This window comes from Xenopus tropicalis, chromosome 2 (genome assembly GCF_000004195.4).
Source record: "Xenopus tropicalis strain Nigerian chromosome 2, UCB_Xtro_10.0, whole genome shotgun sequence".
NCBI lineage: Eukaryota > Metazoa > Chordata > Amphibia > Anura > Pipidae > Xenopus > Xenopus tropicalis.
In genome coordinates, this window is record NC_030678.2 from 155,460,454 (window position 1) to 155,604,632 (window position 144,179).

The window sequence follows — 144,179 nt, forward strand, 5'->3', positions numbered from 1 at the left end:
CCACATATGCCATCCCACTGGCGATTTACATTTTCACCGGTGGGATGGCATTTCGGGGAGATTAGTCGCCCGAGACAAAGGAGATTTGTCGCGGGCGACTAATCTCCCCGTGTGCCAGAGCCCTTAGGGTAATGTCCCACGGGGAGATTAGTCACCCACAATAAATCTCTGTTACTGTGGAAAGCTAATCTATCCAAAATGCCTCTCCTCTGGCAATAAAGAGAATGACCAGTGGAAAGGCCTACACATTGCTTTGGTTTTTCGAAGTCGCTCACAGATACCTGTAGGAGGAAACTTTGAATGACTTCGGAAAGTTGAAGTGATGAGTAGGCCTTTCCACCAGAGATTCCATTTATTGCCAGTGGAAAGGCTTTTCAAGGAGATTAATCGCCTGAGGTAGCAGAGATTTATTCTCGGGAGTGACTTATCTCCCCATGGGACATTACCTTAACCTCAGATGATTGTACATTTACAACTGCAATTAAAAGTGCGCTTGTGCTACAATGGATAATGGTGTTTTTACGGTAGTTGCATCCAAACATACCCCTTGCACTCCTGCATAGTTGCCATTGCATATATTGTGCTTCTTCTAATGAACTGTAGACAAGTGAGCTGCTGGGAAGCTCTGGAGCTACTGCCAGGACTGAAACTAGGGTTAGGCAGAAGACACATGTGCCTAGGGGGCTACCGAGAGAAAGTTTTGTTGGCGAGCGGGTGGCTGAGCAGGGGCTCTTACTTAGTAATTGTAGGTATCTCACAATGGACTCCATCTAGTATGGGACTCCAGTGGCTCTGCACTGTAAGTAACCCCTTAGAGCAGTGCTGTCCAACTTCTGTTGTACTGAGGGACGGAATTTTTCCGACCTACGTGGTGGAGGGCCGATAATGGAAGCCAGGTTTGACCACTCCCCCTTTTGAAACCGCACCCACTTGAAACCACACCCATGTTATCACATGACCATACCCATATTAATGGTTGTAGTACAGCAAAAACCTGCCATACTCTGCCTTCCCTACCCGGCCTGTGTGCCATACTCTGCCTGCCCTACCCTGCCTGTGTGTGCCATACTCTGCCTGCCCTACCCTGCCTGTGTGTGCCATTCTCTGCCTGCCCTACCCTGCCTGCGTGCCATACTTTCACTGTGTGTGCCATTCTTGGCTGGTTTGTGTCACACTTGGCCTGTGTGTGCCATACTCTGCCTTCCCTACCCTGCCTGTGTGTGCCATACTCTGCCTTCCCTACCTTGCCTGCGTGTGCCATACTTTCACTGTGTGTGCCATTCTTGGCTGGTTTGTGCCAAACTTGGCCTGTGTGTGCCATACTCTGCTTGCCCTACTCTGCCTGTGTGTGCCATACTCTGCCTTCCCTACCTTGCCTGCGTGTGCCATACTTTCACTGTGTGTGCCATTCTTGGCTGGTTTGTGCCAAACTTGGCCTGTGTGTGCCATACTCTGCCTGCCCTACTCTGCCTGTGTGTGCCATACTCTGCTTGCCCTATGCTGCCTGTGTGTATGGCACACACAGGCAGCCTACAGTGACACAATGCTGGCACTGCTCCTACAGTCTGCACAATAACTATATATTAAAAAACTTTTTAATTGCAGTACCACCTCAGTATATGTTCTTTTTGTAGTATGCAGGGATTATTTGTGGGTTTCTACTGCTCCTGAGGTGTGAACAGGGGAACAAGGGGGGTGATTACAGCCTGAGCCTGAGGTGTGAACCCTGCAGGGGGTGAACAATGCAGAGATTAAAAGGTGTGAACAGTACAGGGGATTACATATTTAAACAATACAGAGAAATTACAGCCTGAATCTGAGGTGAGAACCATGCAGGGGGCCAGTTAATCACAGTACTGATACCATTTAAAGCTTACACAAGAGTAAGCCATCAAAGCAGCCAGACAGGTGGGGGGCCACACAGAGGGGGGTCGCGGGCCGCCAGTTGGACAGCACTGGCTTAGAGTATTTTACCCTGTGGCAATGCACCTTTATATGTCCATATAACTCCTCTGTGGCATCTTACAGGGCCAGCTGTTGCTGGGCATTCAGAACCACTCAATCAGTAATAGACCCCCACTAGAAACTAAAGGTGCCGCACTTTTAGGTCCCTTGGAAAGTATCTTGTTATAATCATTTTCATTTTAAGTAGACCTTTTCAAAAGCTTCACATATGTAAAAGGGTAAAAGCTTTACAAACCTTTAAGTGTTAGTTTCCCTAAGAAGGCTATTGGCCAGCTATTGTGGTCCTTTATTACAATTGGTAGGGTGAGTAAGTCCCTAGTCTATAAAATGGAAGGCTTTATGTGTTCAGTCTCTTTTGGTTTAACCATTTGCTGGAGGGAGTGATTGGTGCTGGAAGCCTTGAACAGAGGTAGGTTCCAGTATAGGGTTAGTACGTGCCAGGATAGTGTTGGTAATAGCCCACTCTAGGGGTGAGAGGCAGAATCAGGGTGGTTAACAGAGCAGTCATAGGCTTCAAGAAGGAGACTATTATGGGTTAGTACCTTGCTGTGACAGGGCTGCCAGTATAGGCACTCTAGCTGTCAGGCTCAGTGATAGAGAGATCCTTGGAGAGTGGGACCTCTGTGGGGATTGTACACCAAGGCAGACAATACTATCGCTAGGTGTTGTGAATTCTACCATTGAAACTACGTAAGTAACTACATGAAAACCATCTGAATCAGCACCCACCATTCCCAGGGTATCATGTGTTGAATAAAGAGTTTTACCACTGGTGACAAAGTTTATTTGTAGAGTTTGTCTTATGGTGGATATACAGTGTGGTGAACTTACCTCCAACAGTAAGCAAGGGCCAATCTGAATGAGAAGAGTCTTGGTTAACACGTGTCCTACTGGGGGTTGCCCAAAGTTGAACCCAGTCATACCAGGCCTGAGGTACATCAAAAGAGGTATAAGTGATTTTGGGGTACCCCCACCCCATATAGCTATTACACATAGAAATGTGTGAAAACCAGCATCCCCCAGTTTATGCACAAAGACCACTAGAACTTTTTTTAAAATCTAAATTAACCTTGTTATATAGGAAACCTTTAACATAAATGCAAAGATTAGCCTTTAAACTTAAGTACATCGCATGAGCAGTAGTAGTTAACTGCTCACTCTCATGTTATAGCGTATATGATTCTCAGATGTGTAAAAATATTTTGAAATAGTCATAATAAATATTTGTCCTTTGAATAAAAATGGAAGATTTCAAATCCAAGTGCTCATTATTAGCTGGTTGCGTGGCAACATGGTTCTGTTATTGAAACATAAAGTATTGCAGATAATTCCCTGCTGTGTTTTGCAGTGCCGGGGAGGATGTACCTCCTGCTGTACATTACTGGAGATTGGAAGTAACTGAGCAGCTCCATGACCAGCAAAATAAATAGGTCTGTACTAAAAACTAAACTGAAATAAACCACATTTGGTGATGTTACAATTGGCAGAATGGATTATCCAGATAATACATTAGAATGTTCTGTAGTGAAGCCTGAGGGCAGAGCTGAGAGCAGATATAACTGATATATTTATCTGGGACTGGGAAGGGCATCACCGACAATCTCCAATGACTATTGGTGGGCTGGTGAACTATCCCATACTAAATGAGTTTAATGTGTTTACAAACAGTGGTGTAACTATATTTGGCCGGCTCCCTCTGCAAAAAGAAACTTTGGAGGGGCCACGTGCAGGCCCAGACTGGCAATCTGTGGGTTCTGGCAAATGCCAGAGGGGCTGCTGTAAGGTGCCATAGGCAGTCACTATTAAGTGGGTTGGTGGGGGGCTGTTTGGGCCTCTGTGTACTTGGAATGCCAGGGCCTATTTTGACTCCCAGTTCAGACCTGGCCCAGTGCACATATCCACCCCTACCTTGCCCCGCCCAACCACCCCCCCAGCCTCTGAGCCCTTGTGTCTATAGAGGAAGCAGGGCCCCCAGGCCCTCCTGCCGGGTTTGCCACTGTTTCCAAGTCCTTCTACCTCTCCTCTGATTTGAACCAGTTCTTTAAAGGAAACATATAGCATACTTCCCAACATTTGAAAAATGTAGAGACTGACAAAAAGAAATGCCACGTGTATCACGGCGGAAAAAAAAAACAATTTGACCACGCCCATTTTTGCAACCACATCCCCTAAATACCTCTCCCATTTTACAAAATTTGGCAGGTTATTTAAAGTACGAACAAATTTCTGGTCTTGTTTTATGTGTTATTAGAGTTTTGCTAAAAAAATGTGAAATTGCTTTAAGCTGCAAGTCTCAGTTACCCCAAGAGACCTGTTTAACTTATTAGTTACAATTGTATCTCAGTGCAGGCTTGTTAACTTTCTGGGCTCTCTGCCAAAAGCTACTTTTTTAATGAAGTTTGAGAAACATTGTATCTTTTTTAGCATTCACTGCAGGTTCAGTGCAGGAGATCAAAGGGAAATGAGGGATTTTTCAGAAATAATCTGGGACTGCGGGCTGAGCTGTCAAAATCGGGACTGTCCTGCTAAAATCGGGACAGTTGGGAGTATGCTATAGCATATTTAAACCCCCACCCCAATCTTCTAGGCAATAGTGAATATTGGTACTGGTTTCATTCGTGGCTAAAAATTATCATTATCTTAAAAAATAGCTCTTTATTGGATCTCGACATTGAAATGGTCCCTGTCCGAATATCAAATGAAGAGTGGGTGTGTTTTACCAGTCCCTGCCAGAAGCACAATAGGAAGGGGATAGCCAATCACAATTCTGCATTCACACAAGCAAAGACAGGCTTCAGTTCCCTATCAGGTCAGCCTAGCTGCTGATTGGTTCCTATCCTACAGTGCCACTGGCTCCCCTGCAAAGCCTGGTAGAAGAGGCAGCAGGAAGTAGAACAGATGGGCGGGACTAGTATGGTTTTTGCAGAAATTTTCAATAAATCAGCCCAAAACACCACATTCTTTTTGTATTTAGATAAGTATAATGCACTGGTACATTATTGTTTTTTATTTAATATGTCCCATGTAAAAGCACTAACACATGGGCAGTTTTTATATGCATTTACAAAAGCATGTGTGTAAAGCTGCATGTATTGCGTTTATGTATTTTCTCAGTTCCAAATGGAACTTTCTATTCTATTGTCTTCTGAACGTGTTAAGAGCGAGAAAATGCAGCATGTGGCATCTAAAAAAAACACAATAAAAACCGAATGCAATAAAAAACTCATGAGTGCTACCCGGAATCAATTAGCAGATGTGTTTAGGTGCACTTAAACGTGTGTCAAACACATTTAAAAAACGCTGGTGTGTAAGAAGCCTTAAAAAAGTTTTTAGGGCACACATTTTTAACAATCCAGATTTAATTTGACAAAAAAAGTCTCCTAAGTTTTGTTACCTTAGTGCACTGGCATGGATTAAATGAATTGTTGGCACAGCTGCCTTGGATAGCGTTTAACCTATTACTGTACACTAACATTGTCACCACAAAAGTGTTGGTGAGCCACACAAGCATTTGGGGATACCAAATAAGGAATGTGATTGGCTATTTGGTAGCCCAATGAGGACTGCTGGCCTGCAGGAGGCTCTGCTTGGAGTAGAACTGTGTCTCCAAAACTTGTCTCCAAGCCAGAAATGTAAAAATAGGCCTCTGGGAGGTGGTGGTGAGCAACATGTTGGTCACTGGCTGGGGTTCACTGATTTAGGGCAAGGGCACAAACAGCTTCCACCATTGTGCAGCTATGCAGAGTGGCGCAGAGTAGAGTTTGGCTCCCCTAGGCCCCCCACTGCAATTACCAGGTCTGCTGTATGATAGTCACTGCAATTAATGGCAACACTGGTCCAGTAATATGGGCACAGCCAAACAGGCAGAAAAATCACATTTTCTATCAGCCTAGGTGAATCTGTGTCATTCTACTCGTGGCCTGATATTCCAGCTTATAATTCCTTATTATGGCAGTAGTGATAAGAAACTGGCCCATTTCTCTTTACCAGAAAATTTGCCAAAATACATTGAAGTCAATGCCAAGGGGTTATTACAATGCATTTTAGGTCTATAACATATACATTCCCCTACCTTGCCAGAGAGGCTGCTTTCCAACTGTGCTACAACTATTGTTCATAGGGAAAAATGCTGGTCATTTCTTCTAAACCCAGAGCCTAGACAGCTCCATAGATAGAGGGGGGTGGGCAGGTGAGGGCTCCAATTTGATTGGTTGTGGAGGAACATAATGAAATGTCTGTGATTTTCCTGCTTTTTCCAGGTGCAAAAGACAGCATTTTTTTCTGGTAACACAGAGAGCATAGGGAAGGTCTAGCATAGAGTTTTACCACTGGTGAAATTCAGGATGAAACTGTACCAGGCAAAAAAGTTTGCTCATCCCTATATAGGAGACAATGAGGTATGGTGTTTCCAAATGTCTCCCTTTTTCCAACTCCTTTCTTCATTTTCATTCTATTATTCCCTCTCCTTTATGGGATTATCCAATGCTGCTAAAAGGGGCTTTACATATGGGCAGTTTGATGTAATGTATTCATATAGAGACCTGCAGTGAATGAATGCTTACACTAACAAGCCGTGCCCACTTCCTTCCAGTCTCTGTAAGTGCTCCTTTTATGTCCTGAGTTGGGATTTACCATGTAGCTTAATTCATATAAAGAAATGCTAATGTTTCCATACTGGGGATGCTGCTCCGCTCTTATAACTTTTGTGTCAGAGCGAGCCAGGGGCGGCCATTAGTGATGTGCGGGCCAACCCGAATACCAGCAGGTGAGTTTGGGCCAAATATGTGGGTCATGGGTGGGTGCGGCTGAGCTCTTTCTGCCATCATACTCACCCAAGACATAACTGTGGCACTCTTCCAGCTCAGCAGCTGCAGCACATGTCTGCACAGTGGGTCAGGTGTGATGGGTAACCAGAGAGTGGGTTAGGGTTGGGTGTCTGTCGATTTTTTTTGACCCACACATCACTAGTGACCACATCACTAGCACAGAGAGTGCAATACGGTTCTCAGTACTAGCAGAGGCCAACACATTGACCAGCAGTATAAATATTACAGATAATTAAACCCTCCCCCCCAAAGTCCGCTGGTTAGTTGTCCTGACGAAGGACTATAAATCTTGGCAAACTGTCTCAGTCCAGTGTAGAGTGCAGTGGGCTTATTTATCAGTTTTAGAGTTTGTGAGTTCGAGATTGTTTTTCTCATTTGAAAAAAACTCTTGTTTTATGTTTGAGTTTTTTGGGATTTTTGTACTTAATAAATATGAGACATCTGAGTTTTCGAATTGGAATTTGAGTTTATTTAGCGCAACAAATTTTTTTAAAAAAAAGTTTCCTTCTGCAGGCAACTTTGTGCAACTTTTGAAAGCCAAATCAATGCGTATGCCTTTCCACCAGGGACTCTTATTGTTGCTAGTGGAAAGGCATTTTGGTGCGGTTAGTAGCCTGCAGTAGCAGAAATCTATTGTGGGCAACTAACTCACTCCATGGGCAATAAGCCTTATACACGTGCTCACCCCATCCCCTCCCATGATATTAAAGATCAGATAGTGCAGGTTTAGGTATATAAATAAGAAAAGCAGGCCAGGTCAGGCTCAAGTTGGGTTAGAGCAGGTCATAATATCTGCAACCTGTGCATCACTATTTCCCTTTATAGAGGCTATGGTGTACCACACAAGCTAAAGAAAGGATTAAGAAGCCTAGGTTCGCTTGGGGAGAATAGTCTTAAAATAAAATGTGATAATAAGAATGTTATAAGGTAGCAGCCTCCTGAGCAAACTGACTCCAAACATGCAAACTGCTTCAAAGGGAGCCTGGTTAACTTTAGTAACCAATGAGCAGGGAGCCTTTACTAGTCTGTTGTTTAAAATCAAACATCCAATTGGTTGCTATGGGTTTCTAGATCTTGGGCAAAATTGGTGACTTTAATTACATGAACCTATACGTACGTTTGGAGAAAATCTAGTGTGCTATGAGAGGCTTTTTGCTCCGTGCATCTAGCTTGAGCCAAATAGCGGTTATTTTATATGAGAATAATTGGGGAGCCATTTGCAGTTACACAGCACCATCTGCTGGGCATCACTTTCAGGATTACTGTTCTTTTATTTGTTCAAATCACTGACTAATGTCATTCGTAAATGGGATTTTTTTAAGAGTTTGGAATTCACTCCCAGAATTCCTTTTGTTTGCTTTGGACAAAGGTAACACTTTCCTTGTGCTGTCTGTGAAGGGCAGGATTATACTTAGGGTTGCCACCTCTTTGGTTTTGACCAGAACAGTTTGGATTTTCTTAGGCCTGTTTGGGTCCCGACTGTCTGTTCAGTTATCAGCCTTGTGAAACCTGAACAATAATATAGCCAATAAATGAAAAACATTTAAATATTAAGATACTCACCGTGATTTTTCAACATGGCTTAGTCATCATCAGGTACAGTTACATTTTTGTTACAGGTATGGAATCCGTTATATGGAAACCCGTTATCCAGAAGGTTCCAATTTATGGGAAGGATAAGCAAAAAATTCAAATTTTTAAAAATGATTTCCTTTTTCTCTGTAATAATAAAACAGTACCTTGTACTTGATCCCAACTAAGATATAATTACCCCTTATTGGGGGCAGAACAGTCCTATTGGGTTTATTTCATGTTTAAATGATTCCCTTTTCTCTGTAATAATAAAACAGTACCTGTACTTGATCCCAACTAAGATATAATTACCCCTTATTGGGGGCAGAACAGCCCTATTGGGTTTATTTCATGTTTAAATGATTCCCTTTTCTCTGTAATAATAAAACAGTACCTGTACTTGATCCCAACTAAGATATAATTACCCCTTATTGGGGGCAGAACAGCCCTATTGGGTTTATTTCATGTTTAAATGATTCCCTTTTCTCTGTAATAATAAAACAGTACCTGTACTTGATCCCAACTAAGATATAATTACCCCTTATTGGGGGCAGAACAGCCCTATTGGGTTTATTTAATGGTTAAATGATTCCCTTTTCTCTGTAATAATAAAACAGTACCTGTACTTGATCCCAACTAAGATATAATTACCCCTTATTGGGGGCAGAACAGCCCTATTGGGTTTATTTAATGGTTAAATGATTCCCTTTTCTCTGTAATAATAAAACAGTACCTGTACTTGATCCCAACTAAGACATAATTAATCCTTATTGGAGGCAAAACAACCCTAATGGATGTATTTAACATTTAAATGATTTGTTGGTAGATTTAAAGTATGTGGGTCCAAATGACAGAAAGACCCCTTATCTGGAAAACCCCCGGTCCAGAGCATCCTGGATAACAGGTCCTATACCTGTATTAAGAGAGAAAAAGCAAATTGGTCAAAAATTAGGAATTTCTTTTTACACTAGCATTGCTATATTTCAGAGCTTTCAGAATAACTCATTTCTGTATAATAGATTCCAAACTTTTAATTAAAGAATTGGATTTACTTATCAGACAGAATATAGATAGAGCTAGGGTTGCCACATGTCCAGTTTTGAACCAGAAATACTAACACACCAGTATAACTATAATGGTAAATTTTATATAAGGCTTATAAAATGGATAAAACAAATGGGGACACGTGCCAACTGGCATTGCACAGGCTGCTGGCCATTAGAAGATGATGTTGGTTGTCTTTCTCTCTAAATGAGAATATTTTAGTGATATGTAACCTCCTTTGGGACTGTGTTTGGATAATCTTTGGGTAGTGGGCCACCCTTACTTTAGGTCATTTTTTGTATTAAGCCAGTGTAAATATAGTTGTTCCGTGTCTTTGCTCCACTCCAGCATATCGATCTCCATCATAATTGAGCTGCAGATCACAGGGATGCTTGGCACAATGGCAAACTGGCAGACTTAAAATGAGGGCCCTAGGCAAGAAAGTGCTTTGGTCACCTTCTGGCCCATACCAAAGTCCCATTCTTTTAGATACTCATATATTTTATCTATAGTTTAAAACAGCCACAATGTGACATACTGTTTTCTCTGTTGCTGTATCTGGGTCCCTCGGCTCAGGCCGGCCCCTAGCCTGGATAGATCCCTAAACCTCAGAAACCTTCCTGCTTTCAAACTCCCCCCCATATACTCAATATTTATATACCTCAATTTATATACACTCAAAACCTGGACAAGGCACTGGACTTTCTATAATGCACTCAGACCCCCATCTATCACCAGTCTGTTAAACCCACTACTCTCAGTACCATGTCATTAATCCACATGTGGTATTGTGTATTGGCCCATTAAGCCACTGTCTCATTTCTTGGCCCTGTGGCCCTGTGGCCCTTTAGCTCCTAGGACCCTTTAGCAGCTGGAACTTCTGTGAAAGCAAATACAACTACAACTCAATCCAGGCAGGTTGTATCTCTCCAGATGTTACTGAACTACAACTCCAGCAACCCCACCATCCTGCATCTGGTAAAGAAATAGGGGATATTCATTTAATTCACAATTTTTTTTTAATATTATGCAATTAAGCTATATTGTGTGAGGGTGGCAGACCCTGATATGGCTAAATACTTGGCACCCATTAAGTAATCCATATCCTACTTGGTGGTTACATTTTTATGGCAGGCAAGTTGCACCATAATGCAACTAATGGGCAAGTCCTATCTCTGCACTACACCTGTGCTGTGTTTAATGTGACTTCTAAAGGCTCCACCACTATTTCACAATTTTTCACGTTGAGACATTAAAATTTTAGCCCGGTGAGATTTGTTTGTAGAGCTTTAGCTCAGCAAGGTGTGGGGACTTTGCTGTGTCAGGTATTGGCAAGTGAGGCAGATTTATGGCCAGCCTGCTATCAGCCTTATATCTCCGCGCCTCTATCTGCATGCTTTCACTTCAGCTGGAATTAATACCAGGCACAATGTACCTGGCTGACATAATTGATAAAGTGAGTAAGTAGGCTGGCGCCATGTTGAGCTCGCAGCCGGCTAATGAAATTTCAAAGAGGAGAAGGCGTCTTGCCTGTGTCGTCAGGCCGACTATCAGTCGTGCAAAGTGCAGGTGAGTGACCTGCCTAGGGCTATATGTTTGCCAACAAATATCTAAGTAAATACAGACCTTCCCTCCAGCCTGACATGCACAGGTGCCCCATACCTGCCAATGTACGCACAGTTTGCACAGTAAACTGACTGTAATTTGGGCAAATATTGGCGTCATTACTGTACATGAGAAGAGATAGCGCTCATCAGATCTTACCCATTACACGTTTATCTATAGGGCATGGGAAGGTTGTGCCGCTGATATTTTGCATATTTTGCTACTTGACTTATAATAAACCATGCAATTATAATGTATTATTATTATTATTATTATTATTATCACCAGTCCTACATTCTGCAGATGATCAGAAACTGAAAGACATATTTAGCATAGGGATGTTACTTTATGGCAGCGTCAGCATAACAGCGTTACAGTATTCCTACTTTCAATCGCTTATTTTGTGTTGTCATCAGAATAAGGCCAAGAGGGAGCTAGGGAGCTAATGTTATACAGGTATGGAACCTGTTATCCTGAATGCTTGGCACCTGGGGTTTTCTGGATAAGGGGTCTTTCTATAATTTGAATCTCCATATTTTAGTATGATAAAAAATCATTAAAACATTAACTAAACCCAATAGGATTGTTTTGTCACCAGTAAGGATTAATTATATCTTAGTTGCGATCAGGGCCGGAACTAGGGGTAGGCAGAAGAGGCACCTGCCTAGGGCTAAAGGGGAAATTCCAGTGAGATTTGGGGGTTTAATGCCTTTATTAACTGGCAGGAACTATTGGAGAGTGTTATATATATATTTGTAACCTTGTCATTAGCTAAGGGGCCTGGCCAATAGTGCATAACAAAGGCTATAAAAATGTTTTGGTAAAAAGATTTGCACGAGAACGATTAATCAAATAGTTATGTCTCCTTTTTATCCCCTTCTCATAAAGCAGCAGTTCTGTCATGCTTTATGGCTGACATTCTAGCTACTGTATAAGGCAGTACTGTACTGCAGAGAGGAAAGTTGCTCCAAATCGTTGTCTCTGGCAGTGCGAGTCGTACAAATCTTTCATTGCTTTCAGAATACAAAACTGCTCTTTACCTGTTATATTATATCGGAACCCTGTTACGAGGAGTCTGAATAAATTATACTCTGCAGGCAAGACATGACCATTACATTGTGGCATTTACTAGAATACAGGAGGTTCGATTGGTGTGTGAAGAAGCGAAATGGATTCAGGCGTGGCATTTCTGTGTGGCGCCAAATCTCTTTAATGGCCTACCCATCTTGTGTTCTGTTTCGGCGTCCTTTACAGGAAAACAGAAGGGTTCAAAGTGCTGCTGTATAAGGATTATGCTTCTTTTTGATATAGCAATGGGAACTCCCATTCAGAGCCGGGGTTATCCATTCAGTCACTTGGGAGGCAATAACCATCAGCAATCCTCTATCCTGTCAAAGAGTTTATAGTCCAACAATAGCTGTAAAGTTACCTTTACAGCTGGATTTCCCTTGTGTAAATAGTAAAGAAAATATAAAGATTATTGCACACACTCATTTACTTTCTAACAATAGACTTTTTTATGGCCATGGGGCACCCTTGAGGCTGGGACCCTCTGAGAAACATGCCAATGCAGGTTCCTATACTGTCAGATGTCTCTTCACTGGCCTCATTCAGTCTTTGGCATTTATTTGTTGTTTTGGCATTTTGTCTGGGACTCACTTAAATGGGCAGTGCCACAGGTCAGCAGTCACCCACAATTGGCACTTTGACAAATATGCCAGTGAGCCTGGGTACTGGGAGAGTAGTGACATTTCGATAGCCGAGATTGTGCCGCAGCCCCAAAGACTTCCCATTGCAGGATAGATAAACTCCTATACTGTATGGGATCTATTATCATGAATACTTGGGACCTGAGATTTTCAGATAAGGGGTTTAATCTGTAATTTGGATCGGCATGAGTCTTCTAAAAACAGCTTAGTTGCTATAAAGTACAAGGTCCTGTTATATTATTATTAGTAGGGTAGTAATGCCAGCCCAACAGAACAGAGCCACAGCCCTTTAGCAGGGAAGATATGTGCCTCAGATGCCCCAGTAGCCCCCCATCTACTTTTCTGCTGATTCCCTGCACATCCCCAGGGCTGCGGTCACTTACCTGAGCAACAGGATAAATATATATATATATAAATCATGATATAAGGCTAATTGTTAAATAATACAGATTATAAGTACACGGCAGCTCAGAAACCAGTGCAATTAGCATCAGAATATAATAATCAGCCCTGTAGCCTCAGCTTCTAATACAGGCCAACCTCACTGTGTGCTTAATGATTTGAGACAACCCCTAAGCTTAGCTTCTCAACAACTGCCCAGAAGTACAGAGAGGGGCTGCACATTTTAGACAGCAGTCAGAGTGTCTACCCCACTAATTTCTATGCAATAGTTTAAAAAACATTTAGTCTAGCTGATTTGAGTGAAGAAACAAAAGAGATTTAATATGTAAAAATGTATCAAATTATCAATATGCCATATTCCAGAAACAACAAAAAATTAGTGTAATTATGTCTTGACATGGGGGTAGCTATTCAAACTGAAATAGGATGAAATGGCACAGGTTACTTAGCAGATAACAGATATGCCCTATAAAACATCATTGTATTCTACAGAGCTTATATTTTATCAGCTTTGTAACCTGTGCTTTTCTCCTTTTTTCTACCTTGAATGGCTGCCCCCGGGGCTTCACAGCTGTTTATTTATATAAACTGTACTCACCTGTTGTACCAGTGCAGGGCAACAGTACATTATATTCTATTTCACTTACAAAACACTTTTTTTTACAAAACTCATTTTTGGTGTTACTGTTCCTTCAATTGAGACATAATTGTCTCCCAGACAAAAAGAGAAGATTAAACATTATGGGAATAGATTTACCAATTAATAAAACCACATGCTTGGACATTAATGGAGTAAAGGCTGTATATCATAGAGAGGTGAGTGAATGAATCAGCTGGCCGGCCGGGGTTCCCCTGTAGGAAAGCAATGAGCAACAAGCGACTTCATTATAAAAACCTAGAACCTCTGCCATATGAATGTTTATTACCCACTTACTGCCCCTATCTGGCACAGGGGTTATGTTTTACTAGTAAAACACTCAAATCAAGGACTGGCTAAACTGAAGCCCATAGGTAAAACAGGTATGAGATCTTTTATCCGGAAACTTGTTATCCAGAGAGTTTCGAATGACGGGAAGGCCATTGCTTACAGACTCCATTATAAGTAAATAATTCTAATTTTTAAAAATGATTCCCTTTTTCTCTGTAATAATAAAACAGTACCTGTACTTGATCCCAACTAAGATATAATTACCCCTTATTGGGGGCAGAACAGCCCTATTGGGTTTATTTCATGGTTAAATGATTCCCTTTTCTCTGTAATAATAAAACAGTACCTGTACTTGATCCCAACTAAGATATAATTACCCCTTATTGGGGGCAGAACAGCCCTATTGGGTTTATTTAATGGTTAAATGATTCCCTTTTCTCTGTAATAATAAAACAGTACCTGTATTTCATCCCAACTAAGATATAATTACCCCTTATTGGGGCAGAACAATCCTATTGGGTTTATTTAATGGTTAAATGATTCCCTTTTCTCTGTAATAAAAAAACAGTACCTGTACTTGATCCCAACTAAAATATAATTACCCCTTATTGGGGGCAGAACAGCCCTATTGGGTTTATTTAATGGTTAAATGATTCCCTTTTCTCTGTAATAATAAAACAGTACCTGTATTTCATCCCAACTAAGATATAATTACCCCTTATTGGGGCAGAACAATCCTATTGGGGTTATTTAATGGTTAAATGATTCCCTTTTCTCTGTAATAATAAAACAGTACCTTGTACTTGACCAGTTACAGGGGCTGCTGTAAGACATAAACAGTCACTATTTATTGGGCTGGGGGGGCCTCTGTGTACTTGAAATGCCAGGGCCTGTTTTGAATCCCAGTTCAGACCTGGGCACAGGAGCACTCCCCCTAAGGGGTGCTATGGGGTGCATTGCTTCTCCAACAGATGCCCAGTTCACTAGGAATAAGAGAAAAGTGGGTGCATAGGCAGAGTATGGCAGCCTAAGCCACACTGGCACCCAGCAGCAGGGTGCTCACACTGCCCATCAGCAGGAATAGGCTCTTTTATTTCAAACCAGGGCCATGCACTTTATTTGATTTGTGCATGACCATGAAAATAATGATATGGAAAATACTATAAATTAAGATATAGAATTCCTTTAAAAATTTCTTAGATGATTACTTTTTATTTTTTAAATAAACTTTCCTCTGAATGAAATACTGTACTTTGTGTAACACAAATGGTGCTTCCAGTTGTACAGTACAGGTATGGGACCTGTTATGCAGAATGCTCAGGACCTAGGGTTTTCTGGATAAGGGATCTTTTCGATGCAATTTGCATCTCCATTCCTTAAATCTACTAATAAATCATTTATAATTAAACCCAATAGGATTGTTCTGCCCCAATAAGGGGTAATTATATCTTAGTTGGGATCAAGTACAGGTACTGTTTTATTATTACAGAGAAAAGGGAATCATTTAACCATGAAATAAACCCAATAGGGCTGTTCTGCCCCCAATAAGGGGTAATTATATCTTAGTTGGGATCAAGTACAGGTACTGTTTTATTATTACAGAGAAAAGGGAATCATTTAACCATGAAATAAACCCAATAGGATTGTTCTGCCCCCAATAAGGGGTAATTATATCCTAGTTGGGATCAAGTACAGGTACTGTTTTATTATTACAGAGAAAAGGGAATCATTTAACCATGAAATAAACCCAATAGGGCTGTTCTGCCCCCAATAAGGGGTAATTATATCTTAGTTGGGATCAAGTACAGGTACTGTTTTATTATTACAGAGAAAAGGGAATCATTTAACCATGAAATAAACCCAATAGGGCTGTTCTGCCCCAATAAGGGGTAATTATATCTTAGTTGGGATCAAGTACAGGTACTGTTTTATTATTACAGAGAAAAGGGAATCATTTAACCATTAAATAAACCCAATAGGGCTGTTCTGCCCCCAATAAGGGGTAATTATATCTTAGTTGGGATCAAGTACAGGTACTGTTTTATTATTACAGAGAAAAGGGAATCATTTAACCATTAAATAAACCCAATAGGACTGTTCTGCCCCCAATAAGGGGTAATTATATCTTAGTTGGGATCAAGTACAAGGTACTGTTTTATTATTACAGAGAAAAGGGAATCATTTTTAAAAATTTGAATTATTTGCTTATAATGGAGTCTATGGGAGATGGCCTTTCAGTAATTCAGAACTTTCTGGATAACGGGTTTCCGGATTAAGGGATGCCATACCTGTAAATATCGTACGGAAAAATGAATTTAGTTGAATTTGAAAGTTAAAAAAAGAGACATTTAGTAAATCAGCCCCTAAATGTGGGGGCAATAATAACAATTTGTTCACTTTCCACGCAATAGTTTGAATAGTGGGGGGCATTACCCTCATCCTTAAAGATTTGCAATCAATATGTTTACATGCAGAGGGTGGCTGCAAGTTGAATTATCTATAGAAACACAATGTCAATATTATTAGCCAGCAAAGCGCCCATTAATTATTAAGCTGGTGTCTGCTAACGGCCTTTTAATCGATCTTTAAATCAACACGGCTTTCTTGGAAATCTCATTGAAAGGGAGATTTGATTTGCTGAAGATAAGGAAGCCGACGCTGTGTCTCGGGGAAATGTTTAAAGATGGCATTAAAAATGTGTTAGACCAATAATTGCGACTGGTTAGAGACACTGATTTCAATGTGACCCCCCACCCCCTCTAACTATGGTATAGTCTCCCCTGCACTCGTGTCAATGCTATTGGAATGTTGCATAGAAATGTTAACGGGGAACTGCACCCTAAAACCTGCTCGTTGGAGAATAAAAGAAAATGTAATTCTCAGCAGCTTTCCAAAATAAGGTGATTAAAAATCTTTAAAAGTTTTAGCATTATTTGTCAATATAATTGCAACTGGGATCAGTATCTATCTGGGATTTTATATTCTCTGCACTACTGTTCCTGACTCCTAAACATTGTAGCAGAAGCCAGCTCTTAGATTCAGAGAAGAAATGACTTCTGCTAAAATTGCAATTACATATATAAATAACTGTTAAACCAATGGAAATATAGAGCTAATATAGTATATACAGGTATAGGATCTGTTATCCGGAAACCCGTTATCCAGAAATCTTGTCTCCCATAGGCTCCATTTAAAACAAATAATTCAGATTTTTAAAATTGATTTTCTTTTTCTCTGTAAAAATAAAACTCTACCTTGTATTTGATCCCAACTAAGATAGAATGAATCCTTGATGGATGCAAAGCAATCCTATTGGGTTTAATTAATGTTTTATTGATTTTTTAGTAGAATTAAGGTATGAAGATCCAAATTACGGAAATCCCCTTATCCGGAAAACCCCTATATATATTATAATAAATATTGTATATAATGGAAAGATGCTTAGAATTATATTTTCTTTCATTATGTAAAATAATTCTGTGGCTGGGCAGAGTTGCCCTTTACCTTTTCTCACAGGTGTATCAAGTGCATGTATGGTACTAGTTTTATTTTATTTTATGAGCATTTACTTTCTCTTCTAAAGAGAAAAAAGCAAAGCTCTGAATGAGAAATCAGCTATTTGCAGTCATAGGGCTGGGTACAAGGGAGGACAATTATACCCATGCTATTAGGGACATAATAAGTGCAGAATTTGGATTTTTTTTAAATCAAATTCCTCTTCACTCTAAATAGGGTGTTGCAGTGATGCTGGGGGGTATGATGACATAAGAGGGGGGTACAATGATGCTGGGTGGGGTGATGACGCCGGGGCAGACTTATTGCATCACGGTTTTCTGTTCAGTTCTTTCAGCAAAAAAACTGGGATGTCCAGTTCAAAACCACACAGTTGGCAACCCTATCTCTGTCAAAAAGAAGTGACGCAAGGCGAATTTTACTGTTGCGCGGCAAAAAATTACGAATTATTTTGGCCGTCCCTAAAGCATGACATAAGTGTTAGTCTGTGAGAAATAGGAAGGAGGTTTCTGTTCTTAGGGTAGATTGGGGAGGCCTAAATAGAATGTAGTAATGCGTTTCTTCTGCTTCAAAGTAAACAGTATAATAGATGTATGCACAGATTAAATATCATTGGGTGCTGCCTTGTGGATATTTTAGATTGTAAGCTCTTCTGGAGCTGATGTGATGCATAATCTCTGCAAAGCATTGTGGGAATGTGTCGGCGCTATAAAAATAAAAGGAAATAAATATCAGCGCCAGTGCACTCTTTTTTTGGACTCTGTATTCTTGTCTTATTGTTTGGCGACATCTAGTGGGCAGGGTGCGCACTTACTCTGCTTTGTATTCATCCCTGGAATGGATGGCATATCTGGAATTAAAGGGCCAGTTACACCAAACATGACAGGGTTGTGTAGGCTTTTGAATGAATTGCTACCCTGCACTGCTAAAAATAATGTGTTTACTTCTGAAAAAGTTTTAGCAGATGCTGCAGAAAACTGTGCTGGCCCAGCAGTATTGGCACCCAAGGTGCACACAACTAACCCCCCCGGCTGCTTCCAGCACAGCAGCTGCTTAATGTCATGATCCACAGGCTGCTCCCACTGCTTTATCTCCACTTCCCTGCAGCCTCCCTGATAATGCCCCCCCAACCTGTTGCGTGTCAAAACTTAAGCAATTTAAGTAACTTGGGCAGGCAGGGGGCAAACTAGACTGACCACCAAGGAATAAAAAACTTACATCACCCCCAATGAACTGACTGACTTATTAGCACATTGATTAATTATTTTGTCTATTTATGTGAACTGCTTATTATATTTATATTGGGATCCATTTACTGAATTATAGGAGTATCTCCCCCGCACCTCCTCCCACATCCCCTCTCACATGCACGTAAGCACAAACGGAGATGCTCATGCAATAACTTTGCGCACCATGCGATGGGCCCCACAGCAAGATCATTGGGTCCCTAAACGTATACAGTTTACCTAACTTCCATATCAAGCAATGGCAGCACAGAGCAGGGGCAGGTAGGTGGGAAGGGGTTAAACTTAGGGCAAACTCTACTGACCCCCAATGAACTGACTGACTTATTACTTAATCAATGGAATGATTTATATGAACTGCTTATTACAGAGTAACATCAGCTGTTTATGTGGCACAAACAAGGTGAATGGGCAAAATGCTGTTACTGTGCACTTGTGTTCATCAGATTCCCTATATAAATAACTTGTACAGGCCCCGATGTTTCTGATGGCAGCCCTGTATATCTCTAATGTTAGTAAGCACACCCCTAAATGTAATTTTAAGGTGCACAACCCCTTAAAACATTTGATTAGGTTTCCCATGCACCAATAAAAGCTACGGAAAGGATCATTTACGAATCCAGCGCAGTGTGCAAAATCTTTCATACGCAATAGGTGCGCTTATTGTTATTCTTAAAGCGCAAGTACTTTGAATATCTTCCAAAGTGCATCATCTGCATCTATTTGTGCGGAATTGCGACTGTATTTGTAAATGTCCCTCATAACTTTTTTAACATTTTTTTCCAGAAAACATTACGCATGTTTCCAGCATAAACACAAGCTTTTATGACTATATCGTCCCTTAAATGTATTTAATATTTGCCGCCCTTGCTACAGTGGCATTGCCGCGTATTGAGCAGCAGGTGTCTCTCTCCTCACGTTGGGAACAGGTAAAGGTAGATCTGTCTGTGGGCAGCGAGGAGCCACAGGAAAAGTAATCCCAGTTCCTACCCTGCCCTGACTGTGCCCCAGCTGTGCCCCGACTGTGCCCCGACTGTGTCCAGACTGCGTCCCGACTGTGCCCCGACTGTGTCCTGGCTGTTCCCCAACTGTGCCCCGGCTGTGTCCGGGCTGTGCCCCGGGTGTGTCCGGGCTGTGCCCCAACTGTGTCCTGGCTGTGCCCCAACTGTGTCCTGGCTGTGCCCCAACTGTGCCCTGACTGTGTCCTAGCTGTGTTCTGACTGTGTCCTAGCTGTGTTCTGACTGTGTCCTAGCTGTGTTCTGACTGTGTCCTAGCTGTGTTCTGACTGTTTCCTGGCTGTGCCCCAACTGTGCCCTGGCTGTGCCCTGACTGTGTCCTGACTGTGCCATGACTGTGCCATGACTGTGCCATGACTGTGCCCTGACTGTGTTCTTGCTGTGTCCTGACTGTGGGGTGAAATGATTGAATTGACCAGATTTGCCCAGAACATTGATGGCCAAATTGTATAATGATCTGACCGCACCCAATGAACTTACACCTAGCACATACCCAGAAAGATGATGTCAGTATACTTACACTAGTGTAACCAATGGGGAGCAGGCCCTGCAACTATAGGGGGTCTAGGGGGAAAGGGATGCCCTGACCCACAAAACCAGTTCCATGGGGGAGAGTTAATAACAGCAGAGATGGGAAAGGAAGTCGTCCCCTTAGCACGGGCTGCATACAGCGGATATATTTAGAGTTGGCACTGAGGCCAGACTAATATTTCCCAGTGAAACTTGCTGTTCCCACACATTAATACTCCGCTTTTAAGTCAGTCCCTGTGAATTCCTCCCATTTATTTCCAGACATGTCAGTCTCTTACCATGATTTTTGCTTGAGAAGCAGCTTTCAGCATTATGTATATTCCTGGCAACAAGTGGGCCTACAGTGTGCCAAGCTAACATGCTGTGCCAAGGAACGGGGGCAAGTAAAAGGGCAGCTACATGAGAACGAAATCCCTAGAACCAGCTTTGCCTGGTTAGTTTGTATGAAAGCCTGTGACTGTTATACTGGTTTGCCTGTACAGCAGCCCTATTAGTGTACATGCCAACATGGGAATGAGCACCAGGTGGGAGAATAATTAAAAAATTATGAAAACAAAGACCAATTATACGGCAGGACATAGAAAACAGTACAACGCTGTAACATTGCCTGTGGGGCCTTCATTTATTGTCACTGTGATACATGGTCCTTCAATTCTGTGAACACAAATGTACATTATACAGTAGATGAAATGTTCCATAGGCTGTGGTGACCAGCTGACCAATCAGGAGTGTGGGTCAGGCCTCAGTTCTGGACCGAGGTACTTGAGCCCCCCACCACAGCCCACTATTGCCACCAACTAAATCACATGCGCCCATCAGGGCACCAGGCATTTTGATGATGCTGCTCTTGTCACCATTCTAACTGGATGAGACTGTGTGCCAGCTATATGTATATGTATATAAATGTGTGATCAGCCCTTGCTCTCACATTTGCTCCCCTGCCAGATAGTGCAGCCAGTGTATATCAGGAGCCACTCGCCTGATGTGTACGTTTTCAGACTGTGGATAGAAACCCATGATTGGACTGGGATGCCATGGACCCACCAAAAAACATTAGACCATAGCCCTACTCTCCAAACTATTTGTACTCCTGTCCTCATTCAACCCCCTTATTCTGCTAGTGCTTTCTTTCCATACTATTATCTATTCTTCTAAAGCCTCTTTGTTCCCACACAGAAATAGGGACTGACTATGAAATAGGCCAAATGGCTAGAAGAAGAAGGGCCCACTGGGAGTTTTCCTGGTATCCCATTGGGCCAGTCACACACTGTGGAAACCCCATGCAGAAGCCAGGAGAATATACAGACGTCGTGCCCAGAAGTTGTGCCCAGATTAAAGTCGGACCCAGGCTTCCTGTGCTGCTAGGCTGGAGTGCTAACCACTAAGCCACCATGTTGCCCCTGCAAACCTGCTATGGGAATAAGGGGGCTCTGAACAAATCAACAGAGAGAGGCTTGAACCTCAAAAGTCTAAAAATGTATTGTTTTCACAAGCAGAATGGAGATAGTTTCACAAGTGGAATTGAATGAAGGAACGGTTAGTCAGCTGTAATCAGGCCCGGATTTGTGGAGAGGCCACAAAGGCCCGGGCCTAGGGCGGCAGAAACCTGGGGGCGGCATGCCGCCCCGCCGCACCAACATTTTAAAATTTGTGTTCCCATACGGAGCAATGGGGACTTCTCCCCACTGCTCCGTATGCTATTTTGGCCTACGGGGCATGGCCGCTTGGATCCCCAACCCCTACCGCCCGCCCCCACTGTTTGCGCATGCGCACGCGCCCCTAAACACACACCCCCCCCTTCGCGCATGCGCTCTCCTGCTGTTCACGCATGCGCACTCGGGGGGGGCGTGCGCCCGGGGGCGGCCTTGAAATCCGGCCCTGGCTGTGATATGAGTAAGGTTGTTACATTTCAGTGGCCTTAAATCTGGGCGGGGGGGCAGGGATGTGACATCACTGGGTGGGAATGTGATGTCACCGGGGAATGGACGTGACACGTCAATTTTGGAGAATCTTGCCTGGTGTTCCAAACTGAGAAAACTGGGCAAGCAGTTTTGACCCGGATAATCCTTCCAAAAACTGGGCTATCTGGGTAAAAAAAAAAGACAGGTGGCCAACACCAGTCACACTGCCTCTTATTGTGTTTTCTAATCTGTGGGCCAGCTACGTAAGTTGAACTATAACTTCAGCATCCCATGGCTCTCACCGGTCCAGGGCTACTGAGAGTTGCAGCTGAGACAGGGTGGGTGGTTAAAAACAGTGGCAAAACATGATGCCCACCATGTAGGAGGGATCTCCCCAGAGACGTAGATTCTATGCTGTGTGCCTTGCGCTTCATAAGTTTTCTACCTTAGCTTTCCACTAATGCCTTTTCATTTTCTTCAGCCAAGCAAGAGAATTCCCTTAGATATCTCTCAGATCTCTGTACTCCTTCCCCAAGAACTTCATTGCAGTAAGGAATATCCCTTGTCTGTTTTATTCTCTGCATTATAGACTTAACATGCTAGTGATGCAGTCAGGGATAGTGAGTAATGCAGCATATTGTGACAAAGGGAACATTTTCAGCTCTAAATAAATGATATTAAACTTCATTTTGGAGTTCTGCCCATGACTCTCTAAAGGTACAAGGCGGCAGGACTAATTATACATGGAACTCTGGGGTGATTTCCAATACCCACTATCAACAATAAAGGAGAAAAGGAGCATCCCAGAAACTGATGGATATAGGCAATTTGAAAAATATGTGCTCTAGGGGCAAATAATACAGATACGTCTAAGGAAAATGAAACCTCACTAATTAGGCACACTGTATTTTTTGTCCATTTCAATATGACAACATTCCGTAATCAATAAAATGTAACTTTTATTCTAAAGTCATTAAATCAATGCTGAAACACACAGGCACATTAGACAAAACAAAAAACATTATTTTATAGAAGTTATTGACCTAATTAGGTTCGGAACTGTATTTATCCTGCTGTGCATTCTGGGCAGTAGGATATCCCATACAAAATAAATCTTCATAAGGGCCCAGCACAAACAGCCCCTCCCTGGAATACTGTGAAGGAATCTGTACAACGAGAAGATTTTGTTAAACTTGCTTCGATGTTGGCACCTATTGCACCTCATGCCCACTCATCACCAAAACTCCCCTTCGACATAAAAACGCAGCACCAAAGTCACACACCACCCACCCCATGCCCCCCCCACCCACTGACCTGCACCCACTGCTCCTCCTTGCACTGTTTCTGCAGTAGAGAATGCACCATAGGCATGGGTCTGAGGTCTAAGCTGCCCTTCCTAGTTGCCCCATAGGCACATACCTCTTCTGCCTACCCCTAGCTCCAGACCTGTGTGACAGTTGTGACTGTGGATTTGCAGAAAGATGATTCTACTCCAATTACTAATTTAGCTTTTCTGTAGGGTGAGCTGCACCCATGTTAATTCTTTGCAGGACACAGAAACCTGCAGGATCATGATCCATCAGCCAACTAACATTACCTGTATCATTCATAAAATGTTTGTTATCCACTCTGTCTGATAAATGCACAATATTATTGATTTAAAGGGGAAATAAACCCTGTGCATTTAATTAATTTAATTTCCTAGCATTTGTGTCCCATGTTTATGATAAAGATGTAATTTATTATAAACCAGTGTAATCGTGTTTATGACCTATACAGCTTTGTGTAATGCCTGTAAATGACACTTGTGTTATTTTGTTTCAGCATGTTATTTTGTCTCATTGTGAGTTGTAGTTGAACACTGATACACAATATACCATGTACCTTTAAACCGAAGCTGGTAGGTGGTGCTCCAAGCAGGAACAAATAGGTATGAGACGTGTGATTCAGTTTGGGAGTATATATCATGTCTGAGAAAGGGACATGAGTCCTGAAACATCACATGTATTTTGTATGTTGCTTTACATACATCTTTCCAATACAGGAGGATTTATGCCTATTTAAGGAGTGCTGGTGACTTTTGTTTTGTATGTGGTTTTCCCCTGGCAAGGGTCTGACACTGTGCTCCCAGAGAAGAGACAAGGTGGACTGCTGCAGACACATTGGGGTATTGTATGTATATAAATATATATATATATATATATATATATATATATATATATATGGGAAGGGCATGGTGGGAAAGCTTCTGGATGCTGTGACACTAATAATAGAACAAAGGGGTTCAAGGGGCTTTATCTGTAAAGTGGCACAGATGACAATAAATAGCTGAGCATTAACACTGCGCTGAAGGTCACCCAGAGAGGGTTGCTAGGGACCAGACAAGACAGTAACTGCGCTGAAGCATAGGAAGTAGTTCAAGGTTTCGGAACCTGTCATATTGCTTTCTAACGCCTCCACATCCCATCTTTTGTTTAGCGCTACTGGATAATTTAATGTGTTTTGTCGCAATTACTTGGCAATGTGTTGGAACAGATGAAATACTCCTGAACTCATTGTAATTCAGAAAATGCATTGGCAAAGTCAGGCATCTCACACAGTATTGTGCTCCAATCCCTGACTCACACCTCTGACGTAAAACCCTACTACATTAATGTGTGATAAACAGCAAGCACTCTCCTCCGGCTGTAGGTGCCAAGCTATCAGCCCTTACATGGAGCATACTTCCAGTAATCCAGTAAGGCAAAGCAAACTGCCAGCACCAGCAGGGCATCAGTCTTCCCCGCCCTATAGAAATAATCCACTCTCCGGATTTAGCTCACTTTTCTTTCCATAATTTGGACTCTCTGTATAGAAAACAGTGTTTTGATGGCTGGGGGGGGGGGGGGGGGGGTTGACCTTTCTGTTTCACGCAGATAAGACTGTACAGGTTTTATAATTAAAAACAGAATGGGGAGAAAGGCTATTTAAGTAATTAATCCATTGGTGCTCTTATCTATATGAGCCAACAAATGGGAGTTTTACAGTATATAGCACACGGTTGATCCATAGCTGATCAGTAGAAATAGATTGTAACCCTTGGGAATTGTTCACCCTAGTGTTGTAGGCCTATGAGACAAAGAGGCATTTATAGCTTCTATATGCTTCATTGTTTACTATCAGGTCATCATGGATTAGACAGGCAATAAAAACCTCTTTCTAGGCAGCTATAAATGGCAGTCCCTACCTTCCCTGCGTGATTTTGGCCTTAAGGGCTGTGACACACGGGGAGATTAGTCGCTGCTAGAATGTAAATCGTCGGTGGGATGGCATGCACGGCGCCACAATTTGCCAAAGTCACGGAAGTTTCCTCTCAAGGCAACTTCCGCGACTTCAGCAAATCGCGAAGCTGTGTATGCCATCCCACCGACGATTTACATTGTAGCCGGTGGGATGGCATTTCTGGAAGATTAGTCGCCCGTGACAAGGGAGATTTGTCGTGGCGCAACTAATTTCCCTGTGTGTCACAGCCCTAAAAGAATATAGGCCTGGGCTTGGAGTCAAAATAGGCCCTGGCTTTCCAAATACACAGAGGCCCAAACACCCCCCCCACAGGCGCAATAAATAGTGAGTGTCTATGGCACCTTACAGCAGCCCCTCTGGCATTTGCCAGAACCCACAGATTGCCAGTCCGGGCCTGAAAAAACATTATTATGACTGTAAACTGGATGAACAAATCCTTATGTGTGAAATCAGATGCGAGCACCAAGCTATCACATGCCATAGACTTGCCCTGAAATTGCAGGGTTACACTAGGCTGCACCATTGGATGCGTTGCACACAGTCGCCAGTTTCAGTAAGCATTTCTGTTATGCCGGTCATGGTCTAGGCCGTGACCAAGTCACTTGAAAATTCAGGGACACTTCTAAATAATCCAGCTAGTAGGGGCTGAACTGCAATTTATTGTAAATGCAATCAGTTCTGCCCTGCAACATGTATTTACTAGATGTGTCCCTGAATTTTCAAGTAAACTGGTCACCATAACATGGGCCAGTGCAAAAGATTTCCCTAATTATTTTTTCAATGCCAATGGGGGGTGATTCTAGTCACTTACCTGCAGACCACAGGCTAGCACCCCTCTCCTTTCAAAAATGCACCAGATGGAGGTAAAATTCCTCCCAACATCACACCACCATACTCTAATGGGGCTCCATAGCATTGGCACAGGTGCAGCACATGGAGCGAATTTCGGATCCTCTCTATGTGCTTGCACCCAGGCTGACACAATAACTCCGAATCAGTCCCATCTGGCATTAGCCTTAAACCTAAAAACGAAGGTTCCTATCACATATGCTACAAGCAATCTTATCAGGAGCCAGTTAACCTAACTGTATGCTTGTGGATAGTGCCCTGGCTGGAATCAAACCTCTGACTCCAGTGCTGTAAGGCCGCAAGTGCTAACCCCTGCTCCACTGTACTGCCCAAGCATCTTCCTTATAAAGGTGATAGAAACCTATGGTACCTAATTTTTATATTGGATTGATAATTTACAATATGGGGATGCAGTGGGATTCCATGGTGGACATAACCCCCCAAACTGATCAACCCTTGCACCCAGTCGCTCAGTAATCCCACCCAATTAATCATACATCGTTGCTTCATCTCTCATTAAGCAAATTGCCTTATCCAGGCATCCCAATGTCTGGTAATATTTATATACTCTTTCTGATTTTGAAATGTCGCTATACCCAGCTCTATTTATAACAATATTAACAATGCATAGAGGAGTTTGTATGTATATTCCAAGACACTCCTAGTGCAGTACCTATTGGATAAATATATTAATAGATATATATATAATGCATGTAGGGGTACAGTGGCCCTTTAGTTGCTTCTTACGCTCCTGGTCCATCTTGGCCTTGGGTGAAATAATACTAAGAGCACTTAGTTCCACAGAAAAGAGATAGCAGCCCTTGCAGTTCAGCATCATCTCCATTGCCGCTGCTGGCCCAGGATGAGAAAAGATATTCCAGCATCTCAAGGATGTGTTATTTTTCCCCTATCACTATATTTGCATCTGAAGGAGATATAAAGGGGATATTAAAGGAAATATAAAGGGGATGAAAGCACTGCTGCCAGTGATACAGTTGTTGTTATCTCATTCAGAGCAGGAGGAGTAGTTGCACATTATAGTGTAGGCGTCTAGGGGAAATAGCTGCAAATGAAAACATTGTTTATTCTAAATACATAATGGTGGCAGATGCAATTTGCGGCTTTTTTTCTGAGAAATGCTTTGCGATTTTTTTTAGAAACACAGAGAGCTGCGACGATCAAGGTCTAATAAACCATAAATGCCTCTTATAGTGTGTGAGCTACTGGGGGGGAGAGGGAATCATCTCGCAATTTCCCACTCAGTAAACACGGCTAATATGAGCAGGCTTACAGCAAAGTTCCAGCAGTGTAAACATGTTAATAGAAAAATAAAGTATATATATCGCTATTGTACATACCCAGGCACAAGCGCATAACCAGCCACTTCCTGCCATTTATAATCTTATAAAATGACTTCTGTCTAGCTATTAATTAGATGTGTTTGTTCAACTAAAGATATTGAGCTCTGCATGAACAACCTCCTTCGTTTTGACTGTTTGGCTTACTAAAGTCTATTATAAAATCCATTGTAAAGAGGAATTTATATATCTAATTGTCCAACTCACATGAATCAAACATGGAGGAGTTTCCATTTTATTGTTTGCCCTGTTCAGAAAATAACAAAAATGGTAGATTTTACATGATTAAATCAAAATGGACAAAAGGCAGATTTAGGACAAGCCTTATTTATTGCACTCATGTTGAATAAGGGAGTAAACTGCCCCTAACTGGTCATACAGCCTCCCTTTGGATAGACAGTCCTGCATTTGCCCAAGTGACATCCACATACTTCCCATGCATTGCTACAAGTATATAGATGTCACTTGGGACATGTCTCTCCAAAGAGAGGCTGTATGACCAGTTAAAGGGGCAGAGTAATCCCTTATGAAAAATCTACCTGGACTGTCTAGTATAAATAAATTTGAAGCAACTGGACTTGTTTAGTAACAAGTCCAGGGACTTGTTTTAGTACTAAACAAGTCCAGTTGCTTCAAATTTATTTATACTAGATATACCATGACCTGGATGAATGAAAATCTTCATAGACATACTACCTGGACTGGCAATGTGTGGATTCTGTAAGATGCTGCTGTAAGATGTCATAAACACATAAACGTGTTGTCACAATTGATTGGGCTTTTGGGGGACTGTTTGGGTCTTTGTGTACTTGTATAATAATCCCAATCTGGATCTGATGGCGTGCACCCTAACATCATGCACTCAACTGAGCACCTAGCGTTCCATTGTGGTACACAGACAGATAGTGACAGGTAGAGGGGCATGTTGCTTGATCCCGAGGGCAACAGTAGACATAACACCCCACATGCCAGAGGCCTTAGTCCTCAATACCCCCTGTCCTCAGCTACCTGCCCCACTATCCAGACAGATTGGAGATAGAGGTGCTCACTAGACCAGTTTGTTATGGCTGCTAAATAATAAGCTTTTTTCACCTTGGTACTTGAGGATTTATTCTTGATCAAATTACATTGCAGTGTTTTGGGATCACCCAGAGCCCCAAACAATGGGCACGAGTAACCAAGGAACTGCCATGTTTAATGCAATGATTTCAGTGAGTCCATGGTTACAGCGACAGGAACAACATCGGGCATTGTTGGTAAACATAGTGTAACATTTTTGTTGGGCGTTTAACACCCAAGTCAACTGCCATCGCATGAACTAATTCTGTGCACAATTCTGAATGTTGCCTCTAATGAAGGAGCTCAATCTGACTTTATACAGCGTCTGTTCCCTCAGATCCAGGGAGTTTGTGGAATTACTGGACCAGTGTGTGAGTTATTGCTATCACTTGAAGGAAGATAGTATATACTTTATTACTAAACATCTAAATGTGCTCTGCTTCCGCTTAGAGATCATACAGAGGATTCAATGACAGGAGCAAGGCTGCTAAATAATCAGAAACCCCAATGGGTTTTGATATTAGTTCCAAACAGATAAATATAGTGCTTGGAAGTGTGATTTCCCTAGATATCTACTAAAGCATCGCTGTTAGGCTGCGGCCAGATAAGTTTTGACTTAGTTCCACGCCTAATAAGGACATTTCTCAAACATATAAAAACACAATGAAGGCTGAGCTCAGCTTGGTCCCGGGGAAGCAGTTGCTTTTCTTTAGCCGGTTGCCAGGAATGCAGCTTCTATGAGGCTTCACGTGGAGCCCTGGGGGAAACAACCGCTTTGTGGCAATAAATAAGCATTTCATTAAAGCGAGGTGAGAGCGCATTTTATCTTGGAATGTATTATTATTCAGAAATGAGAAGAAAGGAGTTCATTAAATTGTTTGGCTGCCTTTCTTTATTTATGTGGAGACAAGAAGAAGAAAGAAAGAAAGAAAGAAAGAAAGAAAGAAAGAGAGAAAAGAAGGAGGGAAGGAAATTACTTGATTATTATCATTTATATAGCGCCATCAATTCACACAGCGCTTTACAGAATAAAGGGGTACAAAAGACAAAACAGTTAACACGTACATATAGACAATGGTTGACAGTTACATTTGGATAAGGATTTGAGACACTAGGGGGAGGGCCCTGCTCGCAAGAGCTTACATTTCCCCTTAATCCTCTTCCCTAATGAGCCCAGAATACTATCCAGCGGTTGGTTGGTTGGAAGGTGAAGGAAGATAATTTGACTTCTTCCTTATATTACTTAATAGTTTGACTCTGTCTTTACCACAACCAATTGCTAATGAGGAGGTTCAATTAAAAAATATTCCTAACAGTGCCATTTAACCACTATACAATATATGGTAGTGAAAATTAACTAAGAAGAAATGTTGTGCCACATAGAAACCCATTTATGGCCTCCCAAACTTTAGAAAGATCATCCATTTTGCAAATATACATGGAAATTGATTACAGTCCTGGTGCCCACTAGACCCTCTAGACTCCTGTCTGCGTCCTTTACCTTTATACTCCTGGAAATGCGTATAAAAATGATATACTATTTAGGATGGAATTGCGAGATTGCAACAGAATCCTCTCTATTTTTTACCGAAGGGGAACTGTCACCCACACATAATAAAGTTCTTTGCAAATTAAACCTGAAACCCTATTTTATTATTATTATTGTTATCCAGAATGTTTGGGCCAGTTATTACCCGGTTTTTGTAATAAGGGGTTTTTCCTTAGTTTGGATCTCCAATTCGATTCACTAAAAGGACACTTGTCATAATTAAGAAGCGATGTTCTTGGCGTTATTTATCTTGCGACGACATATTTTCAAGCAACGTGCTGCGTAATATGTTGTGCGCTGCGTAATATATTGCTTGAAAATATGTCGTCACAAGATAAATAACGCCAAGAACATCGCTTCTTAATTATGACAAGTGTCCTTTTAGTGAATCGAGTGAAAAATAAGAAGTGATAAGATTTTTAACGCATGCTATAAATAGCACTCCTTATTTCGGACTTTAGTGAATCGGGCCCATTGTCTGTTAAAAAAAAATCATTAAATAATTAACCCCAATAGGATTGATTTTTGTCCAATTAGGATTAATTATCTTTTAATTGGGGTCAATCAAAAGGTACTCTTTTATTATTACACAGAAAAAGTATATCATTTTTAAAATGAGTTATGTTTTTTTATGGTAGATAGCTTTCCCATAATTCTGAGCTTTCTGGGTAATGTGCTTTCCAGATCACAGATCCCATACATTTACTAAAAAGTACTGAAATTCAGTAAAGCTGCTGAATTTTGTTCTCGGGGGAACCAGGAAAGGGAATTTTAATTCTTAGAGGAGTTCTTCTAGGTTTTACACCCTCTTTTGTTTTTAGGTTCCCAAGAACTTCATATGTTTTTCTGTATTTAACAACAAAGTTTGTCAGGTATTTTTTATAGAAATTTTTATTTTCCCACAGGTTCTGCTCTTACAAAAATGGCCAAAAGCCTTTTTCTATCATTCCTTTTGTGTCGGGGAACAGATTCTGTGATGTACACAGTAAGACCTTGGTGCTTATGCCTAGTTACCGTATATACTCGAATATAAGCCGAGTTTTTGAGCACTAAAAATGTGCTCAAAAAGTAACCCTCGGCTTATACTCGAGTATATGGCATGATGTGCCCGATGTGCCCCCCCATGGACTTGTGTCCCTGCGTACCTGCGCCCGCACTCTCCCTATGCCAGCTTCCCAGAACGCCATCATAACTGTGCGCTCTTCTCCTGTGCACTCTGCTCTTCTCCTGTGTACGCTTCTGATCTGCTTGGCGCCACAGTCGCGCCAGTGACGTCACGCACCCCCTTCAGTTACTCCTGGCCTGATCTTACAAGGTCTAAGATCAGGCCAAAAGTAACTGAAGGGGGCGCGTGACGTCACTGGCGCGACTGTGGCGCCAAGCAGATCAGAAGCGTACACAGGAGAAGAGCAGAGTGCACAGGAGAAGAGCGCACAGTTAGGATGGCGTTCTGGGAAGCTGGCATAGGGAGAGTGCGGGCGCAGGTACGCAGGGACACAAGTCCCTCGGGGGGCGCCAGTAATGGTCTGCTGTATATCCAAACTGAACAGACAGAACATTTACAAACTTGGGGGATTGTGTAGTAAAGACACTGGTCTGTATTAGTCTGACTATTTTATACTTCCTTCAAAGACTGGTCCTAGAACTGAGGTGGATTTTACTTCATGGCTGCCACCACATCATAAATAACTCTTGTAGTTTTTAGAACTATTTACAGAGCCTAAAGGGTATGCAATTAATCCTTAACGATTTTGCTATGTAGGAGTCAGGGGAAACTTTATCTTTGAATTTTAGATTGATGGTTTCTGGTTAATAAAAAATTATTTTGTTTCACCGACACTTGTAATCCATGCATTTATAGTATCAAACTGGAAAGGGCTATTGTCATTGCTGTTTTATTACCTTAGGCATTGGTAGAACATCACAGATTACCAATGGCTGCACCAACTCCTGTACTATTTCTGCTAATCTTAAATGTGCTTTTCTTGGTAATCAATATAGACTTTGGAATCCCATGATACTAGTGGAAGGCCAGCTTGACCTTCAGCTGCTGTTTATACACAATCATAACTGAGCAAATGACTTTCTAAATGAAACTGTGCATTTGGTTTTGGCTATAATAAATAAATCTTTTTGGGATACTCAATTAAACCAAAGTGTGAGCACACTTTGTGTGCTGGCTCACTCGCACCAGCCCTACTGGTGACACCCTAGGCTTATACTCGAGTCAATAGGTTTTTCCAGTTTTCTTAGGTAAAATTAGGTACCTCGGCTTATATTCGGATCGGCTTATACTCGAGTATATACGGTACGTTTTATTGCTCTTTACAATAAATAAATTGGCAAACAATGGCACTGCCTATTGCCAGAGAACATTTGTACAAATGAGCTGCTTTTTGAAGAGTTCCACACATATCAGCTGCTCCAGAGAAACAGCCGCACATCAATTTCTGGACTTTCTGCACTGACAGACACTGTCGGCGTGAGTGTGCAATTTTGCAACATTGGCCATTTCTGTAGCGATGTTACTGGCAAGTGCTGGGTTAATGGAGTACATTTTGGCCATTTTTTGCAATGGTCTTACTGGCATGTCTGGAGTTACTGGAGTGCTTATTGGCCATTCTGCAGTGACCTACTGACATATCTGGGGTTAATGGAGTGCTCATTGGTCATTTCTGCAGTGATCTTACTGTCATATCTGGGGTTAATGGAGTGGTTACTGGCCATTAATGCAGTGATCTTATTGTCATGAAATGCAGGTACCACAGTATTGTACAATGCATAGGGGCACAATATGTCATGACCCCATGTTTGTGTATAGGGGGCCCCCAAACATGACTGGACCATTGGCTGAAATTGGTGGAACCCCTTACTAGAAGTAATAATCTATAAAGCTATATTCACTTATGTAAGAAAGCATGGGCAATATGCAAAATACACTAGCTTATTGCACAAACTCCTAGTTCAGTTGCACCTTGTTCTGAATAAGCCCTTCCTGTTATTAGCATCACTGCATTCAGAGGTGGGCGGTGATGAGCTGCACGTGTCCACTAGTTTGAGCATTAATCGGGATCACAGACTAGGTATTGCAGTTGGCTGCCTTGTGCGCGACACTGCTACACTGGGCAAGTAAGTAATAAAAGCAAGTGTCAATCAGTGTGATTGTTGCCACAGCCTTTATCTATTAAGAAACCCTGCACAGCCCCAGTGACAATCGTGCCCACATCAGGGTGGAACATTCTGTTAGGCAAGAACCACTACAGGCTATGCATGTGCTCCTCTTTAGAAATATCTACAAGGGGCCCCTATCCAGGCATTGTAATGGTGCCCACAGCCTCTGAAACAAAACCATAGTGCCATTTTTCTGCCCAAGTGACAGCTGTGATCACATTTATCTGCTGTGACCTAAATCCAACTAATGGATTATTTGTTAGGGTTACCTGTTTATACTGAGGTTAAGCTGCTCATACACTGCTCTAATGTTGGCCACTTTTCAGCACATTTTTGGCATGTGTATGGGGCTGAGAGAAATTACCTGGCCCATGATCAGGTTTATGTCATATATTAATCATTCTAACTGGAAAATACAGTTGGGCAAGCACCCCATCAGGCCATTGATATGGGCCTTTTCCAAATGGTCTGCAAGATGCCCTCTCTAATCCAATCAGATCAGCCAAGCTTGCCCACCAATAGGTAGGCGAGAGTAAAGATTCACTAATTTAGCCATCTATTGCCATGTTATGCTAGAGTGTCACCGGCTTTTCAGACACAAAAAAACTTGTTTAAAATGCTCTTATGGTGTCTGGTGTCAAGTCACTTGCCTTTACCCAACTGTAATGCAGTGTCAAATGGCACCTACTTTGAGGCCACTGGGAGCAACATGAAAGGAGTTGGTGAGCAACATGATGCTCATGAGCCACTGGTTGGGGATCACTGCCATAAGGCAACAGGAGCTATCAGCCCAGGAGGAGAACTCTCCAAGATAAGGAGAACTGACTCCAGGCCCCAGCTGGCCGCTGTCGGGCACAACTATAACATGTTATCATGAAAGTTCATGCAAGTGGCAACGAAATTAGCTAACAAAATCCTATTTGTGACTGCATCTAAAAACAGACTCTCTGGAACATATATAGATATCTAGAAGATGTGCAAATGTTTGTTCAGCCCCTCCTCCCCCTCAGGTCCAGATGCTCTTTTGCAATAAGTCCAAGCCACATCATTTTCCATGATTAACAACATTAGCAAAACACTGAGAATGCTAGGATACACAGTAGAGTCTGATTCTCATTTACTGCTGACAGATTTGGAATAGATGCTGTTTTCTCCATTTAACTCAACGTGGTTCCCTGGAGGTTCCACACCAAATGCTGGCTGCAATCTGAGTGCCGTTACAAGGGTCACAGTCTGTGCTTTGGCCAGTGCCCACGTGACTTTAGAGAGTCTACAAATGCTCAAGTTCATACAGTGGAGGAAATAATTATTTGACCCCTCACTGATTTTGTAAGTTTGTCCAATGACAAAGAAATGAAAAGTCTCAGAACAGTATCATTTCAATGGTAGGTTTATTTTAACAGTGGCAGATAGCACATCAAAAGGAAAATCGAAAAAATAACTTTAAATAAAAGATAGCAACTGATTTGCATTTCATTGAGTGAAATAAGTTTTTGAACCCTCTAACAAAAAAGACTTAATACTTAGTGGAAAAACCCTTGTTTGCAAGCACAGAGGTCAAACGTTTCTTGTAATTGATGACCAAGTTTGCGCACATTTTAGGAGGAATGTTGGTCCCACTCCTCTTTGCAGATCATCTCTAAATCCCTAAGGTTTCGAGGCTGTCTCTGTGCAACTCTGAGCTTGAGCTCCCTCCATAGGTTTTCTATTGGATTAAGGTCCGGAGACTGACTAGGCCACTCCATGACCTTAATGTGCTTCTTCTTGAGCCACTCCTTTGTTGCCTTTGCTGTATGTTTTGGGTCATTGTCGTGCTGGAACACCCATCCACGACCCATTTTCAGTTTCCTGGCAGAGGGAAGGAGGTTGTCGTTCAGGATTTCACGATACATGGCTCCGTCCATTTTCCCGTTAATGCGAATAAGTTGTCCTGTGCCCTTAGCAGAAAAACACCCCCAAAGCAAAATGTTTCCACCCCCATGCTTGACGGTGGGGACGGTGTTTTGGGGGTCATAGGCAGCATTTTTCTTCCTCCAAACACAGCGAGTTGAGTTAATGCCAAAGAGCTCTATTTTGGTCTCATCAGACCACAGCACCTTCTCCCAGTCACTCACAGAATCATTCAGGTGTTCATTGACAAACTTCAGACGGGCCTGCACATGTGCCTTCTTGATCAGGGGGACCTTGCGAGCCCTGCAGGATTTTAATCCATTGCGGTGTAATGTGTTTTCAATGGTTTTCTTGGTGACTGTGGTCCCTGCTAATTTGAGGTCATTAACTAACTCCTCCCGTGTAGTTCTAGGACGCTTTTTCACCTTTCTCAGAATCATTGACACCCCACGAGGTGAGATCTTGCGTGGAGCCCCAGAGCGAGGTCGATTGATGGTCATTTTGTGCTCCTTCCATTTTCGAACAATCGCACCAACAGTTGTCACCTTCTCTCCCAGCTTCTTGCTAATGGTTTTGTAGCCCATTCCAGCCTTGTGCAGGTCTACAATTTTGTCTCTGACATCCTTGGACAGCTCTTTGGTCTTTCCCATGTTGGAGAGTTTGGAGTCTGCTTGATTGATTGATTCTGTGGACAGGTGTCTTTTATACAGGTGACTAGTTAAGACAGGTGTCCTTAATGAGGTTGACTAATTGAGTAGAAGTGTCTAACCACTCTGTGGGAGCCAGAACTCTTAATGGTTGGTAGGGGTTCAAAAACTTATTTCACTCAATGAAATGCAAATCAGTTGCTATCTTTTATTTAGAGTTATTTTTTCGATTTTCCTTTTGATGTGCTATCTGCCACTGTTAAAATAAACCTACCATTGAAATGATACTGTTCTGAGACTTTTCATTTCTTTGTCATTGGACAAACTTACAAAATCAGTGAGGGGTCAAATAATTATTTCCTCCACTGTATATCTGTATGAATAAGTGAGCTCCTATAGGACCATGGGGGCGCAGCATACTAATTACTAGGAAGCCCTTTTTGTGTGGCATTCATATTTTATAAAAAATGTTCATGTAATTTCATGACTTGATATATCTGAAATCCTATTGTATGTTTTCCTAGACACTTTACATTTAGGCATTCCCAATAATAAGCAAATAAATGAGGATTTAAAAGTCCACCAGTGACAACTCTGGTTATATACCTGCACCGCAAACCATTAACTGGTCACCCATGTGAAAGCATACATCTGATTGGGTGCTATGGGTTACTATTCCTGAACTTTGCACCTTTTATTACACTCCCCCATCAATATCCCCATACAAGACCTGACATTACCTATTGTGGAACCTTAATTTCTCTGACTGTGTGTATCTTGGGGAAACACCATTTTTCCTGTACTTTATTTGCAAGAGGGAGTGTCTATAGGGCACCATATTGCTAGGGATAAAATGTAAGATGTAAAAATGGTTTAATTTTTGGTGTCAGTATCTCTTTAAGTTACCTACCGGTACTCCTCTGGTGTTCCTTCTGTGCCATGAATGATATGTAAGGTAGAGGCAAGGAAGGTACTGCTGTCACATGACAGTATCACCTTTAATTTGGCTGCTTTGCTGCTGAGCAAATTGACTGAATCAGGATGTGTTAATCCCATACCAGTGTTCATAATCATTGCAGCACTTATATACACCCACCGTTCATCAGTGGACTTACATGCAGCAATCCCACACCAACACAAAAAGCAGAAAATGATGGAGATGGACAGATTGCAGGTAACTCCCTATTTTAGCTCTTTTTTTCTGCTTCATTCACAGTAACAGCAGCCATTGGCTAGTTTTAACTTGCAACTCACAAGCTTCCATCACTTTTGATGGCTTCTTCCAGCCAGTCCAGCCACAGAAGTCATGTTGAAGAGAGACTCCTGGTTGGAGAAGACATACTTTATTGGGAGAAGGTGAACAGAACCAGTGGATTCCACAGAACTCTCAAAATGTTTTTCACAATTTGGAATATGAATGAGAAAGTAGGGGTGGGCAGAAGAGGCACATGCCTAGGGCACAATATGGGGGGGGCACTAGGCACTTGACTCTTTCAAGGGGGATGAGGGGGTCAGGGTGGCCAGCCCGGGTTGCCTAGGGCCCTGGCCTGGCACTGTACTTTTCTAAAACAAACCCAGTTTAATGTGATCCTAATGATGTGGCATGATGGTTTCAAGCTCCATATAACATATCAACACTAGGAATGTCATGAGCCAAACCCATACCTGGCCCATCTCTGTACACTGGGGCTGGGAAGCTCTTCATTACCAACACTGAATTTCTATAACTTACTAGGAGTGAGGAAGAGATGCCTGCTCCTATAGACTTGACTGGTACCCACAGTGTAAATATGTGGGTTTTCTGAGAACATTGCAGAAGTTTCCACTGAATTTCTAATCATAAACATTTTCCTAACTCTAGTTTTATTTACAATTTTTTATACACTTTTTTCATTAAAATGTAACCCTATTTTGACTTAGATTAGGCAAATCCAGGTAAGTAGCGTAGTGTAGAGCATGTGTTACATGCGACCCTTAATTCTTAGGCATGGGCCTCCGCTAAGTTGGAGAAGTACTATGGAGCTGAGGGTGTAGTTGAACTACAACTTGCTGAGGTTGTGTGGTGCAGATGGTATAAATGGATGCCAGAGAATTCTTATGGTGAACTATGATACAGATTTATTGGTCCAAGACACAGATGATGAGATCAGGGTGATCATATACTCACAAGCAGTTGATATAGAATGTCACAGTGGTTAATAGCAGTTGTGATGCAGAGGCAATGCAGCACACAGTGGAGATAGGTAGAGTAATAGCAAGGAGTCCCAAGATGGATGCCCTTTACTGGACCGGATCCCTACAGCCAACGGTGGTTCAGGGGTTAATACTATCCTGATACCTGTGTCTTAACTGTGGTCCCTACAGCAAGGCATACAGAGCCTGGGGTAGGCTAAACGCTTAATGTCTCCTATGTTGGAGCTACAGCTGCTCGTTCTAGCTAGATCTGACTATGCTCACTCTCCTAGAGGGTGCTATTAGATATTCTGCTGTGCTTACTTGTCCTCGTTCACGGGGCCCTGTCCCCGACTTATCCAGTTAGTAAAGTGTTCTTTGGACTGAGGTAGCTTACTGGGGCCTGTTGCAGCACCCAGGCTCAGAGGGAGCTGTGCTTGGATAGCAGACAAGCAGCCAAAGAGGAAGCCACTCCTCCTTGCTAGACACTATATCAGTCTGCAAGGGGAGTGGTCAACCTGACTAAACCTATAGGGAATAGTGTTAGAACTGTAACTCAAGTACAGGGGCTCTTACCCAATCACAATAGAGGTGTGAAGATGTAGGGGATAAAGCCATAGGGAGCTTAACCCTATGGGTCCCTACAAAAAGAAAAAACATTTAAAATATATCTTTCCTATGTTTACCAAATCAACAACCTTGTCATGCTTTATGGTTTACATTTTATCTCTATGGCTTATGCCACATGGCAGGAGGGGTAACTGCTATCTGTCACTGAGAGAGCTGGGCTCAATTTCTCACTGCGGCAAGTTGGTTAATAAATATGGGGTTCTTAATAGAAAACTCCACCCAAACACAGCTTTTTGAAAAAGTAAAGATCATTTCAAGCAACTTTGCAATATACATCAATTAAAAAATCTGCAGCCTTTTCATGATTTTAATGTAATAATAAGGTTTGGAACAGTTGCAATCCATTGTGGGTTATGTAGTTACTGCATGCTGTCTGTAAGCTGTGGAAAAGTTGTTACAATTTGTAACATCAATGTTTTAGTCCCTCCTCCCCTGCCAGGATTTCAAATGGTGCAAAAAAAGAAAAACTGTTTTGCTGCTGGATTTCAGCATATAAAATGGTATTCATACTTTTTGAAGGATCAGATTATAGTGATAAGTTTATTAGCAGTTTATGTGTTGTGTGGGGCTCTTAACAAATTTTGGTTCAGAAGCCAGAGTTCCCCTTTAATCTTTTTCTCAGGGGACCCAAATGAAGTTAGGGACCCTCTTCTGCCAGTTGCTTCCCCTCTAATTGCATCTGTGGCATGTGCCTCCCCATGCAGAGCAAGACCCAGGGATAGGCAGCAGAGGCACTTTCTGGGGGGCAAGTAATAAGGGGTACAATTTTAAAAGAGTGAGAATGAGCTTTGTGGGAGGGAAGTGGGTTACCAAGCAAGGGCTCAGGGGCGCGCGTGTGGGGGATGAATCACGTCAACAAAAAAAACAAAACAACACTGTATTTATTTGCCTTACCATAATAAGAATTATTCTGAAACTAACATGATATAATTACCAGAACTAACAATTCCCCACAAATAAACAAACAAACAGCAACTGTATCCAACATTAAATATAAAATAATGTAGTCTGCAAGCCCTGTAGATGTAAGGGAAGAGGTTAAGAGGTTAAGAATATAAAACTTTAATCCTGTCTTATGAGCTGAAGTTGGCCAGAGAATATGCAGACGGGATTCGGGGGCCCTCCTATGTCTGCATTGTGTCTGGCTGCAGGAAACCGTACGTTTAAAGCATTGGGGGGGAGCCAGCCTGGCAGCTGGATTGTGTTATTGCTGGGAAACACATTCCGTTTGTTTTTATGAAATCACAGGAATGTACAATAACAAATAGGGGGTTAAGCTGTGGATTGGATTCATTTAACAAATTAACATTCCGGCAGATCTAGTCCAACTAAACACTTCTAAGTAGTGGGGATTTGGCCACGGGGATATCGGGGTGTGCGTCACTGCTAATTGCACAATGGAGAGACTCTGGCACATTTGTCTGTTGATGCAGCTCACAAGTAAAGTATTCAGGGGGGGACACCTTCTTATATGGTTTACACATTCTTCTGTAGGTTTAGAGGGCTTCCCCTAGCTTGTTATGATCTTGCAGTCATTGCCTTTTTGGTCATTAATGAATGACACTCTTCACAACTTAAAGGTCAAAATACACCCCTTTTGACATCTTTCAGTTGGGTTTATGTAGGTAAGTGTATACACTGTCTGAACTTCCAAATTTGTTTTTACATAGACATACCTGATTTCACAGATTGAAAGGAAACCATGGCACTCTGAGGAACCATTTCTCAGCCCACTTAAGCTGGCCATACATGCACTGATAATATAGTACGAAACCTCATTTCGTACGATATTCGGTGCGTGTATGGCAAGTCGGCGAGTCGACCGGTATCGCAGGAACCTGCTGATATCGGTCGACTCACCGATCGGTGCCTTCTATGGTCAGGTGCCATAGAAGGCGCCTGACCAAAATCTGCCGTCAGGGCTGAATCGGCAGAAGGAGGTAGAAATCCTATTGTTTCTACCTCCTTATCTGCCTGTTTCAGCGCTGAAGGTTAGTGGCGGATCTGACAATCTTTCGTGCGACCATCTGTGTGGCCGCCTTTAGACCTTTAGAGTGCTATTCCAGCCATTGTGAAGTGATGGATTCTGGGACTTAAGGTACCTCTGATTTCCACAGAATTCTTGCACTACCCACTATGAAAAGCAGTAGGACTAGGTAAGGGAGGGCTTGAAGTATTGTCTGAGCCTAAAGGGTAGGGAAATGTTCCCTGCGAGTGGAGGCAGACTTACATGGTTTATGTTCAATTAATGGGATATATACTCTCTTTCATTCTCTCAAATACACCCAAAATACACTACTGTCAGCTTAAAATATCAGATCTTGACAGGAGATACTCACTGAGGGTCACCCCATGACCCAGACCCAGCAAGCATTGAGTAAGTCAGTAGGTTTGGGGAATGATATCATATTGGGCCTAATTTTTCATTTGTCTTCTTTAATGGCAAGGTGAATGTGGAAAATGATAAACTCTGGGTCTCTGGGAATGTGGGCTAAATAATATAAACATATTTTTTCCTAATGCCTCCCTGCGCTGGTCTTGTTTCCAATAACAGTGTTATTAATAACAGTGTTGCCTCTGGGAGCGTTTTCCAGTTTTCATTTATAGATTCTTTCAAACCAGGCTTTTGATGTCTGTGTGTCCTTTTCATTGTGTTATTTTAGGTTAGGGGTGTGCGTGTATAACTGCAAGTTTTGGGAGCATCAGTTGCCTGTGCTGGGTGTGGGCCCCAACATTCGGATCTTTGCCCAGGGCTCACCAAAGCCTTAAAATGGCCCCACACAGCAGCTTTTTACATGAACTATTGTAGGATTTCTGAAGCAATCCATTTTGTTTTTACCAGTGCAGGGCAAAGGCATGTTACATTTAGATGCTTTTAAATGTAGAATACAAGTTGACGCCAAATGAAAATGCCTTTTGTAAGGTTTCTATGTTAAGCTTCACATGCCTTCTCATAGGCTGCTAGCCACTCTAACTTACATCTGATTGGCTGATGTGTTACTGTCAAAGGCTAATGTCAAAACAGGGGCAGTGTTTTCCATGTCTAGCATTTCTAAACAACCCATTGACTTCTCTTGACCATTTCTTGACTACTGTTTGCATAGTGAAAGCAAACATCTGTTGGTGTGTGGGAAAATGCTGCCTAGATGTTACTGTGCATTACTAGGGCCATTTAAAGGACCAGTAACAACAAAGTAACAGTAAATATCCAATATTAAATCTGAATATTTAATAAATAGAAACTAAGGGAACATTATGTATAATTGTATTTAGAGAAAGCAATGCTATTACTTTTAAGCCCTTTCCTTCATATGTAACGAAAGTTGCCTAGTAGCAGTAACCCATAGCAACCAATAAAATGTTTGCTTTTAAACAGGTTAGCAGTAAATTCTACTTGCTGATTGGTGGCTATGGGTTACTGCTTCTGGGCCTTTTATGAAATAACCCCACAATACATTTATTCTAAAGTCTGAATAGTAGAGATGCACTTAGCCTCATCTCCAATAGAAATGCTACAGATGTCTCCCTTATATAGAATGAGTAATGTAATGAAAGGGAAAATTTGCACTAGGTCTAGTAACCGAGAGCAACCAATAAGATGTTTGTTTTCAGGTAGGTGACCAGTTAAATGCTATCTGCTGATTGGTTGCTATGGGTTACTGGACCTGGTGTACGCTTGGAAACTTTGAATACATTACCCTATTAATATTTATGGTTTAGCCACATGGAAACCAAAAAACATGAAGGTCCATCACCTCCAAATAAGCACAGACTGGAAGTGGGTGGGGGAGTCTAGGTGGACCTTATTGAAAGCATATATCCCCTCCGTTTGCCAGCAACATCACATTTTCCTAAAACAAATAGCAGCTTTAACCTGGTGGCCATTTTCCCTCTCACACCTCTTCAATGACATTTACATCTGTAAACAGTACCTGTGAGCTTTAAAGAAACTACTTTGATACGTTCTGCTTTGACTAGCACTGTAATGGTTAAGCTGAGCGCAGGAGAGGAGGTTAGAAGAGACAAATAGGAGCAGACAGCTACAGCAGAGTTTCCAGGAGAACCAGCAATGCTATCTCTTCATTGCCAGCTAGAATGTAGCCTGTGTTTGGTAACCTGAGAAGAACTGAGCATGCTCAGTAGCCAGCAGCCAAAGTAAATTCCTGAGGGAGGGGGGCTAGAGGGTTAGAGTAGGAGAAGGAATCCTAAGTGATTAAAGGGATGCTGCAGACTTATTATTAACCTTTAAACTACTGAAGTGGCAGGTATTTAAAGATTTTGTTCAGTTAATTCTGCTCCATTTTAGTTTATCTGGCACCTTGTTTCCACTTATAGAAAAAAGCAGACAATATAACTATGCAGAATAGAATATTATTTATTATTAAGGCTCGAACACATTGGGGTGGAAGGTTTGATGGCTGGCAGTGTATCCATAAAATACATTACAAAATATATATTTATAAATAAAATATAAACTAAACAATAATGTTTTTTTTTTGTGTAAATTTTGCTCATTTCAGTATAAAAATAAAGAAAATCTTAATAAAAATTAAAAAAAAAAAAGACTGAGTCCTGTTGAGTGAAAGCCCCTATGCTACTGTTGAGGAGGCTTTCACTTTTGGAGACAAGGCCTGCTTGAAGCGTCTCTTTAAATCCTGCATGTTGGGGGATTTTGGTCGGGGAATGATGGAGCCTCTCCTCTTTTCGGCGGGATTGGCGCTCTGCAGCTTGGTGATTTCCTTGCACAGGTGCTGGAACACGTCGCACACATCCTGGCAGCTCTCACTGGTTGAGATTTCCACAAAGGAGCAGCCCAGTTCATTGGCCAGCTGTATGCCTGCGTCATGTGACACCTCCCGCACGTGCAGCAGATCCCCTTTATTGGCCACTACAATGACCGGCACCTTAGAGTCTGAATGAACCTTGCGGATGTGCTGGTAGAGAGGCCGGATACACTGATAGCTCCTGCAGTCTGTGACTGAATAGACAAGAAGGAAGCCTTCGGCCCACTGGACGTATCTCAGAACCTCTGGGGACACTTCTTCCTCCACCTGCACAGAAACCACATGGGAAACTGTTAGTCACATTTAAAAGTACTGCTTTCGGTAGGAGAGTTCCTTGGAACTACAAACTTTCTTTCAACAAAATTGTATTTTTGGTTAACATCCCCTTGTGATAATGGATCATTGCAAGAAAGGGTCTGAAGCATTTTTGCTAGTGGCAAAATACAAGGAAACTGTGCCTTTTACTCCCACACTACTTCCTGTTACAGTCAGAGCTGCATTACTTCCTGTCAGCTGATCTCTGAGGGAGCACACAGCCCATCACTAAATGGCGGCTCAAGGGAAAGGTGTAATAGGGCAATATTTATTGATATATATATATTCCAGTTTGGTATGATGTTTTACAAGGCTACTTAATATGACATAAACTATCTGTTGGTTAAGTATTCATTCTAGGGGTATAGTTTCCCTTGATTTGTTTGTGCAATAAAAGAAAATGTAATTCTAAGCAACATTCTATGTACATCCATTCCAGTTTGCAATGGTTTTAAGGTTATTTGTAAATGAAATTACAACTGAAAGCACTACTAGTCCATTCCTTTCTGCATTGCCAGTTGTAACTCTTGAGACAATGTAGCAGAAGTCTGTTTTCCTCCAGGTCTGCTAATCAGTTGGCTTCTGCTACAGATACTGACACTGCTTTCTGCTGTAATTACATTTACTAGAAGCTTCATTGAAAGACATTGAAAATGAGAATCTATACTGAGTGTGTTTTTTTCCTGCAAATTGGGTGGATGTGTTGTTTGGACACAATGGCACTAAGTAGCATTATGGTTTGCTGTATGCCTGAGCACTTGGAAGATATGGGAGAAGCAAAGATAAATGTAACATGGCATGTACCTTAATGCATCCAGGGGTGTCTTGGATTTGCAAAGAAGTCTGTTCCCCATCCATGACCACAAGCCTGGAGTAAAGATTCCCTGTGCAAATGAAATATACATATTATAAGGCTGGCATCCACATTGCTCTTATTTACGTTAGCACCAGGGATCAAACATAAAGGCACATGTACTCCTAAACTGTATTGCAGTCTCAGTGCCCTGTCTGGCTGCATATAGAGCCGTCTTTGGCCCTTAAGTAATTTCTGAACTACATTTCCCAGACTCCTCCAATGCCACATGCTGAAACTGAACCCCAGATTTATAAACTATAAACATCTATCAGTCATTACACAACATTATACTTTTCACTGCAATTCTCTACAATCTGTCCTAAATTAAGTTCCCTCAGTCATTCCTTGGCTGCTACATATTAATATATTGAGACCAGGAACATACCAAAACCTTATCAAAACCCCTCACTTTATCAGAAAGACTATAATTCTGGGTAATTCTTATAGTTTAATACCCCCTGTGTCTCCAGTACACTTAATGTCTGGGGAAGTACAAGCTTCACAGAATTAGTCTAGCTCTATTAGACCGTATGTTTTGGGCTTCTGTACCAGCCCAATGCCACTGCTGCCCAATTTTGCCCCATTAGCAATACCCAACCATCAGGACCTATGTGCCAGGTGGGGGCCTGTTTTAACAAATTATCCCACAATCCTATTGATGGTTGGACATGAATGTTAATATCATGGATTACGTGGTGCTTGGGCAGATGAGGAAGAAGAGAGAGGCTGCAGTTCTTCTTTATTTCCCATTGTTAGGGCTGTTGGTAATAACAGCAAGATGGCCATATACATGAATACAAGGCTATTGAGCCAGGGGGACAGTCAGTTACTCAGAGTGTTGGCAGGTGTATGGCCACCTTTACTTGCCCCAGTGCCAGACACCCAGACACTAATACATCTGTTCAATCTGTTCCCAAGTATAAAACAGAACCATTCTCCATCTGGAAACCATGAAACCGCCCATTGCACCAGCGCACTCCATGGAAACGGGTCAGTTCCTCCCATCTGGACTGCATAAATATCCCAAAGTCTGTGTTTTAGCAGCAGCAAAACCAAAAACAAATAAATCAGCTCTGTCACATATTTCACATTCTTACCATTGCTTTAGCATGGGTTTAAGATTAAAGGGCAACTAAGGTCCTCAAATATAATCAAGTTTATTAGGTACATTGTTATTATTATGCTTTATTTGTACAGTGCTGACCCACTGAGCAATGTTGGCAGATACAGCACCCCTATGCTATAATATTAGTGAATCAAGACCATACGCAAGCCAATATTGCCCGCCAACTGGGCCACTGTTGAACAGGTTGGCAGCTTAGTGGCACACATATAGGCCAAAGCAATGGCCTCCCAACAGATATACAATATTCCTATATTTTTATAGTCTTTATAAGATGATTAATTGTGCTGATAATCCTGCTTGGCTGAATACAGAATTTGGGACTTTCCTAAAGAACAGCTGCTGGGTTTTGCCATACTAAAAGCCCTGACTTTGGGATCTCTATGTTGGTAATTGCAATGAGCACTAATGGGTCACACAACAGATACAAGCTGAGCACTTACCTGTATTGGCTTCATAATCTCCAATGAACCTTTTGGTCAGGAATCGCACAATCATTGCTGGAAGAAAAAATATTTCCCTTAATGAAAATTTATGTTTGTATTTCTCTACGGCATCTTATAGACCCCACCCGCTGTAGCACTCCAGATGCTGTTAAACTACAACTCCCAGCATCCTCTGATACTGTTTTGCTACATTTTCCCCATGACTGCTCAGCTGCCCTTAGAATGACAAATGACAACCCCCTCAGATGTTTCCATCTTTTTCGGCATTTACATTTTTATCCCTTATAACGGCACTGTCTGACTCTTTCCAAGTAGTGGACCAGTTATTGGCAAACTACATGTTTGTGGACAAAATGATATCAAACTGATGATTTAATGCACAGCAGTCTACAAAGCCCATAGGCAGACTGTGGGCAATAAAAATACCTTAAGGCCATATCTGGCCCATGGGCTGCCAGTTGGACAGTCCTGCCCTATAATAACCCCATTGGTTTAAATCACCCCTGTACCTATAGCACTGTGCCTTGCCCATTTCTGCACTGCTTGTTCTGTCTATCAAATCAATGTAGCAGAATCAGCTTTGCTTGTTTTAACAGGTCTGCTGGTTTCTGCTACTTTGTGCCATGTTCTAGAATGGGAAGGCAAACTGCCCCAGTGCCATAAGCCTATGGGGAATGATGCCCCTTTAGAGCAATGACTTGTACATGTCCTTTTCCCATGAACTGCTCAGTCACTAAACAAGCTGCTGTTTGCTTTAATTCATAAGCAACTGGAGAGTTAAATCCCCTGAGCAATTTCTAACTCCCAGAGAATACGCTGGAAACCTAATTATGGCTCTTACACTTGGGTGTTTACTTTTGAGTTCCAATGAAAGATGCAGTAACTTTTAGTGAGTTCCAGTGAAAGGAACATGGGTTAATGGAGCCCATTCAGCTGCCCCTGTACCCATGTACCCACATACACACCCAAGAGGCAGGGGAGACACACTGAGTCTACAAGTCACTGCCCTACAGGGGGTCATTCTCACTTTAGGCTTAGGGCACTGTAAAGTCCTGACCCACACTACAGGCACAGGGGGCACTTTGTCTGCCGTTTCTTCCCATCATGGCACAAAGTAGTAAAAAAACAACAGACTTGTTGAGAAACAGGCAATGCTGATTCTGCCACATTGCTTCCAGAGACAGAAGTGCAGAAAAGGTCAGGCAGATCACTTGCAATTACACTAGTTTCAAACTGTCCTGTAGTTGAAATCATTGGGCAGAGGTTGTGAAGACCAAGCTAGAAAAGCGTATCTCATACAAAGCGATTGGACAGTTGTTATGTAGCAGAAGTCCAGACAGGGGCACTTACCTGTTTTCCCAACGCTGCTGGTTCCCATCACTGCCATTTTAATATCCCTGACCGTAAAGTAATCGGCGCTCTCCGGGATGGGCGCAAGCAGAAAGTTACTGGACATGTTGGGCAGCCGCATGGAATTGGATGGGGGAATCCGCTAATGCGCAACGGAAGGCGCTCCAGGGAGGCAGAGTGATGCCAGCCCGCTGCGCAATGACCGCTTAGTTAGCCCTGGCTATGGAACCTGTGTGTACTGTAAGCAACTTGTGCGTCTTCCCAGCTGCACCAAGTTAACATCCAATGGGTTAGCGCCCGATACAGCACTTTGCGCCCGGTTGTTGCGCTATCAGATGCTGCACTGTGCGCTGCCGGCTCAGCTCTGAGACTTATAAGCGCAGTGTAAGGGAAGGACACATGGCAGGGAGGGGTGTCGGAATGTAACTTATATCTACTAAAGGCAACGGAGGCGGATCTGGGTGACAGCTGAGTGCGCACAGTGACGCGGAGCTTCTGTCATCAGCGCAGCCGGGAGAGACACAATGCGGCCGGGGATTCACCGAGGGACGGAGGAGGGAGGGGGCAGCGGCACAATGGGCTCCGCAGTGACCCTGTGAGAAGCCCCAGGAAGCGGGGGAGGCGGCCAGAGACTTGCGGGGGGGAGCGGGGGAATATCCTTAGGATGCTGGCTGGGGAGAGTAAAGGAATGCGATCTCCCAGGCTCTGCAGCCTTTCCCCATTCACTTCTGTCAGGCTGGGAAATCCCTAAGGAAAAACACCTCCTCTGGGGCCCTGTACAAGCTGGAGATTTAGGCCCCCTCTGTGGATTTCTGATGATCAAAATTGCACAAATGATAAGGCCCAGTACAGCTCTACAGCTTATTTCAACAGGAGGCAGTTCTGTGCCAAAGCCCCCCTACCTCTCCCCAGGGAAGGTTCCCACATATTAATGGAAATAATGGGACCCCAGGCTCCTCTCTATTCCTGGGTCTCCCTATCAGGCAGCATGGAGCTGCTTTTTCCTATTATATGGGTCATACACCTCCATAACCAAAAGGCAAGCCGGATTAACCCTCTAAATCTGTTAATTCCACTCATGTCACAAAATATAGGGCTCTAAATATATAGAGCATATATTTTTTTTCATAATTTAGGAATATACATAAGAATCAGTTTATTTTATGCACAAAAATACAGGTGATAAGGAAATGACATGTCTCCCAAATGTGCCAATCACCAACATGGGGTGACTAGCAAATGCCCAAATCACTGTGAAATGCCTGAATCCCCCCCCCCCCCCCCCCCCCAATAGTAGGATTTCCCAAGGACACCCTATATGTTTAGAAAGTGCAAAGTACAATGTGACTGATCCAAATTGGGTAAATGTCTTTCTACTCTAAACTAAAACTTTACTAAAAATGGTGTTTTATGAAAATGTCATGTCTTTATACTCCAAATAGCTTTGTATCTCTGACTTATCATAAGGATACACACTGCAAATATAGATTGCATAGGTCTTCACAGTTTGAATCCCAATATGACCAATAGTAACGCGGGGGAGGGGGGGGCAAGTGATCAGAAATTAAGGATCACCACCATGCAAAGACTCGGGTTGGAGGAAGCAGAGCCCACAGACTCAGTATTTCCACACCTGCTGTTGCCTATGGCCTCAAGGGCAGTCACTTGCTCCCATATATCCTTGCTGCCTAGGGGTGGGGGAACAAAGAAGCACCTTTCTCTTCTCAGAGCAACAGTCTCCGATCACACAATTCACCTGAAGAAGGGGTCACCCCCGAAAGCTTGTGCAGTTTTGTTCATTTCTGCAAATGATTTAAAGGCATTGCCGACACACCGGAATGCTTCTTCCCCTTTGCAAAGATCCGATCACACATTCAGCATGGCACGTAAAAGAAAGGCATTTTACTGCCAATAGAGTCACCATATTAGTGCCACCTAGAATACTATTTATACTGCAGATAGCTTTACCATACCTTAAAATTGCAGCTGCCATTTTAACTTGGTCTCAGTAGCTTCCTGCTGCAGCTCTAGCTACAAAGCTGTGCAGACTCTCACCTCCCGGGAATGAAGGATTTTTCTGAGAGAGGAAGTCAGATACACACATCATGTTCCCAAAAAAGGACACAAGAAATTCTGTTTCTTTTGATAGAGGACTCAGTGCAGCATTTGAGTGCTTATGGCTGTATTTACATAGTCCTTTCTGATAAAGCTTACGTAGTTTTTACCTTTCCTTCTCCTTTAAGGGTGAAGACACACTGGGCTACTAGTAGCAACTACTTTATCATGGCTACTGAACGCCAGAAAATCCGCTGCCATAGACTATATGGAGAATTGCCTCTCCTAAAACACACGTAGAGACAATTATCAGTAAACAGCATTGTATTTTTTTTAGCACCCACAAGAAGTAGCTGCTACTAGTAGGTTGCGTGTCTTCACCCTAAAGGCTTAATGTCTCGCATTTGCAATTTAAAGGCTTTTTTGATATTTTGCACTTAAAGGAGCATCAGCCAGACCATTGCTTTATTAAAGGGATACTGACACCAAAAATCAATGCTTTTTAAACCTCTCATTGCTATATTATTGTATTAGCTTTCTTATTTCAGTATAAAACTACTTGGCTATTACACTTATATTTCCTGTACTATCCCCTATTTAACTGCCTGAGGGCGCCGCCATGTTTGTGCTGCCAAAGTCGGTTGGTGTTTAAAGCAAGACTTTTTTCTGTCAAATATGTACAGCAGGTTGCAAAATTGACCTCTTACAGCAAAGAGTTAAAGGCTGTGGTTTCTCAGAGCAGCGTGCAGGACATTGTTCTGGGCTGTGTCCGGCATTAAAGTATGTGGGAGCGGGGAGACAACACAGGTCGCACAGGCACGAGCAGATAATTAACAGCATGATTAATAGACAGCAAACTCACAGTTCAGATGTGAGGAGAAACAGGTCACTTTTTTAGGTAATGCACGGACTGCCTAGAAGTAAGGGGGAAAAAAAAGCAGGTCCTGCCTATGTCATGTGATGTCAGTGAAGAGATAGATAACAGACAGGGAAAGAAGTGGCAGTCGGGCTGTAAAACAGTCGGGATCAATCTTCAAGGTACTGGCAAAAGCAAAAGTTTAAACAAAAAATGGTCAGCATGACCTATAGCTAACTTTTGATGCACATTATTATTTTGAAAAGTCATTTTTTTGTGTCAGTATCACTTTAAGCTGAGCTGTTTAGTCACTGTCCCACAGGAGCATACAATCTAGACTTTTTGAAGCTGGCAAAGCACATCGGTAAAGGACAAGATTTTCAATACAATGTTTACGTTCTACCCAGTATCTCTCTCATGGGTATTCCCTTAGTTTGTAAGTGTGTCCATCTGCCAATGCATCAGCCCAAAACCCATAGGAAAACCAGTGGATTGGGTTGGTTTGTGCCGACATCTGCACATCAGAAGCGGTTTGTGGGCTGATATAAGCTCTCCTGCCTCCCTCTCAGCCCATGACCGGAGGCCCACTTCTGGCTCTGGTAGAGTCTATTCATAGGTGGACACCCACACCCATGGGTAGAGATGGGATGGGTAAACTATTTGTTGCCTCGCACATCACTAGTGATAGGGTATCAGCCTGCTGCTCCATCACAGGCTGCTGGCCCACACAAATCTAAGAACAGGAAGGCAATCATACTGAATGTGGCTGCTTGTACACTATCCTTGCATTCAGCCCTTGGGCAGAAAGGTCAAATAAAAGAACTGGCCACCTTTATACTAACACTAGGCTCAGCCTCATTAAACAGAATGCAACCATTTCTGTAATATCCCCAACCTTCAGGGCCAGTATTTCTGGCTCACTTTGCAGCTACATGCTTGCCGGAGCAGCCATTGTCTCGCTGATCGGCAAACCATAGGCGCTTTCACTGCTATCATTTTCCTTAACTGTTCCAAACCACAGACCAAGTTGCAGATAATGGGAGATTTATAGAAAATTGGTAAGGTTTGGGAGAATCAGGGGCATCAGTTTTGTTCCTGTTTTTCATCTATATATAATGTTAGGTGGCCTGCCTCAGGAGTCTGCTTATAATCCCATTTGAAAGTCAATATAAAGATACCATAAGAAATCTGTGGGTTGCCTCTGGTATAAACTAGTTACAATTTCCCTTTAAAACACTGGTTATATAGAAGCAAAGGGAATCCTAATATTAAAACTACCTAGCAAATATAAATAAACAAACATACTGGGGGGGGGGGAGAAACAAAAACAGACCATCGTCAGTTTCCAAAAGAAATATTTTTAATAGCATTTATGCCATGAACTCGTATGGGATAGGCTCAAGCAGCTGAGGCTCTACACCACCAGTCGTAACGAAATGAGCTTCTCTGGGCTGGGCAGGCTGCAAGGAAGATAAAAACAATTAACCCTTTGATATATACTCTGGTAAACATTTACTTATCACAAGTCAACGGCAACTTTGGAAATGCTCTCAGAACCGGTGAAATGGTAGACTCATATCTGCTCAGAGAGCAAATAGTTAGGAGAAATATCATCATGGAGCATTGGGAAGTAACTAAGAGCGGCATGAAAATACTGTCCAGACTTGAAGTCAAAAGAATGATAGGACAATGCTTAATTTACAATGAAATAGTTGGCTGCTGGACCAATGATCACATTCACTATGCAGCCTGTGAATACATTTGCACACTCACCTGGCGTTTAAGCTCCACCCATATTCCCTTCTCCTTGGCCTCCTTTTTCTTCCTCTCATTCTCCTTCACGCGCTGCAGGAAGCTGTCTCTGCTCTTAGAGTGGCGAATGTGCTCAACGCGGACGTTGATTCTCTTGGCAAGGATCCGGCCCCTAAATAAATATAGTTGTAGTTAAACAGATGTTGGTATTTTAGTGCAGAACTAAAATATGTTGAGAACAAGACCCATCACACCTTGGACAATGGCTGTACATCACTTCATTACTTTTGCCGGAAAGTGTCACATTGCTCTATAAATGAAGTCACTTGGTGTGATCCAACTGTGCCAAATATATAATGTTTGCTCCATCCATAAATATAATTCACAAATAAAAAAAAAACCTTCACTGAGCTGTGTAGGAGACTGATTATACTACTAACACCATCCCACATGGTGAGAACAGAAGTGAATCATTTGGCATCGCTCTCCCGGGGATGATTCCAATATAATGAGCTCCATAAATATAAACTGAGTCCACAGACCGCAGCCCACTGTTCCTTATTATAGTGGGAGTGGTGAGAGACTTCTAACCCCCTCATTGCTAAGGTCCAGTGGACCTGAAATTCTAAGAACTCACTGTGAAGCATTTTACAGACATACAATGATGTATGAGAAATGATAGTGAGAAAATAACACTGGAGACAAGAGAAGAGGGAGCTGGGTTATGTAATCCACTGCGCCTAAGGTATCATGGGCAGAACACTGAGAATTATGCAGCTTTGCCAAGTAGATGCACGCACTAATCTGTCAGGTTGAGTTGCCCATACAAAGATCTGCTCAGATGCCGGCTGTGTCTGTGAGGACCACATTGAGTCAATGCACTCCTGGTCCTGATGGGATTTTTAAACCTGCCTGCTTGACATCTGGATGATTTTTGGCCAGATATTAGTCAGCAGGCCTGTCTGAGGGCCCCATACAGGGCAAATAAGATGGCAACCCATTCTGTTGGCAACTTTTATCAGCCCCTGGACAGCCACTCTTAGCCGTTGTTAGAACTAGAGAGAATAAAGCAAGGTATCCAGCCTACAAGGTCTACTTAGTTCTGGTGAGAATCAGCAATGCAAATAGCTAGAACCACTGCCATAACATCTCTGGATGCAATGGGAAACCCCACAGCAGTGGCCCTTGAACCATATAATAGATGAAAAGCTAGAACCTGGATACTGGTAACCAGTCCAATATTATGCTATTTGTGAAGCGCTTCTACAGAACCTTGCATTTACCACACAGCGTGAGGGCAAAAATACTGTTTCCTCTGACAGGACACAAGCAAAATATTAAGCATTTGCCTGGGTTTTAAGGGGATATTTCTGTTGCCCTCTTGAATGACCATTATAGACACAGAGATCCAAATGGTAAAGTGAAAAGGGCTTGCTAGTCAGGGTTTAAGAGCCCAGTAGCACTTACTTGATCTGCTTGTTCACAATAATTCCCACAGCGTGCTGTGTAACATTGTAAACTCTGCCAGTCTTGCCGTGGTAACATTTGTGGGGCATACCTTTTTGGATTGTGCCCATACCCTAGACCAAAAAAAAAAGTGGATTATGTATTTACTTGGAAAGCACTCTCTCAACTGGCAAAATTCAGTAGAAGAACCAATGAACTTTAAGATGACTTCAGCTGCTGAAGTACAAGATCCTACATCCAACATACTACTGACCCTCAGCTGCGTCTCAGATGGTATTATGCAAAGCACACTGAAGAAAATGTATAAACTGCTATTGGTTTTCTTACCTTTATGTCCACAATATCACCCTTCTTGTAGATACGCATGTACGTTGACAGAGGTACCACGCCTGTAAGACAATAAACAACCCACATTTATAATAAGCATATAATATATAACAAAGCTATATACAATGTTGCCCCTAGGTGCTTTAAGTCATGCTCTACGAATGTCATTTTTTCAAGCCATCTGGCAATGTTCCCATCTCTGCCATATCAATCGCCAAACCATGTTGCAACTGAGGCCCCTGGCTCCCCTTGATCACATTATTTAGAAGTCACAATATACTGCTTATACACATCTATATATAAATCTGAGCTGCCAAATTGTTTTTTGTTTTTTTAAATGGTTAGAGTGAATTATTTGCTATGTAAACAGTGTAATTTAGAAATAAAAAGTACCCCCAAAAAATCATGACAGATAAATCCTTGTGCTTGCACTCCATTAAGCATTTAGTTTGCACTTAGTGATACTGACAAAAACTACTCTTCAAAATATGAATGTACATAAAAAGTTCCCTATAGGTCACGTTGATCATTGTTCGCTGATAGGGCTGCTTTTGTAAGTAATTGTTACTTGAACTTCCTAAACCTGACTGTTTTGCCAACCTGACTGTCCCTTCCCAGACTGTCAGTTACAGCTTCTAATGCAAATAGATTACCGCTGCACAAATATGGCAGCCCCCTCAGAGGAAAATGGGGGAACAGATAAGTAAAAGTATTGGGCTAATACTTAGGGTAACATTATAAATAGCATGCAAAGAATGTTATGATGTAAAAAATATTTAATTTCTGGTGTTAGTATCGCTTTAAGGATCTACTTTTATGAAGGAAAATAGGGAGAAGGAAAAGGAATCCTTATCCAATATGCAAACTCTCCCTGATTAACGCTTTCTTGGGAGTGTAATATTTAAATGTAAAAAGATTAAGACAGACAACCCCCTTTCTATCAGATTTACTATATTAAAAGTTACCCTCCACATAAGGATCAAAGGAAACTACTTATAGCACAGAACACTATCTGGGAGACCCTCACTATGCAGAGCTATGTCTGGAAAATGATATTACACGGTACTCAAATAGGATATAGAAGGAATATTGCAAAAATACAGATTAATAACCAACTGCAGCATCACCTGCAATAAGATGACTAGTACAGGCCAAAGCAGTATCCCAAAGGCCCTTCTGAGTTGACGCTTAGTTATAAAGTATCCTGCTGTGGAACAATTCCAGTACAGCAGCACCAATCCAAGCACTGCCAGACTACAGGTGAGAGCTTTTAGGCTAATGTCAGACGAGGCGTCTGGCGTATATTTTCGGCAAGCGGAAAAGTGCTTGCCAAAAATACCACCCATCCACCTCCGACCTGTGCCCGCGCCAGAATGTATGGAATACGCTCCGGTGCAGGCACATGTAGCCGAAATATACACAAAAAACGCGAGAGAATGCAAAGTCTTGCGTTTTTATGCGTATTACATATAGATTGTAAGCTCTACGGGGCAGGGACCTCCATCCTCTTGTGTCTTTGCCTCTTAACTTATTGCAACTGTATTTATCTTGTATCTATCTGTATTTAATGTTGTACTTAGTATTTATCCATTATTATCTTAATAATCCTGTTTGTATTAATGTATTCTACTGTACAGTGCTGCGTACATAAGTAGCACTTTATAAATAAAGATATACATACTCGGGTGCAGGCACATGTATGTATCTCATTCATTCCGGTGCAGGCACAGGTAGGAGGTGGATGGCGGTATTTTCAGCAAGTGCTTTTTCGCTTGCTGAAAATATACGCCAGACGCTTGTCTGACAGCCTTATAAAGGAATAAATTCTGACTATTAATGTCTATTAGAAAACTGTACGAATTGAGTTTTTAAACAGAAAAATCAGTTCACAGCATGCTTGTGGCATCTTTGAATGACAGACCTATGGTCCTGACAGAACAAAGTTTATAGCCAAAATAAACTATGGGTTACGATTTTAGAAAACAGCGCATTGGGGTGGGGAACAGCAAGAGCTGCAAGAAATGTTAATGAGAAAATATAAAGGGAGCATGGTTATTGCACAGAACACACCAGACATCACCCATGTAATAAAGTACTTACCATGTTTGCGGAAGGGTCTGGAGAACATATAACGGGTTCCCCGCCTTTTTCCTCTTGTGTTGGTCATCTTTGCAGATTACTATGAAACAAAGACAGATTTATCAGTAAGGCCCAGTCAGTACATACTATAAATGTATTAAAGTTGTAGTTCACCTTTAAATTAACTGGGTATGATTAAAAGTGATATTCTAAGAACCTGCAATTGGTCTTCATTTATGGTTTTTACATGATTTAGATTTTTGTTTAGCAGCTCTCCTGTTTGGAATGTTGCCAGCTATTTGGTTACTAGGGCCCAAATTACCCTTGTAACCAGGTAGTTTGAATGAGATGCTGGAATTTAAATAGGAACGAATCTTAATCGAAGGATACACAATATGTGACATTAAAATTGCAGCCTCACAGACCAATAGGTTTTTTGCTGCTGGGGTCAGCTGTAAGAGGCAGAAATCCTAATTAAAAAGTTGCTAAAAACAAGACTACTCCTATAAGGGGAGCAAAAAGGTAAAAAAAAAGTTGGATTAACTTTTAGTATCATGTAGAGAGTGAAAAAATTTGCAATTGGTCTTCATTTTTTATTTGTAGTTTAGTTAATTCAGTTTTTGTTCCGCAGCATGGAGTTTCAGCAGCTATTTGGACCCAAATTACCTTAGCAACCATGGTGTAGTTTGAGTTAAAATGATTTATGAATAGGAGAGGGACTAAAAAAATAAAGAAACACTAACAATTAAACTGCAGCTTCACAGAGCAAGTTTTTTTGACCCCCATTTGAAATCTGCAAAGAGTTAGTAGGCAAATTCAAAAACCCATGAAAAACAAATAATGAATAAGTGAAAAGTTGCTTAGAATTGGCCTTTCTATAACATAATAAATGTTAACTTAAAGGTGAACCACCCCTTCAAAGAAAATATAACCTTTAAACCATTTAGCTCCTCAGTCCATAACTTGCAGATAATGCTTAAGCATAGGCTGCTGCTTCTGAATATTTGTTAGAAGGACAGACTTTGCAGTCATCACAAACACTAATATTTGGAAGCTTTACCTACTGACAGATTTATCAGGCACAAATCTATATATATGGTAAAGCAGGGAAGGACTAGGATTCCTGAGGAAACAATCTACTTAGGGAAAAACACTGTATGGAGTCTAGCCGGGTTAAACCAGACACTCAGGGCAGCAGAACAAACCCACAAGCATGAAAGCCTTGGCCAGGACAGACCCAGTGGGACTAAAGCTTTTGAAGCTAGTAACCAAATCAACAGCTCAGATACTAGTTACACATGGTGATGGGGCAGCTATATATCACTGCGCTACATCCCTTTCTGCACACACCTTTATTAGTACATACATGTAGGGCACTATACTGCAAGTTATTCAGGTCAATGAACTGAAGGCAGAATTTGTTTGAGAGAGCACTCTGATTCTATTCCCTTAGCTGTTCTCTCAGGGTGCCCCCCCCCCTGCACCCACTGATGTTAGATACCCCAAGCCAATCCGTACTGTGCGTGTAGCCGGCCAAGCCTGAAAGGGGCAGCTAGAGCTGCAGGAGAAGCCCCACAGGGAGTGAGTAGGGGCTGCGGGCAGGGGGAGAGCCGAGTCCCCATCAGGGAAATATAGTGTTCCCATGGCGCAATAGCTGGCAGCGCATATACCGGCAAATTAGCTACACGGCCCTACGATTCGCCCCTCGGCCAAACCCCCTCACTGCGCCGCTTTAATACCATTACCAAGAGCAAAGCCCTGTCCCGCTAAGGATCCCTGGCACACACGCAATTCCTGGGCTGCCATGGGAGTACGAGGCCCGGGCCAGCAAGCACCCAAATCACAGCACCCCCATCGCCAGTGAAAGCCCACACTCGCCCCCCACGGTATAATACATGGCAATCCCGGCAGCCAGTCGGGTTACACAGAGAGCAGCACAGCACAATGAAGCTCTTTTCGGCCAGACTAGCGGAGCCCAGCTCTCATGCGGCTACCTGGAAGATGGCGGGTCCGGCGGAAAGAGAGAACACTGGCTCCGCCTCCCCGACATGAAGCATTTCCGTCTGTCCAACCCACTGCCCGTCTGCATTTTAACTTCATTTAAGTCTCTCCACCAACCTTGCATTGCTTATATTGTCTATCTGGTTATGCGGCCTATGCTGTAATAATAGACAGATAATATTTCTTCGGATATAATAAAGGCAAATGACATGGATAGATAAATGGGGTCCTGACGGGTTGGGCTTTGCTTTGGCGGTAGGTGGGCGTGGTTATAAATTCCCAATACCAGCAGCAGTGCATGGTTATGTGAAGTGTGTCACTGGGAATCTGCTTGTAGTGTGTAGGGAAATATACAGGAGTAGGAGAGAGAGAGAGGTAGATAATTGGGTATGCAGCCATCCTGCAAATTAACACAACCGAGAGCTGGGGGGAGGGAGGATTAGGGATTAAAGGGGTGTGCAGTTCATGTTAGATTTTAGTATGTTATAGAATGGCCTCGTCTAAGCAACGTGAACTATTTGCCTTCATCCTTCAAATGGGGGACACTGATCCAACAGCCAAAAATGATTGCTTTGTGAGCCTACATTTATTGTTAGTTACTTTTTATTACTTACCTTCCTACTTAGGCCCTTTTCTGTACATATTTCTGTCTCTTTTTTAAACCACTGGCTGGTTGCTAGGTTAGATTGGGCTATGGAAGATAGCTCTCAGTACAAGTGAGGGAATACAGGGGTAGGGTAGATAGCTCTCAGTACAAGTGAGGGAATACAGGGGTAGGGGAGATAGCTCTCAGTACAAGTGAGGGAATACAGGGGTAGGGGAGATAGCTCTCAGTACAAGTGAGGGAATACAGGGGTATGGGAGATAGCTCTCAGTACAAGTGAGGGAATACAGGGGTAGGGGAGATAGCTCTCAGTACAAGTGAGGGAATACAGGGGTAGGGGGGATAGCTCTCAGTACAAGTGAGGGAATACAGGGGTAGGGTAGATAGCTCTCAGTACAAGTGAGGGAATACAGGGGTAGGGGAGATAGCTCTCAGTACAAGTGAGGGAATACAGGGGTAGGGGAGATAGCTCTCAGTACAAGTGAGGGAATACAGGGGTATGGGAGATAGCTCTCAGTACAAGTGAGGGAATACAGGGGTAGGGGGGATAGCTCTCAGTACAAGTGAGGGAATACAGGGGTAGGGTAGATAGCTCTCAGTACAAGTGAGGGAATACAGGGGTAGGGGAGATAGCTCTCAGTACAAGTGAGGGAATACAGGGGTAGGGTAGATAGCTCTCAGTACAAGTGAGGGAATACAGGGGTAGGGGAGATAGCTCTCAGTACAAGGGAGGGAATACAGGGGTAGGGTAGATAGCTCTCAGTACAAGTGAGGGAATACAGGGGTAGGGGAGATAGCTCTCAGTACAAGTGAGGGAATACAGGGGTAGGGGAGATAGCTCTCAGTACAAGTGAGGGAATACAGGGGTATGGGAGATAGCTCTCAGTACAAGTGAGGGAATACAGGGGTAGGGGAGATAGCTCTCAGTACAAGTGAGGGAATACAGGGGTAGGGGGGATAGCTCTCAGTACAAGTGAGGGAATACAGGGGTAGGGTAGATAGCTCTCAGTACAAGTGAGGGAATACAGGGGTAGGGGAGATAGCTCTCAGTACAAGTGAGGGAATACAGGGGTAGGGGAGATAGCTCTCAGTACAAGTGAGGGAATACAGGGGTATGGGAGATAGCTCTCAGTACAAGTGAGGGAATACAGGGGTAGGGGGGATAGCTCTCAGTACAAGTGAGGGAATACAGGGGTAGGGTAGATAGCTCTCAGTACAAGTGAGGGAATACAGGGGTAGGGGAGATAGCTCTCAGTACAAGTGAGGGAATACAGGGGTAGGGTAGATAGCTCTCAGTACAAGTGAGGGAATACAGGGGTAGGGGAGATAGCTCTCAGTACAAGGGAGGGAATACAGGGGTAGGGTAGATAGCTCTCAGTACAAGTGAGGGAATACAGGGGTAGGGGGGATAGCTCTCAGTACAAGTGAGGGAATACAGGGGTAGGGTAGATAGCTCTCAGTACAAGTGAGGGAATACAGGGGTAGGGGGATAGCTCTCAGTACAAGTGAGGGAATACAGGGGTAGGGGGGATAGCTCTCAGTACAAGTGAGGGAATACAGGGGTAGGGTAGATAGCTCTCAGTACAAGTGAGGGAATACAGGGGTAGGGGAGATAGCTCTCAGTACAAGTGAGGGAATACAGGGGTAGGGTAGATAGCTCTCAGTACAAGTGAGGGAATACAGGGGTAGGGTAGATAGCTCTCAGTACAAGTGAGGGAATACAGGGGTAGGGTAGATAGCTCTCAGTACAAGTGAGGGAATACAGGGGTAGGGGGGATAGCTCTCAGTACAAGTGAGGGAATACAGGGGTAGGGTAGATAGCTCTCAGTACAAGTGAGGGAATACAGGGGTAGGGGAGATAGCTCTCAGTACAAGGGAGGGAATACAGGGGTATGGGAGATAGCTCTCAGTACAAGTGAGGGAATACAGGGGTAGGGGGATAGCTCTCAGTACAAGTGAAGGAATACAGGGGTAGGGGAGATAGCTCTCGGTACAAGTGAGGGAATACAGGGGTAGGGGAGATAGCTCTCGGTACAAGTGAGGGAATACAGGGGTAGGGGAGATAGCTCTCGGTACAAGTGAGGGAATACAGGGGTAGGGGAGATAGCTCTCAGTACAAGGGAGGGAATACAGGGGTAGGGAGATAGCTCTCAGTACAAGTGAGGGAATACAGGGGTATGGGAGATAGCTCTCAGTACAAGTGAGGGAATACAGGGGTATGGGAGATAGCTCTCAGTACAAGTGAGGGAATACAGGGGTAGGGGAGATAGCTCTCAGTACAAGTGAGGGAATACAGGGGTATGGGAGATAGCTCTCAGTACAAGTGAGGGAATACAGGGGTAGGGGAGATAGCTCTCAGTACAAGTGAGGGAATACAGGGGTAGGGGAGATAGCTCTCAGTACAAGTGAGGGAATACAGGGTTATGGGAGATAGCTCTCAGTACAAGTGAGGGAATACAGGGGTAGGGGAGATAGCTCTCAGTACAAGTGAGGGAATACAGGGGTAGGGGAGATAGCTCTCGGTACAAGGGAGGGAATACAGGGGTAGGGGAGATAGCTCTCAGTACAAGGGAGGGAATACAGGGGTAGGGGAGATAGCTCTCAGTACAAGTGAGGGAATACAGGGGTAGGGGAGATAGCTCTCAGTACAAGTGAGGGAATACAGGGGTAGGGGAGATAGCTCTCAGTACAAGTGAGGGAATACAGGGGTAGGGGGGATACCTCTCAGTACAAGTGAGGGAATACAGGGGTAGGGGAGATAGCTCTCAGTACAAGTGAGGGAATACAGGGGTAGGGGGGATAGCTCTCAGTACAAGTGAGGGAATACAGGGGTATGGGAGATAGCTCTCAGTACAAGTGAGTGGATACAGGGGTAAGTCCTTATTGTATTATTTCAGTAGATGCCCAAGCTTGGAGTAATGCACAGTATTCCATTCAAACGGTTTTGGAACCAAGGCATATTGTTTTGTGCATGTCTCCCAAGCCACTGCCCAAGGTGCAAGATATGCACCAGACCCATGTGTATGCTCACTTGTTCATAGATTAGCTGGTTTCCTGACTTTCTGAAGCTTGCTTCCTGTGGGCCCAATGGGTGGCGGGGTCTGGGTATAGTTGTAACCCAGTGTCCCTATGGTAGTTATGCTAGGGCTCGGAGAAGAAGGCTACCAGAAAACTGGGATAGTGATTTACAGTTGGAACATGTATTGTTTCCAGAAACAAACTGTTGGGACACTTTGACAGTGTCTTGAAAAAGGAAACTGTTCTGAGATAAAACAGGATGTATGGGTACCCTCCCAATGTTGGTTGCTAGCTCTGATGCAGCTAGTTATCTGAAGCTGGCCATACTAGCTTAGGCCAAACATAGTGAGCTAGTTGCCACATCTTTAAAAAGGAGAAGGTGCTGTTGCTATACAGGGACCAAGGACCAGAATGCCATGGTTATCACAGAATGCCTTGGGCAAAAAGAATCCGTGGAGGTGCATCATTTTTATCCAACTTTTTTTAGTAACATAGAATGAGAGTGAGAGGAGGGGGAGCACAATGCACCAGGACAACCAACATATACAAAGGGAAATAGTACAGAGACTTTATTGCACGCAAGCAGGAGTACAACTGCAAGGAGCTATTTATGCATTTATGCTCCTGCTTGCTAACCTCATAAAGAGTTTGGAGTTGACAAAAGTGGACCCCTAGCAACGCTTAAACTTGACTGCTCCCTCTAGTGGGGATTGAGGGTAACTGCATTAATTAGGGCCGTCCGACCTGTAGCTCTTCCAGTTCTCTAGGATGCTGGGAGTTGCAGCGCAACAGATAGAGCAGGTTTGGACATCCTTGTGTTTATAATAAACAAATACCTAACATTTGCTGCACAATATGTATGTTTTTATATCTCCGGAGCAATTACTTTGTTCTACAGTTCTGTTATATTACATTTTTCTTCTTTTTTTTTTTTGGCGCTTTACGGCTGCGTAAAGCGCCTCCTCTCTGCTAAGGCGGCATTATCGCAAGTGGCTGTTCTCGGGTGTAGCAAAATGGCTGACGTCGCTTGACAGGAATTCTTTGTCATGTGACCTGTAGGGTATGGTACGTACTTCCTGTAGCCTGACAACACAAGACAGGTACTGTGTGATTGTGGCGCCTCCTCCTCTGCTATGTCAAGCGCTATTTGTAGGTCGCTTGTGTCCAGCCTGGATAATGTAGTCTGCCTGCACTGTCTCTCTGCCATGGTAGCCGTCACTGCAGTGGTTGTTGCTATAGGCTGGGGAATGTGTGGGGGCTGTGGGGGTATCTCCCCAACTACCCAAGATGAGCATGTATTGGGGGAAGCCGGGTCATGTGACTAACCAGGCTCACTCTCCCTCTCAGTATAGGACTTGCTTATAAGGCTGTAATCATTGTAGTTCGGTTTTGCTGTGTTGTCACCTTCATGAACGCTCAGGGGAAGATTTTTCAAAATGTGGGAAAGCTCACCACAGATAAAAAGAAATCACCCACTTTTTATTCATTCCTATAGGAATTTTAGAAGGGTGTTTATCAAATGATAAACTCTATATTTTACCCTTTGATAAATACACTTCTAAAAATCTCATAGAAAGTGAGTGACATTTGCTGTGGTGATCTCTAATTTTACATTTCAATAAATCTGCCATTTAATAACTTAAATTCCATTGATCCCAGCTGAGTATATGGGGCTTTGCTTTGGCAGTAGATACAGGAGGGCTGAACACCACAGTCAGGAAATATATTGAAAAAAAACTAACAGGACCTGCTTCAAAGGAACCATTTGTGTGTTCAGCATACAGTTATCCAGAAAGATCCAGAATTACTCCTTTTTAAGGAAATAATTCACATTTTTAAAAAATATTTCCTTTTTCTCTGTAATAATAAAACAGTACCTGTACTTGATCCCAACTAAGATATAATTACCCCTTATTGGGGGCAGAACAGCCCTATTGGGTTTATTTCATGTTTAAATTATTCCCTTTTCTCTGTAATAATAAAACAGTACCTGTACTTGATCCCAACTAAGATATAATTACCCCTTATTGGGGGCAGAACAGCCCTATTGGGTTTATTTCATGTTTAAATTATTTTTTAGCAGACTTAAGGTATAGAGATACAAGTTACAGAAAGATCCCTTCTTCGGAAAAGCCCAGGTCCCGAGCATTCTGGATAATTGGTCCCATACCTGTACATGCTTTTACTGCTGCTGGTCCTTTAAATGATACTGTCATTGGACTCGTGAAGAAGTGTAAGGCTGATTAAGCTGATTTAAACAGCCTGTATGTACAGCATTAGTAATACTGCGAGTCTGGCAGCTGTCATTGCTGCTCTATTGCTACCATGGATTCATTGCTCTCATTTTTTTGGTGAAAGTGCAAGTGGAAGATGCCTACTGGGATTTTAAGGCCGGCACACAGTGCACCCCAGTTACGTTTCTGCTTGAAGTCTTTTTTAACCCACATTGCAAATATGTAATATTTGAAATTAGTTAATACAATACACAGACCATTGTATGTAAAACAGGCACACAGTTTAAAGGACAAGGAAAGCTGGAGTCACTAAGGAGTGCCATTTCGTTTAGGCATTTTTCCATCTAACTACTACTTAGGCATGGGGTAGTTTTGAGCAGGGCATGCTGTGCCAAATCTGAAAATCTGATTTCAACACAGGACAGCCAGCTCTTCTAGACTTCCAGTGGGTTCATTGCGTTTGGGTGCAGGCACAAGGTAGGCTAAATTTACAGTATTGGGGCGTATTCTCGGCAAGCGTTTTTCGGTTTGCAGAGAATATGCCCGTGTGGCATTAGCCTAAGAGATTAAAGTCAGTGGTGGGTGCTTTACAAATTTGCACTCCCATTAACTTTTTTTTTTATCATTTAAGGTGATGGTAGACTGGGAGCTTTGTTACCCACAGAATATCACCTGTCCTGTAGGTGATAAAGTGCCCCAAAATACATTTCCATCTGCATGAATTGAAGCTGGCACTTGTAAAACAATTAACGTATGTGATCATGTGGAAATTCCTTGCACATTTCAGTAAATGCCACCTGCTGGTTGCTATAGGTAACTAGACCTATAGCAACCTTTGTACCTGTAATTACATAACCCCCACAAGGGCCTAAATTCATAAATCCTTTTTTAAGGCCATTGTTGTCTCAGATATGGGATCCCGTGTCTGTAAACACAATATCCAGAAAGCCCTGATTAGGGAAGGTCATTCCCCACTTTAAGCAAATAATTCAAATTTTTTAAGCAATCTTAAGGTATAGTGAACCAAATTACAAAAAAACCCACCCCTTATCTGGAAACCCCATACAGTATTCTGGATAATAGATCCCATACCTGTACTGGCAGAATGATATAATCGTAAACTATTTTACTTTTGTTTTTTGTAATAGCCAGTAGCTTTTCTCTTTTTCCTGTAGGAAATATGACTGTGGATCGCAATGCCCAGGTTATTTTTTCTTCTGTTTAAACCTTTTTGGTTTTGTCTTCACAGTTTATATTTCTTCACATGTGAAAGTGAAGCATTTGTTATTCTCTGCCTTGTAGGATGTCTGGTGCATATCTAAGGAAAATATTTTTCGGAGCGGCAAACAATGGGAGGTGTTTTTTTGGAAAGCGCTTCATGTTGCCCAGTCAGTGGTTTAAAGCAGCATCATATTGCGCAGCAAATTCCATTAAGAGTGTGAGAAAGGGACCTCTGGCGATTCATGTGAAGGGATATTCCACAACTGAACAAGAAGACGATTTTAGTAAGAAACCAGAGAAAAAGAAAAAGGAAGACCCCAATGCCAGGAAAGTGTTTGGAAGCATTGGACGTAAAATTCCTTACCGCCTAATTCATGTCTTTAATGACAACGGAGAGGATCTAGGAAACATGCATAGGGCTGATGTTATCCGTATTATGGATGAACAAGGTCTAAAACTGGTTCCCATCAGGGAAAATGCTGATCCACCAATCTACAAACTTCTAACGGGCAAACAGATTCACGAAGAGCAGCTCAAGATTAGAGAGAAACAGAAACTTTCCTCCGGTCATGGTATGCATCCAAAAACAAAACTGGCAGTCTGCTGTCTAGTACAGGTGTTAATGTTAGTAATGGAATACTTTTTATGGAACTGGCTATAAAAATATAAATGGGAATTTTTTCCTTTAGTAGGTGTATTGTAACCTTTTGGGCCTCTGTGGTCCTTTTCTTCCCAACAGACAATGGGTTCAAAAAGGTTACAGTAACCCATATTAAAGCAAAACAGTGCCTGAGTGCTGGCTGATTTTTATGAAGTGCAATATGATTGGCCTTAGTGCACCTGACCTAATGAGTATTTGGTGTAGGTGCTATCTTAGATGTTTTCATTATAGAAAAAAGGGAAAGTTGTGCTCAACCACTAAATTTTAAACCATTAGGCAGGGGGTGCAATGAGGTTGTGACCACCAGATACATATAGACAACAACAATAAATCCTCTGCACTTACCCATTATCAATATATATAGGACAATAAGACACTCTGTGCATTAAGCTGCCAGGCAATACCCTCCCCTTTAAGCAAAACAGGGATTGTTTGTCCATATATTGCAATATACTTCAAGCTGGCCAACTACGTCACAGTCATTCCCTCTGGCCAGTCCTACACTAACTTATGTGATTCATTAAGAATTCTACTGCTTCAATATACATTCAACAAAGGGATTAACGTTAACCAGCAACTTACTTGCTTTTAAGTTTACAACCCCCAAATGGTTGCCCTTTTATTGGCTCCACTAGTATCACCTGACTGTAGCTGGGAAAGGTGGGAGCTACAACATGGAGCTGGCCACTGCTCCTGTATAAGCTATAGCAAAAAAGGGAAAATTGTGCTCAACCAATAAATTTTAAACCATTACTACTAATTTAGAACATTGTCTTAAATATAACACACATACTATTTGTTATTTAGCTTAAATTTAACTTTTTGTTTTCACTGTTTATGAAAATAGACATAGAAAATAGAACAGTTATTAATTAGTTAAGTTTTCTGCATTTCTTCCTTTACAGAGTTATTTTTTATAGGGGTATCAGCTTGAGAAAGCTGATTGAAAAATGGTATAATTGCCTCCTTGCCAACTAATACGCATTTTTTCTCTTCACCCATAGGTCCTGTACAAATAAAGGAGCTGTCCTTCTCAGCATGTATTGCAAAGCATGATTTGGACATAAAAACAAAGCAAATCATACACTGGATTGAAAAAAAGCATCACGTTCGAATCAGTGTTCAGAAAGGGAGCCCTGCAGGGGGGAATGACAAACTGGTAATTCAGTTTCAAGTAACTTTCCTTATCATTATTGGACAGGAGTGTCTGATGGGTTCAAATTTATTTATTAGGAAGCTGAAATCTATGTTGGTACCAGCCAGAATGTTTGTCCACATTTACCTAGCATAAATCCCGGGGCGACCATTAGGCCTCTGACAAGCATCCATCTGTAAGTGCACACACAGGGAGGATTTTGATGTGAAGAGTCACAGAGCTACTAGTAGCAGCTTTTTATGGCTACTAAACACTAGAAAATACCCTGCCATAGACAGTGCTAAAAATCTGTTCCCTGTGCCTGTACCCAGCCCGAAGCTGTGGCTCCGGGCGCAGGCACATCAAAATGTTGAACATTTTTATCATACTAAAAGATAACTGTAAGATGAAATTCCCAGTCTCTTATATCCTCCTGCATTTGCATATGCCCTTGTTAGTTGTTTAGCCAGGTGCTCTATTCATTTCTATGGCTGGTGCTCCTGTGAAACACACCTTCACTACATATTTACTTTCAATACTCAATCCTAAAGCTATATACATGCATTGCTTTGCAAAGGGCTGAACATACATACAGTCTATTTTTTGACACATTAGTGACTTTTTTTGTGTCTAAATACACTTTTGTGCTGAAAAATGCATACTCATTTGTTTTCTTGTTTTTACATGCAGGAAGTTTTAAATCAGATAGCTGAAAATATGTCCGAACATGCTACTTGTGTGGTCAAACCTAAACTTGTCAAGGAAGGAAGGTCAGCAGTATGTGTTCTGAGGCCATGGTCTGAGAAGGAACTACGTGAGCAGAAGAAGAAGGTCAAGGAGCAGCCTCAAGGCACAGATGTGCCTAAGACAGAAAGCACAAGTCTAGGGAGTTTGTAAACCCTCCACTTAAATGCAGCATTGGGGCATGATAGACTTTTTGCCCTGGAAAAAAACTGACACGTTTGGGGGGATTTTTTTTCTGGGTGCTAAAGAAAATGTAAAAGATTAAAACCTGCAGTCAAAATAGTTTTAACATGGGAACAGAGAATAACAATGTGAAAACAAAGATTAGAGTTAATGGGTCAGTGAGATGACTTTCTATGGGCAGTAAAATTGTGCAGGAAGGTCAGTCTGAGGTGTGCAGGCACACAATCGGTAACAAATGGACACCAGGTAATAGATTCAATTGAGAGCACCTTTCCTGTGAGACTTTCAAACCTCTTGGTTGAGCTTCAAGAACAGCAGTGATGTTTCCTGTACCTTGGTGACCATGAGTGAGAGCAACACAATGTAAACCTTGCTAGACTGTCATAACCCTGCAGTAGCCTGAATTGTGAAAAGAGAGCACTGCACATGATACTGTGAGAGAGAGAATAAGGGTCCATATGAACATAGCGTACAGCTAAATGTACTATACAAAGAGAAGCTATTATCAAAGTAAATTATATCTCAAGTTAATAATTACTGAAACCTATACATTGTAAAGTGTAAGTCTGTTTAAGAAAGCACTTGTGTAGTGGTTACGACTGTCTTGTGCAAATATGACATTTAATTAGTTGCTTTGTCCTTGTCCCTGATTAGTGTAGTAAAAGTGATCAACCATGCATATATATATATATATATCTTGCTGAATGCTTTTTTTGTGTTCTTTTTGTTTGCTGCCAGCTAAGATAGTTGTTATATGGTTTAAAGACAAAATGTTGAAACTTGAGTACATGCTTTAATCACTTACTTGTACCAATCAGAACACTACTACCGTTTTACACAATGCTTCCCATCTTGGACACGGTAACACAATAGAGCCCAGTCACATCATTGTGCCACTTAACAACATCCTAAAGGTCTTTACAAATTACAAATAAAGGTGTCCATACATTGAAAGATCATTTATTTAGCAATGTCAGAAAATACCCACCTGAGGTGGTTGATATCAGATTGATCTGTTCGGCTCACATTGACAGGATGCTCAGGATGAGGACTGCATCACCCATTTTTAAACCAGCCTAATTGACCAATTTTACCAAGATATCGATTGGCCAATTTTCACCCAGATATCGGTTGAGCAGGCCCATCAGTGGCCTACATACACAGCCAATAAGCTGCCGCCTCGCCGGCAGCTTTTATTGGCCCATGTATGTCCACCTTAAAGGTGAAGGAGAGTTAAAAATCAGTGGGGGATGCCAAAGGTTAGGCATCCCCCTCACAAAGAAAGAAGACAGAAGAGGTTCACTTGTGTGCATGTACCCCAGGCTGGTGTGTTTTTTTGCTAAAAGGAGCACCAGCCCCAGGTATCAGGCAAGTGAATAAAATCACTTGGAGTTGCCTGACATTTGGGCATCCCCTTCCCCCCGGTGAGAACTTTGCTTCTCCTTTAAGGATGCTGGGTACTGGTTAGTTCAGAATCAGATGAAAACCTTCTGATTTAATTTTTTCCTACATTGGAGGACCTTTTCAATCATTCCTAAAATTGTTTTCCTTAATAACTTGCCTTCTTATGAGTGAGCGAACTGTGTACTGTATAGTTATGTAGAAAGTGGGGGAATTAAACTGTGGTGAGCTCTTATTTCACCCTGATAGATCTGACCATATCACAACACAACAAGCTAAAGCTACATATTTGCCCTGTCTCTCCCAGGGTCTGACTGGTGGGTGCAGGGCCCACCGGGGCTACTGCCTCAGGGGCCCCTGCACCCCCCAATGGGTGCCTGCCATGGCCTTCACACAGCCCCGCAGGGGCCCCCACCACCCGACCAACACCCTCCCCTGAGGGGATTGGGTCTGAGTAAAGTTATGACCTGAGATACTTGCACCCTATACTTTATATGTATTATATATATAAAAACTACAGTTTATTCTGAAACCTTCATATTTTGTAGTAAAAGTAGATACTGTGCGTATTTTCTGCGATTTTGTGTGACTTTTTCGTACTTTCCCTGCGTTTACGATCGTTCGGATACGAAAATGTTGTGACTTTTGGAAAGTGTTATGATATTGTTGTGACTATTACGATTTTTTCATAAGCATTTTTGTTATCATCAGAAATGATCGCCTTTAATCCGAATTTTACCCATTTCAGGATTCAAACTCGTACTTTGATGAATGTGTCCCTAAGTGTTTTTATCTATGAGAGAAAGTTAGAACTCAGCATTTGATAAATACAATTCTAAAAATCCCATTGGAATGAATAGAACATGGGTGAGTTTTTATGTTTTTGATAAACATAAATTTTGATAAATCTGCCCCATAGTGTAAAAAAATGAACAGATAATATGTATATAAGTTAGTTATTGTAAGGGCTCTACCAATATACAATAATGGGTATGCAGAGATGTTAGAGGCCGGAAGGAATCCTGTTTCACCAAAAAGACCCAAAAGGTTTCTGAAGAAGCACTAGCCATCAATCTGGATCTCATTCCCTAGTCCTAACACAGTAACACCAGAGATTCCTATCGTGTAAGGACTGCATGTTTCCTCAGCCTCCCATGGGATTTAAGGCTGGAAAACATAGAACAGACAAGTGGTTAATTGCCGGTAATTCACACCCTGCAGCCTTGGCAGGTGAAATCCTGTTTGGCACAAGCCAGACACTGACTAAGCAGATAGGGCGGTTACAAGAGGGAGGCTTCATTATATGTTTCTGCAAGCACTTGCAATAGTTGCTTCATTCAAATAGGCCCTAACACTTGCATGAACGTAATGGTAACCTCTGACTGTAAGCAGGCCTGGACTGGCAATCTATAGATTCAGGCAAATGCCAGAGGGGCTGCTGTAAGATTCCACAGTCACTATTAAAAGGGCTGTTTGGGCCTCTAATAAATTGGGTACCCGAAATGGTAGAGTCTATGTTGAATCTTAAAGGGATACTGTCCATAATTTGTATGGGGTACCTTTTATTTCTAAATTACACTGTTTACATAGCAAATAATTTGCTCTGCCATTTAAAATGTTATTATATAAATGTATTATTGGTGTGTAGGCGCCATCTCCGTGCATTGTGCCTGAGTCTGAGCTTTCAGAAGGAGCCAGCGCTACACAGAACTGCTTTCAGGTAACCTGTTTCTCCTACTCCCATGTAACTGGGGGAGTCCCAAGCCGGACTTGGATTTCATACTATTAAGTGCTATTCTGATACCTACTGGGAGCTGCTATCTTGCTCCCTTTCTATTGTTCTGCTGACCGGCTGCTGGGAGAGGGGTTATATCACTGCAATTTGCAGCGCAGCAGTAAAGTGTGACTGAAGTTTATCAGAGCACCTTGGGAAATCAAGGTGTGGCACCTTGGGAAATTAAGAATATGGCTAGTGCCATGGGAAATTTCAAAATTAAATCTAAAAAAATCTTTTGTGTTTTTGAAAAACAGATTACAACGCAGGATTCTGCTGGAGAAGCTCTATTAACTGATGCGTTTTGAAAAAAAAAAAACATGTTTCCCATGACAGTATTCCTTTAAACCTGATTGTAAGCTCTACTGAGGTAGGGACTGATATGAAGTATAAAAAAACCTCAGAAAAACTCTACATGATATAAATATAGGATGACTGTATATGTATGGGATCCCTTATCCAAAAACCCATATCTAAAAAGCTACAAATTATGGAAAGGCCATATTTCATTGAGTCCATTTTAAGCAAATAATTCTAATTTTAACAAAGATATTTCATTTTGTCTCTGTAATAATAAAACAGTACCTGTACTTGATCCCAACTAAGATATAATTACCCCTTATTGGGGACAGAACAGCCCTATGGGGTTTATTTAATGGTTAAATGATTCCATTTCTCTGTAATAATAAAACAGTACCTTTACTTGATCCCAACTAAAATATAGTTACCCCTTATTGGGGGCAGAACAATCCTATTGGGTTTATTTCATGTTTAAATTATTCCCTTTTCTCTGTATTAATAAAACAGTACCTGTACTTGAGCCCAACTAAGATATAATTACCCCTTATTGGGGGCAGAACAGTCCTATTGGGTTTATTTAATGGTTAAATGATTCCCTTTTCTCTGTATTAATAAAACAGTACCTTGTACTTGATCCCAACTAAGATATAATTAATCCTTATTGGGAGCAGAACAATCCTATTGGGTTTATTTCATGTTTAAATTATACCCTTTTCTCTATAATATTGTTACCCTTTATTGGGTGCAGAACAGTCCTATTGGATTTATTTAATGGTTAAATGATATAAACACATTCCTTATTCCTTATTTGGAAAATCTCGGGCCCCATGCATCATGGATAATATATCCAATACCTATAATAAAGATTCTTGGTTGATGTAGTCAGTCTGATAGGACAGCAGTTAAATAATATGATTAAGTCAAGTTCCATGACCAGACTCTGGTGGAGACCCCATGTGCCTCTGTTGTGCCAGATGTTCAGTCCTCCATATCTAGTCTAACAGATCCATCTCAGGGGTAGTGTCTGAGCCTTGTGGTTTACAGATAGTATCTCTATACCCGAGGGAGTACAGGTTTCCACACTGTCAGTTTTAACTCCCTGGGCATTAACATTCACTGCATACATGGTGCATACATGCTGCTTTGCCATCTCTATCAGGACTGCACCTTAAATGAAAGCTATACCCCCAGAATGAATAGTAACCAACAGATAATTTAGATTATATTAAGTGGCCTATTAAAGAATCTTACCAAACTGGAAAATATATATATCAGTACATATTAGGGATGCACCAAATCCTGGATACAGTTCGGGATTTGGCCAAGATTCAGCCTTTTTCAGCAGGATTCGGATTGAGCCAAATCCATGACTCTGGCCGAACCAAATCCTTCAATCACGTGACTTCTTGTCAGATAAACACGGAAATTGAAGATTGTTGTCTTTAGCCCTTCCTTAGCCTGATTTTATTTTTTAGTTATTCAGCCAAATCTTTTACAGTGGATTCAGGGTTCGGCTGGATCCTAAAATAGTGGATTCGTGCATGCCTAGTAAATATTGGCCTTTTACATATTTTCCTTTGAGCTGCCATTTAGTGATGGGCTGGGTGCTCCCTCAGAGATCACCTGACAGCAAATAATGCAGCTCTGACTGTAACAGGAAAAATTGTGGGAGTAAAAGGCAGAACTTTGCCCATTAATTGGCTGATATTCCCTAATGTACTGCACATGTGCCCTTGGTTTGTTTTGGTGCACCATGAATTGCACCACCCCAGGGCAATTTTCCATTTATGATTACCCAATGGCAAATACTAGTAAAAAGTATATTTTTTCTGAAAATGGTTTATTTGGATGAAGCAGGGCTTTACATATGAGCTTTTTTATGCACATATATTTTTATGTAGACCTACATTGTTTGAAGGTATAGAAGAGCTGCCAACTTTTGAGAGTTAGAAACCGGGGGATGTTGTTTATACAGGTCATGGAACACCAAGCTGACTTCTGATAGCCTCATATTTTATAACAACATTATTGATTATAATACACAAGTTTCAGTGAGTCATGTGACAGAAATGACATCACTAAACACCAGTTATAAACAATAACATCACTAAGCTGCATTTATAAGGATATAATTTACCAGACATTTACAGCTCTTGTGTACTATAGGGATATATTTTATATAAGATATACATTCACAAAATAGGGTGCTGTGTAGCTATATTTTATAAGAACATGGACTAACTTTATTTTCCTCTATACATAAACATAAATCCCTTCCTAATAATGAATGTAAGAGTTCCTGTGCAAATGAATGTTATTTAGCTGTACCAATCCGCAGCAGGGCTGCATGGTTCCCCCCTTCAGTACAGCCCAGTCCCTGAGGAGAGCAGCCCCATATTAGCTGCCACCCCTCCCATGCTGGTGAGTGTGATTCCGCTCCTGCCTGTGCTCTAGCGGCGCGTTCACGTAGGACGGGAGCGCGCTTAGCACCGAGTGGCCCCCCTCTCCGCCTAACGAGGCGCGTACTCGGCAGCTTAGTGTCCGTAGGGCGGGAGCGAGCGGCTCCGGCCTGTCTGCTGCTGGCGGTGATCGGGTGAAGATGGCGTCGGGCGGATGGAAATCCTAATGACAGTCTCCAGGATCGCTTCTATCTGTACCATGGTAGGTGCAGCGGCGATGAGGCGGCGGCGCAGGGAAGGGCAGCCTTGTTTGGCCACTGCTGGGTGACAGGCGGGGGCTGGAGGCTTTGGGCTGCGGCGAGTGACGTGTGCTTAAGCGGCTGTCAGTGGTAGGACAGGTCGGGGATGAACTTCGGCCTAGTGTGGCAGTGAGACGGATCGGCACTGTGCGCTGGGCAGCAGCCTGGCCTTATTTCCCTACGTGCTGCCACTCCCCCGAACCGCTGCACCTTGCACTGCCCGGAATGTGCGTGCCCGCCCGGCTGGGCTTGGGGAGGCAGGGAGCGCAGGTCCCACATCCCTGTGGCACTACCCCTGTGGCACTATCTCTGTGGCACTATCCATCCCTGTGCTACTATCCCTGTGCTACTATCCCTGTGCTACTATCCCTGTGGCACTACCCCTGTGGCACTACCCCTGTGGCACTACCCCTGTGGCACTACCCCTGTGGCACTATCCCTGTGCTACTAGCGGGCACATCCCTGTGGCACTATCCCTGTGGCACTATCCCTGTGGCACTATCCCTGTGGCACTATCCCTGTGCTACTACCCCTGTGCTACTACCCCTGTGCTACTACCCCTGTGCTACTACCCCTGTGCTACTACCCCTGTGGCACTATCCCTGTGGCACTATCCCTGTGGCACTATCCCTGTGGCACTATCCCTGTGGCACTATCCCTGTGGCACTATCCCTGTGCTACTAGCGGGCACATCCCTGTGGCACCATCCCTGTGGCACTACCCCTGTGGCACTACCCCTGTGCTACTACCCCTGTGCTACTACCCCTGTGCTACTACCCCTGTGCTACTACCCCTGTGCTACTACCCCTGTGCTACTACCCCTGTGCTACTACCCCTGTGCTACTACCCCTGTGGCACTATCCCTGTGGCACTATCCCTGTGGCACTATCCCTGTGCTACTATCCCTGTGCTACTATCCCTGTGCTACTATCCCTGTGCTACTATCCCTGTGCTACTATCCCTGTGCTACTATCCCTGTGCTACTACCCCTGTAATACTATCCCTGTGGCACTATCCCTGTGGCACTATCCCTGTGGCACTATCCCTGTGGCACTATCCCTGTGGCACTATCCCTGTGCTGCTAGCGGGCAGCGATCTCTGCCATCTGAGGCGAACTTCTGTATGGGGGGGCCTTTAGCAGAGTAGGGCAGCAACCAAAAGGGGCTTTAGCCTTTCTGTGTATTTATCATTAGGGTTTCCACCTCCATTCAGTGCACTGACAGCCCAATTGGTGCCTAGAAGTCACCAATACACCCCCCTGTGGAACCCACATGCCCCCAGGCAATATACCTTCTTATTTTTGAAATAAAAGCTCATTAAATGCTTTGGGGCGCTGTTAGTTCTTTACTGTCAGGAGGGGGCTAGTACCTTGGCTGTTGTGAGATTTTGGGGGGGGGGGGGGGTCATTCCTATTTCCTACCGCATACAGCTGAAAACCCTGGTTAGTTTTGTAGTTTTGGGGGTGAAAACATATTTCCTGCCCTAGGTATCCTCCAAAAGGTCTGCTGAATGGCTGATCTGCAGAGATGTTTACAAATATCTGTAACCTTCTAAGGGGGGGGGGCATAAATGTTGGGCTTCAAGGGGGGCTTAAACTGAAAAAGTGTGAAAGCCATTGTGCTGAGGGGATCTTATTGTTCTGCTCATTAATATTGATGACTGCATCTGGGAACGGCTCTACTGATAATGCTGCTGATATACGTTGCTGAACATTACATTAACCTCTTTCCACATAAAACTTCTCATACTGCCCATAACGTATGGAAATTAAATGTGTTGAAAATCCATTATTGGACAGTGGAGCGTCCTTTTTAAAGTCAGGGATTGTCACCTTATAGTTACTTTATAACAGTGACTAATGCCCTGTTTCCATAAAGTTGTTGCTGAATTGCATGTTGAAGGTCATTGGGCGACACTGGGAATTTTAGCTCAAAAACAGCTGAAGGCTGCAAGTCTGATATCTCTGCTTTACACAGCGCAGGCTAATGTTGCTAGAAAATCTCTTTGCATTTGGGTTGTGGGAAGTGGATGGAAATGTTCACACTGAGTTTTTGCAGTGAAGCTGTTACATTTTCAAGTTATTGCATTTATTTTTTTTAGTTTGATATATCTGACTGTGTTGTGCCAAAATTACATATAATCTTGGGACGTAACTAGAAGGATACAATGTTACAACTAACTGGATTGGTCTGTGTTTGCCCATTACAGTCGCAGTGTGTGCCCAGTTCATTCTGCAGTGTGAATGAGGGTTCAGATTTATTTAAAAACATCTCTTTAGAATCATATACAGGTATAGGACTTGTTATTCAGAATTTGCAGGTGCTATGGTTTTCTGGATAAGGGGTCTTTCCGTATTTTGTATCTCAATACCTAATGTCTACTAAAAAAAAATCTTGTAAACATTAACACTTAAACGCAATATGATTGTTTTGCTTCCAGTATGGATTATTTATATCTTAGTTGGGAGCAAGTACAAGGTACTGTTTTATTATTATTGAGGAAATTATTTTTATAAATCTGAATTATGTAATTTAAATGGAGTCTTCCTGTAATTCAGAGCTTTCTTGATAATGGGTTTCCAGATAATGGCTCCCATACCTGTATTTTTACTCTGTGACAAGGAGCATCCCCTGTACAGTATATTCCTGTGGCATTAATTAGTGCACAATTAGTGAGCAGGTGCTGTGCATGGCTAATTGCAGACCTATTGTTATGCTTCTTGGCAACTCATTTCATTGTATTCAGTTGGGAATGGCTGTTACACTTCATAGGTGAGCCAAATCCATCATTACAAATTCATGTGACCAGGGAATGAGATTTGGATGTGCACACAGTGAATGAAATTCCTCATATATTATCCATTTCTTTCCTAGGCATTCTCTGCAGAAAATAAAGCGGGGCGGTATATGGTCGGTCAGATTCAAGTCTCCCTATAAATTCTGGCACTTGTCCCTGCCATACACTATAAATTCTGCTCGTTTAGTTAGATAGCCAAACAAGTGGATGTTTCCCCTGAGTTGACTGCTTATGGTGGGCAGTCTTGGGCTAATCCTATCTTTTGGCCGTAGGGCCAATCTGCTTTTATGCACTCTTTTCTGAAGTTCAATTGACAGGCATGGCATCAGCCTGTGTGGAACTACATGGAGAATATATTTTAGTGCCATGTGGTATGAGACACAGTAGGAAGGAGGTCCCTGCCCCGTAGAGCTTACAATCTAAGTGCTTGGGTAAAATACAGGCACAAGTTGGAAGGTAAGAGTGTATCAGGTATGGGCATTTGCCTTTAAGCGCAGGACTAGGCAAAATAATGTTTTAGTGCTCCAGAAGGTAACAGCTGAGCTTTTTCTTAAAGAGAATGGGTGAGTTTTCCCTACGGAGGGATTCAGGGATAGAGTTCCAGAGGTAAGGAGCAGCGAGATAGAAAGGTTTAAGACGAGAGAGCGCAGTGGGTGTGGATGGTGTAAAAAGACCGAGGCTCTGAGAGGAGCGGAGGAGACAACCAGGAACATGCAGGGAGACCAGTGAAGTAATGTAGTGAGGAGCAGAGGAGTGCTTGGCGTATATTTTCAGCAAGCCGAAAATAGCACCATATGCCTCCTACCTGTGCCTGCACCAGAATGAATTAAATACGATCAGGTGCAGGCACATGTAGCCAATATCCGCCAAAAAAACGCTAGACTTCATATCTTCGTCTGATATCGGCTACATGTTCCTGCAAAATCGTTTGCCGAAAATATACGCCAAACACCACGTCTGGCATTGGCCTTAGTGGAACTACAGAAAGTAGTACATGATAGCTGAATCCACAGTGCTCAGCCTGAGTACATAAGGCCTCCTACACATGGACGTTTGGACCTGCATTCCCCTGCGGTGGAGGGCATTTATGGAAACATAGTAAAAGTCATAAATGGGGAAAAAATTTCATAAACAAGAACAAAATTTGCATGAATCAGTGTAACATTCTGCAGTACATTGATACATTGATAATTCTTCATATTAATGGTTTTTAGTATATTCCTCCCATCATCTACACAAGGCAGTGGCACAGTAATCAGGTTGAATTGGTTGTAGTTTAACATTTTAGAAGATTTGAATGTAGAAAGCTTAGATGAAAATTATTCTCTGTAGGCTTCCTGCAGCTAGGTTTCATTTCTGTGGCAGCTTTATGTGGTTTTGGCTAGTTGGTAACATACGGACCATTATTATTATTATTATTAACATTTATTTATAAAGCGCCAACATATTCCGCAGCGCTGTACAATAAGTGGGTTTCATACATTGGACATACAGAGTAACATATAAAGCAAACAATAACCGATACAAGATATGAAGAGAGCCCTGCCCAAAAGAGCTTAAAATCTACAAACATGGCTTATTATTCAGCTAAACCAAGGGGTACAACTGAACCTGAACACTTCAAATCATGTGACTTCAAACCTCTGAGAAAATTGTTACGATTTTTCTCAGATTTAAATATGGAAATTTGGTTCCCAATTTAGTTTGGTATTTGGCCAAAGGAGGAGGATTTGCTATATGGCTGAATCTGGTTTCATTGAGGGTTTAATGCATCAGTGCAATTGTCAGTATTAAAGGACAGCTTAAAATTGGGGCACAAATATAGCTAATCTCTAGTGCCAAAATCAGTGTTAGAACATTGAAAATTGGTTTAAGGAATTCAGTGAAATTGGTTGTTTGTAAAGGCAGGGCCGTATCTATATATAGGCACCCAAGGGCCTGTGCCTAGGGCAGCATCCTTGGGAGGGGAGGTTGGATTGTGAGTTCCCATATAACTGATAAATTACAATAATCCCCAGCAACAATCAGATACTCTCTGGCCAAATCCAGAGGCAGGACCTGGGGAGGTGAGGGTTCCCACGGCGATCTGCGCTGCTTGTGACATCACTTCCGCAACGAAGGGGCACAGTTCCGGGCCTTAATACAGCCCTGTATTGGCCCTGTCATTTTAGTCAGGAGGAGGTATATGATATAGATACATTTCAATATGGTTGCAGTGCAGTACATACCATACTTGTTTTCAGTTTTGCTGGTCTATACAGATGGGAATAGAGACAAAAACATAAAGCAATACTACTAGCAGTTCTACTTTAAGCCCTCCACTCTGGGGTTATGTAATAAAAGGCACTAAGTTTGGTCATTAATCTTGTTGGCAACTCAGTGTCACTCCCCCTGTTTCAGACAAAGTTGATTTTCCTGACTTGACATGTACAGTTTTTCTTAAGCGCTAAAAAAGTTGTGACTCTTTCAAATTTACTGTGTAACAAAACAGCTAAAAATCCAAATCTGACAATTTGCCAGCTAAAACTTGCCGAGATTATGTAGAAGTCACTGGCAGATGTCCCTTCCCTGCAGGATCCTTCTTTTGCTATGAAATTTAGAGTTTTAGAATTTTTTAAGCTGTTTTTTTGTGCAACAATTCACAAAAAGTAGAGGTTTCATTGTGACAATTTAAAAAAAGTTGCAGTTAACTCTCTCTAAACCTGTATCGTACATTTTCCCACTGTGTCTTTTAACTCTCACCCTCAGAAGCCACATTCCAATATTTTGCACTGATGAGATCTAACAAGGTTGAAACAGGCTGCCAGCAAGTATGGGTATATGGTCATGAATTATTAGGCTGTATCTGTGCTGTAAAACCAGCAGTTGTGGATGCATAGTTGGTAATAGGGATGTTATAGAGTGATTTGCATGTCTCCGTCCAAAATGTGAGAGTTAAAACTTCCTATTTTTGGTTTTAAGGCAGTGGAAATGTGTGTAGCAGGAGGTATATCCCCTGTTTTCCGAAGGCTTCACCCTAATGTTGCTTAAATAGCTGAAAAGTCTTTAGGCCATTGTCACACTAGGAAGGTGTTTTCTCTACCTGCATAGAAAGTTGAAAAATAAAGGGAGTTATGTTCCCATCTGCTCCATGTTACCAGTTCCTTGCCAGGCAGAGCAGTGGCCTGCGGCACACATATGGAGTGCTTCTCAGCTTTAAAATACATACGTTCATGAATGGGAGCAAAGCTTTAAATACGCAAATATGCAGAGTTACCACTAGTATGTCCCTGGCTCACAGTGGCTTGTCATCGATGGAGGCTGAGGGTGCCAGCTAAGGCATTAGGCTGTATGTACTATTGTGTGGGCCCTAGCCAGGGCTTCACCTTGAGAATTTGTGTGCCAACATGCAGCAGGCTCCAACTGATGCATTCACTAAGGAATACTGTCAGGGGAAAACGCATCAAAACATATTTAATAGAGCTTCTCCAGCAGAATCCTTTTTTAAGAATGCGAACAGATTTTTCAATATTTAATTTTGAAATTTCACATGGGGCTAGCCATATTCATTTCCCAGGATGCCACAGCCATGTGACCTGTGCTCTGATAAACTTCAGTCACACTTTACTGCTGAGCTGCAAGTTGGAGTGATCAATGGGAAGGGAGCAAGATAGCAGCTCCCAGTAGATATCAGAATAGCACTCAGTAGTAAGAAAGCCAAGTCCGGCTTGGGACTCCTCCAGTTACACGGGAGTAGGAGAAACAATATGTTACCTGAAAGCAGGCTCCTTCTGAAAGTTAATACCCAGGCCCAATGCACTGACATGGAGCCTACACACCAATATTACAGCTAAAAAATTACATTTGTTGGTTCAAGAATAACATTTTAAATGGTAGAGTGAATTATTTGCTATGTTAACAGTGTAACCTAGAAATAAAAAGTACACCTTGACTATCATTAAAAATGCATTGGGAGTAGGCTAATCAGATGAGGAATACAAAGCTTGCTATGGCTGATAATGCTGTCATGCTATTTTTGTGCTTTTTGTTTGTTTTTAAACAAAAGGAGGATCCTAGAAAGTAAATAACCAGGACAGTGGTTAAACAATCTATAGCTAAACAGTACACTGACCTTACATAATGGGATCAAACAGTTGCCACTAGCCCTTTATTCACTGGGTCTCCTGCCTTTTCATGAAACAGTACAGCCTTCCCCCCCCCCCCACCCACATTGCTGTCATAGTGTTTTCTTCTCTTACCATGGAATCTCTGGCCACTGCTTCTCCCTCCTGCAGCCCCCGGAGAATTACCTCCCTTCAGTCCTATTTTTTTATTGTTTAGCTTTCTGTTAGCAGCTCTCCAGTTTAGAATTTCAGCAATTTAACCTAGCAACCAGGTAGTGGGTTGAAAGAGAGACATAGATATGAATAGGGGAGGCCTAAATAAAAACTAATATATAGTAACAATAAAATTGTAGCCTCACAGAGCAATAGTGTTATGGCTGCTGGGGTCAGTGACCCCCATTTGAAAGCTGGAGTGAGAAGAAGACGACAAATAATTAAAAAACTATACAAAATTAAAAAACAAAGACCCATTGAAAAGTTGGTAAAAATAAGTTGTTCTATAACATACTAAAAGTTAACATGAAGGTGAACCACCTTTTTAAGAACAAGTGGTGGTGGCAACAAGATCTCTGAGTATTTCTGGACTAAAGGCATCTGTCACTACTACATCTGCTAAAGGCAGCACGTTTCCTATAGATTCATAAGGAAAGCAGTGTGGGTGTGTATGGGTATTGGGTTTTTTTGCCTGATTGCAACAGCAATTAAAATACTGTTTGGCATTAACCCTTTCTGCCAGTATCCTCCATTGTTTAATTTTGGTGTTTCCCTAGTTGTTCTATTGTTATGTACCAGCTGTTTATTGTTATATTGTTAGTTGGTGTTGGGGTTATTGTATGTATCCCTGGGCCTCCTTCCTCTTCTACCCAACATCGTACAGTCCCCATAGTACTTGGTAGCATATTGCATTCACTTAAATAGCTAAAGGGATTCTGCCATGATTTTACCTGTGCCCTATATTTTGCTGGGTACATATCTCTTTTAATTTGTTTTGAATACTTGTCTGTCTATATATTTTATTTTTTACTTTGTTGTTAAATCTACACCCTGGTACAGTCTGCTATTCCTTTAAACCATGTATTGTTACATTAACTACTCTGTAAAAGTAAAGTTGTAATAATCCTGATTCAGTAGAATTCAAAGCGGGATGTAAGAGATAAAATAAAACTGAGATTTTAACATCAGCATTTGGAATAACTAAGAAGTGATTTAGTTGGGACCCTACTTGATACAATTTGATTTAATCTGGCAGTCATTTCCTAACATTTCTCCATGATCTGCTTTTATTTTGATCTGGATGTTGTGAGACAGAAATAATACATTCTAGTATTGACCAATAATTCTGACATAAACAATGCCTATATAAGTATGCAATTTTTTTGTAATATAAAACATTTATTGGCCTCTAATTGGAACTGCAGAGCATGTATTCACCCTTTAGCCCCTTTTAGCTTAATTTAATAGTTTTTATCACGTATTTTTGAATGAGCTTTTAGATCCCTATATCCATCCCTATCTGTGGCGCCCTCTGAGGTCACTCAATCACAGACAATGTAATACTTCTTGCACCCAGGGTCACATTGCCATAAAGCACTGGTGCTCACTATGGGACATGTCTTGAAAACCCCACTGCAAGGGCTTCACCAGTTGCCCTAATGCATTTGGTGCAGTCCAGGAACCTGCATTTATTTGACATGTTCCTAATTTTACACATTATCTAGTGCAGGTATAGGATCCATTATCTGGAAACCTGTTATCCAGCTCAAATTTTGGGAAGGCCATGTCCAGTAGACCCCGCTATAAGCAAATTATTCACGTTTTTAAAAATGATTTTCTTTTCTCTCTGTAATACTAAAATAGTACCTTGTACTTTGTTCTCAACTAGGATAGAATTAATCCTCATTAGAGGCAAAACATCCCATTGGGTTTAATTATTGTTTACATGATTTTTTTTAAAGTAAACTTATTATATAAAGCTCCACATTACAGAAAGACCCCTTATCTGGAAAACACCAAGCATTCTTGATAACATGTCCCATACCTGTAATGTTACAAAAAAAAGGAGGCACTTGGATTCCCCTTGGTTGGCCAAACAGCACTACTTGTAATATTAGGTTAGTGCAAGTAAACCACACAAGTCTGTATACCGGACTAAGGGGCTCTCCCTAAAACATATGTGGTTTTCCTAGCGCTCCTCTAGTAAAATGTGTAAGGCCTCTCACCCACCAAGAGGAATCTTTGTGTCTTTTTGTGTTATAGGGGGATTCATGCAGCAGAACATTTTTTTTAGAAGACATAAGTTAAAAAAAAGCTAAATAGATAACGGTAATGCAGCTAATTCCCTCTAGGTTGATCTGTGGAAACCCATTCTGTGTAGCTATGTTTATTGGGACAGTATTGTGCCATAACATGAAAGGGCCTTCCCCAAACTGTTGCCTCAAAGTAAGTAGCATTAAATTGACACAAATAAGGTTGTGCACTGTAGCCTTAAGGTTTGCTTTCACTGGAGCCAGGGGCCCTAGCCCAAACCATGAAAAACAACGTCATACCTTAATGCCTCCTCCACCAAAACTTTACCTTCGACATTATGAATTCAGGCAGGAAGTGATGTAGTGGCATGTACCAAAGCCAGGCTTTTCCATCAGACCCATAGTGAAATGTAATTTATTTCTCCAGAGTCCTATGACATTGACCTTTACACCACTCCAACTGATGCTTGCTATTGCACATGGTGATGCAGGTTTTCTTTGCCTCTAATCAACTAAAAATCCCATGTTCCCTATATATAGTTCTTGTGCTGATATTGCTTCTGGGGATAGTTTAGACCTGAGCAGTCAGTGTTCCAATAGAAGGCATGTCCTTTGCATGGAATGTCCAGACCCTTATACCCATATAGTGTACTTTGGTACTATTGTGGCAAAAACTATACTGATAGACCCTAGTGTGCTTATGTGAGTGGCACTTATGTAAGACAGTGGTAATTAAATTATGAGGATATATAATGCAAGCTGTTTGTATTCGGTATGAATTAAGAATAACAAACATCTCAAAATGGAAAGCCTCGTGCAGGTATAGAACCTGCCGCCACTGTATTTGACAGAATATTGTTCTGCCCCCTCCAAATTGTCACATCTGCACCATCTCAGCAATCTAAGCATTCGCAAAGGGTATTTTTAGGCAGTAGTGTTTATCTGGAAGATTAAATCCTTGTCAGGATTAAGAGGGAAACAAAACCCCTTTTTCTTGTTAATCCCATGATTTTAACTTGAATCATTGCCATCAAATGTGTCAGGCTACATTTATACCAATCTCATCAACACTTTGCTTCCTTTCCTTTCCCAGCCTGTAGCTATAATGGGTCAGCTGTACTGTGCTTTGTGTCCCTGATCTAAATCTGGCTCGGCTTTCACTCATTTATTTATACAAGACCTGTATAGTCAGCAGTGCTGGGCAAATCCTCCCACAAAGGGATGGCCATGTTGTACCATTAAAGGGATATCACAACATGTATATATATCATGTATATCTTTGTATATGTAGCACTGCTGTGTATGCAGCACTCTTTATTTTAAGAGTACAAAAAGTGGGTGGGTTATTTACAGGTACAAATAGGAGGGCAATAAGTGATGTTAAATTATGGCTAAATTATAGCCATAAGCACTCACAGAAACGCTGCACTGACTTCTCTGTCAAAAGATTAGTTGTGTCTGTTTTCCTCTGCCAGAGACAAGCAGCCCTCTGCTCTCTCCTGCTCCCCCCTCCCCCATAAATGCTAAGAACGCACTCCCCCCTTAGGAATGTGGATCTGAGCCAATCAGCAGGAAGCTGACTCATAGTCTAACTAACTGAGCATGTTCACTTGGTCTGGGTCTCGGTGCAAGAGTGAGGCATTATGGGAACTTTCTTTACACAGCTCAGTGTTTTTACTTCCTGTTTGGCTTCTGATCATCTGAACGGCTGAAATATGGGGAGACTTAAGGGCACTGTTGAGAGAACTAAAGGTATGCCTGCAGCTTGAGTTAACTCTTTATTTCCTTCTCCTTTAAGGTGCAGTTAGCACCTCATAAAAGGGCTCATCATGAAATATAAGCAGTCGGGTGTATTTTCTACATAGGCACCCTAAGGTGGCCAACATGGCTTTACATGTAGGGATCAGCTTGTTTGGTAAGTTTGCCAAATGAACGTTCCTTCCCCTGACATGCCTATCTAAGGTGGGCAAAATCAGGCTGATCAATTTGTTTGGACCTAGGGCCATATGATCAGGTAACGGCTATGTAAGCCTCAACCAATTTTTATCCAGATATCGATCGGGTAGGCCCGTCTGAGGGTCTCATACATGGCCCACAAGCTGCCAACTTGATCTGTCAGTAGCTTTTATCAGTTTCTGTTTGGCCACCTTAAATCCAGTGTTGGAACTGGGGTTAGGGAAAGTACCCCTCCTTTCTGCACATGTGCCGAATACAGCCATGTAAACAAGCACATTTAGAGGTGTATGTACATTGGAGACAAACATCATTAGTGATGTTGTCCATAGCAACCAATCAACAATATAAATTTGAACGGTCACCTACAAGTTAGAAAACAAAAGCAAAGATCTGATTGGTTGCTATGGCCAACATCACAAGTGATGTTTGTTGCACAGTAGCTCAGGGGAAGAAAACTCAACAGTGCAGATGTTTTATTGCCTTCCTGCCTTGGTAAAATAATTTTCCCTTTACTGCTTATCTGTATTTTTTAAACAAGAGAGTGGTTTCAAATGACAATTAACAAAGCACTAGTTTATTTATTGCAGGGCGGTCAATTAGGGCCTGATTGTAACATTGTGACCATGGATCACAAGACATACATAGTGTTCTAGTAGTTCCAAAGCTGCCACATCAAGTCCAAGCCAGAATAAACTTCATTTCAAAGTCACTGAGTTCATAATGAATGAAAGGTGAAATGTAGATCGTTAGTTAATTAGCTGACACAGATCCTGTTCTTCCATCACGTGCACTGCAGCCCTTTTGTTTACAGCATGAACTATTAGAAATGAAGCAAATACAATTTATACCTGGCTTAATGATGGCACAGTTCAGCTGTAAAGAGAAAGATAATAAATAGTACTTTCCATTGACATTTAAAACACAGTTGCAGGTTGGTGTTATCCATTTGGGGTATAATGGGACGGTTATAATGGAACAGCATTAGGCTACATTGCCTGACGTGTGGATTTATGTGCCCTTCCTTCTATCCAGTCCTTCCAAATGCCATCTCACTGCTGCCAATACCTTCCTAGCAATTATCATTGCCTCCAGGCACTAATGGCCTTCATTCACTGGTACCATGGGTTTGATATCTCTCACACTGAGAGTGTTGGCAGGATGGGTATTCTCATGTTCCAAATGATAATGGCTAGTGCATTCTTTAACCCTTTAAGTGCTGTAGGTTGTAGAACCTTTGTTTCTGGGTTTGTGTATTTTCAGTGTGGGATCACAAAAAGCACAGTAGGGGTTAAAAAGTTCCAAGAGCTGTATGAATCAAGTCTGGCTTCCATATTGCTCAGATGGCACAGGGTGTCTGTTATTTCCAACAAACTATCGGCATTAACTATAGGCATGCAGTCACCTCCCAAATAGCAGACTGACCAGATTACTGCACGGGATCTGATATTCAGAATGCTTGGTACATGTTGTTTTCTGGAAAAGGGATTTTTCTGTAATTTGGAAATGTTTTTAAAGGAAAACTATACCCCCAGAATAAATACTTAACCAACAGATAGTTTATATTACCATATATACTTGAGTATAAGCCAAGGTACCTAATTTTACCTAAGAAAACTGGAAAAACCTATTGACTCGAGTATAAGCCTAAAGTAGGAAATGCAGCAGATTCTGAAAAGTTTCAATAATCAAAGTAAATTCCAATAAAATTAGGGTCTATCAATCTTACTGACCAAATACATGCAGGGAATGAGTATGCTAGATGCCAGGCTCCCCCTACTGCCTCCTCTAGAAGGGTGCCCCCTGCCTCTCACAGGCTTAACAGCATGATCACCTGGAGAAGGAATCACTCATTAATACCTGCGTTGCTATTGGACCACCTCTCCCCGATTCCCACAAAATGCACAAAGTTGCCGGGGGCTGATGGAAATTGACAAAAACTAATTCTCTGCACTCACCCATATCAATATATAAGGGACAGGAAGATATTTAATGCAGGTAGCATGTGATGTCACTTCGTCACGCCGGGGGCGGAGCAATGAGTCAGGAAGGAGCAGCGTGCAGAAGAGCGCACAGGGAGTCTGGGGTTGACAGGGGCAGCGGGAAAAATATATATTTTTATAGAGACCTACATTGTTTGGGGGTATAGTTTTCCTTTAACAAAGCCAGATAGGACTGTGTGGCATCAGCAAGTATTCGTACTAGCTTAGTTTATACTGTATCAAGTGCAAGCATTGTTTTATTATAGGGTGAATTTTGGAGCTTTACAGATAGTAAATCCTATACATGTACTAAATTTAGTTGCAAAACTTTTACCAGAATTCGGGCTCTGACTGCTCGATGATCACAGGGTCCGTATTTGCATTCCTGGCGCTCACTTCTATTGGCATTAGAAACCAATGAGAAAATGCTTTTTATAGACTGAGTACAGAGGCACCCTTCAGCATTGATTTTTGTATGGATCCATAATAAGCATATTATCCTAACCTACAATTTGGAATGGTGGTTAACATTCCCAGCATGCTGCTCCACATTCAGCTTTATATACACTGACTGGTTATATGGCTTATTTATATGGCTTATGTGCCTGTGGGATAATATTTGTGGAACGTGATGAAGCTTACTGAATGGGCTCAAACTACTGCAATGATAAAAACGCTGAAATTATTTCCAGATACATAAATATAGTTGGTATTAAAGTTGCCAGAGAAGGGATCATGTCTTCAAGGAGAATTTTCAAATTTGATTTTTAGTATAAGGGTTTTAAACAGATGTTAAAAGGAAGGAAGTTAATAATCGTTTAAAAGCTACAAGTTGCCATACACTGGCAGATTTTAGCTGCCAATTTGAGTCCTTCAGACCGATTTGCCAGGTTATCTGCCTGTGTATCGGGACACCCAATAGGCCTCCCTGACCAATATCTGGCCAAGAATTGGGCAGATGTCGATCGGGCAGATAAGATTTTCTCTTCAGATCAGGCAGATTTGATTTTCCCTTTAGATTGGGGATCACAGTGGCTCATTTATGCGATCCTCGCTCCGATGGTGCCTATACCTGTTTATGTCTTTCGATCATTAAACTTGTAATTGCTGTACAGGTATGGGATTCCTTATCCAGAAACCCGTTATCCAGAAAGTTCAGAATTACAGAAAGGCCATCTCCCATAGACTCCATTATAAGCAAATAATTCTAATTTTTAAAAATGATTTCCTTTTTCTCTGTAATAATAAAACAGTACCTTGTACTTGATCCCAACTAAGATATAATTACCCCTTATTGGGGGCAGAACAATCCTATTGGGTTTATTTCATGGTTAAATGATTCTCTTTTCTCTGTAATAATAAAACAGTACCTGTACTTGATCCCAACTAAGATATAATTACCCCTTATTGGGGGCAGAACAGCCCTATTGGGTTTATTTAATGGTTAAATGATTCCCTTTTCTCTGTAATAATAAAACAGTACCTGTACTTGATCCCAACTAAGATATAATTACCCCTTATTGGGGGCAGAACAGCCCTATTGGGTTTATTTAATGGTTAAATGATTCCCTTTTCTCTGTAATAATAAAACAGTACCTGTACTTGATCCCAACTAAGATATAATTACCCCTTATTGGGGGCAAAACAATCCTATTAGGTTTATGTAATATTTAAATGATTTTTAGCAGGCTTTGGGCTCTGGCACACGGGGAGATTAGTCGCCCACGACAAAACTCCCTGTTCGTGGGCGACTAATCTCCCCGAGTTGCCATCCCACCGGCGAAAATGTAAGTCGCCGGTGGGATGGCACACGCGAGGCAACTTCGGCGATTTGCCGAAATCGTCTGCGCAGCATGTGCCATCCCACCGGTGACTTACATTTTCGCCGGTGGGATGGCAATTCGGGGAGATTAGTCGCCCGCGAACAGGGATATCTCCCTGTGTGCCAGAGCCCTTAAGGTATGGAGATCCAAATTACGGAAAGATCCCTTATCTGGAAAACACCAGGCCCCGAGCAGTCTGGATAACGGGTCCTATACCTGTATAAGCTGTACTTATGTCATTTATTGCAAACCCAGGAGGCAAGGAATAAAATAGAGCAATATTTCCAGCGGTCCATTGGCGGCTGCCAGCAGTGTGGGGGCAAGGCCTTTATTCTGTTATATATATGAGATTCTTTTTCCTGGGACCTCTGGTAACTGGATGGATATAGCTCTGTTTTAGTGACGTTATTGCAAGCTTTCACCCACGAGCACGTGTTTTTATAAGATGGGTGCAGGCGCTTGCTGCTGGCTTTGCTTATATGAATGGAACCGAGTTGCTAGGCAACAGGAGATCATGTGCGCTCATTTGGATTTACTTGTAATACAGGGCATGGATGTTTGGAATAACTTGCCTTCTGTCTGTAGTGGGAGAGGATAGATTTGATCAATTAAAAACCATCTTAAATGAGCTGCAGTAGTGTTTTCTATGCTAAAATGCTTCTATTCTTAACTGCTTTTTTTAAACTGCTTTTTTGCATGTGCCAATAATATTCTGGCTTAAAATGTCTTTTTTGTTTTTTAATTTTTGTCCCCCATAGGGCGCCAATGCCTCGGCTTTAGAGAAAGAGATTGGGCCGGAACAATTTCCAGTAAATGAACACTATTTTGGTTTAGTAAATGTAAGTATATGCCACTGCATTTGTTTTAATTGGGAATCTGTGCACTTTTGAAAGATGGTATCATTGCATATTATTTACTAAAAATCCTATTTATTTTGGTGTAAAAGTAATAATCCTAATGGGAGTTGGTTAGTTATAGCCTTTCTGTTGCTAAGATTTCCTGTGTTTTTATCATTGCTTCTAAGGGGCACCATTCAAATCATTGTAGTCCTTCAAATCAAAATAAAAAAGTAATATCATTACATTCCTCTAGTTAAAAGGTGTTTAATAGAAAACTAAACCCTTTTTTATTAAAACCCCATGAATCATTTTTTTGTCCAGTTAAATCTTTTGCAAACCCAAGGTTTCTATCTTCCATTCCCCCTCCTCTCTCTGATTTGTGGTAGGCCAGTCATTGGAATATCCACGGAACAAACATATTGTTGTCCTACATGTTCCTTCCCAGTGTCTGTGATGGGAAGGGGAGAAGGAGACTGCTCCCTACATAAGATCCAGCCATTCTGAAAAATAACCAGTGAGGCCAGGGTTGAGCCATTGCATCCTTTAGAAATGGTATTATTTCATGTGGGGGCACACTGATTTTAGTTCTCCTTTAAACCTCACCACTGGTATGACATATATTCAAGCAGACTTATCTTATCTTCTCTTCAGGGCAGTTGCAGGGCACTTGTTGCTCAGGCAATTACTACCTGGAAACATGGCAGTGAGTGTTAAGGAATTATAACCATGCTTGTGTGTCATTGTGCACATCACAAAAAATAAGATACAGGCATAGGGTAAGGCACTTATGGGACTTCAAAGATAACGTAAACAAGTGAAATTAGATATATATATATATAATATAAGCCTTTTGCTGCCCATACGCTGTCTGTTTCTAGCTGGTAATCATCTGTGCCACAAGTGTAAGGCAGGCTGCAGGCTGCAGGCTGATTATTATTGAGGTCAATGGAGGCACAACTGAGAGTGTTTTCCTGTCCACCAAGTTAAGGCTGATGCCAGACGTGGCGTAGGGCTGATATTTTTGGCAAGCGGAAAAATGCTTGCCGAAAATTCAGCCCTACACCAGCTACTTGTGCCTGCACCCGAATGAATGAGATACGCTCGGGTGCAGGCACATGTATCCGATGAAAACGCGAGATAATGCAAAGTCTTGCGTTTTCATGCAAATATCAGATACATGTGCCTGCACCTGAGCGTATCTCATCATTTGGGTGCAGGCACAAGTAGCAGGCGTAGGGCTGTATTTTCGCCAAGCGGTTTTCCGCTTGCCGAAAATATCAGCCCTACGCCACGTCTGGCATCAGCCTAAAAGCACAAAAATATATCAAGGCCATCATTAAATAATTGGGGGGATTGTCACTCCCAAGGCCCATAAACACTTTCACTGCCTTGCTGATGCCAGTAAACACATCGCATTCCCAAAACAAAGAAAAAACATAAAATGTACATTGCTACAGCATTCACAATGCATGGCAGGTAACCAGTTATGTTTGAATTATGTATGTTAGGAGCTATGACGTCCAGCTTAGGTTTTCTATTATTTGGTATTGTTCATGCGCATAAATAGGCCTAATTTATATGCCTTTTTTCTCTGCTGTTAATATTAGTTTAAACATCAGCACTTTATGGTTTTTACCTCCATTAAATTGTCTCTTAAACTGACGTCTCTTCATTGTTAATCTTCCATTCTCTGTTTCTTATGCTAATTCTTCCATTTAACTTGTCAGAGCTGCTCCGAAGGTTCTGATGCTATTCACACGGATGATATTTCAGAGCTAAAATTGGAATATAACATGTTTACTTTCATAGGTTCCTTAATTTGCCTATCTATGTTAGCATTACATGTAATGCAGTGCATTACTTAAGCGAGACATTATGTACAAGTTCAGTTTCATTTTATATCATGGAATGTACAGTGCCTTGCAGAAGTAATCAGCCCATTGATCATTCTCTTGTCTTAAAGGAACAGTAACACCAAAAAATGAAAGTGTATAAAAGTAACTAAAATATAATGTGCTGCTGCCCTGCACTGGTAAAAGTTATGTGTTTACTTCAGAAAGTCTACTATAATTTATATAAATAAGCTGCTATGTAGCCATGGGGGCAGCCATTCAAAGGAGAAAAGGCTCAGGCACATAGCAGATAACAGATAAAACACTATTGTATTCTACAGAACTTATCTGTTATCTGCTATGTAACTTGTGCCTTTTCTCCTTTTTTCCAGCTTGAATGGCTGCCCCCGTGGCTACACAGCAGCTTATTATATAAATTATAGTAGTGTTACTGTAGCAAACACACCCCAGTTTTACCAGTGCAGGGCAACAGTGCATTATATTTTTATTACTTTAAAGCTCTTTCATTTTTTGGTGTTACTGTTCCTTTAAGGTGGCCATAAAAGTAAAGATCTGCTCGCCTGGCAGGGTTGCCAAGTGAGCGGATCTTCTCCCGATATCCCCACCTACGGGTGGGCAATATCGGGGGAATTTAGGCTAATTCGGCTGTTTGGCCCTGGAGCCAAACGATCAAATTATAACAACTGTAATGGGGGCAGTCGGTTCGGGGGCCATATCAACGAACCGATGCGGTACCCGATCCGACTGAATTTTTTAACCTTTATGATCGATATCTGCCCGATTTCAGGCCAGATATTGGTCGGGCAGGCCAGGCGTTGTTGCCCCTAAAAGGACCGATAAGCTGCCGAATCGGTCCAAAGGACCAATATCGGCAGCTAGAATCAGCCTGTGTATGGCCACCTTTACTGTTTTCAGTTCTTTGAGAAAAGCACATCATGAAGAAGAATGTTCATTGTAGGATATGATGTTTTGTAAAATGAGAGAATTGCTCTAGGTGCTCGATACTTTTTCAAGAAACTGTACGTTTAAAGGTGGCCATACACGTGGCGATCCGACGATGTTTCGTACGACCATCGGTCGCACGAAACATCGTAAGATCCGCCACACACCATTCAGGGCTGAATCGGCAGGTAAGGAGGTAGAAACAATAGGATTTCTACCTCCTTCTGCCGATTCAGCTCTGAAGGGAGAATTTTGGTCAGGCGCCTTCTATGGCGCCCGATCAAAATTTTCAAACTTGTCCGATTGGCGAGTCGTCCGATATCGGCAGCTTCCTGCGATATCGGTCGACTCGCCGACATGCCATACACGCACCGATTATCGTACGAAACGAGGTTTCGTACGATAATATCGGTGCGTGTATGGCCACCTTAAAGGAGAACTTAAGCATGACAAAAAATTAGGATAGACATTCTACAAGGCAAAGTCTAGCCCAAGTAATAAGGATCTGTGCTTCTGAAGATGCCCCAAGTAGTTCCCTATCTTTTTTTTACAAGGCTGATAGGTAATTAATTAAGATTTACATTACATGGCAGCTCAGAAACCAGTGCATTCTGCTTCAGTATTTAATAATCAACCCTGTAGCATGAGCTTCTATGACAAATGGGCATCAGATGGTCTCTAAGCATCTCAATAGCAGCACAGAACACACTGAGCATGTGCTCTCAGAAGATGGCCTAAAAAGATCCAAGATGGGGAGCTGCTTTGGCAACATTTGATTTCATAGACCATTACTATTACAAGGCTGCTTGGCTTCTTCTGGTGCAGTAAGTTCGGTATATAGCAGTGCCAATTACAGAGCAACTGGTAGACCAATAAAAACTGACTTAAAGGAGCATTTATAGTTCCGCCTCTATTTAAAAGCATGCGTCAATATTTTCTCTTAAGATTGAATATTTCACCTCCAGTGCTTTGGCTTCAGCCTGGCACTGGCACCTGTGGGGAGATAATGGTCTCTGGCAAGCGTTTGGGTAGTTTTGATAACCAGTGAGCTTTGACCTCCGAGTGTCATTATCAGCTGGTTTCTTACTGTTTCTCTAGACAATTCTAATGTGTCAATATATTGTCTTTATTCTTCAAGTTCCAATACTGCTCATATATAGCCTTACACAACATTTACACATTTACATGTTTTTCTTCTTATAAGTATGTTACTGAACTGGTTTCCAGAAATGTACTTGGATAGAGTAAAGTTACAGTGTGTTAATTGTCTATCCTCTCTGATGAGTTTCTCCAAAACAAAACACTTTTGTGGAACACTCCATTATAACCAATGGGACTTGCTTATTAGTAATGTGCAACTGCTAAAAATTGTGAATGGGAGTGGTTTTTAGCATTAATTATGCCCGGGCAGATGTTTTCATTGATTGTAATGGATAACAAACAATTCTGAATTGCAAGCCCTCAGTATATCGAGGCTACCTCATACTGAAAGGAAATTTAAAATGTCTTCTTGTATTTTTTGATGAATCAGTCATTATACCAACTGACAACCTAGTGTGTGTGTGACCATTGAGGTGCGCCATTTTATGTATAACTTTTTTGCTTTCTTTTCAGTTTGGGAACACCTGCTACTGCAACTCTGTTCTTCAAGCACTTTATTTTTGTCGGCCGTTTCGGGAGAAAGTTCTTGCTTACAAAAGCCAACCCAGAAAGAAAGAGAATCTTCTCACTTGCCTGGCAGATCTGTTCCACAGTATAGCCACTCAGAAGAAAAAGGTTGGCGTAATCCCTCCGAAGAAATTTATCACCAGGCTACGGAAAGAAAATGGTAATAGGATGATTGTTATACATTTCTTGTTAGAAAATAACATGTTACTGGTCTTTTAATGACCTGCTTCCTACTGTGTCTCATACCACATGGCATTTATTCTCTGTTATTTATACTTATTTATTGTATTTATTATAACACTTATCCTCCCTGTGTGTAATTGTGTATATCGTCACGATTGTACAGCACTACGTATCCTTTTAGTGCTTTATAAATAAAGTTATACATACAGGGTTCGTGGAAGGTGATAGAGCAGGCTGTGGATACACAAAAATTAAGCCAGTGTAACCTTCAGAGAAAGCTAGAAAAATCAGTGATGGATATAAAAGAATATAAAGAAACAGGAGCTGCTTTTTTTGGTGTTACTGCCACTTTAAAAGTAATCAGCAGGGAGGTGGCAAGTAATAGAAGACCCCAGGCATAGCATTAGCAGGAACAACCCCTACGTTTGCATATAGCCTATGCAGAGAGTTCCCATTGCCATTGTATTTGGCCCTATGCTAACCACAATTCAGCAGCAGCATTTTAGGGTAAAGTGGCTCTTGTATGTAGTATATGTAGAAAGAAGCTTCTCGCTTGCATTATTCAGTGAACTCCTGGCTCGCCTGGGGGGCTGCTGTTCTGATGCAGCCAAAAATCCATTTAAAAGGTTAAATGATGAATTACATTTTCCATGGTGCTCTGAAGGGCATATTTAATTTGTGAGGTGACTTTTTTATGCCCACATTCACGTTCCTGGTACTAGTAATGCACAGATAGGCCTGAACCTTGCATGGTCTAGCCAGCAAACTAATTCCAGCTGTAGGATTCTGAGTAGCCCCCCTGCTAGTGGTGTTGCCACCCATACCTCCTTCTCTACCTGTAATGCAATTTCCCTTACCTAACTTCAGTGGGTTCTGGCAAATGCCAGAGGGACCGCTGTAAGATGCCATAGACAGTCACTATTTAGTGACCCTTTGTGGGGACTGTTTGTGCACTAAAAATGACAGGGCCTATTTTAAATCCAATTCCGGGCCTGCCTCACATCCTCAAATAGGGTGGGCTTGGTTTTGAAACATTTATGGCAACTTCATATCAGTTCAGGCACATTGGGAAAGGTTGGGAAAGGATATTCCCAACCTGCACATCACTTTTTTTGTGTATCCACAGTCCCTTCTTGGAGGGAGGTAGCAACCTTTGCTGACAGCAGCTTCCCACTCTATTAAGATCTTAGTCCTATCTATAGCAAGGTGAATGTAGTTAAGAGCTGACAGGTGAATGTAGTTAAGAGATGGTGACTCCTGTGTTCCAGACCAATCCCTGCCTGCTGTTAGGGTAATGGCACATAAAGAGTTTTGCTGCCCTTGGGTATTGCGAGAAAAGGTGGAAGAAGGCGCATTTCGACATTTAACTGAATGTTAGTAAATGGGAATGTATTTTAAGGCAGTTTGTAGCCAACAGTAGTGCAGAATTCATGTGGACTACAAATCTCTTTGTGTGGCATTACCGTTAAAAGTGTTTGCTGTAAATGCCACTTTCTCATTCTAATGGGTTGTAAGGGAGGGATGGTGTTTTGATTGCTTCCCGCCGATCCATAGAGATGATTGGTCACATAAAGCATAAAGAGTAACTGAGCTGCTGCATTTGACAGGAAAGTAATTACACTGCAGCCAGGAAGCTGTCTGCAAAGCAGGAACATCAGAAACAGCTTTCCATTCATTATAAATGTAAATGACTTTACCGAATGCTACTCGTTAGTGCTTAGTATTACTCACTGGCTGATGCAAAAAGGTAAGCATTCAGTTTGCCCCAAATTCCTCATTAAAGGAAAAGGAAAGACACCCCCCTGTGATTGTAATGGCTTACCTCAGTGCTGTCCAACTGGCGGCCCGCGGGCCGCATGCGGCCCGCGACCCCCCTCTGTGTGGCCCCCCACCTGTCTGGCTGCTTTGATGGCTTACTCTTCTGTAAGCTTTAAATGGTATCAGTACTGTGATTAACTGCCCCCCTGCATGGTTCTCACCTCAGATTCAGGCTGTAATCAGGCTGTATTGTTTAAACATGTAATCCCCTGTGTTGTTCACACCTTTTAATCTCTGCATTGTTCACCCCCTGCAGTGTTCACACCTCAGGCTCAGGCTGTAATCACCCACATTGTTCCCCTGTTCACACTTCAGGAGCAGTAGAAACCCACAAATAATCCCTGCACACTACAAAAAGAACATATACTGAGGTGGTACTGCAATTAAAAAGTTTTTTAATATATAGTTATTGTGCAGACTGTAGGAGCAGTGCCAGCATTGTGTCACTGTAGGCTGCCTGTGTGTGCCATACAGACAGGCATCATAGGGCAAGCAGAGTATGGCACACACAGGCAGGGTAGGGAAATCAGAGTATGGCACACACAGGCCAAGTATGGCACAAACCAGCCAAGAATGGCAAACACAGTGAAAGTATGGCACACGCAGGCAGGGTAGGGAAGGCAGAGTATGGCACACACAGGCAGGGTAGGGAAGGCAGAGTATGGCACACACAGGCAGGGTAGGGAAGGCAGAGTATGGCACACACAGGCCAAGTATGGCACACAGGCAGGGTAGGGAAGGCAGAGTATGGCACACACAGGCAGGGTAGGGAAGGCAGAGTATGGCACACACAGGCAGGGTAGGGAAGGCAGAGTATGGCACACACAGGAAGGGTAGGGCAGGCAGAGTATGGCAGGTTTTTGCTGTACTACAACCATTAATATGGGTATGGTCATGTGATAACATGGGTGTGGTTTCAAGTGGGTGCGGTTTCAAAAAGGGGAGTGGTCAAAACTGGCTTCCATTATCGGCCCTCCACCACGTAGGTCAGAAAAATTCCGGCCCTCGGTAAAACAGAAGTTGGACAGCACTGGCTTACCTTATACGCGGGTTTGTGTTCCTGTTAGGAGAAATCCACACCAGCCTGGGTAGCTCTGAGTTGGAGACATAATGGAGCTGCTAATAGATGACAGGAATGGACAGGGAGATAGTGTGGAAGTACAGGATAGCGGTTTATACGGGTGAAGGTTCCAGCACCAAATATAAAATTCAGCCTTTAGAAGTTTTCAGCCTGGCACACTGCCACCCCCAAGGTTAAACTGCAGGAGGGTAGATATTTTATTCAGCTAGCTCTGTCACTTCATAGTGTCCTTTTTTAGTTATATAAATTATTATTTGTTTGCTAAGAAGTGTCTTAAAATACACTGCAAAGAGAGAGAGCAGAGGATTTCGATAAAGCATAGGACTTTGTGGCACAGAGGCATAAAGGGAATATGTGAATGCCACCTCCTTCTGGTTTTAGATGAAGATCAAAATGTTTTTTGTTTGGAAATGCTGTTTTAAACATATTCAAACAATGTCTCTTTCTGTTTTATCTTTCCGTAAACATTTATACATTTTTATTATGGCTCTAAAAGCAGTTAAATGGGGCAGCAGTGGTTAGCATTGCCTTGCAGTGCTGGGGACCTGGTTTCAATTGTAACAATATTGGGACCTTATACTGTAAGCTACACATTCCCTCTCTTTGCTGAGGACTGTCAGCCCTGTATAAAGATTGATAGTTATTGTAATAGCTGGGACAGTAAAATACTTAAAAAATCTTTCTCTAGAAACATTTTATAGTGCGTACAAGATATCCCCCATCTGCAAATAAACATGTATTTGTTTTAGTGGGTGCTGCCATCTCACTTACCAATGAGCAGAGAATCTATCTTTATAGACTGCATTATAAGCATCCCCAGTGGTGTTAAAGCCCATGCTTTTGTATATAATATACCAAAAATAGGTATTCCAGCAGTCGCACAGTGCATGTATGCAATGGAGTAATGTTTTTGTGCCCTGCTGTTTCCTGGTCAGTACAATTCACACAGAATGTTAAACCCTTATCCCAAATCACTTTTACCATGTGCTTTGCTTTCCAGAGCTGTTTGACAACTACATGCAACAGGACGCTCATGAATTTCTGAACTATCTGCTAAACACAATAGCCGATATTTTGCAAGAGGAGCGAAAGCAAGAGAAACAGAATGGAAGGATACCCAATGGTAACATTGACAATGAGAACAACAATAGCACACCTGATCCCACGTGGGTCCATGAGATCTTTCAGGGAACTCTGACGAACGAAACTCGATGTCTTACATGTGAAACGGTAATATAATTCATTTTCTGTTGTTCCTATCAGAACCTTAACCTTGATATGCTGTGTATTCCGGCTTAAGGCTGGTGTCCCACAGAATGGTTTCGTTGCCTGTGATAGATCTCTGCTTCCGCAGGCGACTAAACGCTCCGAAATGCCTTTCCAGACGCGCAAAGTTGCCTGCGGGAGGAAACTTTGTGTGACTTTGGATTACCAAAGCGATGTGAAATGCTTTCCACCAGCGGCTCCTATTGTTATCGGTGGAAAGGCATTTCCGAGTGGTAAGTCACCCGAGATAGCAGAGATCTATTGTGGGCAACAAAACCGCTCTGTGGGACATCAGCTTAAAAGTGCTGTCCAACTAGTTCCATGTAATCATCTTGAAATCAGTCAAACAGTATGCAGAATCTATGGTTGGCCATCATTCCATTTGCATCTGCAAAACAGCATATACTCTAAATTCCTTTATCCCCACATCCACCAATGCTGAGAGCATGATCTCTGTATCAGACTTATGTGCCGTATCAATAAACTGGATAAACTCTTTATTATAGAATAAGGGCATTTCTCCTGAATAATCTCTATCGTCATAATAAAATGGTGGTACAGTTCTAATTGTACAATTTGTTATTCTGTTACTTCACACTGCAGATAAGCAGCAAAGATGAGGATTTTTTAGATCTTTCTGTGGATGTGGAGCAGAACACATCAATCACTCATTGTTTAAGGTAACTGATAAGTTATTATACATTGTAATTGCTTTCTTGTAAAGGGGAAGTTAGCACTAACAAAGGTGCGAATAAGGGAGAGGTATACCTGGGAAGAGAAGCTGCACTCCGTGATGCATTTTTTGTTTGAAGGGGTTGCTCACATTTAAATTTAGCCTTTAGCATGATATACGGATTTTTAGAATTCATTTTGTTTTTTGTTCAGCAGCTTTCCAGTGTAGGATTTAAAAAGAAAACATGAGCTCATTGACTTGGGCTTATTTAAAAAAAAAAAGTTGCATTAACATCTGAATTTCCAGAAATAAATATTAATGCATTTTTTATTTTTACACAAACATACCCAGTTCCACAGATTAAAGGAAACCATTTTGCTACTCTCATGAGCTGTTTCCCAAGATCCCCTCTGCTGAGAGTGTAAGGCAACCCCTTCCCCCACTTTGGTTTATTGTAAAGTGATGGATTCCGGGACTCCGGATTCCCTCTGCTTTCCATGCTGGGTGGTGCACAGATTCTCCTGAAAGCAGAGGAACATCAATACCCAGAATTCATCACTAGTGCTAATCAGATATTTCCTATTTAGCCACAAAAATTGCTATACCCTTGGAGGGAATTTGCAGAGCACATTGAAGTCAATGGGTGTTTTTACACTTTTTCTCTCAAAAATGCTATGGGCATTTTTTGTCGCAGCAATTTTTTTTCATGCAAAAAATTATGGGGGTATATAGCAGTTTTTTTGCTGCAGTTTTAGAAAATATTTACACACAAATTCATACCTGGAGAAGAATTGTACTCGTCACTATCAGTCACTTTACAACACAAACAAGCTGAGGGAGGGGTTTGTTTACAGAGTCTGGGGGGAGGAGAACTGGCAAACACACTTAGCATGGTTTCTCTTCAATATGTAGAATCAGGTATGTCTGTGTAAAAAATAAAAATAAAATGTTTGTTTTTATTTCTAAAAGTTCAGATGGAATGGAATAAGCTCATGTCAAAATGGGGAGTATATTTATTTATTTATTTATTATATATGTCATGATGGGGAGTATATTTTCCCTTTATGCAGCTATCTGGTTATTAGGATCCAGTTTACCCTAGCAACCAGGCAGTGGTTTAAAACAGAGGCTGGAATATACACCATGAGATCCGCTCGTTTGGCGATGTCGCCAAGCGAGCGGATCTTCTCCCGATATCCCCCACCTACAGGTGGGCGATACCCGCTGTTCCCAGGGCCAAACGATCGAATTATAACAGCGGGTATAGGAAAAGTCGGTCCGGGGACCGCATGAACGAGCCGATGCGGTCCCCGATCCGACTAGATTTTCTAACCTGCCTGATCGAGATCTGGCCGATTTCAGGACAGATATCGGTTGGGCAGGCCCGTCGGGAGTGCCCATACACGGGCTGATTGGCTGCCGATTCGCAATATCGGCCCGTGTATGGGGACCTTATGAGAGAGCCTGAATAAAATCAAAGGTAATAAAAAGTGGCAATAAAATTGTAGCAATTATTTTTTTGGCTGCGAAGTCAGTGACCCCAATTTAAAACTTGTGGGAAATAAAGATAAAAAATTAAAGAGAAAGATTAAAAAACATGACAAGGTAAAGTTACAAAGAATAGGATGTTTTATAAAATACTAAAACTTCCCCTTTGATCCTTTATAGCTTTAGCTATTAGTTAAAAGTTCAGCCTAGTGCTGTCTTATGGCCTGTTTGTTTTTCCCTAGCCTCATCTGAGGGCATGGTCACACAGGGCGGATAAGCAGAGGCTGACAATCTGCCCATAGGCTTAAAAAACCTTTTCACTGGGCCTGCACCCAGAAGCATTGAATCCGCCCAGATGCATGCACACCCAGCAGATATCCACCAACTAATGCAAGACTTTTCCTTTGCTAGCTAAATAGTTTCATATAGGGTGCTTAGGTTTTTATGGCCCATAGGTAGCAAAAGCCCATATTTAGCCGACTGCAGCCTTCCAGTGTGACATAAACCTGAGTGTGTTAGTGTGAGTATATGCATCTATACAAATTCTTCTGCACCATTTAATGTGATTATTCCAGATCCTCATTAAAAATAATTTGTTTTTATTTTTTTGTAGGGGTTTTAGTAACACGGAAACACTTTGTAGTGAATATAAATATTACTGTGAAGAGTGTCGCAGTAAGCAGGAAGCACACAAAAGGTAATTTCTACGGCAAATGCAACGTGCCTGGGAATCTGACTACATATTATCTTAAATGGCTCTGAGTGTTCGTAAGTAAAATATAATGTACTGTTGCCCGGCACTGGTAAAAGTGTATTTGCTTCAGAAGAAGCTGGTGCTGAGCTGCAGTCTGCCATCTATTTACTATGAAAATCACACACCTCCCATCTGCCTTATACCATAGTAATAAAGAACTGCTCAGTAGCGCATTGTGGCTAAGGATAAAAATAAATACCTTGTAGTTTTATTTGTTCACCCATACAATCACATACTTTTCTGACATTTCCCACAAGCCAGGGATAAAAGGCTTTGTAGCCACGGCTGCCTTACCCATGTGGTATTCTTGAGCCCCGCCCGCACAGTCAGCAATCACTATATTATCTCAGATTTGCCAAATATGACAGAATTGTTATTTGTGTGTAACTGTTGTCTTTTTTCCCCAAGGATGAAAGTAAAAAAGCTGCCTATGATTTTAGCCCTCCACCTAAAGAGGTTCAAGTACATGGATCAACTGCATCGATATACAAAGCTCTCCTACAGAGTCGTCTTTCCTTTAGAGCTGCGGCTGTTTAACACATCAGGAGATGCCACCAACCCAGACAGAATGTATGACCTTGTAGCTGTGGTTGTGCATTGTGGAAGGTAATAATGCATTTTAGTGCCACAAATACTTGCTTTGTTAATTGTTAGAAAATGATTAATTAGCTAACATAGTTATATATACCAACCTCTTTTGTTACTCTGTGTCCCTTAAATTACTGTAAGATCCCTGTTTGTTAATAGCTAATTGCTTTTCTGTACAATTAAAGTAAGGATCAGGGATCGTTGAACCCCCAGATGGTACCATATGTCACCATGGAAGATTTGTGAGAATGCCAAACTAGATGTTCATTACTATCGTGAAGCTTGTTGACTTATTTAGATGGATGCACCAAATCCAGGATTTGGTTAGGGATTTAGCCCAATTTGTCCTTTTTCAGCAGAATTTGGATTTGTCCAAATCCATATGCCTGGCCGAACTGAATCCGAATCCCTAAAATCATGTGATTTTTGGGCACATAATCAAGGAAATGGAAAGTTTTTAACTGTGCCACTGCCCTTCCGTAGCCTAATTTTCAAATGCAAATAAGGATTCTGTTAAGTATTCAGCCAAATGGTTTCAGTGCATCTCTACTTATTTATCAGTTACCCTCTCTTGTTTGTTTCCTAGAATGTCATTCAGACCACTGACTGGTTGTTAGGGTATGTGGGACCTTAGCATCCAGCAGCTTACATTGCAAGAGCAGTGGGGCAAAAAGTTAAATAATGCAAAAATCACAAATAAAAACAATTCACTGCAAAGTGTATTAATATGTCTTTGTTGAACTACAAGTTATTTTCAACTGTTAAAACTGTTTTCCCTTCTCTGCAACTTTAACTGTAATTACTATTATCCTTTATATAGTACTGACATACAGAGAATATGCATCATTTCCATCAGCCCCACCAAGTGAAGCTTACAGACTTAGGTCCCTATCACATTCATACATGCCAGATAAATGGTGGGAAATGTGTAGTAATAGAGGTTGCTTGCTGAACTGCAAATATTTATTTCTACTTCTTTTTTAACAGTGGTCCAAATAGAGGACATTATATTGCAATAGTGAAGAGTCACGACTTTTGGCTGCTGTTCGATGATGATATTGTAGAGGTAAGTGACTTTACAAGGCTGTCCCAGTGGTAATTGAATCTCGGGGGGTTTATAGCTAGGGAAGCTTTAGTTTAGGATTAAATAGGTGCAGGAGTTTTAAAAACTCCTCATTTAATTGGGTTTATGTAGAAAAGGTGTATAAACACTGTCTGAACTTCCACATATAAACAATACTTGTACCATTAGCTAAAATCCCCACACAAGGTAACACACTTCCACTCCTGCCTTTCTCCATTGTAACGTGACCAATTCTGGGACTTGTACCTAAACGTTCAGCTATCACCAGATAGCGTTTATGCACCTTCTCTACATAAGACTAATGAATGAGACCATTTTAAAGAGGGAGGGGGGGGGTATATGGTCTAAAATGGCATGAAATTAATTGACAGTTGGTCATTTTAAACCTTGGAGCTCCAAGCCAGGATGGCTTCAACAGCATGTGCTCCTGGTCACATGAGAGCTGGCAATAGGACCTCAAGTATGTGCTACTCTGCATTTAATTAACAGGTACAGCCAATCAGGGGCAGTATATTGTGTAGTGTAGTTCAGGAGAGGGGATGGGGGAACAAATTCATTTTGTTCTCCTTTACTGTTGTGTACTTTTTGGTCAAACCCAGTAGCTAGCACTGTAGTGTGTTGTGCTAAACTCATGTCCCTCGTGCTTTTTGTCTTTATATCCTCTAGAAAATAGATGCACAAGCTATAGAGGAATTCTACGGGTTGACATCTGATATCTCTAAGAACTCTGAATCGGGATACATTCTCTTCTACCAGTCTCGAGACTGAATGAGAACTGTGACAGATACCTTCTGCCTCACCTTCTGCTAATGATAACTCGAAAAAGAATTTAGCACTGAAAAAAAAATAAATATATATCTATATATATATCTCTATATATATATATATATATATATATATATATATATATATATATATATATATATATATATATATATATATATATATATATATAAAAAAATAGGCAAAAAAATTCTGAAAAAAGAGGACAGCAAGGAGCTCAGGGGGCATTAGCGTAGTTTGCACACGCCGAAGCAAAGAACATGGATAAATAGGACAAAGAAATTTCATATCATGAAAACAGATTTATTTGCTCAGGTATCCGTTTCATCAGTGCTCCTAAGCAAAACCAGGAATGGCCATTTCCATTGGTGGATCCGACTTCTGGAAAGAAAGAAAGAGAGAGCATTCTTGTTTTTTTGGGTTTTTTTTTTTGCCAGCAATGACAAATACATGGCTGCCAAATGAAAGAACTCAAGCATACGTGTTTGCTACAAAGCGAATGGCAGGACACTCGTTCTCAAATGCTAGTAACTGAGCTAACTTTGGAAAAACACAAAAAAAAAATGGAATTGATATTTGCGCCCAGCAACCGCATTTGCCTTTGTTAAGGAGGACAAGGAGAATTGTTTAATGCGTTAAAGACATAGAAGCTGCGCAGTGTCTGTCTGATTGTGCAATGACGCTTGCAGTGCAGTGTTGTGTCACAAGGTTGGGAACAATGATTCTGGATGATCGTCTTTTATTCCCCTGTTATTTGGGGGTGCCGTTAGTCAAACTGTCAGACGTTCTATTTATTTGACCTGTAACAAATACTGTTTTTTTTGTTTTCTGCTATATTCTTTCCCAGATTTTATATATATATATATATATATATATATATATATATATATATATATAAACATTACTTTAGAAAAAGTATACTATTCACTAAATTAATTTAATATTTTCATGTATTTTATTTTGTAGAATAATTAACTTATTGGTCAAAAAATGCTGTTTAGAAGAGCATAGTCAGCAGTCATGATATGGAACCTGATATTGGTGTACAGTATAAAACACATAGATGTGTGTTGCTACAGGCAGTTAAAGGAACAGTAACCTTTAAAACAGCACGTGTTGATGCCGTTTCCAGCTCAGCAAAAACATTGCTCTCCAGCTCGCGCCAACGTTGCAACAACTCAAAGCTGAGCCCAGTGGCGGCTCCCCTGCTAAGGTGAGCGAAGGTGGTTCTACTCTTTTTCTGGTGGTGCTGTTGCTATTGTGTGTTTTTGTCCTCACTAAACTAAGAAACAACTCTACAACAATGCTGCAGGATAAAACCAATTTATCTTCTTCCAAAATAGAGTTCTGAAGCATCATTTGTAACGTGAGCATTACTCAGATGTGGTTCAACGCCATTGTATCCATCAAGGGAAGGCCTTCTTTGTATATACATTTAAGTTAAGGTTACCTGTTGCTTTAACTTTTTTTCCTGTGTCTCCCAATTGTGAATGTGTGCAAAATTCCACAAACCTTGCTGGTGTAACACTGAAGGAATGACCTATGTATTTCTGAGTGTGTCTCGCTGATTAATGTTGGGAAATTTCATTGCAAACAGGGGGTCTGTTTAATAGGGTTTTGCAATATTTCCTTTGTACCATTAGTACCTAAGCCTTTTACAAGACTTTCCATGCCCATACTGGGTTACCTTTTTTTGAATCAATAACAATGTGTTTCTGTAAATGCTATAGGTGGTGTTATCAATTACAGTGGCACCAATTCATATGTATATTGCAAAGATTCATGGGTTCTCTAGTGATTGACTTCATCCACCTGAATTGTGGGACAGTGTTTGAATGTAAACGCCTGGCAGATGAATGAATGTGTATCTCAAATACCATCTAGCAGCCCTAGATATCTTCAGCCATTTATTCAGTTTGACTTAAAGCGTGAATTTCAAAAATCCTTTTTTTTAATGATTATCTGTAAAGAATGTTGGTATGAGTGAATTAACTACACTTCTCATAAATTACATTGGGGGAGGGTCTTAATTTGCCATCTAATTCATTGGGGTGTTTTGTCATCTGTTCTATGGACTCAGTATCAAGGTAGAGTGTTGCTACTTGGCTTCAGTTGATAGTAGCATACCTTCATCCTGTCGCTTTCCATCTTCTTCAGAACTATAAAGGAGTCCTTACACAAGCTGGTCAGAGCTGCCAACTCTGCCCCTCCAGACCAAGTTGGTAGCTTATTGGTTTCACGACAGCCTGTCTAACAAATTGCCCATCAGGTTAGGAGCACATTGACATTGATGTGGTCCTCTCGTGACGAGTCTTCCTAGGCCCCCCATAATCGCCTGATCTTTGCGCGGGGACCAAAATTATTCAAGCAGCCCAGTTTGGCCTTTCACATGGGAGCCAAATCAGGCAGAGATCTGCTGGTTTGGTGACCTTTCCAGTTGAGTTGACCTGGATGTTGTTTGGATGCTGGTGTTTGTAGTTTAGCAACAGCCGGAGACCCATGGGTCAAAGATCTTTTGCCTAAACCAGGCTCTAGTTTCAGCTGCTGCTGGAGACTGTATGCCTTTTGCAGACTCCTTCTGTTTAAAGGAAAAGTAGCGCCAAAGTACCTGTAGTGCACTGTAATGCAGAGCTGGCAAGCCATTTATTGGCTTATTATATACTGAAAAGTCATGTTGTGATCATAGTCCCATGCTCCACTCATATCATATTCAAATTGACTAATGAACCATCTCGCTGAGGTCTTTCAAGGCCTTAGAGCCATTCACTTGAGTCAGCAACGTAATATTCACCAAGGTTCTGCCCCTGCTTCCCATACAAAGACAATCTGTAACTCAATAGGGAACAGCAAGCCTGCTATCCGTAACCCTTCACTTGCCATTGATCTTCCATTTGTATTTGTATAGCCCCCCCCCCCCCCCCCCCAACCCCTTAACACCAGCATCAACTGGCTTGGCTTTTTTATTTTCCTTATGCATCAGTAATAGGGAGTAATACAAGGGATTGCAAGATTTTTGGGTTTGGCAATGTATGTTTGACTCCCTATGGAACAGGTTTAGATACTTTCACTTGTACTCTCTGATGTGGCTGCATTATTTATTGATCCAGTTATCATCAGTGCCAAGGAGAAGTTATCAATTTTAAAGGGGTAAATAAAGACCTGATCAAAAGTAAGCATCTGCTAAACAAAGCTTTTCCCTCATCAAATGTTATATTTGCCACCTGTGTATTTCTGTTGACTAACTCGCCCCCTGGCTGTGTATGCAGGGTAACACATTTGCAATGCCCGGCTAGAGTAGGTCCAAGAGGCTACATGCTGGGGGTCTGACTTGTTTCAGGGGCTTTATGTGTTTGAAATAGCTGGTGTTAAAATACATTCAGGATCTTTGCTGCCATTTAAACATTATTGATCACAGATACTTCTGATCATCCTTTACACCTAGATTTATTTATATACTATTCAAAGAACGAGTGTACCTTTAAATGTCCACTAGACTAGACCTCCATATGTTTCTGTTGAATTCAGCTTAGTATAAGAGAATATCTCTGCTGGCATAATTCTGTGGTGCAGTTATTCCTACTAGGGAGCATCTGCAGGTCTGTTTGACCCTACTGGGGGCCACTATGGCAATAACATCAGACAACTCTTACTTGATTCCTGTAATGGAATATAACCTAACAGGAGGACCATGGGGAGCTATAATAACGATTGTGAGCCAACCCCAGTTAGTGGTGGTTTAGGCTAGACTAAGGGGCATCGCCTATAAGGAGATTTCTGGCAATTTATTAGCTGCATTATTAAATAGAACAAAGTGGGGCCAAATCCCTTCAAATCACTGTAACTAGTACCACAGAGCTTCTTGTCGCCAGGGCAGTTGGTAGCTTATTGAGGGGGGGTCAAACCCCTGTGTACGGCAGCACTAGCCTTGCCTGGTGAGCAACTGCCATACAAGCGAATATATTTTTTGTCCCCTGCCCACAGAGCTCCTAATCCCCCGCGGCAACTAGGGCATCTGTGGACAGGAGGCAAAAAGCTATCCCCATGTACAGTTGCCCTGTTTATAGCATAAAGGGTTCTGCCCTGACCCAAACCTGTGACTACTCAGAACCAGATGAGCAAAATTTATTAAAGGGGATGTAAAGTCAAAATCTTAACTTGGTGTTTACATATAGCCTTAACACAGGAAAGCACTATATGAGATGTTCTAAAAAATAATCAGATGTCAAGTTAAAGCTCTCTGCTCATGTTTCACTTCTTTATCTGTGCCTGGCTTGCTCTTATCAGCAACTGACCAATGACAATCCAGTAAACAAACCCCTGTGCTTTTTTTTCAAGTCTGGGGCAGGGCAGTCCTCTGCTTTTTTTTTTCCCCACATCAGGCCGGCCGCTGGCCGTGTAGCTTTCCAGGAGCTGTGATCAGAGCACATCAGGGGAAAAGCGTTAAGGTCCCCATACACGGGCCGATCCGCACGCTTGGTGACCTACGGGTGGGCAATATCGGGAGAATCCAGACTAATTCGATCGTTTGGCCCTGGGGCCAAACAATCGAATTATAGGGACAGGTATAGGAAAAGTCGGTCCAGGGACCGCGTCAACGCGCCGATGCAGTCCCCCGATCTGACTAGATTTTCTAACCTGCCCAATCGAGATCTGGCCGATTTCGGGCCGATTAGCTGCCGAATCGGTCTAAGGGACCCATATCGGCAGCTAGTATCGGCCCGTGTATGGGGACCTTAAGATGCAAAATACAGAGGCTTCTAATTAAATAAAAGGTAGAAAGTTTCTAATGGGTTTATATTGGCAGTTTATTTAATTTGGTCTAAATAACACACAAGGATTATGATTTTTGACTTTACTTCCCCTTTAAAGGACAAACATGGAGAATAAAAAGGATTCCAATGATTATTGTTATAGCACAGCATTAATAAATCATACGTGAAAAATACTGAGTGTCTGGGTTCCTTCCAGCTACTACAGCCAAACACTGCATTGTACAATATTCCATGAATACTACTCTGAACTGACGTTTCATTGGGTGCAATGATGTCTCTTATTTACGTTCTAGGCCAAGGTTTGTTACCAACCATTTTTATAGAAAACACGCAGCAAGTAGGGAATTATTTTTGTCAAGCGTTAAAAGGAGCGTTCATAGGATTTTTTTTTTTTTTTAATTCTTCACCTCAAAGCCCATTTCATACGTGTTTTTTTGTGTTTGTACATAAATATATATATTTTTTTATAAATTATCAGGTGGCGGATCAGAACGGCAAATTAAATTTTACTTCTAGTGCAGCTAAAAAATGAAAATTGAAGAAAAAAAATAAAAATTGCGGAAAACTTTAACGAAAACGCCATAGCAAATTTATCGAGAGAATTAAATTATATTAACAGAGATGAAAATGACCAAGATAAATGAAGCATTATAGAAATATTTTTAGAAGACAGGGACGATTTCAGATGTAAATAGTGGCGGCGGACTGCTGCGCCTCGGCGCGGGGGCGGGGCAGCAGCCTGTTATTTTGTATATTGGAAGCCAGAATTTTATGAAATATATGTTATTTGTTAACATATGTAGATGTATTAAACAACATATAAATTATGAGAAGTTGCACTTTTGATACAGATTTATAGATATTTGGCGGGTTGTATTAAAGGGCTTGCTTGAAATAACCTGTTGTGTTGTAATGATTTTCCTGTTCTACAGAATTAAATGAAAATGGACGAAAAAGCGATGTTTGTTTTGTGTGTTTCAGTCATTTCTGCAAATTTCTAGCGAATTCTCATCTTTTGTAATTCTGCAGCGTTTACGTTTTTGTGCCTGTGCCTTTAAAGAACTCTCTAAGCCAATAACACCCTTAGGCCTTACTAACATCCTAGTGCCCCTGAACTATATCTCTATATCCCTCTTTCTGCCATAAGCTTATTCAGTTGGCCTTCTGTAAGCTGCGTACACCCTATCAAAACCTTGATGAAAAAAGTTGTGTTTTGGGGTGATTTATTGAAAATGTCTCCAAAAACCCTACTAGTCCCGCCCATCTGTTGCACTTCCTGTTGCCTCCTTTCCCAGGCCTCCTTTTCATCAGCCAGGCTGACCTAAAAGGGGACTGAAACCTGTGCTTGTGTGACTGCAGGGCTGTGATTGGCTACTCCACTCCTACTGTGCTTCTGGCAGGGACTTTTAGAACACGCCCACCCCTCATTTGAAACACGGACAGGGACCATAGTCAATCTATGGGGAGCTCCAATAAAGAAGCTATTTTTAATAATAATAATCTTTAGTCCAGAGTGAAAACATCACTATATAATACCCATTACTGACAACACGGTTAGGGTGGGTTCCATTTATGCTGTAACTCCCTTTAAAGTGATGGATTCTGAGATTCTGCGGGGTCATGACATTGCAGGGATGGGCTGGCCCGTAAATGGGCGGAGCAGGTTGCATTTGGTGAGTAGGAAAGAGGGTATTTTATTCCCTTTAAAAGATCCCTGGACCATCTGGCAGAACTTTGCTTACTATAGGTCAATACCTGCTTCTCAGTCCAAAAGCACTCGCTGGGTCACGCACTTGCATTCAGCTGGAAGGGAGAAGGGGGGGTTCTGCACTTCTCTATGTCAGCGGAGAATATGCCAATATGTCAAACGGAACATCAGGAAGCCAAGAGGTGCAGCTACTCTTCACTTTTCTCATTTGCAGAGACATGTAACTTTGGCAAATACTATTTTAAACCTGCCCAAACCACCTCTATCCATACATGTATATGCAGTAGCGGTCCAACCAACTAGGCGCCCTAGGCAACCCCGACAGCCACCTCGCCCCTGTACCCCCTGCAATAACAAGTGGTGTGGGCAATGACAAGGGAGCACGGACTAGGGGTAGGCAGGAGAGGTACCTGCCCCCCCATATATTGTTCTGGACCAGTGGGATGCCATACATATACTGTAGTAATACCTTGTTTTGTCTGATATTATTGCTATGTGGAAGGCCAGCCTATGCGTTGAGCACAGACACTCACACAAGTCTGACATACTTTTATCCATCTGACGTAAAGCAGTGAATGTTAAACACCAGATACGCACAAAGAACATGCCGGGGAAGTATTTTCATCCATAAATCCCAAGCACTACAACAAGAGAAGCCATTGATTGTAGCTGAGTAATGGAAAATTTGTCATAGTGTTGTTATGGTTATGGAAACTCTGCAGGGTCTGCGAGCCATATTCCTCTATATACAGGGCTGTATGGTTTCCCACCTGGGAGCTCCGTGTGACGCATCGCTTGTATCCCTCAGTGGGAGAGGGACATGCAGGGCCGAGCTAACGTATGCACAGCCTGAGCCCTTCTTCCATTTACTGAATAATAAATCCTACACTAATATGTGGCCTCTGATACATTTCAAAGAATAAACTCCTAATTAGGGGATTTTATTGGGATTGTTTGCTGTTGTGTTAACTGTTAGTATAATGTAAAGAGGGTTTATCTGGGACAATTTGACATTGGTCTTCATTTTTTATTATTTGTGGTTTTTATATAATTTAGCTTTGTGTTCAGCAGCTATCCAGTTGCTAAGGTCTGAATTTCCCTAGCAACTGGGCAGTGGTTTGAATGAGAGATTGAAATATGTATAGGAGAGGCCTAAACAGAAAGATAAGTAATAACAAAAAGTAATAAAATTGTACCCTGTGCTACTCCTACCTGAGAGTGAATGGGCAATAGAGTCTGAAATTCCCATTGGCCTCTTTTGTCTCTACCTAAGCCAGAAGGAATTTCTCTAGGAAATGTTCCGTTATATACACAATATACACACAGACTGCCTTACAGAACTGGCTTTGTGTTTATTTCTCTAAGCCTGACCAACCTGTGCTCCTTCCCAGAACAATCATTTGTCTCGGTGGCCTGTGTTTAAGGTTTTCTCGTGAATAAAGGTGAAAACCTCCCTAATTATATAATTCATGGAAACAGAGAGAGATAGTAGTGTGTTTATACCATGAATGTGCCAGATGTGCTTTAAAGAGGTGATTTGCAGGGGGTTTCTCCTGTTATCCCAGACATGGTGGTCTTTACATTCGGGTGTTAATATTCTAACAAATTATGATCCATTTCCAATGATGTGAATACCATTTTGCTAAGAAATATAGGGTGCATTGGGGTGGCTAAAGTACTACATGGCAGTAGTTTTTCATTTCATCCTAACGCCTCCCCCGCAATATGGTAGACTGCTGTATAGAGCTATATTGATATGTATAGTCCATTGACTTCTATGAATAATAACTTCAGATCCTAAATACATTATACAGTGAGGAACAGAAGTAACACCCAAAATACATTAAATGCAGTAAGAGACAGAGTGTAGTGGCACCACAAATATATTAAATAAAGTGAAAATCAGTGTGAACTTTAGCCCCAAATTTATTAAATACAATGAAAGGCAATGATTTTAGACACCCCAGCCCACCACCCCCCTTCCAAAAAGCAGGTTTCCCGAAGGCTGGACAAAATTACACCATTGTAGAGGTCAAAATGAAGTCAGAAAAGTTTGCATGCCTAAATGTGCTGGCTTGCCACCTAGTGGTAGACAAGAGAATTGCGCCCAAGCAGTACAAATATTTTTCCATTGTTACTTGGGTCCTATTGAAAGTATAGTAAGCAGGAGACACAATAGCTTACCTGACAGCAAGAACAATTGGCAGTGCTGGCTCTGTGCAGGCACAATGCACTGATATAGCTGCACCCCTACCCCCCACCTCAATATTACCAAAAAAAAAAGTTAAAGCACCAGACTGAGGGCCCACCGGGGCTGCCAGACCCCCCAAGGAATCCCCGCTGCACCCCCCTAACCCCCCATAGGGGCACCTGCCTGAAGTCCTCCCTTGAGCACGTGTAAGTAGAAGGAACACCGGCGGGCGGGGGAGCACCAACAGGGATCGGCTCAGTCTGACCCAGGGTGCATCAGTGAGAGGATGGGGAGTAATGGGACCAGACTGGACTGTGAGCTTCTGTGCCGAACACCACTAAATCTAATCGTGTGCAAATAAGCCTCTGTAAATCTGAGCAGCAATAGAGTCTTGCTTTGGGCATTAACACTGAGGGATTACAGATGGTGATCTGGATTCTGTCTGGTAAAGAGAAACAGGCATTTTATAAAGCCCTGATGTAGAGCTGAAATTCCTAGTAAATTCCTATGAATGGTGTTTATCCACGGTAGCAAATATTATGTTGCACAGCCTGTCTACAGAAAGGAAACAGTGCCTACATCATTGTATAACCCACTAAAGTCTAGAAACGGGGCAGTTAACTCCATCAGCACCGACCCAATCCTTGTTTTACCCTGACAGAGCAACAGAAACCCTTATCCGTAGCCCAAAGCAGCGTGTTATTTACAATGTGCAGTGATTGGCTACTGCGCCGCTTGATGTTCCACAAAATATTGTTCAGTATTGTGTTGGTAATATACTCAGTATATAGGCTGATGAAGGAGGATTGCGTGCAACACAACAGTAACAAGTGTTCCTTCCCTAACTCCCATTGTGCGCCATTATCAGCCTGTTAGCAACTAATTTCTAAATAGTACAGCTGGCGTTCCATATTCCCCCTCTTGCTTCAGATCAGTTCTAGACTGGGATTCAAAATAGGCCCTGAATATTCAAGTACACAGAGGCCAAACAGCACCCCCCAGCCCAATAAATAGTGACTGTCTATGGCATCTTACAGCAGCCCCTCTGGCATTTGCCAGAACCCAAACACAGGCAGAGGCACGCACACCAATTGGCATTGGGAAAAGCTGCACATTTGCAGGGACTGAAAGGAAGTGAGGGGTGACTAAAGGAATGATGTGGATGGGTAAAAGGAATAAAAATGGCAGCCTAATAAAAAAGTGGTTTGTGTTGACTTCAGAAGCCAGATATTCAGAATCTAGCACCAATGTAAAAGTAAAGTAAAGTATTTTCTTGATTTAGAGACCCTTAAGGAAGCTGATTGGATGGATGATGTACAAGGGGCCACACATGGAATGGCTGCCTTTCTGTTGTTCTGATCATTTGTGCAAAGAGCATGACCAACTGCAACAGCAGGAAGTGTAGAAAAGCAGCAGCAACTCCACAGCCAAAGCACTATGCATTGTGCCATGTGGTGTATCTGTAAATTAGATTTAAACACCCACTCTATGTCTGAACCAGCTGATATCTATAGTACATGGATATTGGTGAGGATCGGTGGCCACCATACACAGACCGATAACTAGCAAACACATTTTTGCCATGATATTATTGCATTATCCTTGTTATATTCCTGGCAGGCCTGGTGTCAGATCCTAAATAGGCCCAATAAATAGTGACTGCCTATGGCACCTTACAGCAGCCCCTCTGGCATTTGCCAGAATCCACAGATTGCCAGTCCAGGCCTGATTTTCCATACACAGAGGCCCAAACAGCCCCCCCCAGCCCAATAAATAGTGACTGTCTATGGCACCTTACAGCAGCCCCTCTGGCATTTGCCAGAACCCACAGATTGCCAGTCACCTGTCGGAGGGTAATACTGCCACAAATTCTTGGGGTGACTGCCCACCAATGGGATCTTTGCCCTGAGCTCACTGGCAGCTGCCTCTGCGGCAGAGTAACGTTTCCTTATGGCTGACATTGGCCGGACTGGCTCCAGTGTTCCATGCGCAGTAGTTGAGGAATCCGCAGTGGGTGCAATGACACCGGCACCCTATAAATAATTGGGCCGGCTGAAACCTCACATCATCAGATGGCCATGTATTCCTCGCTGGCTACAGGAAATGAGCCTTCACTTGTTTGGGGATTTTCTAAACACACAATTCATCTTTTTTTTCTATTTATCTAAATGAACGAGGTCATTGCTTTTATTAATAAACAAATCCAGATCTTTAAATTGAGATCCATCTCTTGCCTGTTACGCGCAGCCGTTAGGTCATTCCATTTTCCAAATGCCTTTGCTTTCCGGGAAGCACAGACCAAGTAAATATCATCCTGATGTCACATCTGCGACTCTGTCTGTGTTGGAGGCCAGAGAGGGAAATCCTAATAGCTCAGTGTTTAGTCTCTGATATAAAAGCATTATAATAAATACTGACATATTCTGATGCCCTTTCTCTCTTCCGGGTTTCTGCTCAGAAATGTGTTAGAGCCGTTGCCTGTTAAGTGTAAAACTGAGCACATCCTATCAGAGTTTTATGGTTTATTATGGTAAGGGTGGGATAGGCTGACAGCGATAGTCTCTCACTTTGGCTTGTAAATCTCTTTAACCACTTCCCTGCCACTGTGGGACTCATCACTTCTTAACGCTGATTATAAAACCTACCAGCCTTTTATATATATATATATATATATATATATATGCTGTAAGAGAAGTTGCACTAAAATGGGTATAAGCAGGCATTCCTTGTAACGCTTGGGGCGGCACTAGGTGCCAAATTGCCAGTGGGTATAAGGTGGCACACCCCTATGCCTGGCACTTGTAATCAACCTGATAAAGGTTCTATTGCCTTATAAGTACCTCTTTTCAATAAGTATAAAGATCTGCATCTTTGGCCAAATATATGGCCCTATATCAGGGGTGGGCAAACTACGGCCCGCGGGCCACATCCGGCCCCTTGGCCTTTTTAATCCGGCCCGCCGATGACGCCAAGTCTCATCACGCGAGACTTGGTGTCATTGGCGTGCCGGAATTAAAGAGACGAAGGGGGCGTAACGCTGGTCTGGCCCTGCCCGCCCTGGCCCGGTCCGGCCCGGGGGTGAGTAAATGTGGCCCGTGAGCCAAAAAGTTTGCCCACCCCTGCCCTATATGAATGGTCATTTACTTATACCCAGTGGAATGCAGGGTGTAAAGTGCAAAAAAAATACTGAAGTGCCCCAGTAGTATGCTCTTTGCATCCTGCCTTGCAGAGCAGGTACCCCATGGGGAGAGAAATTTGGAAGAGTTTTTGGCTGCATACTTAGGCCAGAGACAACTGGGGTTGCTGGAGGATAGGTGAAAAAAGAAGTTGCAGGCAGAAAAGGAAAGTAAATGTAATAACTAAAATGAATTGAGCATTTTGATCAAGAGAGTAAAGCTGCACATTTAGATAAGCCCCATGGGAATACGTTTGCTGGGGACTCAGTGTAACATGTGTCTGTGCCTCACAGAGAGATTATAATGCAGAATATTTAGTAACTGGGAGCAATAAAATGCTATGGTACACAGGCATCAAGCATATTTATAAAGCTGTTTAATGATTTCATGTGTAGCTGATAGGAATCAGTGTTGGAAATGGAATAAGGGTAGCAATGGCTCCGGTTCCTTCCCTCGCGCTACAGCAGCTGAACCCTAGTCTGATACTGACATCTAGTGATGCACCTTATACTGCCCGTGTTTCCTTACTAAGCAGAGCACCGACCCATGATATTCCCAGTATAGAACATGACAATAATTGACTCACCCCCTATTCTGAATTCATTTCGATTAGTGAATATTTTACTATGTTAAAGCACAAAAAACAATGAAGATCCCATAGTCTCCATGACCTGGAAGCTGGACTTTATGTACAATGACATCAAATATATAAAGCTTTAGGAGACACGGTAGAACAAACAGGGGATCCCTGTCCCAGTGAGATTATAATTTGTGTGAAATGTGCCTTTTATTATGAAAAAGGTTGATATTGGTAAAAAAAAATCAGAATTTAGGTAACTAAAACTTGCTTATAAAAACCTGCAGGGGGCGCAGTACCGTATATAACTGATCAGTCTCTATTCCCTGACATAACAGGAATCACTGACATTCAGCCTTTAGCATCTGTATTGTACAATGTCTGCCCAATGAGACACATAAGCTTCAATATCATCTTTTATTCATTTGTATATTGATAGCCCAAACCATTATTTATGTATTCTAATAGTTATTATAGATTTATATTGTTGATAAAGTTCCAATGGCACCAGCAGTTCATTTAAATAAGTTGATGGGGTGGGCACCAGTTCACCTTTAAATTAACTGCTTGATGATATAGAGAATCGAATTCTGAGACAAATAGCAATTGGTCCTTCTTTTTTAGCTTTTGTGGTTGTTTTGTTCCTCAACCCCCAGTATGGACATTTCAGCAGCTGTCTGGTTGCTAGGATTCAGTTTACTCTAGCAACCAGGCAGTTCTTTGAATGAGAGGCTGAAATATAAATAGGAAAGGGCCTGAATAGAAAAATAAGTAAGACAAAAAAAGTAGACAATAACAATAAAGAGCAATAGTTTTTGTTTTTTCTTATAAAAATGACCAACTAGAAAGCTTCTAAGAATAGGCCATTTTATAGCATATTAAAAGTCAAATAAGTGTGAAATACCCAGGGTCGGAATGGTAGGCCCAGACCCGACCCTTGCCGGCGCTTCTCCTGCCCGACTGTTCCTTCCCTGACGCGGTGGACGTTGGGTGGGGGACCCTGTGGGGGGTTAGAGGGGCCCCTGTGTGGGGGGTTAGGGGACACGGCCGGTGGGGTACCTGCAGGGCCCCCTGGGGCAGGAGCCCTGGTGGGCCCTGCACCCACCAGTCCGACCCTGTAACTGCCCATTTAATGCAGAGAATCGTTCCATTTCAGGGCTAGAACTAGGGGAAGGCAGGAGAGACATGGGCACAACAGTTGAGGGACACACTATTGGTGATGGAGTTGTTTATGTGAGAAGGTTTGGGAGGTGTGCAGAACAACATAGGGGGGTCAGGGATTTAAGGAGCTGCCATGTGGACTGAGTGGACAGGGGATGCAGGGGTTTCAACAAATGCCATGTAGACTGGGCAGGAAGGGGTGTGTGCACCATGGGTACCAATACTACTTGGCTTGGATTTGTTAGCTGGAATCCTGATATAGAGAATGATATCCATACAGGGTTGGACTGGGCCGGCGGGACATCTGGAAAAAACCCAGTGGGCCCCGTCCAGGCCCGGATTTGTAGCAAGGCCACCCAGCCGCACTGAGACTTTGCTCACATATGGAGAAATGGGGACAGAATGCGCAGAAAAATTTGGCGTCCTGTCCCCAGTGCTCCCTTTGTGAGCTAAATTTATCCTGACGCGGGGGGCGGGGAATGGGTGCAGCCTCAGGGCGCCGTGATTATGAATCTGGCATTGGCCCTGTTGACCCAGACCCGATCCCCACCTGCTGCTTCCTGCTGATTGTGGGTATGCACGTCTTGGGGGGGAAGGGACTGGCGTTGGCTGAGCAGCCGGTCAGGGGTCCCACAGGGGGTGTGGGGGCCCCTGGGGTAGCAGCCTCAGTGGGCATCTCATATCCCAGCCTGACCCTGTATTCATAAAATGAAACTCTATATTGATGAAGCTCTGTAAGAAGGTTCACAAAGTGCAGCGCAAGTGTATTATCAGCTGACATCCCACATAAGTGAAACCAAGAGCTATAAACACAAACTGCCCCAGGGGCAATTACAGCAGATAATGACTGCCCAGCCCAGGGTACGTGCCGTAGGCTTCCCTTCCTCTCCCCGCACCACTATAAATCTGCCCTTGTGACAATAACAAGCTTTTTATGGACGTTTGGAGCGGCGGCGCTGATATCAGATGAGTGGAACGATTGCAGCCTGCTAGTTAAAGTGAGAAAATACATTTGTTATAGGTGTGAGACATGCAGGCGCCGGGGACAGGATCAAACACAAGCAAGAGTAGGTGTTACACGCACAGGGTTCCTATAGCAAGGCGAGACTGTGCAGCTTGATCATAGGAACAGACAGGCTGCTACGTTTGCAATCAGATTCAATCCACTTCTTTTTATTTCTCAATAAGTTCATTAATGGAATGATTCCCCCCACATTTTCTGCTCTTCACTCTGTAATAGCCAGAGTACTGTAAGTCTATATAGTATGTCACTTACCAGGTATGGGACCTGTTACCCAGAATGCTCGGGACCTGGGGTTTTCTGTAGAGGGGTCTTTCCGTAATTTGGATCTCCATGCCTTTCTGGTACTGGTGGAAAGGCTTTTTAGGGAGATTAATCACCCGCGGTAACAGTGAGGACATTAGGCTCACCGACAGCCAACCCTAAACAGAAATAACCAACCTAAGCTGTTCCTGATACAGACCTAAAGAGCAGTAAATCAAGGCTCCTGATAATGGCCTTGGCAGCTTCTCTAATGTTCTACAGCTTTTGGAACGGGTCCTCAGACAGATGCCATTTGGAGTTTTCCCATGGCTGCCTTTGGCAGAATGACACCGAGTCAGTTTGAATTCACAGTGATTAATTTGCTAATTATTAGCCCAGTGCTGATGGTACAGTATCAACACCCCAACCCTGTCACTTCCCTGTGACCTGAATAGAAAAGCCTTAGAGCGGTGTTTCCCAAACTGTGGGACTGGCTCACATGAGTGGGTCCATGGCAGTGATTGTGGGGTTCAGCCTGAGAGATTATTTGGGATAGATTTGGGGAGAAAGCCTGTTTTTTCTTCCAGCTTGAAGATTACTATTTAAGTGATATTAAACTGATACCCTAAATATTCATGACCTAAACATAGTTTGGACCTTCAGGGGTGACTTAAACCAAAAATGTCGGAAAAACTCTGCCTTTGAGTGTGAGTACTTATAAGACACAACCAGTGGGGTTTAAATCCAAAGGTCCAGTGAAGATGATAACATGGACGTACAGGTATGGGACCTGTTATCCAGAATGCTCGGGACCTGGGGTTTTCCGGATAAGGGATCTTTCCATAATTTGGATCTCTATAACTTAAGTCTGCTTAAAATCATTTAAACATTAAATAAACCCAATAGGATTGTTTTGCCCCCAATAAGGAGTAATTATATCTTAGTTGGGATCAAGTACAGGTACTGTTTTATTATTACAGAGAAAAGGGAATCATTTAACCATGAAATAAACCCAATAGGGCTGTTCTGCCCCCAATAAGGGGTAATTATATCTTAGTTGGGATCAAGTACAGGTACTGTTTTATTATTACAGAGAAAAGGGAATCATTTAACCATGAAATAAACCCAATAGGGCTGTTCTGCCCCCAATAAGGGGTAATTATATCTTAGTTGGGATCAAGTACAGGTACTGTTTTATTATTACAGAGAAAAGGGAATCATTTAACCATTAAATAAACCCAATAGGACTGTTCTGCCCCCAATAAGGGGTAATTATATCTTAGTTGGGATCAAGTACAGATACTGTTTTATTATTACAGAGAAAAGGGAATCATTTAACCATTAAATAAACCCAATAGGGCTGTTCTGCCCCCAATAAGGGGTAAGCTATCTGTGCCTTTGGTTGTCTTCATTACAACCTATGCACTTGTCCCCCTCCCCAACTTTGTTTCTGGCTGCCTCCTCTTCCTAGTAGATTGTAAGCTCATCAGGGCAAGGATCTAGCTCTTTAGAACTATTTATTCTCACTGTCTAATTTACAGCCGAATCAGCAAAAGTATAAACTGTGCCTGGAAAAATCTCATAAATATCTCCTTGCAGGTTTGTTTGGTTTTCCAAATAGCATTTTATCTTTATGCTTTGGGTTACTGACAAGAGGCTGTGCCGCTGGAATCTACATGCGCTGCCAGAATTACTAGATATTTTTCACTTTAATATGGGCAATAAAGAAATTGTAGGACCCATAAGGTAAATATGTGTAATCTTTATTTGGAATAAAGTAGCAGTCATAAACCTCTCAATAAGGCCAGCAGCATATCTCAGCACAGACAAAGCCTGACAGCAGGTGTAACATAAAGTCCAATGGTGAGAATTAGAAGGCAGAATAATACATAATAATAAAGGCTGCATGACTAGTAAAGGTGTCTGGTAGTGCTTGGGAGTTACATTGATCTATAAATTGCACATTAGAGACTGCTCTGAACTGCAGCTCACGTTGAACAGCAATTCCCAGTGTGCCATAGCAACCATAGCAATTGTGGGAGTTGCATACATTTTTGTATTTTTATCTGTGTGACGCTACTTGGGTGAAAAATGTGCAGTGAAGCAGTAGACTTCGTAATGAATCAGAGTGAGTGTAGGACTGGCCAGACCGGGGATGACTGACGTAGTTGGGCAGCTTGTATATATTGCAATATATGGACAAACAATCCCTGTTTCCTTTAAAAGGAAGGGCATTTCCTATGAGCTTAATGCACAGAATGTCTTAATGTCCTATAACAGGGATCCCCAACCTTTCTTACTCGTGAGCCACAGTCAAATGTAAAAAGACTTGGGGAGCAACACACGCACCATAAAAGTTCATGGAGGAGACAAATAAGGGCTAAGATTGGCTATTAGGTGCCTCTATGCACACTATCAGCTTACAGGGGGCTTTATTTGGTAGGAAATCTTGTTTTTATTCAACCAAAACTTGCCACCAAGTCAGGAATTCAAAAATAACTCCCTGGTTTGGGGGCACTGAGAGCAACACCCAAGGGGTTGGGGAGTAACATGTTGCCCCTGAGCCACTGGTTGGGGATCACTGCCCTATATATATTGATAATGGGTGCAGAGAATCTCTTTTCTTTGTCTATATGAATTTTGTGGTCAAAGCCTTATTGCACCCCAACCTTATGGTTTAAACTTTAGCAATGAGCACAACTTTCCCTTTTTTGCTATAGGAATAATGCCGCCTATTTCTTACACTGTAAGTAGAATAAACACATTCACTATACTGTATAATTAGGTTTATAACAAAAGTTAAGTGCCAGGGATACTTTGAGGCTTTGGCATGTGAGGTTCGGATATTACTGCTGGGGGCACTTAAAGGCCGAGGCTGTAATTTATATCTGAACACAAGGTTTTACAGTTATGCTAGATTTATAATATTGCCTATGGCATTCTGTACAGGGCCCACATTAATTTCAGCTGAGGACCTGATTTTGCCTAAACCATGACGGTTTTGTGCCTATAACCAGCAGGGCAGTCTGTAAGATGTCACATGACATGTGGTGTGTATAGGGTTTTGGAGGCTGTAGGTTGTACTGCTCATTTCACTCCACACCCAGCACTTACAAACGCCCACTCAGTCCATTATGTTGTCTGTTATTCATTCTTCTGAAGCCATTTCTGAAGACAGGCCTGAATTTATGGGATTTTTTTTCTATTATCCCTATGCTCCCCTTATAGTGCAGTATTCTCACAACAAATAGAAACCACAATGATTGGTAGCTGTAAGGCAGGCATAATCTGCAGATTGGATACCGTAAGTAAGTTGGATCCAGTAGGCCAACAACCAGCATGTTGGTTTAATATAAACTAAGTAATGACATTACTTTTTGTTTCCTGAGGAACCTGTACATCTTCATCACTAACGTAGATAACAGAACTTTGATCTAGGCTTGTTCTGAGAATCCTGCCAACATTCAACTTTTCCTGCTTAACCCTCGGGAATAACAGAGAGAAAACAGAAACTTAAGCGATAGGATTGTTAATCATTACTTGGAAGGAGCTTTATCCTTCCAGATCTCTGACCAGGATTCCTGTGTGTGCCTCGGCCTTTGGCTGGCGTTGGGCTTGCGTGCTGAAACAGAACTTTGCAGCTTTGAGATATGAACCTGGGAACTTACTGAACTAGCTGACCTTGTGCATAAATACATGTCAGAGGGTAATAAATGCTTAAGGTTTATAATCTGAACAGACACCTTGTGGAAAGCCTAAGAGGTCAAGTTTTCCTCTTTTCCTTAGACATACAATAAAGGCATATAGTTCTATGCTTTCATATTTTTCCTGTTTTCCTGTTTTTCCTGTTTTGCTCCAAAATCTAAGGAGTTCTCCGATAGTAACTGTTTAGGGCTTCAAAAGTTCCTTGAGCATCACTGTCCCACTGTGCGATGTCTGTGTTTCACATAAAGATTTGTAGAGTGGGGTTATTTATTGTATTAGAGAGATGGCAAGACATTATAGCCATCAAAGTAGAGGTGTCCTAGCAAGTAAAACAAAGATTGATTTGTGACATTTTATGCCTGTCTTTTAGAAAGAAATATCTTAAGATGGCCATACACGGGCAGATTTCAGTTGCCAATATCTGGCCAGCCCATTTCCACTGTAGGTCTGTAGGTAAGTCTTCAATGTCAAATTTTCTGGTGGACCCTAGGAGGCCCAGTCCGACACTGGAAGAGAGTGGTTACTGCTTTGAAAAGTATTAACTACTTTGCTGAGTACTCACTTAAGAGGCTACACACCTGCCAAAAACCCTGTCCTCTATTAGAAAGTCCTAGAATTATATTTTATACATTCATCATGATCAACTCAAGATCCTCCACAAGTAGGAAAGAGCTTAGTTCCCTAGGTAGCTGCCAGTTCATTCACCGGCCTCAAGGTATCCATGGGACCCCTTCCATATTCTAGCAGATGATAGAGTCTGTGTTAGAAGAGATTATTCCAAAAGAAGGTGTAGGTTTCTATACTATATCTATCTTTGGTTCCAAGTGAGAATTGTGGGATGTGACCATTACCCCCTGAAAATGTTACCTTGTAGAAAAACCAGCATGGAAGAGGAAGCAAATTGTCCCATCAGTAAGCTCACTAGATTGCAAGCTCTGCAGTGTAAGGGCATCCCAGGAAGCCCAGTTGTAGCTGCTGACTATAATCGTACAGGAAAATTCAAGTCTGCATGTCCAACATTACCAACATTATGGGATAAGCAAGACCCTAGGTCAGTGTTTGTAGGACACACAAAATCATTTTTTGGAATGGGTTAGATACTGGGCTGTTTTGTTCAGCTTCCTTCTTATAAGGCAATTAATATGTAGGCAATTTGCACTCTCTTCACTAACATAAAGGGCAAGTAGCTGCAGAGTCACAAGTTAAATATGATTAAATTCGGATGATATGATTGTTGACAATGATATTAAAACTAGTTATTTTTTTAGAGAGTAATATCTACAGAAAACATGACATGGTGCCTGAAGGGTCCAGTTTGCTTTCCCAATAAAGGAGCCTCAGAGGCAGCCTGGGCGCACAGCAGAGCCCTGATCCCTTATCACTCTTTATCTCAGGGGCAATAAATGTTTATGGGCTGCAGGGTGCAGCAGTGATGACAGAGGGCGGTGACAGCTGTCTCGTACTTCTCTCCAGTTGTTGACTGAGGATCAAAGAACAGATTTACACCCTGGATTTACAGCCTCGATAAAATCATACGGATAAGATGTTGCTAAATCCTAGAATGACTTTTTACCTCCATGTTGCAGGAGTCAGAGAGTTTTTTCTTCACTGTGTAGTTTTCCACTGTCTCTGGGGCTATAATTATCCTTGTGAAGAAAATTATCGGGGGTAATTTACCACATAGGCACAAGATAGCGAAACAATGGGAAGGCTTGAAGATCTAGGTCAGGGTGTACTTGGAAATTCTCCTCTTACCACCCCTCATTTCTTCATGTCTGCACAATCATTCCAAGGCACATGAGGTGTTTATGAGTTGTGTAGGAGTAACGGGCCTTTCATTGACAAAGCTGCCATAATGGGTAGACTTAGCAAAAGCAAACATGGGTTGTGGGTAGAAAAGGGACAGGCAGCAATAAAACAATAAAATCCAAACATGATATCATGACACCTACTTATGTCAGTTTATCGTGCCATTTGTGTCATGGAGGGACACAGTGCGCCTACTTCATGGAAGAAAAGGATGTGGTTCTACAACGACCTCTACCTTGGAGTCACCTGTCAGTGCATTATATTCCCTGCACAATCTATTTGTGAACCATTCCTAGCGCCCCCCCCCAATGATCTCGGTAAGAGCAATAACAGGATCTATAGCAGTTGGGATATAGGGGCTTAAGAAAGGAATATATAGAAAGAGGAAAGGGGCAGTATGTTAGAGGTACCAGTGGAATACCTGCAAAGGGGGTTGGGATTTGGCTGGAATATACTTGATGTTCCCACTGTGCAGGTGGCCTGTGGGTGGGGTGGGCCACAGGTGGCCATTTATGGGGATCACAAATGAAAACCCACTTTTTATGTAAAAAAATATTAGTGTGTGATGTCACTTCCTGTTTATGTGATGTCACTTCCACTCGGTACAGTGCTTATTGCAGGAGTGGGTCAGGTAGAATTGCATAGGGATAAGAAAGTGGGTAAGCGGGTCCTGTTTGGGCTTAGAGTAAGTGGGTACAGGTTGGGGGTGGGTCTCTATAATATGTTTCAAAAAGTTCTTATCACTGTCTCAGAATGTTGTTACTCCACTCAAGCAGGATATTGTTGAATTATAGAGCATTCAAAGAAGGGCAACTAAGCTGGTAAAGGGTATGGAAAGTCTCAGTTATGAAGAAAGACTGGCCAAGTTGGGTCTGTTTACACTGGAGAAGCGGTGCATGATAACTATGTATTAATATATAAAGGGATCATATAATAACCTCTCTAATCCTTTATTTACCAGTAGGTCCTTCCAACGGACACGAGGGCACCCACTCCGTTTAGAAGAAGGGAGGTTCTGTCTGAATATTCGGAAAGGATTTTTTACAGTGAGAGCTGTGAAGTTGTGGAATTTCCTCCCCGAATCAGTCGTGCAGGCTGATACATTATATAACTTTAAGAAGGGGCTGGATGGCACGTGAGCTTACATATTTTTGCCAAAGTGTGGTACTAACACCTCATTTTTTGCAAATAGAGAGATTCCAGAAGGGGTTTTTCTTATATGTTGTTTTCATGTGTCAAAGATTGTGCCTGGACACTTACAGAATAGATACTAAAATGTAAAATCTTCTGACTTTGTCTTTTAGTGTGGATATAGCTGTATTGGGTGCTGCACTAAGCAGCAGATTCCCCCTGCCCCTCCCCTCTCACACATAGGGACATGCGCATCACTTGCTATATGTGAGCCTTTCAGCCCCACCACCAGCTTTAGCCAGTGTCTGGCACGGGGGCCGGGAGGGGCACGGGCCTTCAGCTGCCTATATAGTGATATGGCCCTGACTATGGAAGCAGAGCCAGTAACATTATATACTGTGCAGCCATCTATGACTACCCAGAAGGCTGACAGTGATCTATCAGTAGAAATCCAAAAAATAGGAAAAAAGCTTCAGCGGGTTTGTTGCAAAACATTTATTGTGGGTAGTTGTAACACAACATGTTTCGGGTCAATACCCTTTATCAAGTGTACAAAGACCATAACCATGTGTTCTCATTTGAAGCCAAATTGACGTATGACCCACCAAGCACACAGCATTTCAGGAAACTCCTTAAAGTGATAGTACAACAATTAAACATAAGTGATGGGTCATTATATAATATATCTTATTTAAAAAGTGCTACAATTAAGCAAGGTGATGTTTCATTATACATTAACATTAAAGTGATAGTGCAGCGATTAAGCATAGATAATACCACATTGTGCATAGATTTGTTAAAACAATAATATATAAGATGATCAAAAACAAGTGCAAAGTGAATAAAGCATACAGTTCAAATAGTATATCCATAAGCATTGATTCAGTGTCCTTAGAAATCCATTTAAAAATAGTTCCGTAAAAGAGAAGGGAGGTCCAGTTGAACCGAATCCCCCAAATCACTCTTGGGGGCCACTGCACGTTTACACGTGTCTAACCCCACCAATAATAGGAAACTGCCCATACGGGGCCTATCCAGGGTAATGTAATCCTTTATATATTGAAAGGATAGGCCCTGTATGGGCAATTTCCTATCATTAGTGTGGTTAGACACGTGTAAACGTGCAATTTTTAATTTTTGATCTGTCAGTAGTTATTGATCTGGGGTCAGAAGACTACTAAAGAAAAATGTTCTATTCTTAATTATTTATAATTTTTTTAGGGACTTTTATCCCCATATGTAATAAAAGGCACTAAGCTTGCCCAGGTGCTGATACCCATAGCAACCAATAAGATCCTTGCTTTTAAACAGGTGACCAGTAAATAGTATCAGCTGATTGGTTGCTTTGGGTTACTGCTCCTGGGCAAACTTGGTGCCTTTTATTACATTACCCCCTTGTTGTAACTGAATATCAGTGCAGTTTGGATTCTAACAGTAGTGGATGAGCTTCAGTGGGATTACTTTAATAAATGTAGAAAGCTCATTATTAGGGTCAGGCTGGGCTGCCAGGGCACCAGGAAAAACCCTGCAGAGCCCCGGCCCTAGTGGGCCCTGGCGGCCCACACCCAATCCCTGCAGGGCGCTCCACCGAGCTGCCAGTGGTGGGGGCCCCTGTGGCGGGGGAGGATGATGGCTGCGGAAGGGGCCATTGGGGTGCAGGGAACCCTGACGCAGAAGCCCCAGTGGGCCCTGCACCCCCCACATTAGTGTGCATTGGTGCTTGCCGTCACTATGGCCCAGTTCAAGGACTCAAATGGCTCATCCACATTGTTGCTTTTCTTAGGCCTCAACCTAACTCATCCAAGTTAAGTGATGGAGCGAAGGACAGGTATATGGATCCCAATTTCATTGTCATGACTCCATAGTGCGGCTTGTAGATCAATAAGCAATGGAATAAGTACTTTGCCAGTGGGCAGCGAGGCTGTCAGGAGTTAAGTACATCTTCTGCGCAATTCAGTAGTTTATTATGTGTCGGGATCTCCCATTACCCTCATAATACACTGCTTCCTAAACATTATCAATGAGAGATTATGGTCCATGAAATTCACTCCAAAAAGGCGTGCAATAGATCTTTTACAATGCAGTAAAAGCAGATATTAGCTGGAGAGTCTCCCCGCCGTTTGCTGGAGCTTTTTATCAATATATTGCCTCGCAGGCTTGTAAATGGCTCCTCGCACCTACCTTTAGTGTGGGATCATTAAATGCACTGATAGAACTCTACAATCTGCTTTTATCTAATACTTTCCTTCTTGTATGCGGCAGGTTTTACAGCATCATTAGGTGTTAGGATTAATCTCTTTAGGGTTAGCGCCGCACATAAAATACGGTTGTTATGATGTTTGCTCTGTATTAAATGCTTAGAGAGGCTAAATACCTGCCGCCATTCACACAGGCTGTGGGTTTATTAACCTGGGAGTCTGTATAAGGAATCACCTTAATGAGCACAATAATGAAGTGACTTACTCAGTGCTCTTCCCCCTGTGCAAATACATCAGAGTCGCAATGGAAGGGAACAAACCAAAGGCAGGTTATTAATGCAGCGGAACAGAACCAGCAGGGGGAGCCTTTTTATAGTGTGTACCCTGGGAACCATGCTAGCAAAGGGGCCCAGAGGGTTTTAAAATATTGCTAAATATATAAATACTATAAATACTATGTTAAAGTGTGTTACAACTACTTTGTAACCTTCAGCCCCCTGCATAATTCTTACCAACTTTTTAGTTTAGGTTTTCAGTTTTTCTTTGTACGGGTATGGGATCCCTTATCCGGAAACCCGTTATCCAGAAAGCTCCAAATTACAGAAAGCCCGTCTCCCATAGACTCCATTTTAATCAAATAATTCAGAATTTTAAAACTGATTCCCTTTTCTCTGTAATAATAAAACAGTACCTGTACTTGATCCCAACTAAGATATAATTACCCCTTATTGGGGGCAGAACAGCCCTATTGGATTTATTTAATGGTAAAATGATTCCCTTTTCTCTGTAATAATAAAACAGTACCTGTACTTGATCCCAACTAAGATATAATTACCCCTTATTGGGGGCAGAACAGCCTTATTGGGTTTATTTAATGGTTAAATGATTCCCTTTTCTCTGTAATAATAAAACAGTACCTGTACTTGATCCCAACTAAGATATAATTACCCCTTATTGGGGGCAGAACAGTCCTATTGGGTTTATTTAATGGTTAAATGATTCCCTTTTCTCTGTAATAATAAAACAGTACCTGTACTTGATCCCAACTAAGATATAATTGCCCCTTATTGGGGGCAGAACAGCCCTATTGGGTTTATTTCATGGTTAAATGATTCCCTTTTCTCTGTAATAATAAAACAGTACCTGTACTTGATCCCAACTAAGATATAATTACCCCTTATTGGGGGCAGAACAGCCCTATTGGGTTTATTTAATGTTTTATTGATTTTTTTAGTAGACTTAAAGTTTGGAGATCCAAATTATGGAAAAACCCCTTGGTCCAGGCGTTCTGGATAATGGGTCCTATACCTGTAATAGTTTTTTGAATTATTTTCTGTCTTCTTCTGACTTTTCCAGCTTTTAAATGGGGGTCACTGACTCTGACAACCAAAAAACTATTGCTTTTTAAAGGGGTAGTTCACCTTTAAGTTAACATTTGGTATGTTGTGGAATGGCCACTTTTAAGCAACTTTGCAATTGGTCTTTGTTATTTCTTTTTTATAGTGAATTATTTGCCTTTGTCTAACTCCTTGCAGCTTTCAAATGTGGGTCACTGACCCCGGCAGCCAGGGAACGATGGCTCTGTGAGGCTACAATTTTATTGTTATTGTTAATTTTTAGTACTTGTTTTTCTATTCAGCTCCTCTTCAATTTATATACCGCATAAATAAACACCACTCTCTGATTGCAATGGTAATTTGGACCCTAGCAACCAGATAGCTGCAAAAATGCCAAACTGGAGAGCTGCTGAACAAAAATTCAAATAATTAAAAAACTATACATAATAAAAAATGAAGACCAATTGCAAACTGTCTCAGAATATTACTTTCTACGTCATACTAAAAGTTCAATCACAGGGGAACAACCCTGTTAAAGGCTATATTTTTATTGTTACTTTTTAATATTCATATTTATTTTCAGGCCCTCTCCTATTTATATGCCAGTTTCTCATTCAAACCATTGCCTGGTTCCAGATAGAAGTTCCAAACTTCAGAGCTGCTAAACAAAAAGCTAAATAACCGCCATTTATTTATTTTTTACAGATTTTTACACCGTATTTGCGGCAAATATCTTTTTACACAGCATAATAAATAGGCCCCAAATTGCACAGCCCAGTTATTCCTTGTAGGGAACTAATGAAATACTTACAGTGAATATCTGCATTAGCCAATGGGAAGGGAAAGCTCCCATGGAATTGATTGTTTTCATTGTGCGGCAGTTTATTCTCCTCCGCCTATTCCCTCTGTAACACAGACTCCGGGGAGTCCATTTAAGGTGTTTATGGGACAATACAGCTTCAGCCGGGGTTTTATTTCTATGCTGCTATTGAGTTATAAGCTCCATGGCCGTCTGTGTGTTTGATAATAAAGTATCTATAAAATCCCCCGTGGCAGCGAGATCCACTCAGTACAGACAAAGGGAGGAGAGAAATACAGTTCAGTTCAAACTTTTTGGATCTGATAAATGAAGGATAAAGTTACAGCACTGCAATGCAAAAGTGATAGTGTCAATTTAAGGAGTGATTTTATCATTTAGTGCACATTAAAGGGACAGTATACCCAACACTGGTGCAATGAATAGGGCTTGTGCAGAACATACTTTATTGTTTTAATTAGGAAATATCTATGGTTTTCATTATTTCTTGCTCTAAACAGGGCAAAATATGAAAATGAAACTAAAGCCACATACAGCAAAGTCAAACAAACCAGCAGTTCACTCAGATGCCTCTGTATAAACAAACTCCTCCCTTCCCTCAGCCATACCCCCAACTGTCCCGCTTTAAGCTTAAGCTTCTCTGCTGTGGCTCCTTCGCCGGCGGTCCCTGGCCCCTTTATAAGGTTGCACCCGTGCGTAATGACGTCACACGTACGCACGGGCGCAACCTTATAAAAGGGCCAGGGACCGCCGGCGAAGGAGCCACAGCAGAGAAGCGCGTATGGGGGCTCTGTGTTTGGGGGGCCTCTGTGTATGGGGGGGCACTGTGTATGGGGGGGCCTCTGTGTATGGGGGGCCTCTGTGTTTGGGGGGCCTCTGTGTATGGGGGGGCACTGTGTATGGGGGGGCCTCTGTGTATGGGGGGGCCTCTGTGTATGGGGGGGCCTCTGTGTATGGGGGCCTCTGTGTTTGGGGGGCCTCTGTGTATGGGGGGGCACTGTGTATGGGGGGGCCTCTGTGTATGGGGGGCCTCTGTGTATGGGGGGGCACTGTGTATGGGGGCACTGTATATGGGGGGCACTGTGTATGGGGGGGCCTCTGTGTATGGGGGGGCCTCTGTGTATGGGGGGCCTCTGTGTATAAAGGGTACTGTATATAAAGGGTACTGTATATAAAGGGTACTGTGTATGGGGGGTACTGTACATGGGGGGCTCTGTGTATGAAGGGCACTGTGTATGGGGGGGCTCTGTGGGCTTCCTTAGGTAGTACAGTATGAGGGTATAGCACATTTGCATCTGATCCCGCCATTTCATCTATATAAAAGGAGTATTTTTAGAAAAAAATGGGGTGTGTTAATTGGGGCGTGGTCACAAAAGTGGGCGTGGCCACTCTTTATTTTTCAAATGTTGGGAGGTATGCCCTCAGCTACAGCGTGGTATCAATTGAGATAAAGAGGCTGAGCCAGGCCAAGCTGGCCAAGTACCCTAGGCAACCTGGCCGGCCCCCTCTGCCCCCTAATGTGAGCGGTGTGGTGGGAATACTGGTGTAAAACCCTTTCTCCATATTCACAAGAAGAAATCCGCCTAAATTCCGACTCAACCGCCACTTTTCAGTTTTGGGTGAAAGACAGACAATTTACAGATACTTTTGTGAATTTGTCCTTTAAACAACATTTATACGACATTTTAATGACTTTCTTTCTGACATTTTCAAAATGGAGTAAATCTCAGTGTAACTCTGATCAATTCTAAGCTCTGCTGTTATAATAGCTGCACAAAGCCTCATTAACATTTTTATAACCAAGTTTTTACCTCATATCTGCATGATTGCGCTAGTTTTAGCTTAATGAATGAGGCAGTAATAAAGCTGTGACTGAATATATTGTATACAGGGAAAAGTAAAGCCTCCCGGGCCAATTTTTAGTTTTAGCAGCAGTGCCCCCTCTTTAATCACTTCACTGACATTTGCCCCTTTTCTGCGCCCCCATAGCATGTCCAGAACTACAGAGCTGCCTGACAGCATTGCCCCCACCTTTAGCTGTACCCCTTCTGTTCCCAGCAGCCATACTGGTGATCAGCAAACAGTACATGCAGAGTGGCACCCACACTGGGATATTGGGGTACAGGGTTGGACTGGCCCAACAGGGCACTGGGGAAAGACCTGGCAGCCCTGGTTAGCTGGATTGCTGTTGACTGGAAATCAGTGGCAGTAGAGAAGTAGTGCGGAGGCAAAATAGCGCAGGGGGTGGGCCCTTAATTCACTTCTTCCCAAATACACCAGTCCAACACTTTGTGCATGTTGCTAGGTAAAATCCATGCTGGCGTTTAGAGACCCCAAATTAAGGAAAGCTTTGTAGTTTGGTAGTATGGAATAGAAAGCCATATTTACCCATTTTGAATTCCGCATATGTACTTTCCAAAAATATATGGTTTCCTTGGGGGGAACCTACTCTAGGGGAGGGGGAATAATGATGGGGGGGGATAGTCCATAGTTGGTGGGGGGAACCTACTCTTAGAAGATTTTTGGCCTTGGAATCTGAAGTACAGTCTGCTGATATCTGTGCTGGTGCTCTGACATTTTAGTGCAGGGTCGGACTGGGGGGTGCAGTGCCCACCGGGGCTACTACCCCAAGAGCCCCGCACCCCAAAGGTGCCGCTGCCGAGCTCCGTCCCCTGACTTGACCCCCTAACCCTGCACAGGGGCCCCCTCTCGACGTCCTTCCCTGAGTGTCCATAAGTGAAACGCACCAGGGAAGGACACCAGTGGCCGGGGGAGCGGCTACAGGCATCGGGGTCTGGGCCGCCGGGGCCCACTAGGGTTTTGACATAACCAAGTCAGAAATATCCATAAAACTATATATATTTGGTATTGGCACATTCATTAGATTTCTAAATCAGTTGTATTTCCGCATATAAAATAAAATAATTTTTGGGTTATTTATATATAGCAATGTCTTTATTTTTTTAAGTATTTAGACCCTTAAATCTTGTTACAGAAATGGAATTACACAAAAAAATTTTGAAAAATTTAGAAAGCCCAGCTTGTCCTGAAATAACTGATGCATGGTTTCCCTGGGCAAACTAATATTGCTCTGCAGGAAATGTCCCTAAAGTGAAATGGCAGCAAATGAAATGCAAAATCCTTCCCGGCTCATATATATGTGGCACTGGGTTTAATGGCACTGACAGATTTAATAAGAGCTAAAGACAAATTCATAAAAACTGTCTGTAAAATGCCATCTAAAAGACAAAATCTGAAAATGGTCTGTTTAAAAGAAAAAGGGGAGATAGAGGTTTGTGAATAAGGTGGACAATCCAACAAATCTCCACTTTTATTTTGTCTCAATATCACCACTTTTGTCAATTCCCCCCATAGGGTTGCCAGCTGGCTAGTAAAATGACACCTGAGGCCAATATAATATTATATTATTTAATATAATATTAAATAATAATATAAATAAGGAAAAACTATAAGAATATCTGGTATTTGTCTCCAGAATATGTGGCAACCCCAGTGCCGGGGGCCACTAGATGGGGGTAAGAAGCTGGCAGGCAGGAGAGAAATCAGATGTAGCTGGGACACAGATCACAGAAGTCAGGAGACACTCTGTTTTCATAGAAAAATAGAGGAAAGTCCAATTTGTACAGAGTTCATAGGAAAGGTGCCAGGCGAGGAGGCCTTGGGATTGTGCCAGTTGCTGGAGGCTTTATAGCAGCCACTTGCCTTTCAGCACCACTAGAGGGAGCCAAACCCTTACATTTCAGGTGAAGCTATATCTGTGTAAGATGGGGGCTCTGAATATTTCTTGCCTGATAATATATTTTGTAAGAATTTTGTTAACATTTTAAATTAAACCTACAGAATACTATATGAAAGTTTTAGAAGTTGATTTCTGCAATATTGTTCCATAAGGCATAAATAGTGTCACAAAGGGCTAAACAAATGCTGCAATTGTAATGAACAAATATTGGACAGTTTCTTGGAATTTCATTTTCTCCCATTTAGGCAGAAGCAGTTTTTGGGTGGAGATTCCTTTTTCAATTGGCACTTAGTTCTGACCTTCCATACCCCCTGTGGAGTTGGAATCCTTCATTGTCATTGGTTTGAAAAGAAAGTGAGCAGAGTCTGCACTCAACCCATGTTACATACACCCTAACCATATTACATACGCCCTAACCATGTTACATACACCCTAACCATGTTACATACCCCCTAACCATGTTACATACGCCCTAACCATGTTACATACGCCCTAACCATGTTACATACGCCCTAACCATGTTACATACGCCCTAACCATGTTACATACCCCCTAACCATGTTACATACGCCCTAACCATGTTACATACGCCCTTACCATGATACATACGCCCTAACCATGTTACATACGCCCTAACCATGATACATACGCCCTAATCATATTACATACGCCCTAATCATGTTACATACGCCCTAACCATGTTACATACGCCCTAACCATGTTACATACGCCCTAACCATGTTACATACGCCCTAACCATGTTACATACGCCCTAACCATGTTACATACGCCCTAACCATGATACATACGCCCTAACCATGTTACATACGCCCTAATCATGTTACATACGCCCTAACCATGTTACATACGCCCTAATCATGTTACATACGCCCTAACCATGTTACATACGCCCTAATTATGTTACATAGTAATATGATATTTCTCTGGTCAGTTCTAAGCAGAGCAGACTCAATCAAGGCAATGACCTATGTGCAGTTCAGCCTGTATGCTTACCTATAAAGGGGCAAAATTATGTTTTCATCCCTTGAGTCAATGCCCTTTTTTTATACAAGACAGCACTTTATTTGCTTCAGTAGCCACAGAATGACACTGCCTGGAATTAGACACACACCCAAACCAAACCCCATGTACTTTCTGTAAGCCCCAGTTTGTGCTTTAGGATTGCCTATTCAAGTAGAAACAGCTGAGAGGTATCTTAAAGGAATTTGAAAGAACAGCGCCAACTACTGGTCACTTTGGCCAACTGATTACATTTGGCTCAAAATGAATTTCCTGCATAAATAAACATCTTCTCATGTTGTTCTCTTTAGAAAATAAAGTTAGTGAGCAGAGAAGATTCGTCTGATATTTCTCTGGTCAGGTCTAAGCAGAGCAGACTTAATCACGGCAATGACCTATGTGCAGTTCAGCCTGTAGGCTTACCTATATACCCAGCCCTGTACATCATTACAATACAGTAATAGGATGAACACTGCAATAAATAAATCTAAATATACACAGTAGCAGTCATTATTTGCATCATCTTAAGGGAACCGGGTAAGGAGGCCCTGTCCTGTAAAAGCTTGCACTCTAAGTCGTATAAGTTTAACATCACTACAACAGAGGTTCTGTGGGTCTAATTGGGTTTTGTAGTTCAGTTAATAAAAGAGTAAATGCAGTTATAATGAGTTATAACTGTGTGGCCATACTGCCATCTAGTGGGCATTTGCAATATATTCTGATACTTTAAAAAAAATGTACTTTCAGTTGGAAGGATGAAATGTCCCTAATCAAAGATTTAATAAATAAACCAGAAAACATGACTAGATTTATTTGTAATGAGGGCCACCATCAGTGGGGTGCAGTGGGTACTACAATCAAGGGGGTCCCATTCTACTTGTTGCCTAGGTGATCAGTTGGTTAATAATTTGGCCCTGCTAATTTAGCAGAATGGACCCCCCATGATACCTGATGGCGGCCCTGTTTATAATACATCCCAGAACACATGGCAGGATAAATGCAGCACCTATGCCAAGTATAATGCCACCAGAACAAATACAGTACCAATTTAATCCATAAGAACCCCTGAACTCCCTGTATAATAAATACATTACCATGGCAGAACAAACAGTGTCAGTTTCATATAGAAAACCTTAGATCTGTGCATTGTGCCCCCCCCCCAAATCTTCTTTAAAGTTGGACAATTAGCTTGCCTAATTAGCAGCTTCACTAGTTTCCTTTCCAATGTCTCTATATTAATTGCTAAATTACTGCTTTGCCTGATAATGCAAATGCTCAAGCCCCTAAATGGCAAAACAAAAATAGAAAGATACAAACAGTAAGCAAAATACAGAGGAGTTGTAGGCCCTACAGCTCTGGTTCTCATCTGCCATGTTCTTAGCAAAGTCACAGGTCTCTGTTTGCTTTGGGCGCCCCAATCTCGGAGAGAAATAAAGCAGTGACCCCTTGAGAGCAGCCTGCCAGCTCCGTGCCCCTGTGCCCCTGTGCCCGGCCATCTGTCAGACACTGCCCTCGAGGACTCTGCTGTCCCTACTGCTTGTGCTACTGTAAAACACTGTACCATGTGATGTGGAAATGTCATATTTTACAGAATACAGACTTAGCCATTATCCATTCCATTTTAGTGGCTTTAAGACCATTGTATAAAGTACAAAGTGAAATGAATACATAATTAACACTCCAACATTTTATTTATGACCATTTCTAACTGTAATTGCTCGGGGGGGGGGGGGCTGCAACACTGTTGTCTAATACTGAGCTGTAAAAAGACTAAAGCTGGCCATACATGCACCGATAATATCGTACGAAACCTTGTTTCGTACGATATTCGGTGCGTGTATGGTATGCCGGCGAGTCGACCGATATCGCAGGAAGGTGCTGATATCGGCCGACTCGCTGATCGGACCAGTTTGAAAATTTTGATCGGGCGCCACAGAAGGCACCTGACCAAAATCTGCCTTCAGGGCTGAATCGGCAGAAGGAGGTAGAAATCCCATTGTTTCTACCTCCTTACCTGCCGATTCAGCCCTGAATGGTGTGTGGCGGATCTGACGATGTTTCGTGCGACCGATGGTCGCACAAAACATCGTCAGATTGCCACGTGTATGGCCACCTTAAGACCTAAAGGATCCCCAACTGAAGGTGGAACCTGCACTGATCCGTTTTTCTAGTGCTCATCAATATGATATGTTCCCCTTGGAAGCTGCTATCAGTGTAGAGACAATGGCGTAGCAGCACTCAGTTAAAGGCCCAATGGGTTTTTTGTCACACTTGCTGCATATTCATATTTTTTACATTCCCTGTATGCTCTGCAGCCTAATATTACAGCCCCCCCCCCCCCACCCCCCGAGTATGACAAGGTACAGCGGCACAATGATCACAAGCATAAAATGTAACCAGCACTGTGACTCCCAGCATTAAGTAGCACAGTGTCCCCTGCACAGAATGGCTCAGTGACACTCAGGATTCTATGGCTTCCAAGTACAGTGACCCCCAGCATAGGTAACGAGATCATGGGAAATACTGCATCCAATCCAGCTACAAGGCCTGCTCTCACTGCATGTTGTTTAAACACAAACACTGCACCCAGTATCCGTTAGTGTGCATGATTTTTCAACTAACCTAGAAACCTAGCATTAAACGGCACAGTGACAGCATTACATTAAAGGCACGGTGACCCACAGCATTACATTAAAGGCACGGTGACCCACAGCATTACATTAAAGGCAAGGTGACCCACAGCATTACATTAAAGGCACGGTGACCCACAGCATTACATTAAAGGCACGGTGACCCACAGCATTACATTAAAGGCACGGTGACCCACAGCATTACATTAAAGGCACAGTGACAGCATTACATTAAAGGCACGGTGACCCACAGCATTACATTAAAGGCACAGTGACAGCATTACATTAAAGGCACGGTGACCCACAGCATTACATTAAAGGCACGGTGACCCACAGCATTACATTAAAGGCACGGTGACCCACAGCATTACATTAAAGGCACGGTGACCCACAGCATTACATTAAAGGCACAGTGACAGCATTACATTAAAGGCACGGTGACCCACAGCATTACATTAAAGGCACAGTGACAGCATTACATTAAAGGCACGGTGACCCACAGCATTACATTAAAGGCACGGTGACCCACAGCATTACATTAAAGGCACGGTGACCCACAGCATTACATTAAAGGCACGGTGACCCACAGCATTACATTAAAGGCACAGTGACCCACAGCATTACATTAAAGGCACAGTAACCCACAGTATTCATTTCCACTATGACAGCTTTTCATTAAAGGCACAGTGACCCACAGCATTACATTAAAGGCAAGGTGACCCACAGCATTACATTAAAGGCAAGGTGACCCACAGCATTACATTAAAGGCAAGGTGACCCACAGCATTACATTAAAGGCACGGTGACCCACAGCATTACATTAAAGGCAAGGTGACCCACAGCATTACATTAAAGGCACAGTGACCCACAGCATTACATTAAAGGCACAGTAACCCACAGTATTCATTTCCACTATGACAGCTTTTCATTAAAGGCACAGTGACCCACAGCATTACATTAAAGGCAAGGTGACCCAGAGCATTACATTAAAGGCAAGGTGACCCACAGCATTACATTAAAGGCAAGGTGACCCACAGCATTACATTAAAGGCAAGGTGACCCACAGCATTACATTAAAGGCACAGTGACCTACAGCATTACATTAAAGGCAAGGTGACCCACAGCATTACATTAAAGGCAAGGTGACCCACAGCATTACATTAAAGGCACAGTGACCTACAGCATTACATTACACTGACTCCCACTTTATGCACAATGACCTAAAGCTTTAAATACAGACCCATAGCATTAAGATTCCTGGGGGAACTTTAAAAATTGGCACCCCCATGGTTTTGGGTTTACTTTGTCCTTTAAATGGTACTCTGGCCCCAACCCATCTCTCTCTCCTATATATCCACCATCCAGCCCTTTCAGCCTATTTTCCACATAGGATAACTCTTTTAAGCCAATGTTATGGGGGCTTCTTAAGGGTGATGATGTCACATGGGTGGGACGATGATGTCACAGGGTGAAGTGTGGGCCTATCCAGGGGAAAGGCTGTGATGAAAGTTGGGATTTGGGAGGATTCAGCACTATTTAAAGGCAAGTTGGAGGCAAAACTGTGTAGGGAGGCAGGAAAGTTAGAGGAAATATCTATAAATTATATTTGTAATCTTATTTATAAGAGAGGGCAGCACTGTGATTGTGGACAGATGTATCCAATCAGAGAGCAGTTCATTCCTGTGCAAGTTATGTTAGTAAATGAGCCCCCTTGTGTTTAGCATTGTAATTATCCTATATTAACAGCATATGCCACGTCATTCCCTTCTGCCCAATGAAATGTATCGCATTCAGTTGTACTGCCTGTATGGTATTTGGAGTGTAGAAAGAAACCCAGTGGTAAATCCAGCCCCGGCCGCTGGAGAACTTAAAGCCATTGCTTATATCTCAATAAGGGGGAGGGGGGGCTGCATATTTATGGTTTATTGTTTAAAATGATAGTGATTTTTTCATTGACTCAATGAAAGCAAGTGAAGCAGAGAGGGGCAGCAGCTGATATTATAAGGAAACTGGGAATCTCTGAGAATCTGGAGAGAGATGAGCAGGGCTACAGACCAGTCGAGCACTTAGGAGATATAGACCCATTTAGGAAGCCTGATTGCTATGGAAACCTTTGATTTACAGAAACCTATTGGATATCAGGGTTAGGAATTGCACATCCCAGAAGATTCTCAAATTCTGCCAAGCACACTGTAGCGCAGTCCCACCCAACTGTGGTGCCAGCTGACTTGCCTGGCGTTGCTACGGGCGCTGCCTCAGCGGGGGGATCAGTTACACGCCAGGCTGCCATCAGCACAGGGCACCATCATTGCTCTTATGCTTGTCCTCCCTGCAGTTTGTCCTTATCATTCGGTTTCAAGCAAGACTTCCAGCACACAGACACCTTATCCAGGAAGGGGTTAAGGGCAGAGAGGGTATTAGCCCTTCTGGGTGTAAAATGGCATATGTTATAATTGTTATATCCTTTCTGGAACTCGCTATCCTGCAGAGCTCACTGCATTCAGTAAGGACAGCAGTGCTCTAATATCAGCTGGGAGGGGGGGGGTTATAGGTTGGTCAACATTTATTTTCTCTGTCTCTGGATCTGAATAATAGTGATACTTACTCCCCAAGAAATGCAGTGCAGAGACCTGCATCAATTCTGTGGGTGGGTGGAAACCTTGTGCCCCCCTTGAGCGCATGTGTGAGCACGCACTAACAATGGTAGGGGGTAACAATGAGCAGTGGGGGCCAAGGGCCTGGACTAGGGGCAGGTGACAGAAGAGGTTTGTGCCTAGCCCCAGCCCCCCCCCCCCCATGCACACAATTGTGCCCTAGGCCGGTGTCCCCTCTGACCAGCCCTAGTTCTGGCCTGACTGCCCTTTTCTAAGCGTAGGACTAAAGAGCAGGAATACAGGAATTCCTGTATGCAGGTGTGCCACCTGGCTGGCATTCGACTACCCGCTAAATCACAGGCTATGGCCGACACCAGTATTATAAATTTATCAGCAATGGCATATAAATCCCTCCCTTCTCTGACCTTCTTCTCTGCCGATAAACCTTTAAAATCATGGGCCCACCTTTGCTCCGCCTATAGCCCCATCCAGTCACCCCCATTTCCCCACCCATTTACTGGCCCCACCCACCAAACCCACCCATTTCCTGCCCCTTACATCATAGCCCAACCCTCAAATGAGTATATATATTGTGGAGAACCTCGCACTACAGTAATCTAATTTGGGTGCTCAGTATTTAAAGTTTTGACATATACTATATCGTGTTATAGACACAAAAAGACAAGACTGGCACACCTATTAGGTTAAAATATAACTTTTACTTCTTGATATTAAAATACTTAAAATGGATAGAAAGAAAAAGAAACGAAATTTTAAAATGTACACTATCACACCTTGAAACTGTTACAATTCTAGCTCTTTCACTCCTAGAAATTGTTACTTAATAAGGTATCTTTAGTGTCGTAATTGTTTAGTTACATTTGTAACAATTCTATAATTGGGTCTGCACAGAAATATCCTGTATGGCTTCTAAAGGAGAGTTGTGGTTTTTATACCCAGGTAAGTAAACTAATCTCAACCTTTATAATTCATAGTTCTATTGCCCAGGTAAGTTTTTGATCTGCACAGAGCACTTTGTGAAGTTTACAGAACAATTCGTGGTTAAATGATTTCGGTAAGTATTGATAGGGGGAAGTTCCTTATAGAGAGTAGAAAATAATCTCATCATCCGTGTAATAAATTTATTCCACAGTCATGTGTTGTGTCTTTATTTGATCCACATTTGCTTTGTACTGAGGATCAATTGGAGTGTTCACTATATAAACTGGTAAGTATCATTATGGTATTCATTACGTAAGAGCAGTGAATCACCTGGCCGAAAGCTCAGTACTCCACCCAATAATGCGACACCTCTGGACTACGTTCGAACATCAAGTCAACAGAGAATTCCCCATCTCAAGGCGCCTGAAAAATTCGCCTCTCTTACTAGGAGGGACAAACCCCCAACATCTATGTATTGAATAAAATAACTTCTATATTTTTAACAGTTCGCGCTGTTATTGGCTATTACAACAGTGATTATTTCAACCTCCTTGACAAGTGAACGGAAGTTGCAAGTGTGATTATTTTCCCATTAAATCCCGCATATACACCAATGATATCCCCACTTGCTCAATCAGAATGGCTGGGCAGATTAGTATAGCACTTAACATCAAGCCGGCAAGAGTAATGATAGCAGATTAGTATAGCGCATATAGGAGCAATTTGTTATGTTGGCTTCCTTAACATCCGACCGGTAAGAGTAATATACTTGCGTTTACTTTGTCATGCTATATTGTGGGACGCGTATCAGAACGGGATTTGTCTTAACTACTTCGATCTCCCAAAGAGATGGCAATCACATTCGCACTTCACTTAATACAGTGTATATCAAAGCTGTATTTACCCGAGTAGTATTTGCCTTCCCATTAGCTTTGTTAAATTATTCCGTAGGACATAAATAGGAGTTGTATTCACTTTTGCTACCTCAGTATCGAAAACCCGCCAGGTACACAATTCAGCGCCTATCCATTTAGCTTGTTCACTAATAGATATTACACAGAGAATTATAAAACATTTATACCTTTCTTGTGCGGCACATATATTGCGATCAGACTTGCCACTTATCAACATTAATTCCCCTCATTGCTTACTTGAACGGCGCATGTAGTGCCTAAGGTTTGCTAATTCGCTTTCTATGTCCTCTATTGTTTCCTCAAAAGACATTTAGTTTAACTCACGGCTTGTATTCACGTTGCTATTGTGGCGTTTTGATGTTTTTGCGATGTTAACCCTATTGGGTACTTCCGTTCATTCTAGATTCCACAGCGGTTTCTATGCTCAAACAGGGTCCTAATGCCTATACATATATATGTTATCCCGGCAGCCTGAATTCAGCATATCGGCCACATGGCTCCAATGGAATAAGGTCCCTTAATATATTCACCTCTCGGGCCTGAGTCCTGGTTTTTTCAGCTCTTTATGTTGCCTCAAAACTTAGGATTTTTACAAATAATTAAGTGATAATACGACTATTCCTACTTCATTATTTAACATATTAATAGTTATATGTTTGCTGCTGATGTTTTCGGCGCTTATGTGGTTAAATACAAAAAGTTGCTACTCTTACAATATAAACTACAATGAGTGCTTTGGATTAGTTGATCATTTTCCAATCGAACCCCCGCTTCTATTACCGAGCACACTTCTGGTGCCTACACTTTCATGTGTTACCTCGGCAACCAGATACACCTCTTTGTATTACCTCGGCACACGGGATTTTGAACAACCAGTTAATCCACAATTACGACTGGTGGATACCTTAAAACTAACACCAGTCTACATTTACTGGTTAAAACATTTAACTGGAGATCAAGATGATTAACACCAGTCTACAATTACTGGTAAAAACATTTAGTTGAGAATCAAGATAGCTAACACCAGTCTACATTTACTGGTAAAAGCGTTTAGCTGAAAACCAGGGTAACTGACACCAGTCTACATTTACTGGTAAAGACGTTTAGCTGAAAATCAGGATAGCTAACACCAGTCTACATTTACTGGTTTAAACATTTTAACTGGAGATCAAGATAATATTCCTGTGCCTACAACGCCAATTGTTACTACGGCACAGGAGTTGCTAGATCAAGTGTGTGAAACGCCGACGCGCGTTTCGCATGTAGCTTTCTCAAGGCGCAAGTTTTTTTAGTCATTTTCGTAGAGGTAGTTTTATACTACTTCCAGCCAATCAAATTACTAGTATCACTTTAACTTTTGTTTGTTCGCACCGCCCTCTTTCCCACCCTACTCTTTCTAATGTAGTTCTATTGATTTTTCCATTATAGGGTATTTTGAAAGGAATCCTTTTCCGTATATTATCAATTTCCACATATCTTCTTGTATTTATTAACATTATCGATAGTTCTTTATTCTCCTTATAAAACGGCATTACTACCTGGTATCCTTCTTATATACCGCTTTATCCCGAAGGCAGTTCTTTTAGTAGTAACCACTTATTTTAACTACATTTATGTGACCTTGTGTATATATTTATGTGAATGGGAATGAATTAAACAATGTGATATGAAATGTAAGAGTGGAATATTAATAATCGCAATTAGAATATTAAGTGCTAAAAGTGATGCGATATGTGCCCATCATCAAGTGGGAGAGCCTCCGACTATAAGGACTTCAACTAAAAAATCGGGGAAGTGCATGTGAAACTGAAATATATCTAATGAGAATATAAATCTATGTGAACTGCTCAATGCAGTGCCTGAATGCCGCCTTACTTGTTGTGAAATGTGTGATGAATTTGTGTCTCTAGTGATTACTATTCCTTACATGTGGTGCCTCAGTGTGTAAACGTGCTCCATATGTGTTAGGTTGTGCTCATTTTACTGTTGTGCCTTATTCCTATATTAATTTAGGTACGTAAAAAGGTGCCAAAGTCTATATTTTCATTTAAGCCTTCCGGAGACAGAGAGTTTAGAAGATAGATCCATTTGCTTTCTTTCTTAAGCAGATGTTCTGTAATATTGCCCCCTCGTATGCCTAATGTTACATGTTCTATAGCCCAAAACTTTAATTGATTAGGATTGGTCTTAAGACGTAACTGTATGACATACGAAACCTTCTCTATACAAGCTAAACAACTAAAAGAGAGACTAAAGATGAGAGGGTATCCGAATAAAATATTGAAACAAGCATACCATAGGG

General features: G+C 42.1%; 4 protein-coding genes and 1 non-coding gene across 9 annotated transcripts; 2 read left to right on the forward strand and 3 right to left on the reverse strand.

Moving 5' to 3' along the window:
- Positions 1-43,221: 43,221 nt before the first annotated feature.
- Positions 43,222-48,961, reverse strand: rasl11a (RAS like family 11 member A). Its single transcript, XM_002941535.4, has 4 exons — positions 47,739-48,961; positions 46,386-46,442; positions 44,768-44,847; positions 43,222-43,915 (listed from the first exon to the last, which is right to left on the reverse strand). Exons 1-4 carry the CDS (start codon positions 47,857-47,859, stop codon positions 43,454-43,456), a joined length of 720 nt encoding a protein of 239 aa, XP_002941581.1. The 5' UTR covers positions 47,860-48,961; the 3' UTR covers positions 43,222-43,453.
- A 3,026-nt stretch (positions 48,962-51,987) lies between these two features.
- On the reverse strand, positions 51,988-58,281 carry rpl21 (ribosomal protein L21). The gene is made up of 6 exons (NM_001005026.1): positions 58,269-58,281; positions 56,296-56,374; positions 54,196-54,257; positions 53,869-53,981; positions 52,423-52,573; positions 51,988-52,109 (listed from the first exon to the last, which is right to left on the reverse strand). The coding sequence occupies exons 2-6, from the start codon at positions 56,360-56,362 to the stop codon at positions 52,020-52,022; spliced, it is 483 nt and encodes a 160-aa protein (NP_001005026.1). The 5' UTR covers positions 56,363-56,374; positions 58,269-58,281; the 3' UTR covers positions 51,988-52,019.
- Positions 53,706-53,835, reverse strand: LOC116409393. The gene has a single exon (XR_004221834.1). It is a non-coding gene; the product is annotated as a small nucleolar RNA SNORA27 (small nucleolar RNA).
- Positions 58,282-58,656: 375 nt separating the features above from the next.
- mtif3 (mitochondrial translational initiation factor 3) lies at positions 58,657-69,029 on the forward strand. Of its 5 annotated transcripts, none has more exons than XM_031896166.1 (4): positions 58,657-58,866; positions 65,434-65,924; positions 67,018-67,172; positions 67,839-69,029. In XM_031896166.1, exons 1-4 carry the CDS (start codon positions 58,766-58,768, stop codon positions 68,043-68,045), a joined length of 954 nt encoding a protein of 317 aa, XP_031752026.1. In that variant the 5' UTR covers positions 58,657-58,765; the 3' UTR covers positions 68,046-69,029.
- A 4,924-nt stretch (positions 69,030-73,953) lies between these two features.
- On the forward strand, positions 73,954-104,559 carry usp12 (ubiquitin specific peptidase 12). Its single transcript, XM_002941538.5, has 9 exons — positions 73,954-74,211; positions 89,910-89,990; positions 94,400-94,613; positions 98,536-98,765; positions 99,405-99,481; positions 101,576-101,659; positions 102,125-102,322; positions 103,292-103,370; positions 104,055-104,559. Exons 1-9 carry the CDS (start codon positions 74,164-74,166, stop codon positions 104,154-104,156), a joined length of 1,113 nt encoding a protein of 370 aa, XP_002941584.2. The 5' UTR covers positions 73,954-74,163; the 3' UTR covers positions 104,157-104,559.
- Positions 104,560-144,179: the final 39,620 nt, after the last annotated feature.

Excerpts from the sequence above, each read along its gene's own strand:
- rasl11a (XM_002941535.4), bottom strand. The coding sequence starts at position 47,859 with ATGCGGCTGCCCAACATGTCCAGTAACTTTCTGCTTGCGCCCATCCCG. Across the intron at positions 44,848-46,385 it reads AGATTATGAAGCCAATACAG|GGAATCTTTACTCCAGGCTT; the intron begins GTAAGTGCTCAG and ends TCATTTGCACAG. Across the intron at positions 43,916-44,767 it reads ACACCCCTGGATGCATTAAG|GTGGAGGAAGAAGTGTCCCC; the intron begins GTACATGCCATG and ends GTTTCTGTGCAG.
- rpl21 (NM_001005026.1), bottom strand. The coding sequence starts at position 56,362 with ATGACCAACACAAGAGGAAAAAGGCGGGGAACCCGTTATATGTTCTCC. Across the intron at positions 52,574-53,868 it reads ATTGTGAACAAGCAGATCAA|GGGCCGGATCCTTGCCAAGA; the intron begins GTAAGTGCTACT and ends ATATTTATTTAG. Across the intron at positions 52,110-52,422 it reads GGGTGGAGCTTAAACGCCAG|CCTGCCCAGCCCAGAGAAGC; the intron begins GTGAGTGTGCAA and ends TCTTCCTTGCAG.
- mtif3 (XM_031896166.1), top strand. The coding sequence starts at position 58,766 with ATGGCCTCGTCTAAGCAACGTGAACTATTTGCCTTCATCCTTCAAATG. Across the intron at positions 58,867-65,433 it reads TTTGTGAGCCTACATTTATT|GATGTCTGGTGCATATCTAA; the intron begins GTTAGTTACTTT and ends TCTGCCTTGTAG. Across the intron at positions 65,925-67,017 it reads GAAACTTTCCTCCGGTCATG|GTCCTGTACAAATAAAGGAG; the intron begins GTATGCATCCAA and ends CTTCACCCATAG.
- usp12 (XM_002941538.5), top strand. The coding sequence starts at position 74,164 with ATGGAAATCCTAATGACAGTCTCCAGGATCGCTTCTATCTGTACCATG. Across the intron at positions 102,323-103,291 it reads GTGGTTGTGCATTGTGGAAG|TGGTCCAAATAGAGGACATT; the intron begins GTAATAATGCAT and ends CTTTTTTAACAG. Across the intron at positions 103,371-104,054 it reads TCGATGATGATATTGTAGAG|AAAATAGATGCACAAGCTAT; the intron begins GTAAGTGACTTT and ends TATATCCTCTAG.